We start from the raw sequence: 144,179 nt of genomic DNA, 5'->3' as shown, positions 1-144,179 counted from the left end.
CATACTACTTCCATCTTCCTGCTTTCTCATCTTTGCTTAGGACTGATTTACCATCGGGAGTCTTGACATTCATAGAGGTGGTTCTGCTTTCTCCAAAGGTCTCTTTAATTTTCCTGTAGTCAGCATGTATCTTTCCCCTAGTGATATATGGAGTAAGATGGCTATTTTTTGATGATCTTATTGAATGTGTTAATATTTGTACAGGAAAATGGTATATTTTAAGAACTGTGGTCATAGGACCATTTGTTCGGCAACAATATCTGTGTCTGCAATGGCAGCACTGTGGAGTTGTAGAATCTTTGACAGTCAGTATTGGATATCTATGGTATGCAGCACACAGGGATTCATTGAGTGTACAGTATAATGCATGGATGCACTTTTGGAACTATGTGAGTTGCAGATTTGTTATGAGGAGGAATGATGACTCAGAACTTCAGAGCATTTCTGCTCAAGCTAGAGAGAGCTCTTGATTCACTTTGTAGGAAGTACCAGAAACTAGTTATAAGTGGTGACTTCAGTATAAATTTTGTGCATGATGGTGCAAGGAAAAGGATGTTGGTAGATCTCCTAAATTCATATCATCTGATGCAGACTGTGTTTCTTCCAACTAGGGTGCAGGACAAATGTCATATGTAATTACGAACTATGTAGTAAAGTTAATTCAACAGCAATAGAGAGTTTCCTAAACCTTGTCAAGGAACAAGAGTGGAACGATGTTTATAGTGCCAATAACATAGAGGATAAATATAATACTTTCCTTAACACATTTCTCGTGCTCTTTGTGAGTTGCTTTTCATTAGAACATTCTAAATTTGGTACTAGCAGTAATAGGCAGTCCAGGTGGCTGATTAGTGGGATAAGGATATCATGTAGAACAAAGTGGGAATTATATCAAAATGTTAGAGTAGTCGCAATCAAGGTGTAGTAGTCCATTACAAACAGTATTGTAATGTGCTTAAAAATGTTATCAGGAAGGCAAAGAGTATATGGTATGCAAATAGAATAGCTAATTCAAGGATAAAATTGAAACCATATAGTCAGTTGTGAAGCAGGTGTCTGGTCAGCAGTACAAGGTTGACAATATAAAGTCAGTTCATAGTAAAAATATTTCTGTTACTGATAAATCAGATACAAGTACAGTATTTAACAATCATTTTCTGAGCATTGCTGGTGAATTAAACAAAAATTTAGCTTCTACAGGGAATCATAAAACTTTCTTGGCAAATGCATTTCCAAGATTGATGTCTGAAATACTCCTCTGTGATACAGACAAGGGGGAGATTGAGTCAATAATTAAAGCACTGAAGACTAAGGACTCTCATGGTTATGATGGAGTGCCTAGCAGAATATTAAAGTACTGTGCTGCACATGTTAGCCCTGTATTTAGCCATGTGTTGTTGTTGCGGTCTTCAGTCTGAAGACTGGTTTGATGCAGCTCTCCATGCTACTCTACCCTGTACTGCCCTCTCAATCTCCTAATAACTATTGTAACTGACATCCTTCTGAATCTGCTTACTGTTTTTCACTCTTGGTCTACCTCTACAATTTTTACCCCCCCCCCCCCCCCCGCCACCCTTCTTCTTGTCAAGTTGTGCCACAAATTTCTTGCCCATATCTTTTCTCCCCAATTCTATTCAGTACCTCCTCATTAGTTACATGGGCTACCCACCAAATCTTCAGCATCCTTCTGTAGCACCACGTTTTCAAGTTTCTATTCTCTTCCTGTGTAAACTGTTAATCGTCCATGTTTCGCATCAAAATACTTTCAGAAAAGACTTCCTAATACTTAAATATATATTCGATATTAATAAATTTATTTTCTTCAGAAACAATTTCCTGTCCATTGCCAGTCTGCATTTTATGTTCTCTCTACTTCGGCCATCGTCAGTTATTTTGCTGCGCAAGTAACAGAGCTTATCTACTACTACCGTACTTTTACTGTCCATTTCATAATCCAGTTCCCTCAGCATGTCGTCATTTAATTCGACTACATTAGATTACCTTTGTTTAGATTTTGTTGATATTCATCTTATATCCTCCTTTCAAGACACTGTTCACTCCTTTCAACTGCTTTTCCAAGTCCTTTGGTGTGTCTTACAGAATTGCATGTCATAGGCAAATATCAAAGGTTTTTATGTCTTCTCCCTGAACTTCAATTCCTGCTTCTAATTTTTGCTTTGTTCCCTTTACTGCTTCCTTAGTGTACAGATTAAATAACATTGGTGACAGGCTACAACCCTATCACACTCCGTTCTCAGCCACTGCTTCCCTTTTGACTCTTGTAGCTGCCATTTCGTAGAGTGTATTCCAGTCAACACCGTCAAAAGCTTTCTCTAAGTCTACAAATGCTATAAATGTGGGCTTGCTTTTCTTCAGCCTATGTTGTAAGGTAAGTTGTATGTTCATATTGCCTCGCATGTTCCTACATTTCTCCGGAATCCAAACTGACCTTTCCTGAAGTCTGGGGATGCTCGTCTGTCTTATATATCCTGCACAGCAGATTGAAGAGTTTTGTCATGGCTAGCTCTCCCAAGGCTGTCAGTAGTTCTGAGCGAAACTCGTCTACTTCCGGGGCCTTGTTTCTACTCAAGTGTTCCAGTAATCTGTCAAATTCTTCTCACAGTATCATATCTCCCATGTCATCTTCATCTACGTCCACTTCCATTTCTATAATATTGACTTCGAGAATACGTATGTATGAGTATACAGTACGGTGCAGAAATACTAAGATGCTGCCATTTACCCTCAAGCGCTGACGAAAGTCATAACAGCGGTGGGAGCATTCTGCTAAGTGCTGTTTAGTGTGTACGTAGACATGACAGAATGGCAGAAACGAGCTATCGTGTTTGAATGAGCCCAAGACCACATAGTTGTTGTTGTTGTTGTTGTGGTCTTCAGTCCAGAGACTGGTTTGATGCAGCTCTCCATGTTACCCTATCCTGTGCAAGCTTCTTCATATCCCAGTATTTACTGCAACACACATTCTTCTGAATCAGCTTAGTGTATTCATCTCTTGGTCTCCCTCTACGATTTTTACCCTCCACGCTGCCCTCCAATGCTAAATTTGTGATCCCTTGATGCCTCAGAACATGTCCTATCAACCGATCCCTTCTTCTGGTCAAGTTGTGCCACAAACTTCTCTTCTCCCCAATCCTATTCAATACTTCCTCATTAGTTATGTGATCTACCCATCTAATCTTCAGCATTCTTCTGTAGCACCACATTTCGAAAGCTTCTATTCTCTTCTTGTCCAAACTATTTATCGTCCATGTTTCACTTCCATACATGGCTACACTCCATACAAATACTTTCAGAAACGACTTCCTGACACATCTATACTCGATGTTAACAAATTTCTCTTGTTCAGAAACGCTTTCCTTGCCATTGCCAGTCTACATTTTATATCCTCTCTACTTCGACCATCATCAGTTATTTTGCACCCCAAATAGCAGAACTCCTTTACTACTTTAAGTGCCTCATTTCCTAATCTAATTCCCTCAGCATCACCCGACTTCCATTATCCTCGTTTTGCTTTTGTTGATGTTCATCTTATATCCTCCTTTCAAGACACTCTCCATTCCGTTCAACTGCTCTTCCAAGTCCTTTGCTGTCTCTGACAGAATTACAATGTCATCGGCGAACCTCAAAGTTTTTACTTCTTCTCCATGAATTTTAATACCTACTCCGAATTTTTCCTTTGTTTCCTTTACTGCTTGCTCAATATACAGATTGAATAACATCGGGGAGAGGCTACAACCCTGTCTCACTCCCTTCCCAACCACTACTTCCCTTTCATGCCCCTCGACTCTTATAACTGCCATCTGGTTTCTGTACAAATTGTAAATAGCCTTTCGCTCTCTGTATTTTACCCCTGCCACCTTTAGAATTTGAAAGAGAGTATTCCAGTCAACATTGTCAAAAGCTTTCTCTAAGTCTACAAATGCTAGAAACGTAGGTTTGCCTTTCCTTAATCTTTCTTCTAAGATAAGTCGTAAGGTCATTATTGCCTCACGTGTTCCAATATTTCTACAGAATCCAAACTGATCTTCTCCGAGGTCGGCTTCTACTAGTTTTTCCATTCGTCTGTAAAGAATTCGCGTTAGTATTTTGCATCTGTGACTTATTAAACTGACAGTTCGGTAATTTTCACATCTGTCAACACCTGCTTTCTTTGGGATTGGAATTATTATATTCTTCTTGAAGTCTGAGGGTATTTCGCCTGTCTCATACATCTTGCTCACCAGATGGTAGAGTTTTGTCAGGACTGGCTCTCCCAAGGCCATCAGTAGTTCTAACGGAATATTGTCTACTCCCGGGGCCTTGTTTCGACTCAGGTCTTTCAGTGCTTATTTAGCCATATCTGTAATTTTTTTCTCTATGAATGGTCAGTTTCCTGAGTGATTTAAGTACTCAGTAGTAAAGTCGCTTTATAAAAAAGGAGAAAGGGTAATGTAGACACTTTTAGACCTATTTTTATGCCATCAGTGTTTGCTAAAGTTATTGAAAAGGTTGTGCACTAAAGGATAATTAATCATTTTATCTCACACGATTTGCTATCAAATGTACAGTTAAGTTTTGGAAGTAGCTTAAACAACTGAAAATGCTATATTCTCTTTACTCTGTGAGGTACTGGATGGGTTAAACAAAAGGTTTCGAACGCTGGGTATATTTTTTTATTTAACTAAGGAGTTTGATTGTGTTGATCACAAAATATTGCTCCAGAAGTTGGACCATTACAGAATACAGGGAGTAGCTCACAATTGGTTCACCTCTTACTTTAGCAACAGTCAGCAAAAGGTCATTCTTCATTATGTTGAGAATGGCTGTGATGTGGGGTCTGACTGGGATATGGGCAAGTGGGGGGAGGGGGGGTGCCCCACGGATTAGTGTTGGGGCCACCCTGTTCCTTATTTATGTAAATGATATGCCCTCTAGAACTACAGGTAACTCTAAAATATTTCTGGTGTCTGATGACACTAGCTTGGTGGTAAATGATGTTGTGTGCAACATTGGCTTGGTTTTAAATAGTGCAGTTCATGACCTAAGTTCATGGCTTGTAGAAAATAAACTAACGCTAAGTAACAGTAAGACTCAGTTTTTGTAGTTTCTAACACACAATTCAAGAAAACCTGACTTTTAATTTCACAGAATGGGCATATGATTAGTGAAACTGAACAGTTCAAATTTCTAGGTGTTCATATAGATAATAAACTGTCGTGGAAAGCCCATGTTCAGGATTTGTTCAAAGACTTTATACTGCTATTTTTACTATTCGAATGGTATCTGAAGTGAGTGATCGTTTGACATCAAAATTAGTCTACTTTTCTTATTTTCATTTACGTATGTCGTATGGTATTATATTCTGGGGTAACTCTTCCCTTTCTAAAAGGATATTTTTGGCTCAGGAACGGGCTGTTCGGACAATAAGAGGTGTAAGTTCATGAACCTCTTGTCAACCCCTGTTTACGAGTGGGTATTTTGACATTGGCCTCTCAATGTATACATTCCTTATTGTCATCTCTTGTTAACAATATTAGCTTATTCCAAAGAATAAGCAGCTTTCACTCAGGTAATAGTCGGAAGAAACCAAACCTGCATTTGGATCGGACTTCGTTAACTCTTGTGCAGGAAGGTGTGCAGCATACTGCTGCATCCATTTTCAATAACCTACCACTCGAATTCAAAAATCTTAGCAGTAATCCATGTGCATTCAAATCGAAACTGATAAGTTTCCACATGGGTCACTCCTTCTATTCTGTCGAGGGGTTCCTTGAAAAAGTGAGCTGATTCTTGTTGTATTGTTGATTGCATTTACTTAAACTTATGGATTGACTTTTTTCGGGTTCATTAACATTTTATTTTTATCTGTTATTACTTTTGTGTTGTAATTTCCTGTACTGACACATTCCATGAACTTGGAGATTTGTTCCTCAATTTGGTCCTATGGGACTTGATGTGTAAATAAAAACAATGGTTGGGTAGCATATGGACATAAAAAAGGTTTTAAAATGAAGAACAAGGTCTTACTGTATGAGGTAGAACATTTATTTTTATTTTGTCAGTGCAGTTCACCCTCGTCGCAGTCACGTTTTAGATAATTTTTCTATTGTTTGATCTGCTGATTTAATTTACTATGTCATGGAAGTTATTAGAGGAAAATAAATTTTCGTATAAGAGTATATATATATATATATATATATATATATATATATATATATATATGTGTGTGTGTGTGTGTGTGTGTGTGTGTGTATGTGTGTATGTGTGTGTGTGTGTGTGTGTGTGTGTGTGTGTGTACAGGATGGTCCATTGATCGTGGCCGGGCCAAATATCTCACGAAATAAGCGTCAATCGAAAAAACTACAGAGAACGAAACTTGTCTAGCTTGAACGGGGAAACCAGATGGCGCTATCGTTGGCCTGCTACATGGCGCTGCCATAGGTGAAACGGAAATCAACAGCGCTTTTTTTTTAAATAGGAACCCCCATTTTTTATTACATATTCGTGTAGTACGTAAAGAAATATGAATGTTTTAGTTGGACCACTTTTTTCGCTTTGTGATAGATGGTGCTGGAATAGTCAGAAACATATGGCTCACAATTTTAGGCGAACAGTTGGCAACAGGTAGGTTTTTTAAATTAAAATACAGAACGTAGGTACATTTGAACATTTTATTTCGGTTGTTCCAATGTGATACATGTACATTTGTGAACTTATCATTTCTGAGAACGCATGCTGTAACAGCGTGATTACCTGTAAATGCCACATTATTGCAATTAATGCTCAAAATGATTTCCGTCAACCTCAATGCATTTGGCAATACATGTAACGACGTTCCTCTCAACAGCGAGTAGTTCGCCTTCCGTAATGTTTGCACATGCATTGACAATGCGCTGACGCATGTTGTCAGGCGTTGTCGGTGGATCACGATAGCAAATATCCTTCAACTTCCCCACAGAAAGAAATCCGGGGACGTCAGATCCAGTGAATGTGCAGGCCATGGTATGGTCCTTCGATGACCAATCCACCTGTCATGAAATATGGCATTCAATACCGCTTCAACTGCACGCGAGCTATGTGCCTGTCATCCATCAAGTTGGAAGTACATCGCCATTCTGTCATGCAGTGAAAGATCTTGTAGTAACATCGGTAGAACATTACGTAGGAAATCAGAATAAATTGTACCATTTAGATTGTCATCGATAAAATGGGGGCCAATTATCCTTCCTCCCATGATGCCGCACAATACATTAACCCGCCAAGGTCGCTGATGTTCCATATGTCGCAGCCATCGAGGATTTTCCGTTGCCCAATAGTGCATATTATGCCAGTTTACGTTACCGCTGTTGGTGAATGACGATTCGTCGCTAATTGAACGCGTGCAAAAAATCTGTCATTGTCCCGTAATTTCTCTTGTGCCCAGTGGCAGAACTGTACACGACGTTCAAAGTCGTCGCCATGCAATTCCTGGTGCATAGAAATATGGTACGGGTGCAATCGATGTTGATGTAGCATTCTCAACACCGACGTTTTCGAGATTCCCGATTCTCGCGCAATTTGTCTGGTACTGATGTGCGGATTAGCCGCGGCCCAGCTAAAACACCTACTTGGGCATCAGCATTTGTTGCAGGTCGTCGTTGACGTTTCACATGTGGCTGAACACTTCCTGTTTCCTTAAATAACGTAACTATCCGGCGAACGGTCCGGACACTTGGATGATGTCATCCAGGATACCGAGCAGCATACATAGCACACGCCCGTTGGGCATTTTGATCACAATAGCCATACATCAACACGATATCGACCTTTTCCGCAATTGGTAAACGGTTCATTTTAAGACGGGTAATGTATCGCGAAGCAAATACCGTGATACCACGTACTTATATGTTTGTGACTATGACAGCGCCATCTATCACAAAGCGAAAAAAGTGGTCCAACTGAAACATTCATATTTCTATTAAAAAAAACGCTGTTGATATCCGTTTGACCTCTGGCAGCGCCATCTAGCAGGCCAATCATAGCGCCATCTGGTTTCCCCCTTATATATATATATATATATATATATATATATATATATATATATATACTGATTCATTTAGGAATTCTGATAAGTGTAAAGATAATTATTTTGAAGTAAATGTTAGATGGTTTCATGGATTGAGAGGTACTAGCAAAGGACACACAGCAGCAGAAACAATGTGTGCAGGATTTATTAGAGCTGCTGTGGAACCTGTTGCATGTGAGTCAATGAAGTGTGTTGCAAACGCAGCTGTTGAAATAAATAATGGTATGGCTGAAATACCAGTAGCTTTTAATGGCACTTGGTAGAAGTGTAGCTACAGTTCTAACAATTCTGTTGCTATGGTGACCAGTGTGGATACTGGAAAGGTAATAGATTTCCAGATTTTAACCAAACATTGTATTAACGTAAATCAGGGAATCAAGAAGGGCATAACTGTCACAGAAATTATGAAGGAACAAGTGGTGGTATGGAGGCCTCTGCAGCTACTGAAATTTTTAGCCAATCTGTGAACGAAAGGGGAGTGTAACTTCGCGAAGTCGCGCTCAGGCTTAAATTTTGTAAACGTGTTTGTTTCTTGTTTCACGGTAATTTAACTAGTTTCTCGGTAACAAATAAGTGAACTACCGTAAATAGCGTATAACTTCATTGTTTTAATACAGATTTCAGAAAAACAGCGTAACTTTATATTAGAAACTTTTATATATATATTTGTTTATAGGCCTAATTCTCGTAACGTTTTTGGAGAATCAAAGTTAAAGTGTCTCGTTTAATTGTCCCTTTTTTTTCATTCCATCGAGTGAAATATATAATAAATAGCGTATTCCTTCATTGTTTTAATACAGATCTCAGAAAAACAGCGGAATTTTAAATCAGAAACTTGCTTATATACGTTTGCAAATAGGCTTAATTCTTGTAACGTCTTTTTTGATTTTCGGTAATTTAATTGATTTATTCTAGCTAAAGTATTATTTTTGCCATGAGTGAGAAGCGCCTGACTTGCCATAGAATTGTTAGTTCCGGGGTTTGGTGTGATGGATGCAGTAGTTTTTTTCACTGGGGGGACTGCAGTGGCGTGGGTGTCGGGAAAGTGGATCAGGCTCATCAGTGGTTATGTAGGATTTGCAGCAGAGATAGGAAGATAGTGGAACAGGAGGGGAAAATTGCTGCCCTTCAGGCTGAGCTAGATCAGGCTAGGGAAGATCTGGACAGGTTAAGGAGGGAGAAGGGCAAAGAGAGGTGGGAAGTGGCAACAGGTAGCAGAAGGAACAGGCCTAGAACTAAGTCTGACAGTTTTGTGGTGAATGTCAAAAATAAGTTTGACCTGTTGCTTCAGTTAGAAACTGATGAGCCTCAAGCAGAGGTAGGTGTAGACAGGACACAACAAACTTTCAGTAGGAAATTGAAAAAGAATGTAGGAAAGTCATCGAAAAGGAAGAAAGTTTTGTTGTTAGGCAGTTCTCATGCCAGAGGTGTAGGCCAACTTCTGCAGGAGGAATTAGGACCAGAATACCAGGTCTGGATCAGGTGACAGAGGATTTAGGTTCACTCTGTAAAGGATTTACCAGGGAAGACACTATGGTTATTGTGGGAGGGCCAGGGAACAGCATTGACAGAGATCCTGGGTACAGTATAGAGTGTGACCTGGTAAAGATTGCGTCGGCATCAAAACACACCAATGTTGAATTTGTATCTGTCCTGAGACGCCATGACCGGCCTCATTTGAACTCTTCTGTTGGGAGGGTTAATTTGGAGTTGGAACGGCTGCTTGGGTCGGGTGCGGGGGCTCATATTGGTGTGGTTCCTGTTGATTCTCTCAGTAGGTGGGACTATACCAGGCACAGCCTACATCTCAACAGGAAAGGGAAGGGGAAACTGGCTGGGATAATAGCAGGAAATTTAAGGGGGGAGGCACTGCCATGAATGGTAAAATACCAGTGGTTACAGGTGTTGGAACAGCACCTTTTTTAGGATAGATAAGACAGAAAGATGTCAAGTTCTACGAGAGGTCAGGATTGAAACAAATCTTCAGTTTAGGAAAGAAATTAAACAGCACAATTCTAGCACATTGGATCAACAATCACAGCTGTCAATTATAAATTTTCACCAATCACCAGAAATTTTATCTCCACCAAGTTGTATCTCAGTCCTAGGTAATTGCATTGATGAATTAAAGTCACCCAACCCAGTTGATATAATCTGCCTCTCTGAACACCATGTGACCACTGGTATAGGAACTAGGCCTAAGCACAATGAGAAACTCAGACAGGAGAGTACTGCAAATGTTAGAATAAGGAAAGGTTCTCATAAAAGTATAATTAAAAATAATGTAAGTATATTTCATCAAAATATTGGGAGTTTAAAGAATAAAGTAGATGAGCTTCTGGTTTGTTTAGAAGATTTAGAAGCTGAGAATGAAATAGATATACTATGCCTGTCTGAGCATCACATTGTTACTGATATGGATAAGGTAAATGTAAGTGGATATAAGCTCTCTGCACATGTAATGAGAGAAAATATGGAGAAAGGAGGAGTTGCCATATATGTCAAAAGTTATCATTGTGCAAAAAGTATAGAAGGAAAAAAGTTCTGTGTAGAGAAACATATAGAAGCATGTGCCTCTGAGCTTAATTTAAATAAAGGCACATTTATAATTGTAACTGTATATAGGTCCCCATCAGGAAATTTTCATCTATTTCTGAAAAATTTGGACTCCTTGTTGTGCTATCTGTCAGACAGGGGGAAGCAAATTATTATTTGTGGGGACTTCAATGTAGATTCTCTGAAAGAGGGTAATAGGAAAAATGACCTTGAAGTATTACTCGGTTCTTTCAATTTGACACCCGTTCTTGATTTTCCTACTCGGGTGGTAAAGGATAGCAGCTCACTGATAGATAACTTCTTTATAGACCAAGATAAGTTTAACCAGATAAATGCTCAGCCTGTTGAGAATGGTCTTTCTGATCATGGTGCACAGCTAGTTACAATATATGACATAGCTCCATTCAGCAATACTAAACAGTCCTCCAAAGTAGTACGTTCAGTCAACGATTTAACAATTGCAAATTTCAGGGAAAGCCTGCAGCAGTTAGACTGGGATGAGGTATACCGTGAACCTGATGCCAATTTAAAATATAATTTATTTCCTGACATTTTTGTAAATGCATTTGAAAACTGCTTCCCCAAGAAAATAGTTAAGTATACTCGTAAGAAACCTTGTAACAAACCATGGCTTACCAAGGGTATAAAAATATCTTGTAACCGGAAAAGGGAAAGGTATCTGACAGTAAGAAAGAGTAGTGAACCAGAAACTATCAAACATTATAAAAACTACTGTGTTATATTAAGAAAAGTTATTAAAAAATCCAGACGTATGTGTATCATGTCTGAAATCAGCAACTCTGATAATAAAATTAAAACAATTTGGAATATTATTAAAAGAGAAACAGGTCAACCAAGAGCACAGGAAGACAGTATTACCATCAAATTGAATGAAAACTTTACGAACAAAAAGTCAGAAGTTGAAAATATTTTTAATAATCATTTTCTAAATGTTGTGGATGTAGTAGGATCCAGGTCTTCATTAGAAGATGCTAGGCTGTTAATGGAAGAGGCCATACCTATGCTATTTGATACAATTGAAATCTCACCCACTTCTCCCTCTGAAATTAGGAAAATAATAAACTTGCTTAAAAGCAAAAACTCACATGGAATTGATGGCATTTCCAGCAAAATACTAAAAGCTTGTTCTCGACAGATAAGTAAGATTCACAGCCACCAGTGTAATAGCTCTCTGGAACAGGGCATTTTCCCTGATGGACTGAAATATCCTGTTGTTATACCTTTGCATAAAAAGGGAGATAGATCTGATGTCAACAATTACCATCCAACCTCCCTTCTAACAGCTTTATCCAAAATTTTTGAGAAAGTAATGTATTCAAGAGTAGCTTCACATATCTGTAAAAATGAAGTACTAACAAAATGTCAGTTTGGTTTCCAGAAAGGTTTTTCAACAGAAAATGCCATATATGCTTTCACCAATCAAATTTTGAATGATCTGAATAACCGAACACCACCCATTGGGATTTTTTGTGATCTCTCAAAGGCTTTTGATTGTGTAAATCATGAAATTCTGCTAGACAAGCTCAAGTATTGTGGCATGAGTGGGACAGTGCACAAATGGTTTAATTCGTACCTAACTGGAAGAGTGCAGAAAGTTGAAATAAGTAGTTCTCATAGTATGCAAAGATCAGCACATTCCTCAAACTAGGGAACTATCAAGAATGGGGTTCCACAAGGGTCAGTCTTGGGTCCTTTGTTGTTCTTAATATATATTAATGACTTTCCATTCTATATTCATGAAGAGGCAAAGTTAGTTCTCTTTGATGATGATACAAGTACAGTAATCACACCTGACAAACAAGAATTAACTGATGAAATTGTCAATACTGTCTTTCAGAAAATTACTAAGTGGTTCCTTGTAAACGGACTCTCAATGAATTTTGATAAGACACAGTACATACAGTTCCGTACAGTGAATGGTATGACGCCATTAATAAATATAGACCTTAATCAGAAGCATATAGCTAAGGTAAAATACAGTATTCCAAATTTTTAGGTGTGTCCATTGATGAGAGATTAAATTGGAAGAAACACATTGATGATCTGCTGATACGTTTGAGTTCAGCTACTTATGCAATAAGGGTCATTGCAAATTTTGGTGATAAACATCTTAGTAAATTAGCTTACTACGCCTATTTTCACTCATTGCTTTCATATGGCATCATATTTTGGGGAAATTCATCACTGAGGAATAAAGTACACTCCTGGAAATGGAAAAAAGAACACATTGACACCGGTGTGTCAGACCCACCATACTTGCTCCGGACACTGCGAGAGGGCTGTACAAACAATGATCACACGCACGGCACAGCGGACACACCAGGTACTGCGGTGTTGGCCGTCGAATGGCGCTAGCTGCGCAGCATTTGTGCACCGCCGCCGTCAGTGTCAGCCAGTTTGCCGTGGCATACGGAGCTCCATCGCAGTCTTTAACACTGGTAGCATGCCGTGACAGCGTGGACGTGAACCGTATGTGCAGCTGACGGACTTTGAGCGAGGGCATATAGTGGGCATGCGGGAGGCCGGGTGGACGTACCGCCGAATTGCTCAACACGTGGGGCGTGAGGTCTCCACAGTACATCGATGTTGTCGCCAGTGGTCGGCGGAAGGTGCACGTGCCCGTCGACCTGGGACCGGACCGCAGCGACGCACGGATGCACGCCAAGACTGTAGGATCCTACGCAGTGCCGTAGGGGACCGCACCGCCACTTCCCAGCAAATTAGGGACACTGTTGCTCCTGGGGTATCGGCGAGGACCATTCGCAACCGTCTCCATGAAGCTGGGCTACGGTCCCGCACACCGTTAGGCCGTCTTCCGCTCACGCCCCAACATCGTGCAGCCCGCCTCCAGTGGTGTCGCGACAGGCGTGAATGGAGGGACGAATGGAGACGTGTCGTCTTCAGTGATGAGAGTCGCTTCTGCCTAGGTGCCAATGATGGTCGTATGCGTGTTTGGCGCCGTGCAGGTGAGCGCCACAATCAGGACTGCATGCGACCGAGGCACACAGGGCCAACACCCGGCATCATGGTGTGGGGAGCGATCTCCTACACTGGCCGTACACCACTGGTGATCGTCGAGGGACACTGAATAGTGCACGGTACATCCAAACCGTCATCGAACCCATCGTTCTACCATTCCTAGACCGGCAAGGGAACTTGCTGTTCCAACAGGACAATGCACGTCCGCATGTATCCCGTGCCACCCAACGTGCTCTAGAAGGTGTAAGTCAACTACCCTGGCCAGCAAGATCTCCGGATCTGTCCCCCATTGAGCATGTTTGGGACTGGATGAAGCGTCGTCTCACGCGGTCTGCACGTCCGGCACGAACGCTGGTCCAACTGAGGCGCCAGGTGGAAATGGCATGGCAAGCCGTTCCACAGGACTACATCCAGCATCTCTACGATCGTCTCCATGGGAGAATAGCAGCCTGCATTGCTGCGAAAGGTGGATATACACTGTACTAGTGCCGACATTGCGCATGCTCTGTTGCCTGTGTCTATGTGCCTGTGGTTCTGTCAGTGTGATCATGTGATGTATCTGACCCCAGGAATGTGTCAATAAAGTTTCCCCTTCCTGGGACAATGAATTCACGGTGTTCTTATTTCAATTTCCAGGAGTGTATTTATTGCACAAAAGTGTGTAATCAGAATAATAGCTGGAGTCCACCCAAGATCATCCTGCAGACATTTATTTAAGGATCTAGGGATATTCTCAGTAGCTTCTCAGTATATATACTCTCTTATGAAATTTGTTATTAACAACCAAACCCAATTCAAAAGGAGAAAGGATGATCTTCACTATTCAAGATTAAATCTAACTTTGGCACGGAAAGGGGTGAATTATACTGGCACTAAAGTCTTTGGTCACTTACCAAATAGTCACTTACCAAAGTCTGACAGATAACCAACAAGTATTTAAGAAGAAATTAAAAGAATTTCTGAATGACAACTCCTTCTGCTCCATAGAGGAATTTTTAGATATAAATTAAGAAAAAAAGAAAAAAAACAAAGAATATTGAAAAAATAAAAAATAAAAATAATAAAAAAACACAAAAAATAAAAAAGTTGTTATATTAACTTAAGTATGTTGTTAAATTAACTTAATTATGTCATGTATTGGAAAATTTGACTCGTTACACATCATTACGAAATATCGTATTCATGATCCATGGAACTAGTATTAATCTAATCTAATCTAACACTAAGTTCTTAGGTGATGGAGACTCAAAAGCATATCAGTGTAGTAGCCGCTCAGCCTTATGGTGAGAAGATTACCACAAAACTGGAGTGTGTTGGTCACGTCCAGAAGAGGATGAGCACCAGGTTGAGGAAGTTGAAACAAAGTTTGAGAGACAAGAAACTTTCTGATGGTAAAACCATAAGAGGCAGGCTGACAGACTAAATGATTGATGAACTACAGCAGTATTATGGGATGGCCATTAGAAATAACACTGAGGATTTGTTGAAAATGGAGCAGGTAGTATGGGCTACCTTCTTCCACAGACTGTCAACTGATGAAGAACCAGTACACCACCTTGGCCCTCTTGGACCTGATTCATGGTTCAATTACTGAAATGCCCACTGCTCAAATAGTTTATACAGCCATAAACATTCCATCCTAGCAGCAGTCCTGGATATCATACAAACTATTTACAGAGACCTGGAAAATCCTGAATTACTGAAGACGTGTCTGCATGGCCAGACTCAAAATCCCCATCAGTCGGTCAATAATCTTATATGGACTCACTTGCCGAAATTTTTTTTTTGTTGGAATGAAGACACTGAAGTGTGGGGTCAGTGATGCTGTTATTGCTTTTAATGATGGCAACATTGGTATGGTGAAAGTGCTACAGCATATGGAAATTAATCCTGGAGCAAACTGCATCAGAGAACTTGAACGGATGGACAGGGTTCACATTGATAAAGCAGAGTATGCAGCACAGTTGGCCAGTAAGGAGTCCAGAAAGAAGAAAAGAAGAAAAAACTTGGAAAAGGATCAAGAGGATGATATAGAGTACGGTACTGGATGCTTCTGAGTGACTAAAAATAAAAAGTTAAGCATATATTAAGTCATTTACAGTCTTTTGAAAGTTCAGAAGTTGTTCTTGAAAATTTACATTTTCTGTTGCATTTTTCCCTAAATCTCAGAAATAACTTTGAATAGAGTATTCAAATTTTCCATGAGTAATAACATACATATCCTGAGTCTACTGAACTAAAATAAGAACATAACTTATGTATAAATTATGTTTCTGAAAGCAGTGACTGAAATGGAATTATTGTAGTTCAGTAGACTCAGAACATACAGTTTAATGTCCTGTAAAAGTTCCATTTCAATGTCGGGATAGGGCATTCTAATTCCCCTTAAAGCTGCCCATTCCTCTTATATGATTCCTTTCCCCTATTCTTGTCAGTCGTTCCCTAATGCTCCCCCTGAAACTCTCTACAACTTCTGTTTCTTTCAGTTTATGTGGCTCCCATCTCCTTAAATACCTAATTTTGCAGTTTCTTTAGTTTTAATCTACGGGTCATACATAACAAATTTCAAAAGTGAATATATGTATTGCAAAGGTACTGTGAATAGGGCTCCAGCTATTATTTTAAATTCATGCTTTTGTGTAATGAATACTTTTTCTCTTAATGATGAATTACCTCAAAATATGATGCCATATGAAAGCGATAAATGAAAACAGGCATAATAGGCTAATTTACTGATATGTTTATTACCAAAATTTGAAATAACTCTAGTAGTAGAAGTAACTGAACCTAAACTTTTCAGCTGATCATCAGTATGTTTCCTCCAATTCAGTTTCTGATCAATGCCTATAACTTTCGAATATTCTGCCTTAGCAACACACTTCTGTTCAAAGTCTGTATCAATGGTGTTATGCCATCTATTGTATAGAACTCTGTATACTTCGTTTCCTTAAAATTTATTGAGAGGCTATTTGCAGAGAACCACTTAATAATTGCATGAAAGACATTATTTACAATTTCCTCAGATAATTCTTGTTTTTGCATATGATTACTATACTTGTATCTACAACAAAAAGAGCTAGCTTTGCATCTTCATGAATATAGAATGGGTAATCATAATATATGTTAAGAACAGTATATGATGAAACAAGTGCTATATAATTGTGAGAGATACAGAGGGAAATGAGTTGGCTGGGACTTACCCCAGTTCACTACTACCACCGCCACCTCATCATTTTAATGTGCCTGTGCTCAGCATACAAAGGATTGCATCATAATCTAAAAGTCAAATTAAAAATGGAAATAACTTTTCCGAACTTTGTCAGTGTATGCTTCAAATATTAGTGTTAACATTTTTCAGCCTCGGAATGACTGAATGAGTATATTTCGCTAAATATATTATTTTAGGAAAAAATTCAAGGCTCTAAATAATTATTCTAGGTTGCAAAAAATTGTTTAGAAAGTGCAAAGGTATTTCACAATCAAAGGTTACAATGCTCAACTTGGTGGATGCAGTATTTTGGTCAAAATCAGTGTTTTTACGAAAAATTGAAGGCGCTAAATATTTGATTCAGGAAGATGAAAATTCATAATTAGCCTCAGTTTCATATAAAACATGAACTATGTGACTCCATTAGGCTACCTCTATTAGTTTTCAAGTTATCTACAAAAATCAAATTTGAAATGAAAATATCCTTATTCATAATAGATTAAGTAGTATTCGCATTTGTTATAGAAAGTTGTAAAGACAGCACTCGATTACAGTGATGAAATAATACAGTTGTATCACGTTTCAAGACTTTATTATAAATAACAATCATTACAGAGAATCTTAAAGAGGCAGTTCGGACATCGTTTTCTACAGTCGGTTCCAACATAAAAATTCCAGCCAGCAAAGTTTAAATGTGGGTCAGCTAAATCTTTTTCTGTAGCTAAAGCAAACTTAACTCTAATTTAATAAAAATTGAGAAAATTATAAATTATTAAACGACAGAGATATTGATTATTATGTGTGTGAGAAAGGGGCCACTTATATGCTGCTACCTGTGGCTGCAGCAGTTTATAGCAGATGTTGTGTTTGGTAGTCCGCTGTGCCCATCTGTAAGTACAGCCAGAGAGGCAGTAAAGAGACAGTCCACAACGAGATATCAATCTGTCCACATCAGTCAAAAACTGTGTATGTTGTGCCTTGGATGGGGTCACAGCCAGGCAGCTATCAAATGTGTTTTTGGTAAAAGTAGGAAATGAACTCGCAAGGACTGTACACCATCCTGGATCACTTACATTTCACCAAAATAACTGTTTCTATACCACCCATAATGTTGACGGAACCACATGGAAAGTGGTGAGATTATTTTCAACTTTTAAGTCGAGAAATTAACTTTTGGTTATTAGGAGTCAGGCGATAGACTATTTTACCTGAACTTCCCACAGAGATCGCCTCTGAACTTCTAATAGTGCTTTTTCTGACAGGGACATTACTATTATCAATAATGTTACCACATATTGTGTGTTTAACTTTTACTGAATATAGCAACCAGTTAAAACTATAAACTTTTATTTAGATTTATAGTTCCTGCTACTGCTGAGTAAATATCAAGTAGTAAAATTTTCTTTCAGTGAATACAATGAGTAATATGGACTTGCAGACTGAAAATTATGGTCACTAGGTTCTCTATCACATTCTGATTGATCATAAAATAATTTTCAGGCTCTTGGAAATGGTGAAGAATATTTACCTGCCACCTCACAAGTAATGGACCCAAGACTGAACCCTGTGGGACACCATTCTTGATACCTCCCCAGTTAGATGACTCTGCTGATTTTTGCAGACTTTCTGTACTGTTAATTTCAACCGTCTGCATTCTTCCAGTTAAATATGAATTAAACTATTTGTACACTGTACCACTCATACCACAAAACTTTCACGTATCTAGAAGAATTTCGTGATTTACACAGTCAAACAGCTTTGAGAGATAAAAAAAAATATCCCAATGGCTGACGTTCAGTTATTCACAGCAATTAATATTTGATCAGGGTGGTTGGTTTGTTTTGTGGGGTTGAAGGGACCAGACTAAAAAGGCCATCGGTCCCTTATTTGAACAGCAAAATCGTATGTAGCATTTTCTGTTGAAAAGCCTTTCTAAAAACTAAATTGATATTTTGTTGGTACTTCATTTTTATAAACGTGAAGTTACTCTTGAATAAATTACTTTTTCAAGAATTCTGGATAAAGCAGCCAGAAGTGAGACTGGACAGCAGTTGTTAGCATCAGACCTATCCTGTTTTTTATGCAATGATTTAACAATAGCATATCTCAGTCCAGCCAGAAACATGCTTTGTTTCAGATAGCTACTACATATGTGGCTGAGAATCCGACTTATCAGTTAGGAAACAGCTTTTAGTACCCTTTTGGAAATGCCATCAATTCCATGCAAGCTTTTCGTTTTGAGTGTATTTATTATTTTCGTAATTTCAGTAGGTGAATTTCAATTTTATCAAATTGCATAGCTGTTACCCTTCCATATACAGCCTTGCATTTTCTACAACACTTAAAAAATAATTATTAAAAATATTTTCTACACGTGACTTTTTGTTGACCGACTTTTTATTAAGTCTGATGGAAACGTAGACTTCTGTGCTGTCAGTTGCCCTGTTTCCCTTTTAACAACATTGAAAATTGCTTTAATTCTATTATCAGAAGTGCTAATCTCAGAAACAGTGCACATACTTCTGGACTTCTCAGTAACTTATCTTAATACAGTGCGGTAGCTTTTATAATGTTTGACTGTTTCTGGATCATTACTCCTTCTAGCTAATATACATTTCCCTTCACTGTTTACAAAATATTTCTATCCCTTTATAAGCCATGGTTTTTAGATGGCTTCTTACACTGTTTTCTTAGGGGAAACTATTTTCAGATATACTAACAAAGGTATCGTGACATAGGTTCAATTTTACATCAGCATCAGGTTTCCTGTACAACTTGTCCCAGTCTAACTGTTGGAAGCTATCCCTAAAATTTGCAATTGTTAAATCATTAATTAAATGCACTATTTTGGAGGAATGTTCGGTGTTACTGTATGGAGCTATGACATATACTGTAACTAGCTGTGCATCATGATCAGAAAGACCACTCTTCACAGGAAATGTTTTTATTGGATTAATTCTTACTTGGTCTATAAAAACATTATCTATCAGTGTGCTGCTTTCCTGTACTACCTGAGTAGTAAAATCAGTAACTGATGTCGAATTGAAAGAACAAAGTTATACTTCAAGGTCATGCTTTCTATCAAACTCTTTCAGAAAATCTACATTGAAATACCTACAAATAAAGATTTGCTTCCCTCAGTCCGGCAGACAGCACAACAAAAAAATCCAAGTTATTCAGAAATAGCTGAAAATTTCCCGATGGAGCCCTACACACAATTATAAAAGTACTGTTCTTTAGTTTGAGCTTACAGGCACATACTTCTATATGTTGCTCTACACAACATTTTTTAGTTTCTAAATTTTGCACACTATGATAAATTTTAACATGTATGGCAACTCCTCCTCTCTCCATAGTGTCTCTAATTACATGTGCTGAATGCTTACATCCACCTACATTTACTGTTTCCATATCTGTTATTATACACTGAAGAGCCAAAGAAACTGGTGCACCTGCCTAATATCGTGTAGGGCCCTGCGAGCATGCAGAAGTGCCACAACACAACACGGCATGGACCCGACTAATGTCTGAAGTATTGCTGGAGGGAACGGACACCATGAATCACGCAGGGCTGTCCATAAATCCGTAAGAGTGTGAGGGTGCGAAGTTCTCTTCTGAACAGCATGTTGCAAGGCATCCCAGATATGCCCAATAATGTTCATGTCTGTGGAGTTTGGTGGCCAGCGGAATTGTTTGAACTCAGAAAAGTGTTCCTGGAGCCACTATGTAGCAATTCTGGACGTGTGGGGTGTCGCCTGCTGGAACTGCCCAAGTACATCGGAATGCACAATGGACATGAATGGATACAGGTGATCAGACAAGATGCTTACATATGTGTCACCTGCCAGAGTCGTATCTAGACGTATCAGGAGTCCCATTCAACTCCAACGACACATGCCCCACACCAGTTTGAACAGTCCCCTTCTGACATGCAAGAGCTATGGATTCATGAGGTTGTCTCCATACCCATACACATTCATCTCCTCGATACAATTTGAAACGAGACTCGTCCGACCTAGCAACATGTTTACAGTCATCAACAGTCAATGTCAGTGCTGACAGGCCCAGGCGAGGCGTGAAGCTTTTTGTCGTGCATTCATCAAGGGTACACGAGTGGGCTTTCGCCTCCGAAATCTCATATCGATGATGTTTCGTCGAATGGTTCGCACACTGACACTTGTTGATGGCCTAGCATTGATTTCTGCAGCAATTTGCGGAAGGGTTCCACTTCTATCACGCTGAACGATTCTCTTCAGTCATCGTTGGCTCCGTTCTTGCCGGATCTTTTTCCGGTCACAATAATGTGGGAGATTTGATGTTTTACCTGATTCCTGATATTCACAGTACATTCGCGAAATGGTCGTACGGGAAAATCCCCACTTCATCGCTACCTCGGAGATTCTGTGTCCTGTCGCTCGTCGCCGACTATAACACCACGTTCAAACTCACTTAAATCTTGATAACCTCCCATTGCAGCAGCAGTAACCGATCTAACAATTGTGGCAGACACTTTTTGTGTTACACAGGTGTTGCCGACCGCATCACCATATCGTGCCTGTTTACATATCTCTGTGTTTGAAAATCGCGCCTATACCAGCTTTTTTGGCGCTTCAGTGTATGATGTTCAGACAGACATAGTGTATCTGCTCTACGTCTACATCTACATCAAACTACGAAAGCCATCTAATGGTGTGTGGGGGAGGGCACTTTTTGTACCACTAATTGAGCCCTACAACCCCAACGAGTTAAAATTTCATAGAGTGGCTATAGGTCCGCCATGTTTGAAGCAAATTGAAGTTCTGTCCGCCATGTTTTCTTTAGTCAAGTCATTCGTCTGCTGTGTCCCGCCCCCTTGTAACTGCGTTTGACTTACTTGAAATAGCCCATACTAGCTTTATTTTTTCTAGAACAAGCAATAGACAGCAGTGATTTCAGTGTACACTGACAGCAAAAAGGGATGTTTTTGTCGAAATATGGCTAAACTTTTCGATGTAGATAACACTACAAGACAACTCAAATAAGTCTGTCCATCCACTATAACGTTACTTGTTGCCCATAAATTAATGCAATTAGAGCAGGTACCACCAGAATATTACGGTGAAACTTCTAAACATGCTATGGTTAACTATTAGAAACAGTAACGGGCGCAGAAATGCGATATTTTTGTCGCTATTTCAAAGTAAACAGTCAAAGCCTCAAAAACCAGTACACTGTGAACGAGAATTTATTTGAAATATGTGTTACATTGCCCAACGGCGAAGCGTTCTTGGGTGGGGTAATTTCACAAATTTTCGTAAGTAGCTGTATGCCTTGGCAGAATAAAAGTGTAGGGTCATGGCAAATTTCCTTATTTGCTGAGAATAATGGCATACTTTAGCACTGCACTGAAGTTCCAATAGCTCCTTCAACAAACCAACTACATGTTCACTGTTTAACATATAAGAAACTGAACTACATAGCCTTCTTCTCAAACCAGCAACTAAAGTCTGTAACTGCACTATTCTTCTTTTGTGTCGTACACTAAGTTGCTTCATTTGCTTTATCTGCTTCTTTAGTCGCACATTCTCTGCTTGTACTCTGTTATATTGTGTTTCCAACTTGTTAGGGCTTGGGAGACAGTAATTGTGGTCAGCAGAAACAGATATGGGTCCGACAGGCACTGAAAGAATGCAGTTACATCATAAGTTTATAACAGAGTTACACCATAAGATTATAATAGAAAGTATGTAATTCAAAGTAATAAGAACACAGAGTAAAATTACATTATTGACTTACTTTGTGCTAATGATGTCACTGTAACAGCACTATCTTGCAAATTGTCGAAAGATCGCTTTCTGGGTTGTGGTCGTAATACTTTATCTGTTGTAAATGTGGTAGAAAGTTAAAGATAGTAGGTACTGCTTTTGACAAAAGGCGCCTCTGGACATTTGTGTGGTACATATATTTCTCTTCAAAATGAGCTGAACAGAGGTAACTGGCTGTAGTAGGAAACCAGTTTTCTCGCTTCATATTTATAACCCATCTTTTTGTAATTTCCTTATCTTTTAAAGGAAATCTGTAATCAACGATAAATAAATTACTTTCCTGCATTTGTCTTAAGCATAATTACAGTTCCAATGCAAATGACTCTTTAATAAACATTAAAAAACGTGTGTCGTATTTCGGTACTAATATACTTACTTATTATATGAAATATTTGTTGTTTTATCGCTGCGATTTGTGCAGTTGAACGCTGAACACACTGCAGGCATGTTGACTTTATATTTTGTAACAAAAATGTCAACTAGAAAAGTTAAATATTGCAGTAATATCACAACAGCTGACACACTTCCAACACAAACAACAGTAACGCTTTCCTAATGTTTTGACTAAGGAGAACATGGCGGCCGAGTTAGCGTTGGTTGCCGCTAGGAGCGCTGTAACTAGTATCTCAGCCACTCTATGAAATTTTAACTCGTTGTACAACCCTGTTCAACTCACGAATATTGGATGGAAAGAATGATTGTTGGTAAACCTCGGCATTGGCTCTAATTTATCGAATGTTCTCGTCATGATCATTACAAGAGATGTACTTGGAGCGTGGCGGGGGGGGGGGGGGGGGAGGTAGTAATATGTTGTCGGACTCTTCCTGGAAAGTGCTCTCTCGAAATTTTAATAGTAAACATCTCCTTGCTGCAAGACGCCTCTCTTGTAACGTCTGCAAGTGGAGTTTACTGAGCATCCCACTAACACTCTCAGACTGGCTAAACTACCCCGTGACGAAACACGCCGCTCTTCATTGGATCTTCTTTCTTCTATCAGTCCTACCTTGTGGGGAAGCCTGATAGACGAACAAACGCCTTATAAGCCACTTCCTTTGTTGATGAGTTACATTTTCTTAAGATTTTTCCTATGAATCTGAATCTGGCATCTGCTTTTCTCACTATTTGTTTTATGTGGTCATTCAACTTAAGGTCGCTCTGGATAGTTACTCCTGGATATTTTATGGTAGATACTGTTACCAACGGTTTGTCATCAATAGTGTAGCTGTACAGTAGTGGATTTCTTTTCTTACGGCTGTGCAATATGTTACGTTTATTTATGTTCAGGTCAACTGCCCGAGCCTCCACCATTCATCAATTCTCTGGAGGTCATTCTGCAAATCGTTACGATCTTCTGGTGTTTCTGTTTTGTTATAGACGACCCAACATCTGCGATCATCCTTAAAGAGCACCTGATGCTTTCTACTAGGTTACTCATATATATTGTAAACAGTAACGGTCCTATCACACTTCCCTCTTGTACTCCAGAAATGACCTTTACATCTGTCGATCTTTTTCCGTTAAGAAGTCTTGAATCCAGTCACAAATCTGCTCAGCTACTCGATAGTGTCGTATCTTTTCCACTAAATGGCAGTGTGGGACGGTGTCAAAGTACTTCCTAAAGTCAAGGCATCAATCTGAGCACCATTGCGTGTGTGTGTGTGTGGTTTGAGGTTTTCGGGCGCTAAAGCACCATTGTCTACAGCATTGTCGATCTCATAGAGGAACAAAGCGAGCTGAATTTCGAAGGATGTCTGCATGCGAATTCCGTGTTAATTTTTATAGAGGAGATCTTCATCCTCTAAAAACTTCATGATACTTGAGCATAAAACATGTTCCATAATTTTGCAACAGATTGACGTCAACGATATAGGTCTGTAATTGTATGCATCTGTCCTATGGCCCTTCTTAAAAGTGGAGATTAGATTAGACTAGATTAGATTAGATTAGATTAATACTAGTTCCATGGATCATGAATACGATATTTCGTAATCATGTGGAACGAGTCGAATTTTCCAGTACATGACAAAATTAGGTTAATTTAACAACATACTTAAGTTAATATAACAACTTTATTTTATTGTGTTTTTTGTTTTTCTTTATTTTTTATTTTTATTTTTTATTTTTTAATTATTTTTTAATATTTTTTTGTTTTTTTCTTAATTTATATCTAAAAATTCCTCTATGGAGTAGAAGGAGTTGTCATTCAGAAATTCTTTTAATTTCTTCTTAAATACTTGTTGGTTATCTGTCAGACTTTTGATACTATTTGGTGAGTGACCAAAGACTTTAGTGCCAGTATAATTCACCCCTTTCTGTGCCAAAGTTAGATTTAATCTTGAATAGTGAAGATCATCCTTTCTCCTAGTATTGTAGTTATGCACACTGCTATTACTTTTGAATTGGGTTTGGTTGTTAATAACAAATTTCATAATAGAGTATATATACTGAGTGCTTTCTTCCAACCGCTAGGTACTCTTCGCTGCTCAAGCGATCTGCGATAAATTACTGTTAGAAGGGGAGCAAGTTCTTTCGCCTAATCTTTGTAGAATCTCGCGTGGTCCTGACGCCTTTCCACTACTACGCGATTGTAGTTGTTTTTCTATTCCGCGATTGGTTATCTCAGTATCTACCATTCGACGTTTGTATGACAACTGAAAGGAGGGACTATGCTATGATCTTCCACAGTGAAACAATTTCAGAATATCGTATTCAGTAGTTTGGCCTTCACTCTGTTAGCTTCCGTTTCTGTGCTAGTATAGTCTGTGAGTGAATGAATAGATGATTTTGACCCACTTACTGATTTTACATACAACCAAAACCTCTTAGGGTTTTTACTCAGATCTTTTAACGAAGTTTTACTTTCAAAGTCATTGAACGCTTCTCTCATTGCTCTCCTTAATCTCATTTTCACTTCGTTCAACTTTTGTTCATCAGCTAGTTTTTACTTCTCTTGAATCTGAGATGAAGTTCTCTTTGTTTACGTAGCAGTTTTCTAACACAGCTTCAGAACATACTTGTCTAGGCACGTTGCATGATGCCTTTGAAGTTTTTTTACCATTTGTTCTCCACATCTTCGTCCTCATCACCGAATATTTGATGCTGATTGCTCAGATTTGAAATTTGTATCCTGTCACTCTTGCTAAGCAAAAATACCTTTCTATCTTTCTTAATGTCCTTTGTAAGACCCATTGCCATAGGCGCTATAGCAGCCTTATGATCACTGATGCCTTGCTCTGTGTTAACTGACTGGATAAAAACTATCTTCTCAAAGTAATTTTCGGGCTAGATATCCAGAATAGTGTCACATGAACCCCTGTCTCTGGGAACTGTTTTGATAGCATGACACTACCAATCTATACCCAGCAAGTTGAAGTCACCGCCTATTACAGCGGCATTACCAGGAAATTTATAAACGAAGTTTTGCAAATTCTGTCTGAAGCACTCTACCACTAGAGCTCCTAAACCAGGCGGTGTATAAAAGTATCCGATCACTATTTTTGACAGATCTTTTATGCTTAACTTCACCCAGATTAATTCACAATTGGAATCCTTGATAACCTCGCTAGATTTGATATAATTCTTTACTGCAGTAAACACGCTGCCACCATTTGCGACTAACCTATCCTTATGATAAATATACCAATCTGCACTTAGGATTTTGTTGTCATTAACGACCGGTTTTAACCAACTTTCTGTTTCTAAAATGGTCTATGCATTATAACCTTCAGTAAGTGATACTAATTCTGGGACCTTTCCACCACACATACTCTGCTACCCTAGTAGCTGCCTCCTGCTTGTAGTGCACGCCTGACCTGTTAAGGAGAACCCTAAAATTCTGCACCCGATAACAGAGGTCGAGAAATTCTCATCTGATACAGTTACAAAGTCGTCTGAGCCTCAGAGGACCTTGTTCAGCCCTGAGTACTATACTACAAATAGACACCTTACCCTACACCCCACGTGTGATGCTAGTTGCCTTCACCAAATCAGCCATCTGCCAAAACGAGCGGGGAATATTGTAGGAAACCAAGTGGCATGCTTCATTTGTGCCGACATGTGCCACTATATGCAGTGGGTCCTACCCAGTGCACTCCATAGCGCCTGGCAGGGTCTTCTCCACATCACGGACAAGACTTCTCTAAGGAGTTCTATCACCCCCCCCCCCCAACACTGCAAATCCCAATGACAAGTATCCCACTCTCTGCATTTGTCTCCTGGGCATAAGAATCGACTGCTGGCCCAAAAGGGGAGACATCCCGTGCTGGCTCAGAGTTACAATCAACACTGGGTAGCACCTCGTACCTGTTGATAAAGCGTAGGGGCCAGCTGCATGACCCAGTGAAACATGAACCCACCACAATCTGCCACCCACTCTCTAGTGAGGACGGGCCGGTCAGATGTTGCGTACTGGAAGATGCAGTGACACTCAGGTCACCAGGCGACTCCAACGGCACCAAATGTGTCACAGGTCTCGTCTCCCGTGCCCCGATGTCGCTGCAACTTTCAGCATTTGTCAGATGCATGTTGACGGTAGCCAATGCAGCTTGCAGCTGTATACAGACGGCAATCAATTCTCCTTGTGTCCACTCACAACAAGTATAGTCCCTAGCTATATCGTAGTGAATAAAAAATAGATATTGTTACCTCCAAGTTTTGACCAGCACAGACGGCTTTCGAAAGATGTACAAATAATCGTCGCTTTCGACATTACGAGTACAAGTTGCAGGATGGTATTTTTCGTAAAAACATGGAAAACATAAAGTTAAACGGCACCAGCTCCATTCAATAAGTGCTATGTTTCCGCATACGCAAGGTATTTTGACGTTTTTCTGTGGAAAAACAAACTTTGTTAACATTTTCAAAAACCTCTCTTTCAGACGATAGTTTGGAAGCAAACCATGCATAACGCAGTATTTCCTTAAGAATCGGCGCTGATAACTGGTTATACAGTATCGAGTGTATTTTAATAGCGTCTTCCGAGAAGCAATTTCTCGTTCTCTTTCGATTAAATACGAACAGTTTTGAAGACACATTTTCAGTATCACTTTATGCGTTTGGTCGTTTACTAGTCGATAGTTATGAATATTATATTATTTGTGATAATAAAAATTAGTAGACTGCCAAATAACATTGTAAATTTAATAAAAGTTCATCTGATTACACGTATTTTTCCCATTATATCAATTGTAATATAAATAGTAAAGAAAATGACTGCATTGAAAATAAAAAAAACTGAAGAACGGAACTCGATCCAGCAATCCAGCGGCTTGAACGCCAACCACGTTTTTTTTTTTAAATACATTTTGTCCTATATTGTTCGCTGAATTTGTTCAGGGCGGACGTCGGATGACACCCGTTCACATTGTTCGTTCATCCGTTCGCTCAGTTTTTTAATTAGATAGGGAAGCTAACACTATGGCCAAACACGCTTTTTTTATTTTTTGGTTTTTTCTTTTAATTTTTTATTTTTTTTTGTGTTATTTTTTCTTTTTTTCCTTTTTTTTTGGTGGTAGGGGACCGGTGGGTGCTCAGGGGACAGAGTGGGCAGTGGTCGATACCCGAGGCCTGGCCACAGTGTGCACCTCACCACCACCGAACCTGTGGTGCTTAGGGAAGTGGGAGACACAGGAATCAACAGCAGTGGAAGTCGTTGTTGTTATTTATTTATTTTCATTGTGTTTTTGTAATATTCACTATTACCATGAAATTATGTGAACACATCGGCGAAAGAGAAAAAAATATAAATTATGGGTAAAGAAAAAGGAAAAGCAAAAAGAAATGAAATCCGCGCAATCTGCGACGCGTTCTCCCATCCGCGGGTGTCAGAAGTAGAATCGATCGTAGGCGGCTTAAACTCAGACATCACCGGGGGAGGAGGGGTAGGTGCCCTCAGCTCCAGGCACCCCCCCCCCCAACTTAGTGGAGGTCTAAAAAGACCCCTCGAAGATAGTTAGCAAATAATGTTCGGTAACGTGGCGTGTTTTCGAGAGCTCCATAGGCTGTTCGTAAATAGGTCCAGAAGTGGAGGCGGGATTTAGGTCCCTCATGAAAGAGATAAGCGACCGCCTACTCTTTGACTCACGTAATAGCATGATATTTGGCGGCGGGAAAATGTTTGTCCTGTGGGTATAGGAACATTCAAGGTTCGATTGTCTCTGGTGGTACCTGGATATAGCAGGCAATGATTTGCTGCACGAAGCGCCATACATCTTGTGAAGAGGCGCATGTCAGACGGTGTTCATTAGTGTCCAGTTGCTGGCAAAGGAGACAAAGAGGGGATTCTGACAAGCCAATGTTGTGCAATCGCTGCTTCATGGCAAATTTCCTGTTGACTATGTGATACCACAGTGTCCGGACATTCGTGGGGAGGAAGGGCTGGTGGACGTTAGTCCACACTATGGGCCACTGGATGGAGGGATGTTTGGTCTCCATCACATTCCGGAGAACACAACGCAGCAGCAGGCTGTAAAAATCCTTAGTCCTGGGTGGGCGCGTATCTGGGAGACTGCTGTGTCTGTAACTGTAGTCGACGAAAAAGGTCGAAATTTGAGACAAGTGAGGCACGATATGGCCGACAGACACCGGTCGTGAGGTGGATGCAGGGAGGAGGACCTCAAGCAAGCTGCGTGTTAGAGATGCAACCTGGCCGGTCCACTGTTTTCTCATGGTACTCATGTACAAGGCTGCAGCTCGTATATGGACAAAACATGGAACCATCCATGAGATAATAGCCAAAAGCCGCCTGAAGTTTGCGGCCAATTGCAGTTGGCAGAGGGAGAACTTGAGCGATGTGGACCAATTTTGATGCCACATAAAGATTAAGACACGTTGAAGTGTGTCCTGGCGGCGCACGAGGTTCTGGCTGACGTCGTTGCATATGCCATGTAACAGGCGACGAAAATTCGTTGCCGCTGTGCGTGTGACCATGGGTGTAAAGGTAATGCCCAGGTACCGGAAAGTATGCACAAGCGGCAGGGGTGCCACTTCACCCTGCTGGAGGCCTCATACAATGTGCATTGCAGAAGATTTGGCGACATTCATGGCACTGCCAGCGGCAGCCCCTTAACGGGTAATCACTTCGAGGACTGCTCGAATCTCAGAGCCGGAGCGAATGAGGAGGAGGAGGTCATTAGCATATGGCCGACAGCGAAAAGTGTGTTGGCATAGGGTGAGGCCAGAGAGCTTGGTTGTCAAGCCCCCAATGAGGGGCTTAAGGGCAATGGCATACAGGAGGGTAGAGATGGGGCATCCCTGCTGTATCGAACGGCAGATAAGTACCGGCCCTGCTAATCGTCCATTGACTTGGACACGTGAACTGGCACTATTGTAAAGACGACGGATGACGTCGAGAAGCGGAGGGGGGATGCCCATTCGGGTTGCCACCGAAAACAGGAAACGATGGCGCACTTTATCGAAGGCGCTGTCGAAGTCTATAGCGACGACTGCTGCACGGAGTCTGCAGGCTGCCGCCATCGCAATTAAGTCGCGGCATTCCCCTGTGGCAGTCTGTATGTTAACCTGTCCTCCAGACGTCGTTTGCTCTGGCGAGAGGATTTGCGGGAGTATTGTTCGGAGCCGCATTGCCAGAAAGAGCGCGAAAATCTTGTAATCGACATTGAGTAGGGTGAGCGGTCTGTAACTCGTGACCATCGAACCACAGGCTGGATTGTGTACTGGTATGATGATGCCCACAGCAAAGGTGGGTGGGATTGCTTCGTCAGATGTCATCAGCTCTTGATACATAGTCGTCCACCACGGTGCCATGAGGTCCCAAAAGGTACGGTAAAACTCAATCGGTAAGCCGTCAATGCTGGGCGATCTGTTGACAGCACCCTTGGCGATTGCGTTGTTGACTTCGTCTCGCGTGACCGCCTTCTCAAAGCATCCGCCTCGACGAATGCGTGGACGACGTCATTCTGAGTGGTCACCTGCGTGCCACGAGGCGTGGTCAGAGTGCTGATGATCTGCCGACGACGCCGTTGTTCGTCGGACACTATATGATGCATGGATGGAATTTCTAAACCCGCGTGATCGTGGCGTCGCGTCCATATCACCACCCCTTGCAATTTCCGGCGTGCCAGCGCAATTATCTTCGCCTTAGTTCTTTGCCATTCCAACTGGTTGTCTGGGGTTGGCGGTTGAGCGTCCAGATCTCGGAGAATCGCATAATAGAAGTCAACAGTGTTGCGATGCCAGGCGACCATGTCCTTCCCGTATCTCATTAGTGTCCTCTGGATCGCCGGCTTGGCGCAATCCAACCACCATGTCAATGTCGAGCGGTAGCGGGGAAGGCGTCGTTCACAGGCTGTCCATGTTTCAGTGACTTGTTGGTGACATGCCAGGTCATGCAGGTGAGAAGTATTGAGTTTCCATGGCGCATGGCTGCGCCATACTGAATGCGGCGGAAGGAGGACCGTACAGATGTAAGTGCAATGGTCGGAAAAGGCTAGCAGCCAGTGTCCGACGCCCCATATCGCAGATCTAAGAGTTTGTGAGGCATATATCCTGTCTAGTCGGCTTGCGGAATGACTGGTAAGAAAGGTATGGCCAGAACAGAGTCGCCGTGTTGAACTTCCCAGGTATTGTGAAGCAGGAGGTCCTGCACCACTATACGTAGTTCCTGGGATGTAGTATAGTGGGGAATCTGATCTTTGGGATGCAGAACGCAGTTGAAATCACCTCCTAGTATGCACTGGTCATAATGCCCTAAAAACAGGGGAGCGATTTCCTCGGAATAAAACTGGGCTCTTTCATACCGTTGGTCAGTGCCTGAGGGAGTGTAGACATTAATGATGCGTGTCCCCATGGCAGTGAGTGCCATGTCTGGAGCTGATGGAAGGAAGGCTACGTCGGTCACAGAAATCCTGTGGCGGACGTAGATGGCCACTCCGCGACCCATAGGATCACTCGCGGAGGCGTGGGCGGTATAGCCATTGATATCCGGCAGACTAGCCAAGTGAACTTCCTGCAGAAGGGCGAAATCAGTATCCGAAGCCAGGAACTTCTCCTGCATAAGGCGGATTTTCATCCTGGAACGGATGTTGTTGGTGTTGATGGTTGCTATCCGGTAGGCCTGGTGGCGGACTGCTGGAGACTGGTCCACTCCGACGTCTGCGCAAGGGCTTGGGCGTCGCAGCGGAACGTTATCCCGCTGGTCCACAGGGGATCCTGGAGAGTATGATTAGTGGTTCGGCCCCGATGGCGCAGGGTCCCGTAAAGGGTCCTGCACCTCGACCTCCTCCTCGTGCCACGCCATGGAAGCGGGACCGGCGTATCGCCCATTTTGTCTGCAGAAGACGTTGTAATGGTGCATGGTGTAGTGTCACCTGTGATACGTTCATGATTTAGATCTGCGTCAGCACGGGGCGCAGGCACACCGCGCTCATAACGTCTTCGTCAGCAGTAGCGGGTTCTGGGGCCTCGTGCTGGTCGACGGTTGCGTCCTCCTCAACTTGTAGTCTCCTCTTGGCCGGAAACTGTGCGACGTCTTCGCTTGCGACGTTTCGGAGAATGTTGTTTCCTTGTGCGACCCTCCGTGTCCGACGACGGAAGGGAGTCGCGTCGCTCTGGCAGGAAGGCTGCTGTAGGCACGATGAGCGAGTCGATCTCCATCGTGTTTCCGAGGTCAGGGTCAGCGTCTGGTTGCGTCGGCACCATCGGAGCGGTGTCGATGGCCGGCCGAGGCGGCGAGCCGTCTGAGGTGCTCTCCGTCGGTGTCTGGTCGGGCTCGTTGGTGGCGTCGTTGGTGGCGCCCGGGCGACGTTGCAAAGCGGTAGGAGAAGCTAGAGCAGCGGCGTAGGTCACCGGTAGCACTGTAGGTTGCGACGTGGGTGGTTCTTCGGCAGCTGGAAGTTGCGTAATACGCCGTTGTAGGCATTCGGATCTAAGGTCGCCTTCTTTGCCGCACCCGGAACAGGTCCGAGGCTGGCCGTCGTATATAATTATTGCACGGTATGCGCCGATCTGTAAGTAGGACGGGACGTGGCTTCGGAGATCAACGGTGACCTGTTGGACCCCGTTTAGAACAGGATACGTCCGAAACTGTGTCCACTTCTCCGCAGTGTGGCCATGGACTGTGCCGTATGGGCAGAGAGCCGCGACGACTTCCTCAGCAGGAAGTCCGAATGGCAATTCGAAAATGCGTATCGTTCGCATACCTAAGCCTGCGTGGTCGACGGTTACCTCCCCCACATTGCCATCAGCATGACAGAAGCGGAGCCCCTGTTTGGTCTCACGTTGGATGCGTTCGCAAGTCACGTCGTTAATGATTTTAACATAGACCGTGCTGCTCACGATTGACAAATGTATGCCGATAATATCGGTCGCTGGGATCTTCACTTCCTCTCGCAGAAAACGTTCCACCTCGAGTGCTTTGGGTCGAGCATAATCGTTGCAGAAAGTAAATCGGAGTGTAGATTTACGGTAACGGTTCGCAATAGATCTTACACGGAAGCCGGCACTTAAGCAACGGCGGTCAGAAAGTAAACAAGGCGAGCTCGCGCTCCGCACGCGGTCAACACGGACACGTGCGCTCTGTAGCCCTGCCGAAGGCAGACTGCTGAGCTATCGTACCGTCACCATTCGGGTGCAGTCGCTTCGGGTTACAATGGCCACGCACAGATATACATTCGACGACCGAAATTATTTTGCGATTTTCGCTGTAACGCTTGAGAAGTACGCGCTACTGCTTACACATTTTGTTGTCCTCATGGAGTACTACGAGTGTACGAAGTTTACAGTAAATCCGCGTTCCAAACGTCGTGGCCTCCCCTTGTTAGAGTAATTAGTTAACCACTAGTCTACACAGTTAAACACACAGATGTAGTTCACTTCTCTGCAGAACCACTTGGGAAAAAAAAAAAAACAGAAACTAAACCAAATTACTGTATATCAGACAACTGCTATTGCTGCTACTGCTGGTGGTGCATCTGTTCGGCTTGGCATCTGCCGGTATACTTAGTTTCACACTCAGTTTCTGAATATTCTAAACAAACAAGAAGGTCAACTACTTTGTTTTTTAATCCATTGATATTCTGATGCAATATACTAAAACTATTTTAACTGTACTTTTATGAGAATCTTGTGATATACTAATACTATTTTTCACTGTAATTTTATGAGAGTCTTGTGATATTTTAACATCTTTAGTACCTGCTTTTCTGAGATTCTCATTAAGCTTTATTTCATTCACTACTGAATCATTGGACACTGATCTTAGCCTAAAAAAGGGGTACTCCCACGAGTTTCAGTGCCCTCGCCGCCCACTAAAGATTTTGCTACTGCCCTGGGCAGTTTACATCTACCTTTTCTATTGAGATGCAAAGCATGCCTTGTGAAGTCCCAACTACCTATAGCATCAACAGGTACCAAACCTATGCCTGTCAATGTTTCCACCAAAATCAGTTGATCTAACTCAATATTCACCCTCTTGACAGAACTGTTCAGCTGGGTCTGATCATTCCTCTTCCATGGCTACTACCTAGCAACAGAACTTTCCTCGTTCTTTCTACTTTTTTTTGAAACACTTGGTTTCCTGGTGAAAGTATGTTGAGTATAAACTACAGTTACATCTACCTGAGTCTCTTCGTTGTTTAACTGAGGTATCATGGCAAATTTATTGTTTGTGCCAATGATGAAACTGTCAGATACTGTTCTTTTTCTGTGGCCCCTTTTCCTTACTACCACTTCCCATCTGTAGTCAATATTCTCCCCCCCCCCCCTCAACCTCATCAGCTCCTCCCGAGTACTATCCAATTCAGCATTAAGTGCTGTAATCTTCTCTTCCTGTTCTGCTGCTCTCCTAGCCTTTGAACGTACTTTCCAATACCATGGAAAAGACCCTGTACTTCTGCAACTCCCATGCCACTACATTCCCCCCAGAGTAATTATCTGCTATAACAGCTGCATAGAACCATTGAACTAACTTTCCTATGGCAACTCAAACACTGTCTTGTCACTTACGGAGGTTTAAAATCTAGTTACAAAATTCATCTAGACAATAACAGTAATATTCTATTAACTACATATCTCAAGAGTCTCTTAAAATTAGGTGTACCACTATTATATATGCATTCTATTACTATAGTAACGTAATGCACTTAAAATAACGTTAAAACTCAAAACTTGTATACCCGAAAAATTAGGCCTAAGATAGTGCATGAGCGACAGGGACTTAACGCGTTTTGAAAAGAAATAGAAGATAGTACTAAAAACCTTTAATTCCCCGAGCAGATACGGCACTACTAAATATATGTGTAACGAAAACTACCTAAATTATTCACTTAATACTTACTCAAACGTCTTAAATTTGTATGAAAACCTACATCTAAAGTACGCGGACACGGGCCCTTCAGATTTTTGTTGTTGTTGTTGAGAATTACGTTGAAACAAGTGAAACCTTCAGTAGATAAGATGAAATTAGTTCTAATTAACTTCCTTGTGGTGTAATAGTAACTTAATTGACAGGTATTACACAATCAACTACTTATCGTCGCGAGCTCAGTATTCAAGCGCGTGGTGCCTTTTCAGGCTTAATTAAGTAGGATAAGGTAAATGTAAGCCTATTCAACGGAGACAAACTTTTGTATTGAATAAGATCATGCAATATAAACAGTAAAACAATAAAGTTAAATACAGTTTTCAGAAAAAATAACTGTTTCGTTATTCGTACAAATCTAACGTAAGTACGTACGGCATGGTTGATGTGCTTCCCGATGATGAATCTGCAGCAATATAGTACACCTAAGTAGAAGAAACTGCTGTCATGTATTACTGATGATGGAAGGAATTTAAGATTGTGTAATGTCTTTCCACTGTTATATTTTCTCAGCAAAAAGACACGTATCTATTTTTTTCGTACATTTCGTTTTTGCGTTACCAGCAACTTGTCGTACCATTGACTTGCAACTTTGGAGTGTTTTTTTTCATTTGAATTTCTACCTAAATTTTTCGAAGTGCTAGAATGCATTATAATGTTTAGTACACTAAGGAATTAATTTATTGTATCGATTGTTTGATCAAAGACTTGATGGCGCGAAATTTTTCATATTGCTACTTTCTGTGATTCATAGTTACAAAAATATAGTACCTGTTGTATTTCAAGATTGGATACTTTCTGAATCACGTATTCCGAATTGGAGCATATGTTAGTAAAATATGTCGTAAATGTAAGGGTGTAACTTCGATTTTATGGGTTTCCAAAATATTTTAGTGATTCTTCAACTGCGTTCGTCGTTGGATTCTTGCGCAGTGGTACAATTTACATGTGGGTGATTGCCGGTTGTGGTGGAAACGGGAGACAATATTCGCGTTAAATTTTCATTAGAAATTGACAATATAGATCGTAATTGAATGAAAATGAATCCCGAAGTTACAATGGAACTAATTCAAGTGTTGGAGAAGACTGTTTCGCCAGGTATGTGTTGGAATAAGCAATTCGTCTTTAAAAGTGTGTAGTGATATTCGTTCAAATTCGTTGATGATGTCTCATGGCAATTCAGCCATGGGGCGAGGAAAGAGATATTTTACAATTCTTTTTTTAAAGTTGATGCCTGGTGACGAAAGTACCACCAAACTTTCTTCTGCGATGTAATGCATTGTATTTTCCTGTATAACTCATGAAGAAATCATTTTTTTTTTAATTTTCGTCAATGTCACCTAATGGACAATATTTGATTGCTTTTGACGTACTTTCTTTTTCTGTTTCTAGATAAAACTGAATTGGAACAGGCACAAAATTATCTGGAACAAGCTGCACAAACAAATTTGGTATGCAAACCATGACGTTTCTCCAGCAATCTTAGTATTTTCTTGTAGACTGGTATACTTCAAAAGTTTTTGAAACTGTTTGTAAACTGCTTTGTACACTAACTAACATTTTGGTGACTCTCATACTATTGTATGTGACCAGATTATGATAATCAATCCACTGCACAACATCTGTCAATATGGATGAGTTTGATAAGCGTAGATGAATCTGCTACACACTAGTTTTGGTTTACAGTAAGTCTACAGACAGATAACAAAACTTAGGTTTCCTAGTACATGTTTTCGTAGTTATTTCATGTCCACCACAAGATGAGAATAATTTCTTGAGCGGAACAGTGGTCAGATTTTAGTTCTGAAGTCTTATCTTCTATGCTTGTTCTAATGAACTCCCGTTATTGGAATCCATATTACTTTGGATAGATATTGTATTCATGGGTGTTATTAATACTCTTTGTGCAGTAGTAGCAATAGTAGTAGTAGTAGTAGTAGATCTCTGTGGAGTGCTTATGCTGTACAAATGATTGACTTCTTTATAGGCCCAGGTAATTATTTGATATGTAGAGTCATCATTTTTGTGAAGATCTGTTCATAAAGCTTGACGTCTTAATATATTCCTCCACACCAGCAGTGCTGGCTATTTTGTAATTTGTCACTCACAGTTACATGCTACACTACTTTTTATACTCCAGCATTCTCCCCCAGATAAGTGTCATAACATTTCTTAAATGTTGTGCTGTATGTTTGTTACTTATTGTAAACTGTTTGAATATAATTTTTAATCATCGGATGAAATGTGTTATAAATGAGACAATGTAGATTTTGAGGATGAGGAATAAGAGATTAATTTTCAACATTGCATTGACAGTGAGCTCATTAGAGATGGAGCACAATCTCGGATTAGGGAAGGATGGAGAATAAAAGTGGCCATGCCCTTTTCAAGGCACCATTCCAGCATTTCACTTCAGCGATTTAAGGCAATCTCAGAAAGTCTTGTTAGGATGGGCAGGCATGGGTTTGAACCATTGTCCTCCCGAATGTGAGTCCAGTGTCCGTGATTTAAGGAAATCGCGGAAAGTCTTGTCAGGATGGGCAGGCATGGGTTTGAACCATTGTCCTCCCGAATGTGAGTCCAGTGTCCGTGATTTAAGGAAATCGCGGAAAGTCTTGTCAGGATGGGCAGGCATGGGTTTGAACCATTGTCCTCCTGAATGTGAGTCTAGTGAGCAAACTACTGCGCTATGCTGATTGCTTAGTTTTTGAAATCAGGGTGTTAATGAACTTCGGTTTGGTTTCATTTTGCTTTAGGGCGCTAAAAACAACTGGGGTCATACGCGCCCAAGTCAAAAGTTTAGAACACAAAGACTATACGTCAGTCCCAGTTGACATAATGGAAGACAGCTAAAAACAGGCATGTGGTAAACGGGCCAAGAAAGAAGTCATTCAGAAGAGGAGTTAAAGGAGGACTGTAGGGAGTGCTTTATAGTAAAAGCTTACCATGTGCTATCCACACACTGTCTTGTATGTTAACTGCTGCTGCTTTTCCTGAGAGTGATGGTGGGTATTGTGAATGGTAGAGCGGCAGCCAACTGGGAACATGCAAGCTTATGAGACGAAGCAGTAGTGGTTTGGGTAAAACATGATTGCATGTGGCAAATGAAACTGCCTCTTTGCAATTTAAATTAAGATTGTGAGATACACTATGTATCATTGTCACTGGCAAGATTTTGTATTTAGGCTATGTGAAATTTAATATGTGCGCAGTAATTTAGTACAAAACTGTAGTTACATATATATGGTAATTCAAATGTGAGGAACTCTCGGGAAATGAAAGGCCATTGACACAATGCAAAAACTTCATGTTTAATAATATGGGAATTATATGGTTAAGAGCTTGTATTTGACTGTCTGTTACTTTCTCATAGGTGTCTCCAATTGGACAAGACAAATTGTCAGCATCTGCACTAGATTGTGCACAAATGCTGTGTGTGGACAGCTTTTCATAAAGTTTAGCTGGCTTCGCTATCAGCTGTTATAAAAAAAGTTGGTGCATACGGAAAAGAAACATTTTTGATGTGGGAACTGTTTAGGAAAATCCGTGCTGCCATGGTCATTATAATACATAAAAACACTAATATTTTAATAACAAACCTGAAATCAGTACTGTCCATCCAAAACTAGCCTTAATATTATACTTAATAAGAATGTAATAACATGTTTACTCCTCCCATACCATATGCCTGAAGATATATTTAAAGGGAAAGTTAATGAAAACAGACTACTGCATAAGAATGATTTTAATCAACATATCTCTGTTTTTGTTTAAAGGAGAAAAGTAATGCTACACAAAGCAATTGCACTGGAACAAATTCACTCTCATTTTGTAATTTCAACCATTTATATTCATTGGCCTACATAGAAGGAACATATTTAAGAAAAATAAATTTTATTTGGTTTAAAAAATATGTTTTAGCTTCTCATAAAACCAAATGGTAGAACAGAAGAGACCTTTACAGTGGCATCAGTTTCATTGTTTTAATATCAGTAATTTTGAAGTTGTTTACATTTTCTTTCATGTTATTCTCAGAATAGTGAGCAGTTACCATTTCTTGAAGTTAAACATCAGTCGAGTATTGAGTATGTGTGTTTACTCCATAGGTACTTCCATGAAGTAAACAAACATAATAAATTTTTCCACTCATTATGCTCTAATGTATGATTTAATATGTGCTGATCCTTAAGTATAATTCTAACAGTCACAGCTTAGTGTTAATTAGATAAAACTTAGGCAAATGAATTTTGGTTTTTTTTTTTTTTTTTTTTTTTTTTTTTTTTTTTTTTTTTTTTTTTTTTTGCGAGACACTTAAGTGATCGGTAATTATTAGCTTTCTAAGGTTTCACTGCTTTTTTGAATGTATGATAAGACAAAATTGTTAATTTATGTGGGTTGTGATTAAATTAGATACAGTATTCAGGATGTGGAACACGTCAGAACAATAAAATAATATATTAAATATTTACAAAGAAGACTGTTGCACTAAATAATTAAAAAGCTTTTCACAGTTACGTGTGTACATACTAAACTGCATAAGATAACTAACAGGCCAGTTTAGCCAAGGCTTGTCAGAACAGAAACAGTTCATGTGGAGTTTTTAGACAGTTCATGCTACTGAAGCTGTGTTGAACTCTGGTATTATGTAGCTTTGTGTGACATACTTGTTAACATGTGCATCTTTTGATTCTTCTAAGAAATTCATCTGTGGAGTACTGTACTAGGAGTAGGTCACAATTAATTTTTTAGGCTCCTATTAAAGTTCACTCTATTAGTATCACAAACTTTTTGTGATTGCAAGCAAACTGTTGAAAATGTGTATTCATGAGTATTGGACAGCTTTGTTTGAATAGCATATCACAAATTTTTAGTTATTATTCATAGCAAAAATTTAATGAAACAAGTAATAAAGGTTTTTTTACATCAACTTCACTAAGAGCTGGATAAATAATGTTTAGCAACTGTTGTTGTCCACTCTTATTTCACAAAGCCGCCCCCCCCCCCCCAACTCTTCATCATAGTGAAAACCATCTCCAGAGTTAGGCACACATTTGTAACACTTTGGATGAGGAAAGGTGCTTTGAAATGTATGAAGAGGTATTAGTTAATTAGCTTTAATAACCACTAGATCAATGAAATGCTAATATCATTAGTTCCGGTCACAGTTTCAAATGGAGACACTTTATATTGAGATGTTTGGAGTTTACATACAGCAAAGCATCACCACTTTGTTTTTGTTATCAAATGCCATGGCATCATTTCACACTGTATGGAATTCCTCCTGCTAAACAGTCAATAAAATCTCTAGGACCTTGCTGCATCATAATAACTGTAATGGGTATTACTACTGTCTAAGAAGACAAAAATGTAAGATTTTCAGTTAGTAATATAATTTTATGAGCTTGACAAGTATAGTTTCTTTGTAATTTAAAATAATCTGAAATATCTTACTATCGAAACCTGTGAAGACCATGATGATGTGTGAGAGGTGTCTGTGACTATACCATTTAAAAGAATCCTTTTTCAATGATGTATTCCATAAGGTGGTAAGGAGAATTTTTATATATTTGGGTCATCATATTTCAAAACACACAAGAGTGGTTTTTCTCGTGACTTTTGGCAGTGACAACATTAAGCAAGTAGTTCAGAATTGATGAATTGTATGCTGTGATGAATGGTAAGTTAATTTTGAATCTTAAGAAATATGTGAACCATTAATTGAAAATCGGTTTGTGAAATTTCTACAAAAAGTTTATCAACGGATTGTATTGTATGTTAACTGGGGGCTTTGAAATGATGGAGAGGCTCGGTCCCTGTTGCAGCCGCAGTTGTCCGCAACCCCATGATGACTACCGCAGCCCACTTCACCCCTCCGCCGCCCCACACCGAACAACTCTTTCAGGGTTATTGTGCGATTCGGCCCCCCGGTGGACCCGTCACCCACCCCTCAGAGAATGTCTCACACCAGACGAGTGTAACCCTTATGTTTGCGTGGTAGAGTAATGGTAGTGTATTCGTACGTGGAGAAATTATTTTTGCAGCAATCGGCTACATAGTGGAGCTGTGGCGGAATAAGGGGAACCAGCCTGCATTCGCTGAGGCAGATGGAAAACCACATAACAACCATCCACAGACTGGCCAGCTCACCAGACCTTGTCACAAGTCCACCAGGCGGATTTGTGCCGGGGACCAGGCGCTCCTTCCCAATCCGGGAAGTCGTGCGTTGGACCACAGGGCTAACTGGGCGGGCTTATCAACAGATTACTATATGCAACTAATGATTGATTTTTGTTATGGTCAAGTTTGGCACTGTAAATGTTAAAGTAAGGATCACCTTCAGGCCAAGTAGTTTGTATGAAGAGGAGCTGATTTTTAAGACAAAATACACATTATTTGAAAGAACATTAATTACGTGTCTTTTTGAAAATTTTCTCAGTATTGCTCAAAAGGATAAAAAAAAGACCTATGTGCCCGTAGTTAACAGGAGCTAACCACCCTTATAAAGTGCAATAGAGAAAAAGTGCTGTGCAATCTTTTTACTTCTTCTAGGGTGAGTTCCTGAAAACCTTATCAGATATACTGCATCATGGTGGCAATAGTCCGGTGGCGAGAATGGCAGCTGGACTGCAGCTCAAGAATACTCTTACATCCAAGGACACTGCTCTTAAGACACAGTACCAACAGAGGTGGCTTGGTTTTCCAGAGGAGACCAGAAGTTATATTAAGAAGAATGTGAGTGGTGTTGCCTTCTTGATTAGAGACAGGATGTTTGTAGTAGTATTGATATATTCGTTATTATTGAATTTGCTTTTCCAGATATTAGCTGCTTTAGGAACTGAAAATAACCGTCCAAGTTCAGCTGCTCAGTGTGTGGCCTACGTGGCAGTTGCAGAATTACCTGTTGGTCAGTGGCCAGAATTGATTGGCATTATGGTTAATAATGTTATCAGTGCAACGAGTACAGAAATGATGAAGGAAGCAACACTCGAAGCCATAGGTTACATATGCCAAGATATTGTAAGTATTCAGATTTTGTATTCTGAGAGTATCTGCTGTAAAATTCGTAGCTAATAAACCAGTTTACTTTCAGGAACATGAAGTGCTGGTTTCACAGTCTAATCACATACTTACTGCAATAATTCATGGAATGAGGCAAAATGAACCAAGTAACAGAGTCAGATTGGCTGCAACGACTGCTCTTCTTAACTCTTTGGAATTCACCCGAGCAAATTTTGACAAGGAGGTTTGTAAAAAAGACAGTATTTTATCTTCATTTGGTAATGATTGGATGGTATACCTGATAGGCATAGATATAAAGCTCAAGATTTCTTGCTATTGTGATTTATAAAATGTAATATTTTCTTGTGCACTCAAACCATCAATTCTTCCTTTTTTTTTTTTTTTTTTTTAGTCGGAGAGGAACTTCATCATGGAGGTTGTGTGTGAAGCCACCCAATCACAGGATACTCAAGTGAGAGTTGCAGCTCTTCAGTGTCTGGTGAAGATAATGTCACTTTATTACCAGTATATGGAGCCATACATGGGGCAGGCATTGTTTCCAGTAAGTGCATTCATTTGTCCGAAATTTAATGAATCCATGGCATTCCCAGAAAAATTGATTTCTTTCTGTTGTATAGTTGGGTTTTTGTTACCTATGTAAATCAGTTTTCCTATATTTAATTGGAATGTAGTAAGAAGCATAGAAGTTGTACTAGTGACGTCGATCAATTTCACTAAAGCTGTTCACTGCTAAGCATGTATAATAACAGCTGTCCTCAGAAAGGTTAGTATGTAGAAATTGCTTAAATTGTCTCTTGAAAGGTAGGGAACCATACACACTACATAGCAAGAGTGCTGTCAGACCCTTAATTTCGCACATAGGCTAACACCTATTTCCCGATCAGTGTTATATGTAGTTAGTGGGTACCTGAAAATGTGGCATGCATTTTTTTTTTTTTTTTTTGGAGAAACTAATATCTGTGTTTGATGAAATATGAAATTAACATCAGGTTTGTGGAAGTGATTATGCAGATAAATTTAATGCTGTTTTATGGTGACCCAATATTCTTGCGGTTGTATGAGATTTTGATTACTGCTGACATGGCTGAAGAAATAACCTTAATGGTTCGAGGAGAGTGTTGCTTTTGCAGAAGTTTTTTCTGAAACTTTTTAAAATGCTTTCAACAAAGTGACATAGTGCTCTGATTTGTTTGTTGGTTGCTTGGTTTACACGCAGTTCAACAATTACAAAATCTGCAGAACTCTGATTTCAAATCTGTAGCTTGAAAGGTGTTTGGCATATTGCAGTGTCGTGCCATCTGCATTTGTAGCCATGCAACCCATACTTGACAACACTACAGTTAGAACTGACAAGGTACTTGGAGTGGAAGGAGAACAAAACATAATTTTGTTCACTCATTACGGGAAGACTTGCGGTGGGGTTGCTGATGTGAGCAGCTGAATTGATAGAAATTGAAAGAAGTTTACCAGTTTTGAATTCAGAAGACAAGTGGTTTGTATCTGACAAGTGGTTTGTATCTGACAGACCATTCAACCACACAAACATCGATATCACAGCTTGCCTCAGTTCTTCAAAATTAGTATTTTCAGCTACACAATCTGTGTAATAACTTGTTTCACCTTGCTCTTAATCTCAAGATGCCTCATACTCTTCTGAATAACTGTGTAACATTTTCTGCATGCATTTGACCCTCTGACAATAGTTTTATGACTGCACCTCCACTGCAACTGGTCTGCAACATATTGGGATGATCTCGCATGTGAAAAATTTACTCTTGGGCGAAATACGAGGGTAATCCCAAAAGTAAGGTCTCCTATTTTTTAATAATTACATAGACCTGTTTATTTCTACAATGGTTTACATCAGTTTACAGCTTAAACATTTAGCTATTTTTCGACAGAATCACCATTTCTGTCGATATGTTTTTGTAGACACTGTGGCGGTTTTTGTATGCCCATGTCATACCAACTCGCTGTCATGCAGTTCAGAAAGTTATGAACCTCTTCTTTCACATTGTCGTTGGAGCTGAATCGCTTTCTGGCCAAATGTTCTTTTAACCTAGGGAACAGGTGATAGTCACTGGCTGCCAAGTCAGGGCTATAGGGTGGGTGGATGGGTGGGTGATTATGTTCCACTGAAACTCTTGCAGTAGAGCAACGGTTTGCTGAGCGATGTGCGGGCGAGCGTTGTCATGGAGAATGTGTACGCCCTTGCTCAACATTCCTCTTCTCCGGTTCTGAACTGCCCGTTTGAGTTTTTTCAGTCTCACAGTACCTGTCAGCGTTAATTAATTGTGGTCCTAGTGCTCAGCCTTCAACACTGTCTCCTCAGAAAGTGACGGTCTCCCGCTCCTTTGTTTGTTGTGAATTTTGGACTGACCAGCTGCAAACTCTCTACACCAATTACGAACATTTTTGACATTCATGCACGACTCGCCATACACTTCTGTCAATTGGCGATGAATTTCAATCGGTGCAGTGCCCTTTGTGTTCAAAAACCGAATAACTGTGCGCAATTCGCACTTGGCGGTAACATCCAACAGGAGCTCCATTCTCAACGGCTGCCAAGCCAAGACTGAGCGCCTCAGCGTGGCGCGCGCATGTTGAAACACAGCGTGTAAAGCACTCTTCATAACAGTGTGACCAACTGCCACACAAACAGAGTTCTGTACTTATATAAAAAAAAGGAGACCTTGCTTTTGGTATTACCCTTGTACTTCCTCCAATTTAAAATAAACTTTTACGATCCAGCTGCAAACCATTTTTCTTCTCTCATAACATTTTGTTGCAGTATTAGGTGGGAAATTTGAAATACCCAGACACTGAAAAAGAGTGTGACCTTACCAGTTACTCCCCTGTATAATTTATCAGAATTTTTGTACTTGAGAGAAGAAATTTGGTTATCACTGATATTTATATAATACGGGGTTTTATTTTTCCAGTATATTGGCAACTGAAAGTACTCTTTGAAATATTAAAAGTTTCATGAATTCTGGGTATGGAAGTAGAATCATTCCACGTAAAGTGAACCAGGGTCTGTGCTCAATTTCAGAATCAAATGAAATTTTATGAAAAGTTTCTCCAGTGTCTTGCTTGTATATGTACAGTTTCAGCTCAATATTCCTTTGGTTCCATTTCTACAGTCTCTTATAGAGACAAAGTTTGTACCTCCTACAAGCATGCCAAAGAGCTAACTTCCGATACCTTTTATGAAAGGTACTCTTAACTTAAGAGCCCTTGCTGTTGTGCACTTCAAAAACTCTTTGTGTGGAATAAGAAAATATTACTGATCAGGTTTTTAAATACATCAGGTGACAGCTGTGCTTTTTCAGAAATGCAGAAAATTCGCTGTGCGACTTGGAGACACCTTCTGTAACAAACCATAAATTATGATTTTTAGAGAATTGGTAATAGGACATACACCTATGCTTTTGTCCTGTACTTTTTGTAAAGTAGTCTCTGTCCTTCCTTTACTCTCCAAACTAACCTTCTGTACCAACTTTGATGAAAACATTTTGGGTGGTTTTGGGACCCTTATCTCAACTGTGTTTTCTTTAATCTTTTTATCTTGTTATATCCTGAAAGAGAATTCCTTCAGCTTCAGAAGCAGAAATTTTGTCCAGTGTCTGCTTATAGCTGACAAGAATCGCTGAAAGTTATTACTTTTCGTATTCATTGCATATGTTTGGATATGATAATGAGCAAACAAAGTAAAATCGGTGAAAACTGCTTTTATGTCAATAAGAACACTAAGTATATTCATGTACAAATAAACTTCCAGACTATAAGCTGCAATGAAAAAACACCTACCTACTGATGAAATTACCCCCAAAAGTTTTTGCGATTTCATCCTTGAATAAATTTCATACGGCGTTATGTAAGACATCAAAAACATTGAATATGTTGGCAAGACATTGCTTGAACATTGTTTAAATCTTACTGTGTCTGGAAAGAGTATCTTTTAAGCTTCAGAAGCTGTATAGTTAAATTTTATACCACTGCCTGCTTATGGATGAAATGATCCAAAAAGGTTTTGTAAATTCATTATTGGCTTTATTCCCCCAACAAACATTATTTGAGACATTATTGAAAACATCGTTAAAACTTGATAAACCATTTCTTGAAGGGATATGTATATTTATGTAACTGTCAGTTCCTATCTTATGATTAGCTTGCATTTAAAAAACTTTATGGCTGAACCAATCTGTTTTTTGTGGGGTTTAGGATATAAATCAAGAACTGCCAGATGCTATCTTTTCTTGCAGTCAAGATAAGACTGATTTCACAATCCTTCGCCATTTTATTGTGGTAAGGTAGCTTAAGCCACTGAAAGAAACGCCATATTTGGACAGTGATCTTTTAAAACTTAGATCTGGACTTGACTTTACTGAAGACACCCATACTCGTTCATACCATTACGCCCTGTGGATGATGAAATTTCAGTTTCTCCAAAATACCTTCTGTAATCCGTTTGGGAAAACAAGAGGGATTTACATCCAGTTTTCATTTCTCATGTTGAAAAACTGAAACTGTTGACCAATAAAGTTCTCAAGCTTAGCCAGATGCTTTGTCCCAGATGTAGACAAGAATTTGCTCATAAGAAATTCAAGGCTCAGGATGAACAGGAGTCACTGTTTAATGATTAGATGGATGCACTTGTCACTTGTTGCACAATGAAGACTTCCTTAGCAACTTGTGGGAGTGTCACCTTCAGAGCTCTTAACAAATTAGCAGTAAGGATTCTATGGGTTACATATGGCAGAAAGTTAAACCACAAGATTCCATCATGAAGACTTTACAAGCAGGTGCTTGTGAGTTCTACTAATGTGGGAAACACATAGTGAAGCAGTGCCAGAAGTGTAAGGATATTAAAGTGTATTATTCATATCACTCCAACGAAGTTCAAATTTTGACTTTGGTTTTTAGCAGCTGGAATATAAAAAGAGCAGCAAAAGAACTTTGTGTTTCTGTGAGACTGGTGAAGCAGGCAAGGAAACTAAAGATGGAGTCTGGCATTTTGGCAGTACCTGCAAAACAGAAGGGAAAAAGACTCAATGATAAGATCACACATAAAGTAATTAGGTTCTTCAAGGTGAAGTTTCATGGCTGTAATGAGACACAAAAATGGCAGTAAGAGTGGATGGGTGAAAAAGTCCGTAAGCAGAAATGCCTCCTGCATCGTAACTTAAAAGAAATACTCATAGCTTATTATAAGGGATATGACAGTGATTTGAGGTTCCCAGAATTTTGGGAAATGGGGCCACAGTGGTGATTTACAATTGGTGCTTTTGGTACACAGTTCGTGTATGTGTAATACATCAAAATGTCAAACTAAAGTTGGCAGAGACACCTATTACGGACGAAAATTGGTGAACACAAGGAACTACAAACAAAATGGAGACATGTGTGGAATGAAGAATGCATGCTACAATGTTGAGGACAGTGTGCTGGAAACCTGAGCTGGAGGCTCATTTGGGTAATGTTTTTCAGAGAATATTTTCCAGACTAAATGATAGAATACAAACAGTGAGTACATACTGATAGGGTACACTTAGAGAAGTGATTTTACCCAAAATTGCTAGGAATGTCAGCGACCTTACTCGTGATAATTACTTATGAACAAAGTCACAGTTGCAAAATATAATTTATTTAAATGACCAGTTTTGACACATACGGTAGGCCATCTTCAGATTGATTGCGCTGTAAATATTATAAAAGTGCACGGTAATTAGGGAAGCCAGTCTTGCATAAAATTTACGAAGATTGAACTAAAAAGGCATGATGTTTTACGCATTTGCTGAGCAGCTGTGTGTTGTCAAGATAACTGGCTAGTGGCTGTACTGCCATATGATAAATAGTGCTTTATAGCGCACCAATTTGCTGCATTATGTCAGCTGCAGCCAGTGGGCTCTTACTGTAACTAAAAATATTTATGATGTGCAAATGAACTAACAATTCAGTCAAATGTACATCATTATACAAGTACTGCTGTTTCAATAGTGCAGGTCATTAATAAAAATGCAAGTTTACATACAAGTGCATCAATATGAAAGGTTGAGTGAACGTTGAACATCAGATGGTGATGCTTGTTGATACTTCAAGATGACGCCATTTCCATGGAAATGGTGATGTTGGCTGTTGCTTGTCGAAGGCCATACAGTGTTGCCTAGGCAACAATGTTGTACAGCATGGTCTTTGACATTATCTCCACAGGAACAGCTTAGCCTGCATATATATCTTTCGATGCCAGTAGGCACTATACAATGTTGCCTAGGCAACAGTGTGCTACAGCCCCCCCAGGGGATCCACAACTCTTTTGTGGATACGTGCGTAGCGAACATGGGACCCCGAGCTGATGTGGCCTTCCTTCCTTTCCGGGCTGCATACCTTCCCTTTCCGCATCCTTCCCCATCCCCCATCTTCGCCCCCCCCTCCCCCCCCCGCCTCTCACCTCTGGCTCTTTCCTTCCCTTTCTCCCCCTCTGGGGGTATGGTTTGTGCCTACGTCCGGAGACGGACGCTTGTAAATGTACCACATTCTTCGCCTTCCTTGCTTGTAAGTCTTCATCCTTCCTTTGTCCTTCTCTTTTCCTTACCTCTTCTCTCTACCCTTTTCTCCGCTGTGGCGTTTGAGACCTCTCTTCTTTCCTTTCCCTTTCTTCCTCCCTGTGCGTGTCTGAAGGCCGACCCACGCACTTCCATGCGTAGCCGGTGACGGGGTAACGCGTAATTCCCCGCCCCGGGTAGACAGGTAGGACACGTACGTACCCCCTGGTAACGGCCAGGCCCAGGGAGGGGTGATTACCCGAGCTGATACCTTCCGCAAGTGCCGATTGGTCCCTCCGTCCGTTTGTCGGGAAGTGTGACCTGAGGTGTGAACAATCACCTAAGGCGGGAGTGCCCTCAGAGAGGGCCCCCACAAGGGAGGAGCGCGCCATTGGAGACGCCGGTAATCATGGGGGATTCTTCCGCAATGGTTTCCTCACCTTCCACTATGTCTGCTCACAAATGTAAGTTCACTGAGTCTCAGCCACAGTCAGTTCTTCCATCGTTGCCACAGTTCCTTGTTTCTCGGTCTGACGAAGGTCACGACTTCTCCACGGTCAACCCTTTCATTATTCAGAAAGGTGTCGACGCAATTGCAGGTCCAGTAAAGTCTTGTTCCCGATTACGGAATGGCACCCTGTTGTTAGAAACAGTCAGTGCCCTCCAGGCCCAAAAATTGCTGCGTACCTCACTACTACACACTTTCCCTGTCCGGGTGGAACCGCACCGTACCTTAAATTCCTCGCGTGGAGTCGTTCATACACGCTCCCTCGATGGACTGCCTGACGAAGAAATTCAGCACTACCTGTCTGACCAGGGTGTAACAGCTGTTCATAGGGTTATGAAAAGGGTTGACACGAACATCATTCCAACCCGCACTGTCTTCTTGACATTTGACAAAGTTCAACTCCCATCGAAAATCAAAGCAGGCTATGAGATAATTTCCGTTCGCCCTTACGTCCCAAACCCTACGCGTTGCTATCGGTGTCAGCGGTTCAATCACACCAGCCAGTCCTGTTCCAATCCGGCCAAATGTGTTACGTGTGGCAGGGATGCCCATGAGGGTGCTTGTCCACCTCCATCCCCTCGCTGCATCAACTGTATGGGTGACCACGCTGCTTCCTCTCGAGATTGTCCCGTTTTTAAGGACGAAAAGCTCATCCAGGAAATTAGAGTAAAGGAAAAGGTGTCGACCTTTGCTGCTCGAAAATTATTCGCCAGTCGACAGCCCACCGTGCCTCAGAAAGGAAAATACAGCACTGTACTTGCTTCTCCTCGGCCAACAAAGGAGGCGGCCACGCAGACTTGCGACCTCACCTTTAGTGCCACGGTCGTCAGATCGGCCAGCGCAAAGATCGCACGTTCAACCTCACCACTTTCGCCTGCCCACTCTCTGGCTCACCCTTCGTCGAGTTCTGCTAAATCTCGAGCCCAAAAGTCAGACACCAAGACTTCGAAAAAAGAGCATACTCGTGAAGAGTTTTTACGTACGGCAACTTCCCAACCATCGGTTCCTCCTTCCTCTAAACATCATACTTCCAAGAAGGCTACAAAGAAACCCAGTTCCTCTCCTTCTCCGCCAAGGCGTGTCCCATCTACAGCACCACCTGGCGGAAATCGCCCTCGGCCGTCTTCTTTGTCGCCGAGGCGCACTGCTGGCGGCCGATCAACCGGCCGGTCGCTGGTGGCAGGAGCTGCTCCTGACCAACCTATGGATCAGGATCTTCTGCCTTCGGCTGAATGCCATTCCATGCTGTCGGTCGGCAAGCTCAGAGCAGTCATTGAGTTGACAGCGACCTTGGTCACGTTCCTCCATTTTCTGTTCACCCTATGTCCATTATCCACTGGAATATCCGCGGTATTCGAGCCAATCGGGATGAATTGTCGATCCTCTTACTATCCTACTCGCCGGTCATCTTGTGTCTTCAGGAAACAAAGCTGCGTCCCCATGACCGCTTTGTTCGCCCTCATTTTCAGTCCGTCCGATATGATCTCCCCTCTGTTGAAGGCACTCCAGCACATGGAGGACTCATGATTCTTCTCCATGAAACTCTCCATTATCACCCAATTCATTTAAACACTTCCTTCCAAGCTGTCGCCGTCCGTCTTTCCTTTTCCGGATACACGTTCTCTCTTTGTACTGTATACATTCCATCGTCCACACCAATGGCACGAGCTGATCTCCTTCATCTTCTTGGTCAGCTTCCACCCCCATATTTGCTGGTTGGGGACTTCAATGCCCACCACCCACTTTGGGGATCTCCACATCCTTGTCCACGTGGCTCACTATTGCTAGACGTCTTCCACCAAGCAGATCTAGTTTGCCTCAACACTGGGGTCCCTACATTTTTGTCTGCCTCCATGACAATTTATCTCATTTGGACCTTGCGGTCGGTACTGTTCCGCTAGCTCGGCACTTCGAATGGTTCGCCCTTGATGATACACACTCGAATGACCACTTTCCATGTGTCCGTAGACTGCAGCCTCAACTGCCCTACATGCGCCCGCGACGCTGGAAGTTTGCCCAAGCCGATTGGACACTTTTTTCGTCTCTAGCGACATTCGATGACCGTCACTTTCCCAGCGTCGACGATGAGGTCACACATATTACCGACGTTATTCTTACAGCTGCGGAACATTCAATACCACGCACCTCCGAATTGCCCCGGCGCCCCCCAGTTCCTTGGTGGAACGAGGCATGCCGTGATGCACTACGTGAGCGGCGACGTGCTCTCCTCGTTTTCTGCCACCATCCTACTTTGGCCAACTGTATCCGCTATAAGCAGCTGCGAGCGCGATGCCGTCGTGTCGTCTGCGATAGCAAGAAGGCAAGCTGGAAATTCTTTATTAGCTCATTTAACACCTTCACTCCCTCCTCGGAAGTTTGGAGTCGGCTTCGACGGTTCTCAGGCGCGCCTAGTTTCTCCCCGGTCTCTGGGCTCACTGTCGCGCATGACACATTAGTGGACCCCGTCGCAATTTCTAACTCGTTGGGTCAGCACTTTGCTGAGATTTCGAGCTCTTCAAATTACCCGCCAGCGTTTCTCCCGAAGAAACGTGCAGCGGAAGTGCGACCTCTTGCTTTCTCCTCTCAAAATCGCGAAAGCTACAATACTGTTTTCTCCTTGCGGGAACTCCAACATGCACTCTCTTCTTCTCGCTCCTCCGCCCCAGGACCGGATGGTATCCACGTCCAAATGTTGCTGCATTTATCAACCCATAGTCTGCGTTACCTCCTTCACCTTTATAATCGAATTTGGACCGACAGTACTTTTCCCAGACGATGGCGGGAAGCTATCGTCGTTCCTGTTCCGAAACCTGGAAAGGACAAACATCTCCCGCCTAGCTATCGCCCCATTTCTCTCACGAGTAGTGTCTGTAAGGTTTTGGAGCGTATGGTGAATTACCGTTTAGCGTGGTGGCTGGAATCCCGCAGTCTTTTAACACCTGCCCAATGCGGATTCCGAAAGCATCGTTCTGCAGTTGACCATCTTGTTGCTCTCTCCACTTATATCATGAACAATTTTCTCCGGAAACGCCAAACAGTAGCAATATTTTTTGATCTGGAGAGAGTATACGATACCTGTTGGAGGACAGGCATCCTCCACACACTGTTCTCTTGGGGCTTTCGAGGTCGGCTGCCCCTTTTTCTTCGCGAATTTATGGCAGAGCGCACATTTAGGGTGCGGGTGAACACTACTCTCTCACGTACTTTCTCCCAAGGAAACGGGGTACCCCAGGGCTCCGTGCTGAGTGTTGTACTGTTTGCCATTGCCATCAATCCAATTATGGATTGTCTCCTTCCTGATGTCTCGGGCTCCCTCTTTGTGGACGATTTTGCGATCTACTACAGCTCTCAACGGACCAGCCTTCTTGAACGACGTCTTCAAGGATGTCTCGATCGCCTCCACTCTTGGAGCATCGAAACCGGCTTCAGTTTTTCTCCCAGTAAGACCGTTTGTGTTAATTTTTGGCGACGTAAGGAGTTTCTTCCGCCCTCCTTACATCTAGGTCCTGTCAACCTTCCGTTTTCCAACGTCGCTAAATTCTTGGGTCTTATGTTTGACAGAAAACTGTGCTGGTCCTCCCACATTTCCTATCTTTCGGCTCGCTGTCTGCGATCCCTTAACACCCTCCGTGTCCTGAATGGTACCTCCTGGGGAGTGGACAGAGTGGTCCTTCTCCGCCTATATTGCGCCTTAGTGCGCTCGAAATTGGACTATGGAAGCATAGTCTACTCCTCTGCTCGGCCGTCTATTCTTCGGCGTCTCGACTCTATCCACCACCGTGGATTATGTTTAGTGTCTGGAGCTTTTTACACCAGCCCTGTGGAAAGCCTTTATGCTGAGACTGCTGAACCTCCGCTGTCCAATCGGCGAGCAGTCCTTCTGAGTCGTTATGCTAGCCATCTGTCTTCCATGCCTGCTAATCCAGCCCATGACCTTTTTTTTGACGCCTCCTTTGCTGTAGGGTATGCAGGCCGCCCCTCCTCCCTACTACCACCGTGAGTCCGCTTCTGTCAACTACTCCATTCTCTTTCCTTCCACTTTCCTAAACCCTTCTTGACAACTTGGGGTACAGCACCGCCTTGGCTCCGTCCCCGGATCTGCCTGCTCCGTGACCTTTGTCGATTTCCCAAGGATGGTACCCCTTCACTTGTTTATCGTCGGGCATTTGCTGCTCTATGTGCACAAATGACGGACGCCACATTTATTTACACCGACGGCTCGAAAACATCGTTAGGTGTAGGGAGTGCCTATATTGTTGGCGACACCCCAAATCACTTTCGGCTTCCCGACCAGTGTTCGGTTTATACTGCGGAGCTTTACGCTGTTCTCCAGGCTGTCCACTACATCCGCCGCCATCAGCGGATACAGTACGTTATCTGCTCAGATTCTCTCAGCTCTCTCCTCAGTCTCCACGCTCTTTATCCTGTGCACCCTCTGGTCCACCGGATTCAGGACTGTCTGCGCTTGCTCCACCTGGGGGGCGTCTCGGTGGCGTTCCTCTGGCTCCCGGGACACGTTGGTATCTGTGGAAATGAGGCGGCCGATATTGCAGCCAAGGCTGCAGTCTCACTTCCTCGGCCAGCTATTCAATCGCTTCCCTTCGCCAATGTACGGAACGTTTTATGTCGTCGTGTTGTTCATTTATGGGACACGCATTGGTCGACACTTACCCATAATAAATTGCGGGACGTGAAAGCTCTTCCTTGTGCTTGGACCTCTTCCTCCCGAATGCGTCGTCGGGAGGAGGTAATTTTAACTAGACTCCGGATAGGGCACTGTCTTTTTAGCCATCGACATCTTTTAAGCGGCGATCCTCCCCCACTATGTCCCCACTGCTCTCAGCTGTGGACGGTAAGACACCTTTTAATTGAGTGCCCCTATTTTAATCCGTTACGCTCCCGTCTACAGCTATCGCCTGATATATCGTCGATTTTAGCAGATGACGCGCGCTCCGCCGACCGCGTTCTCAAGTTTATTAGTGCCAGTGAAATGACGTCAGTCATTTGAAGCTTTTTTTGGGGACAACCAACCCCTTTCTGTAGTGGATTTTAAGCCTTCCTTCTGTTTTTAGTTTCTCCAATTTTATGACTTTCGTTCTCATTGTTGCTGGTTTTAAATTTCAGTTTTTTACGGTTTCCTAAGTCACGGACCGGGCGCTAATGACCATAGAAGTTTTGCGCCCAAAAAAAAAAAAAAAGTGTGCTACAACATGGTCTTTGACAAGTAATGGTCAGCACATCACCATTTCCATGGAAATGGTGTCACCTTGAAGTACGACATACATATATCAGATAAATTCTAGTGTCAGATTCCAGTCGTCGGCTTTGAGCAATGACCTCATACCTAAGGCAAAGATGCTACGTATAATCAATCTATGAAAGGTACGGGTCATATTCATAAACAAACAAATGTAGCATACCATAAATTACAAGCACATTCGTGCAGTTATTTACTTAGTCATGAATTACATTGAAACGAACTGAAGATAACGAAAACCATTAAGAATAAGAATTAAAAACAAATTTTCATTTCTGGTAAGAAGTATTCTCATAATTTATGCAACTAGAAAAGCAGATAGAGCCTTTAAATTGCATTACAGTTAAGCACATGGTGAAGTCATACTGTTATAAAATAGTGTTAATTTTATATTGATTATTGAATCTAATGGGAGAAGTGCAGGAAAGGTGGGGTTTTAAGTGGGGAGGAACTAGAATGTATTAGAGTAACAGGAAAATTAAAGGAATCGCAACAAATACGAAAGAGTAGCATAAAATGTGGAGAAGCACACACACAAAAAAAAATTTGAATCGATAACTAGAATTAACCTCTGTAGGTAAATTCCAGTTACAGATTCCAACTGCTTCATGATTCATTTGTAAATTATTTTTGCAGTTATATGCACTGAAATGTAATACCATTTCTACATTTGTAATTGCTCTCTAAAACTACTGCTATATAGGTCAATTGTAGTTACCGATTCCAATATTAGTAACTTTTTTTTCCCAGAGGGCAATTACAACTGCAGAACTCATATTAGTCTACATTTTAATGCACACACCTGCTGAAAAAAAAAGATCTAATTAATGACTCATACACTGGCTGGAATCAATAATTAGAATTGGCCTGTGTAGGAGGTTAGTTCTCGTTACCGATTCCAGCTTTTCAATGGTTCGTAATTTTGGACATTTTTTACAGTAAGTCTGTGGACTACGTTTTTGTAGGATTTCTAGATTTCTTATTGATCTCAGAACTACAATGAAAACTAATGAATATTGTAGGTACAGCTTCCAAATTTTTCTCATTTTCGTAGTAATGAAAATAGTAATACCGTATGCAGAATTCCTGTAACACTTTAGTGTACACACCTGAAAACGATCTAAATAACAAACCGTGGAATAGTTTTAATCGGTAACTAGAATTAACCTGTATAGGCCAGTTCCAATTACTGATTTCAGTATTTGTTAGGCCCTACTTTTTGTCAAATTTCGTTACTTCTGTAGATTTAACAATTAATATTAAAAGTTAACACTGATGATTCATAATATTATGACTTCACTATGCGCTATACTGCACTGGATTTAAAGCTTCTCTGTGCTTTTCGTGCTCGCATAAATTAAGTTTTTTTCAGACATTTATACTCCTCTTTGGTATTCTTATTTATTTTTGTTACCTTTAATTCTTGTCAGTATAATTTGTGGCTAAGTAATTAATCACGTTAACTGTGTAACTCTCGTATGCTACACTCGTTTGCTTACGGATATGATCACTCATTTTCAGAGATTACTTCGTATGTAGCTTCTCTGCCTTAGGTGTGTGATCTCACTGCTCAAAGCAGACGTGTTTAATCAGACACCAGAATTGACCCCATATATCTGTACTGTTAGTTTTATATTTGATTTGCATTTCATAAATGTTCTTACATACCGTAAGATCGCATCGGCTGCAGCCGACATAATGCAGCAATCTTCTTCTTCATGTGCCGTCTCCTCTAAGAAGGTTGGCTGTCATCATGGCAATTTCTGATCTTGATTTGGCCGATCTAAGGAGTTCTGACGTTGAACAGTTGTACCAATTTTTTAAATTGTCAATCCAGGATGTCCGTCTTCTACCCCTCGTTCTCTTCCCACAAATTTTCCCTTCTAGTATTATTCGCAATATTTTGTAATTTACTCCCCTAATAACATGGCTTAAATATTGTAGCTTCCTTACTTTAATAGTTTTAATTAATTCTTTTTCCTTTCCCATTCTTCTTAGGACATCTTGATTAGTAATCCTCGACACCCAACTAATTCTAAGTATTCTTCTATATGCCCACAGTTCAAAAGCTTCTAAACTGTTCATGTCCTTCTTTTTCAATGTCCACGCTTCCATTCCGTATAATAATTTTGAGAATACATAGCATCTTAGCAACCTCATTTTTGTGTTTAAACAAATGTCTCTCGAACAGAATGCATTTTTCATCTTATTAAAGATACTTCTGGCCTGTCCTATTCTCGATTTAATTTCTTCTGAGCTTTCAATCTCCTCATTTACAATTGTTCCGAGATATTTAAATTTACGTACTTGATCGACTCTTTCCCTATTGCTTGTAAGATTTTCTTGTTGGTGTGTTTTAGATATCACCATGAACTTAGTCTTGCTTACGTTAAGAGTCAAGCCAAATTCTTCACTTTTTTCTGCTACTTTGTCAAGAAGTAATTGTAGATCTTTGAGGTTTCCAGCTAGTAGTACAGTGTCATCAGCAAACCTAACATTGTTAATGTTTAGCCCATTCACTTTAATGCCAGCTATTTCATCTGATAGAGCTGCCTGGATTATGTCTTCTGAATACATATTAAACAATAAGGGTGAGAGAACGCAACCTTGTCTCACACCCCTCTTTATTTCTATATCATTCGATAATTCATTTTCTACCTTCACGGTTGCGGTTTGATTGTAGTAGAGGTTGTATATAATGCGGATGTCTTTCTTATCAAGTGTTTTCTTTTCTAACAATTCTATGAGATAATCATGACGAACTTTGTCAAATGCTTTATTATAATCCAGAAAGCACACATATAGTGGCTGGTTAACCTCCATACATCGTTGCGCTAATATGTTAAAAGCAAACAATGCTTCTCTTGTACCGAGGGAACTTCTAAAACCGAATTGTGTTTCACTTATACCTTCTTCTACTTTTTTGTATATTCGTTGGTGTATAACTTTTAGAAATATCTTTAAGGTGTGACTCATTAAGCTTATTGTACGGTGATCATTAAAAGTTTTGGCATTAGCCTTTTTGGGTAATGTAACAAAGGTAGATGTCAACCAATCCCTAGGAATAATTCCTGAATTATAAATATCATTAAACAATTGTACAAATATATCTATATGGTCTATTCCTAAGAGTTTCAGGATGTCATTTGGTATCTCATCCGGTCCAGGGGCTTTTCCTGTCTTCGATTTGTTGATAACATGTAATATTTCTTCGATATGCTTGGTCCTCGTTCTCCAATCATGTTATCATAAAATTTTTGATCTTTTCTTGTGTCTTCAAATAGTTCTTTGACATATTCTGTCCACCTGTCCAGTTTACCTTTAACATCAGGAATTATTTTGTCATTTTTATCTAACAATAAACTTGTACTTTTCTTTTTATTAAGTCCAGCTAAATCTTTAGCTTTTTTGTGTAAGTTGAAACTATCATGTCTTGTTTCATAACTCTCAATTTCAGAGCATTGTTCCTTGTACCATTCTTCTTTTGCTCGCCGTGTTTCTTTTCGTATTTCTGCATGTAATCTTTTATACTCACTTTCATCTCTATTTTAAGTATTCTTCTTTGTTCCATCAATTGTAATATCTTCTCTGTCATCCACTTCTTTTTCATGTTGTCGTGTTTGGTCACCATTGTGTTTTTACATGCATTATTTAATGTGTCTTTTATAAGTTCCCATTTGCCATCAATATCTTCTGTTTGATTATTCTTTATCCTAACTAATTCCTTATTAATCTCTTCAGAAGTCTTTTGTTTAGTCAAGGGGTCTCTTAGAATAATTGTATTTATATAGTCCTTCTTTTGTTTCTTTTGTATGGCTTTCAGTTTCACATGGAACTTTGCTACTAAAAGGTTATGATCAGAAAATATATCAGCTCCCGGATATGTTTTCACACCATGAATAGAATTTTTGTACCTCTTGTTTATAAGTATGAAATCAATTTGATTTCTGCAAACTTCTTCATTACAGTCTCTTGGTGATTTCCAAGTATAAAGTCTTCGTTTAGGGAGTTTAAAAAATGTGTTTGTAATAGACAGATTGTTTTCCTGGCAAAATTGTGACAGCAAATCTCCTCTTTCATTTCTTGTTCCTAAACCAAAAGGTCCAATAAGATCACCTTCACTTCCTTCACCTATTTTGGCATTAAAATCTCCCATGATGATAATAATGTCTCTGCTTTTTGAGGTTCCTATTGCTTGTGTTAATTCTTCATAAAATTTTCCTATTTCTTCTTGGTCTTTGTCGGCTGTTGGAGCATAGATTTGGATTAAATTAATATTTGTTTGTTTCGTTTGTAAATGTAGACTGATTACTCTATCTGAGATTGGTAAAATGCTTTTGACAGATTTACTAGCATACTCATCTAAAATTATTCCTACCCCATTCCTGTGCTGGCTATCAGAATTTCCCGAGTAATATACTTTCATGTTGTCAATGGTCATTTCTCCTGTGTCAGGCCATCTTGTTTCACTTACACCCAAAATATTAATTTTTAGACGTTTCATTTCTTGTATAACATTATTTACTTTGCCTGGTTGGTATAATGATCTTACATTCCAAGTTGCTATTGTTGCATTATTTTTGTATTTACTTGTGGCATTGTTCAAGGCTCTCCCCCCCGGAGATCCGAGTGGGGGAGTTGAAACTCCGGATAATTTGACATTGAACTCTGCCATGATGAGTTTTCCTGGGGATATCCATTGGATCTTTAATGCTGTGGTTTCCCGTTGCCTTCAGCATCCTATGCCGTTGACCACCCTTGGTGATTCTTCCGTCTTTAGGAGTGATTTCTCGCTCCAAGGACAAGAGGGTGCCCTTGCTCTACCAGCTCATCCGCCCTCTAGAAGGTCGTTGGCTTAGTAGAGGGTTCTCCTTATCCCGGGAGAAACTCGGTCGCCAGAGCCTCGTTAGTGTAGCAGGGGATACCACGTGCCGGAGAGGTTGACATTTGTGTGGGAGAGGCTATTGGTGACGCATCCCACACCTTACCCCCCAGCAATAGGCCTGCTATAAACCGGCAGTTCAGTCATTAGCAGCAGTTATCGTCTTGACAACACACAGTTGCTCAGCATGTTGCCAGCTCCAGCAAATGGGTAAAAAATGCCTTTTTACTTTGGTCTTTGTATATTTTATCCAAGACTGACTTCCCTAATTACCAATCATTTTTATGATTGTTAAAGTGCAGTCATCATGAAGAAGGCCTACTATCTCTGCCAAAATTGGTCATTTAGGTATATGATATTTTGCGATTGTGACTTTCTTCATAACTACTTAGAGAAGTGTTGTGTAACTGCAGAAGAAAAACTTGTACCTTCTTGGAATTAAGAAGCCACTTCAGCCGTACAAAAAGTTTAATACAGGTGAAGTGGCTTCTTAATCTCCAAAACTGTAGAACAGTTTGTAGGGGGAGTGGTTCTAAAAATTTACCATCTGACAGGCCACCATTTTGTTTAGACACCAAAGTTCATATTTGGGGCACCAGGAAGAAAATCTTGCAAATTATATTGTTGGATTTTACTGAGAATTATTCATTTCTCATTAAAGATGCCGTTAAAGGGTTTTCCTTGGTATAATAACCAAGCCACACCCTTTGTGATTTACTTCGGTGGAACAGAACATCAGTGACCGTATTGTTAGTGACTGCCTCAGTCATGATACCAGTGTAGGTCGTGCATTTGTAATGGGACTGATTAAATATTTGAGGGTAACGATAGGAGAAATGAAGCTCATTTACTACTTTCATGATTAGTCTGCTACTCAACCCAAGTAATTTACCAGTTTGTCTGCACAAAAATAACTCGGGATCTTTCCTCAGTGGAATTTATTTCGAACCAGCCATGGAAAATCTCCTTGTGGATGGAATTAGAGGAACAGCTAAAACATTGGCAGCTCGTCCTAGTTTGTAGAGGCATTTAGATAAGCAAATATCTGGATCTGTTAAAGGTCTGCAATGACAGCATTACAGGTATCTTTTTACACAGAGAGAAATTGAACAAATTCAATTTGAATAGGAAAGATGGTTTGCCGAATGCCACACAATTGCTGGGACAAAGAAAATCACTAGTATAAGCCCAGTGGTTTAAGAAAGATGAGAGTAAGCAGAGTTTCCAATGATGTCGCAGCATTTGCAATCAAAACCTTTAACACAGATGAAGAAATTTCAGCTGTTTCAACCACAAACTTATAACCCGTGCTTTATGGTGCTTATTATATATGACAAAGCTAGGTTAGTGGGAAGTGTAAAAGTACCTTGGTCAACTATGTCCCCATCATTCTGCCCATTCCTTCCACTGACCATCTACTGAAGATACTTACTGGATACCAGAACAATACATACTTGAGATCATAAAAGCACCATCAACATTATGAGGAAGGCAATTTATTTACTCAGAATGTGAACGAGACAGTATTGGCAATTTATCTGAACTGGAAAAGAATTATTCCAGTCTGTAGTGTGTTAAAAATTCTTTCTTTCTGGGTTTTCCTATTTTTTATTGCAGTCAATTGCTTGAAATTAATTTACACATAACTATACTTGTATTTTGAATATAATAGAGGGAAACATTCCACGTGGGAAAAATATATCTAAAAACACAGATGATGTGACTTACCGAACGAAAGTGCTGGCTGGTCGATAGACACAAAAACAAACACAAACGTACACATGAAATTCAAGCTTTCGCAACAAACTGTTGCCTCATCAGGAAAGAGGGAAGGAGAGGGAAAGATGAAAGGATGTGGGTTTTAAGGGAGAGGGTAAGGAGTCATTCCAATCCCGGGAGCGGAAAGACTTACCTTAGGGGGGAAAAAGGACAGGTATACACTCGCTCGCTCGCTCGCGCGCGCTCGCGCTCGCGCGCGCGCGCGTGTGTGTGTGTGTGTGTGTGTGTGTGTGTGTGTGTGTGTGTGTGTGTGTGTGTGTGTGTGTGTGTGCGCACACACGCACACACCCTCTCCTTCCCTCTTTCCTGATGAGGCAACAGTTTGTTGCGAAAGCTTGAATTTAGTGTGTATGTTTGTGTTTGTTTGTGTGTCTATCGACCTGCCAGCACTTTCGTTCGGTAAGTCACATCATCTGTGTTTTTAGATATATACTTGTATTTTTGTTGACATAAAAGTGGTTTTCAAGGTTTCTACTTTCTGCTTACCCCTTAGCCCTTTGCTGCGGACGAGTTAACTCATTATGACCTGCCGCTTTCCAGGTGCTGAGGGTGTGTTTTGAATGCTTTCTCTGGGTTTCCCTTAAGTGTTAATGACTTGTTTATGTATCCTGTTTTGACATGTACCATACAACAACATACCTCTGTGTGCTGACATTTGCAAAAACCCTCTCTTTGATGTGTTGTTTTACGATGATTGCTATGATGTACAGGGGCAGAATTCTGCATGCTGTGTGCGTTTGTTGGCCGGATATAAAAACTAGTAATCCGAGAATGAAATACCCTTCTGCTCTCAAGTATAAATAAAAACTTCTAAATTTCATACACAGCAAAGTATGAGCCAAAATAAGCCATATACAAAGATTATCCAATGCCTTTTTACCACTTAAGACTCTTGAAAATTTCATGCAGCACTTTATTTAGTTTGCGGAATAGTAACTGTGACAAATAACGAAAAGAAATTCAGTTCTTTCTCGAGCAAAGATATCAAAGGTGCGCAAAAATCAAATTCTTTTCGCTGAATAGTTTTCTTAAAATTGAATAAGTTCTTCATAGTGGCCAGAATGCTCTCTCTCAGCAAAGGTAGCAGCATTTGACGAGCAGTATTGTAACAACAAAGCCTCTCTCAGTACGGAATGTGAAGAGCACTCTTCACTGGTCAAAGGGTTAATGTCTCATTTGAGCATGCACACCATGTATGAAAAGTAAAAATTTTGAACAGTGTTTTTCCAGTCAGTAGCAGCATGCATAAAAAATTAAACTATATAGCTTCTGAAGAACAGTTGAGATACAGGTCCCTGAAATTAAACACAGACAACAGTTGTTCTTGCAGCATATTTCGTATCCTTCCAAACTTCATTTTATTCTTGTCTTGCTGGGGATAACTTGAAATTCTTCCCCGCTCTAAAATAGTAGTTTGGTAACTAAGTAGCAACCACTGTTAGTATCTGTGTTATTTGTTTTGTACAGAGTGGTCACACCTGGGTAGTTCTGTGGTTTTATATTTTATTGTTTAATATTGATGAATTAAGAAAACACTAACTTGCCATCTAAAAATTATTTTTCAGATTACATTGGAGGCTATGCGCTCAGACATTGATGAAGTTGCTCTGCAGGGAATTGAATTCTGGTCAAATGTAAGTGATGAGGAAGTAGATTTAGCAATTGAAGATAGTGAGGCTGCTGAAATTGGTAGACCACCTCAGAGAACATCAAGGTTTTATGCCAAGGGTGCTCTTCAATTTCTTGTACCTGTGTTGATGCAGAAGTTGACGAAACAAGTAAGTTGTGCATGTGCATTCCTGGTTGTCAGTTCCCGTAAATTTTTGTTAACATTTGAATTACAAATTGCAGGAAGAATTTGATGATGATGATGATTGGAACCCGAGTAAGGCAGCTGGGGTGTGCCTTATGCTTCTTGCTACATGTTGTGAAGATGACATAGTTCCATTTGTCCTTCCATTTGTCAAAGACAATATAAAAAGTACTGATTGGAGGTACAGGGATGCAGCGTTAATGGCTTTTGGTGGGTGTTTGTGCCTATTGATTGTAATTGTGACGAACTATAAACACTTTTAAACCAGGAATGTCAATTCTGATTTCCATTGCAGGTTCTATTTTAGGTGGCTTGGAACCAAAAACCCTGAAGCCACTTGTAGAGCAGGCAATGCCAACATTAATAGAACTTATGTACGATAGCAGTGTTGTTGTGAGAGACACTGCAGCATGGACTTTTGGGAGGGTGTGTGAAATAATACCAGAGGCTGCAATCAATGAAACATATTTGAAACCTTTGTTGGAGGCACTTGTGAATGGACTTAAAGCAGAACCACGTGTTGCTGCAAATGTCTGTTGGGCATTTACAGGATTAGCAGAAGCAAGTTATGAACAAGCAGTAGGGAAAGAGGAACAGACACAACCAGAAACCTATTGTTTGTCACATTATTTTGAGTTTATTGTTCAGAGGCTGTTGGAAACTACTGACAGAGCTGATGGTGCACAGGTTAGTTTTTACAAAATGGTTTGACAATGTGATAATTCAAACATTGATGACAGTTTGTTTTGTTACATTTTTATCTTCTTACAGGCAAATCTTCGCTCAGCAGCTTATGAAGCATTAATGGAAATGGTTAAAAATTCTCCAAGGGATTGTTACATTACAGTGCAAAAGACAACAATGGTTATTCTTGAGAGACTGCAACAGGTTTTGCAGATGGAAACGCACATACAGAACCATAGTGACAGAGCACAATATAATGATGTGCAAAGTCTGCTTTGTGCAACACTACAGGTTAGTGTGTGTGTGTGTGTGTGTGTGTGTGTGTGTGTGTGTGTGTGTGTGTGTGTACAATAAGACGGTCTTTTAAGAATGGGGCAGGTGGTTGGCTGTGGTATTGGATAAGCAATCATCTCGGCATTTGCCTTAGTAGTTTAGGGAAACCCAAATCAGGATGTGTAACCAGGGCATCTCCGTCCTACTGAATATTAGGTCAGTGTTTCACCAGCTGCATTGCTTCATTTGGTCGGTGCATAATGTATGGTGTTCCTTGATCTGTACACAAATGGTTTCTAGTAAATCGTAATATGAAACTCGGTTCTGGCCTCCATTGTTGAACACAGGTATTGTGTGATGTGTAATGGCTTTGTAGTTTTTTTTTTTTCTGCTTAAGAGTATTTGACAAAGTACTTTAGCAGACCATTGTGTATTGTTACAGATTAGTTTTAAATATTGTTTTCTCAGTTTTTCTTTTGTTGTCTTTGTTTATTCCTGTGTAGTCAAATTTCCAAAAAGTGATTTGCTGCTTGTGTGTTATCTCCTCTGTTCAAATTTTCTCGCTGTAGGCATTGACTGCATATTATGAACATTCGTTTCCTTCCTCCTCCAACCAGTGAGATAATTTGAGATTTTCAGAGGACAACTCATTATGGAATTTAAATGTTGAACAGATTAGAATACATAGCAGGGTTAGTCATAAAGTGATGAGGTGTTTAAAGACTTACAGAGAGAGGAATGTCAAAGTTTGGAAATAACATTTCTGCGTCTACTTAATGAATAGTTTGATGGAGCTAGCTTCCTTTCAAACTAAATGCAAGTGTGCAAAACTTTCAGCATTCCTGCTATTTTAGCGAATGCATTTCTTTTTAAAATATCAGATAAACAATTCTTCTTATGGTTAATGCTCTTGTAAACATATTGACAAGTATTTCTTTGATACATTAGTGTATTGATTATTTATCCGAATGTCAGTCAGCTGAGTGACCGCTCAACAGAACTGTCACTCACTTTTGCGTGCTGCCATCGCCCAGCTACAGGCTGCCCACACCCTGTCACCATTGCTGAGGTGCCGACAATAGTAACAGTTTTGCTGCCTGCTATGATCATGTGTTTCAACGTTTCTGCATGATGTAAACTTGAGATATAAAATTTCTAAATGTAAATGTATTGTCCTTTCTAGGAGAGATAAATGAGAGATTTATAAAAGGTTAGAGAAAGGTGAATTAGCAACATAGTTACCTAATGAGTAAAAGTTTGGTAAGTTGACAATTAAGGGTGTAAAAAAAGATGAGCATCACAAATGTCATATGATTCTACTGATGGATCAAAATGTCTTAAAACTACAGGAGTCACTGCAAACATGGAAATAGATGAAGCTGTCTACAAATGCTTGCACAAAGATCACAAGGAGAACTTCCCTCTGGTCACATTCTGTGTGAAAAGGCAATTCAATTTTGATGAAAACCTTGGAGGACCTATGCATTATATAGCAAACATGCGTTGGATAAAATGCTTAATGAAGACACAGCATCCATGAGCTTCGAATACAAGGAGAAAAATTCTTTGCTGATTCTTTCCATATCAAGCTAATGGGAGTTTCGGGGCAGAAGAGTGTGCTCTTGAAAATGTTACAATAGTGGTAAAACTGAGCTCATTTGGAAAGCTTCGCCAAGAAAAAGTATCTTTGCATAATGAATTAGCAGCACATTGTCCTGAAATAAGCAAGGATTGTAGTAATGCTTTAGCTTTTGCTAATGCTACTGGTGGCCACTGACTGCCTATGGTGGTCATTGTTAAAAGTGGAAAAACTGTGTTATTTCAAACACGTTAGTATGTCTGTGATGCCTGTTGTTTACATCTCTCAAAAAAGCGCATGGGTGAATAGTAAAATTTTCATAGTATGGTTTATGGATGTTTTCTATACACTCTGTAAAAGCTTATCAGTTTGGCAAAAGGGAGAAAATATTGCTGTTCCTTCACAATGCTCCAACTCATCCATGGTGATATTTTAAATGAAAAGGATGATCTCATTAAAGTCATGTTTCTTCCATCTTAAGTAACATCTTTATTACAGCCTGTGGATCAAGACGTTACTGAGAGTTTCAAATGGTACTGCAGAATATAACTGTTATTTAAGTTAGTGTTATGAATTGAAGAGGAGGGAGAAGAAAACCTGTTCATAAATCATGAAAATATTGATTTGAAAGATGTCCTACATAATTGCAGCAGCATGGAATAGTGTGCAGGAACAAATGTTGAAAGAGCCTGGTATATAATTTTGGGTGTGGCAGAAAGTTCTCGATATGTAATTGAAAATTACAAACAAAATGGTATGACTGAAACACCCATTATCCTAAAAGAACTCGATAAATGTAATGAAGTCGACGTTCAATAATGGATGAGTGTTAAGACAGATCCAGAGCACCAAATCCTGCAGGGTAGCGAAATTGTAAACCTTGTCACTGATAAGGCAATCCTTTGGAGTACTCATATCACAACCTTTAGTTCATTCAAATATGAGAACATTCTATTTACCACTTCCCAAGGTGCAATATAAAGATGGTTCAGAAACCTATTCACACCATTCATAAGTGATCTGACCACTTCACAGTACTGTAAAAAAATGAAACACCTACAGCCATCCTTATGCTCTTTATGTAGCTACTAGCTACAGCACTTCAGTCCGTCATTTTCAGGCCTTAGTTGATGTTGAAGGGTTTATCATGAACCATACATAAGCTGCATCAGTGGCCAACATAAACTGTTTATGTGAACGGTCATGGTCCCTAAGACCTCCAGCCAGGAAGATGGCCATACAAAAACTTCACAGTACAGTATTTCCTCAGTTTAAACCCCCCCCCCCCCCAACTTTTTTTTGTGTGTAATAAATTCACAGGAGACTTTGATGGAAGACACGAAACATTTGCATTGTCCATTGTAAAATTTTCTGTTACTTTTCTCATGTACGCGCATGTGTTACCATTTTTTTCTTTTTGCCAGCACGATCTCATCAGATTTCCATTTCCACAATACAATTATTACCTCCAGTTGTTGAAAGAGAAGAGTCTTCTAGTGATGTGACCACTTTACGAATCACTTTCCTTGACTTAGATGTGGTAAGCCATCTACATATAATATTAATTGTACTTCAGTACTGATGGTGCCACAGAATAAGTATGTATCAGTATTGTTAAACTATAAAAGAAAATTTAGAAACTTCATGCTCCGGTATCAAGGAGCTTGCCTGAGCCTATACAGAGATTTCTCAAGTTTGGAGACCACAAGATTCTTTGTGTCAGTCAACAGCCTCTCATGTACTTTCATATAATTTCCTGGATGCGCATGCATGCTGTGTGTGTGTGTGTGTGTGTGTGTGTGTGAGGAAGGCAGCCTTTTGGCCAAAAGCTCACATTGAGCTGTCTGCAACTGTCTCCTCTGTGTGACCCTTTTGGAGAAATGTCATTACTGCAGATAAGCACACATAAAAAATACATTATCTTTGCTTTTGGAACTAATTCTTTCATTGACTAAGAGAGGTGGTGGATTGGTAAGAAGGAAGGACAGGTCACTCAGATGCCAGGATGATGGGGACCCACCTGTTGTCATTCATCCTGAGTTCAGAGTGATCTGTCCTTCCTTTTCATCAATCCCTAAACCATCACCCTCTCCTACCGAAGGAAGGAATCATGTAGTTGTTAGATGCAGGTTACAATTAACCGTACAAGCACATTCAATAAATTGCCACAGATGTGGGTGTCTTATCGTCTTTGGAAACAATTCTTGTGTTAATTTCGACATGTTTCTGGAATTCCTGGTCGTTGTCATTTAAGTAAATGTATAGTAATGGTTTAGAAGCCACGTTTTACCATTAAATCATTTTTGTTTCTAGCTCTTACAAAAAAATTTGTATTTGGTTTTGCTTTGAAAGTATGAGGTTTTCAGATGGTGAACATAATCTGCTAAGTTGAAGGTGGTTCAGCATCTTGAGCACAGGAAGTAAATAATATCACAGTGTGATGTCCATTTCGTGTTCACTCATTAAATGATTCCCGGCCGGGTTGGGGATTTTCTCTGCCTGGGGACTGGGTGTTTGTGTTGTCCTCATCATTTCATCATCATCCTCATCATTTGTGACAGTAGTTAGTGGACTGTGAACAAATTGGGACTTTGTATGGGCGCTGATGACCGCGCAGTTGAGTGCCCCACAAACCAAACATTATCATCATCACTTGTTAAATGATGGTGAATAAACCACTATAGAAAGTACAAAGCTTTTGGTGTGATCTGATAGTAACACAAAGTGTCTAGTATAATCATCCCATCTGACTAAAAGGTTCATGTGCTAGTTCTTAGCATTACGTGGATGGTTTGCATCTGTGCTGTTCAGTCAATTAGGAGATTTCAGATGTTTGCACTAGTACTCGGAATGAAAAGTTATTGGTATCTTTGTGTTAACATAAGATGAAAAAGTCAAGAAGGTATTGATTGCACATGGTTTGTGAAAATATTGGATTATGATCAGTTGGAAATCAAAGAATATGTATTGTAAATTACTGTTTCCTATTGAGTCCTTATGATATTGCCAAGCAAGTCTTGTATTGGCCATTTTAGAGGAATCAACTAAATTTTCCTGGAAATAAGTTTTTTAATTTTTTTTAGTGGTAAAATTTGCTTAAATCCAAGATAGTTATACTGTATTCTGAATTGGCCAAATTAATTTGTCAATAAGTGATCAAGTTTCTTGATGATGGTGTTATTCTTTTTTAGAGCGTGCTGAGGAAAGTAACTTCAGAGGATGCACCCCAAATTTCTGATGCTATAATGACGGCACTGCTTCAGATGTTCAATTCAAACTCTTGTAAATCTGGTGGTGTACAGGAAGATGCACTGATGGCTGTGTCTACTCTAGTTGAGGTTTTGGGTGAAGGCTTTATGAAATACATGGATGCATTTAAGCCTTTCCTTTGCCTTGGCCTAAAAAATCATGCTGAGTACCAGGTATCATGTGTTTGGTTTATACTATTTTTACCTACTTTCCTTAAGAAACTTTTTAATGCCTGTCAACAATGTAGAAAAAGACAGGTTGCTACTTACCGTAAAGAAGACAAGTCAAGTTGGATGAAAAGTTATTGGTACCTTTGTGTTCAAAAGTCAAGAATGTATAAATTTCATATGGTTTGTGGAATTATTGGATTTTGATCAATGGGAAATTCCAGAATATGTGTCATAAATTACTGTTTGCTGCTGAGCCCTTCTGAAGTTGCCAAGCAATTTTTATGTTGGCAACTGTCTAAAACTTGACATGTCTTCTTTACAGTAAGTAGCAATCTGTCTTTTCTTACATTGTAGTTATTCCTAACTGAAATTTCTGTTTTTACTTCATGTGTTATTGTGCAGGCAAATTAATCTGTTTTGATTATTTTGACATAAGATAGGTAAAAAAATCTAAATTGTCCTTCTATATGCAGATGGATGCTATTGATGAACTTAATATCATCATTTTACCATTTTCATTACCACATGCAGGAATATACTACGGGACTAAAGCCAAAAATGCAAATCACGTATTTGAGTTCTGATTTCAGGGTTAGAATGATTTGGCCAAAATTTATGCACAGTTGAAAGTTGCTCTGTTCAGCAGCTGGCAGCTGTTGCAAACGAGTGTTGGAAGCACTGTCTTTCCCATCCCCCCCTCTCTGTTAAAGAAATATACCTGAAATAATCAGAGATTGTCTTAGTATTATTTACTCTCACAAATTCTGTTTCATCTACAACATATCAGTTCACTTGACTGTGTTATGTACTAAGTACTCTGTACAATCAAAGAAATTGTACATGGAGCATCTGGTGTGAAACACCCACCCATCTGACCAAAAAGTATGTAGTGCTGTCTGAAACGGGCAGTAAAACCTGAGTGAATGTGTGAAATTTCTGTTTGGAAAGCATTCTACACTCCATGTCAGGTCACAGCAAACACATGAAGAAAGGAGTTAGTTAACTGTCATTAGTTCAGATGGACGGTGAATAATGGTACCTCATAGGGAAGTGATGGAAAGGGGAACCATGTCACTATTCAGCATTAAGAGAATCATACTAGTAGCAGTTTTGGGCAGAGGATGATAACTGCCTCTGGCTTCTGAGATCAGAAAAAAATCAGTTTGACCTGCAGAAAAGGTGGAGACAAACAGCTGTGCTCAAAGTGTTTAGTTGGAGCTTACAGTTTGTAACATTTGTCCCAGAAATTACTCCTCTTCCAGTTTTGATTTAAATGGGGGGCTGGAACCAGATAAATCAGGGTCAATCCAAAGTTAAGTGGTCCAATAAAAATTAAGTTGGTTGCTTGACCATTTTTAAGTATCTTAATTTTTTTTGTATGTCATCACCCTATAATTGAGAAGTTCAAAACAGTTTTTAAAAAAATTTTACCTTTCACGTTTACTGAATGGCGACCATTTTTGTTTGTAAGTGCGTGACAATGTTTCAGTTTAGAGACATTAACAAAAATATGAATATATCTGCACTGGGTTCAGTTAAAACATTGCAATTGACATGATTGTTTTCAGAAAAGTGTCTTCTACAACATTGTCTGTTACGCAAAATACCCTAAATTCAAAAATAACCAGTCAAAATAACCTCCAAAGTTTGGTATCCCAATTTTGAAACATCCACTCTTTAGGCCAAAAAAAAATGGAGTGATTTATGAGAGTATTTTTTCCTATAGTTAGATATCATACACTGCTAGCCTCATATAGATCAAGAACACTTACAAATGTTTCCTTAATTTCTTATGAATTTTCGAAATTTGATAATTTTCATTTTTTGTAGAGTTTGGGGTTAGATATTTAAGGTGGTACTGAATATAAAAATATGATTTTTGCACAGTTTTTACACCTGTATGATAGCAACATACTGTAAAAATTTTAACATTGATATCTGACTGTGAACAAAGATATGAATTTTTGAAAATGAGGAGATTCATATTAATCTAAAAATGATCTTATGGCTACTGCCTATTCATGTGTGATATTGGCGGTATATATTCAATTATTATTGAAGTAAGGTACTGAATTTTGTACAAAAAGTGAAAACATCACTGAAATTGACATATTATTTTGACGTACTTAAAATAAATATTTTCAATTAACATCCTTCGAGATGTGTTTGTTCCTAAACCTGGAGGTGAATGTTGAGAATATTTATTTCTTCAGACAGCTTCTGTGATATAGAATAAGACATGCCAGTTCGCTGTGGTAAGTTCAAGCACTGAAAGTTTCCTTAAAAATAATTTTCATTGGTATCCAAACTTTGCCCGCGAAAGGCAAAGGTCCCGAGTTTGAGTCTTGATCCGGCACACAGTTTTAATCTACCGGGAAGTTTCATTATTCTAGCTGTCTGACATATGAAAATATCCCCCTTATCTCATAGAAAACACTTTTCTTGATCTACATACATCTTTGTGCCCGCTGGTACTAAATTGTCTAGTGATCACTGATACCATTGTCTACGTGAACATCTTCAAAGGGGTTGGGTTGCCAGCAATACTAGTATATTTTCATAATGAATAGTGTGCTAAACTATTTGTTTTATACGATTTTCAGAAAAAGCTTTTGTAGCTGTTTCACAGAATGTTTTCTCTCATCCAGCACTTGTGAAGTTTTTCTTACCAGTTAATTGTGGGATGATTAAAATCAACTCTAAATATTACAGAACATGATGAATACATCATAGCAATTTAAAATTTGTGTTGGATTCGAATCCTGGTGTAAATTAAGTTAGAGTTCCAATCTTCTGTAAATTTTCAATTTCCACAACACATTCATTCACTAGATCTCAAGTTCATCACTGATATTTCGCATAGGATGATTTCATCATCATCAATCCATTCATTTTTCTTCAGTGCTTTAATTCAATTTATATTCAGAAAGTGTATTTTTAACTGGGAAATCTGGGAAGAACCCAGGAATTTTTTTCCTTGTGTGCGTGTACACCCTGCTTATTTATTCCAATTAGTTACTCTATTTTTCTTATGTTCATGGATATGAAGATGGTTTGATGGAACTAGAAGAGTTGTAAAATTAGAGTTTCAGGGTCCAGAAGAAGACCTCATATATTTCAATAGGTGGTTACAAACAAACAAGGATACATAGGAAAAATGTTCTATTGGGGAAAGACAAATACTATTTCATTGTATGTTGGTTGGTTTTAAAAATTACGTCCAGTAAGTGGTGTTCGGCATTGACATATTGATGAGGCCTTTCCCATATTTCTTAGCATCATTTATGGTGGAATGGCAGCCACTTTTTGAGCGATTGCCTCCAAAAGTGCTTGTAGGGTTGTGGCGTGGTGTTTGTTCACTTGAGCCTTTAAGTTTCCCCAGAGAAAAAAAAAAAATTAAAAGATGATAAATCAGGTGATTTTTTTTTGGGGGGGGGGGCTGCTAATGTTTCCTGGTGAAGAGACATGATCTCAATGAAACAAATCTCTCAAAATTTCTAGAGAGCACGGAAAATTGTGAACTGTGGTTCTGTCGTGTTGGAACCAGACTTCTCTCTCTTTGTGGTCTCCAACAAACTTGTTCTACATACGTCGAAGGGAGGTCTCTCATCATGTGACAGCAGCAATTTGAAGTACCTGTTACAGTTCTGCCATCTTCCCCAGAAAAAAAAAAAAAATATGCACCCCACGTGCCAAATTTAGCAACAGTACAGCAAACTCTAACACCATGGACGTGAAATGGTCATTGAACCTCTGAAGGGTTTTCTGCAGCCTGGTAGTGGAAGTTCCATTTACAGTACTAAACAAGTGGAAGTGGACCTCATCAGAAGGAAACAAAATAGTGCTTGGGTGGGGGGGGGGGGGGTCTCCTGAAAAATTTCTTCACACAGCTCTGAGAGTTTCCAAATTGCTCTTGCTCAAGTCGTAGGTAACCATCCTTCTGTATGGGTGCATGTGAGGCTCTCTGTGCAGGATTCTTGTACACTCCTATCAGCCAATCACATGTCAGCTTCATGTTTAAGTGTTGAATCCTGTGGAGATTGGTGGATGGACACACTCACGTGTGCCATATTATCTGGCGTTGTTACCGTCCGAAGTTGGCCAGTAGATTTTTTTCAGCGCGGAGCCTGATGCCCTAAAGTTTGATACCCAAATTCACATAGTTTTTTTTCCATCATAAACAGAATTGTTAGACAAGTTTTTAGCAAATGTGAATTACTCGCTGAGCAGCAATCGCAGAACCACCATTAGTAATATACTCCACAATAAACACACAATGTTCACCTAGTCAAGCCATTGCTCCTATTGAAAGTGGTATGTACACTGGTATTGATAGGTACTCCTCCATGTCAGTATCCCAACAAATCACCCAGTGGCCTCTCCAAATGTGGGAGGTGTTTTTGCTGGGTCCTGTTCATGCAGCCGAGACAGACAGTAAAATCTGTGGTATATTGCTTTCAAACTTAACGACTTACCTGAAACAAAATAACCTTCTCCTTGGAAATCAGTATGAGTATTGTAAATACTGATCATGTGAAACTAAACTTGTGCTCTTCACAATATCCTCAGTGCCATGGCTAGAGGCAACCGGAATGATTCTGTGTTTCTAGACTTGGGAATAACTATTGATTAGTGCCACAATACCAACTTAGAGAAGATTTGTTCCTACAGGATGTCTAGTCAGGTATGCAACTAGATCAAATATTTCCTGATGTCAAGATGCAACACGCTATCATTGATAGTCGTGTACAGTAAGTGAAGTAATTTTTGATGGGACTTAAGGGGTGTAATAGGGCCAGTGCTCTTCATATTATTAACAAGTAGCTCAGTGGATAGTGTTTGTTGCAATCTCAGGCTTTTCACATTTAATGCTGTTATCTGTGAGAGAATTCTACCCAGTAAAAATTGCTGTAATGTTCACTTAGACTTTGATGAAATGTCAACTCTTAAGGTAGATAAATGCGAAGTTGTTCATGCAACATACATGTGATGTCCTTCAACTACAGGTTTAATTAGTCATAATTGATAAGTCATCACATAAAAAATTCAGCAACAATAATTTGTAAGTATTTAAAGTGGATTGACCACAGAGGTTGTTGTAGGTGAAGCAAATGGTTGGTAATGGTACATTGGTAGGACACTGAGTAACTACAGAAAGTGTGTGAAAGAGATAGTGTGCAAAACAGTTGCACAGACTATCCTTGAATACTGCTTAAATGTACAGGGGCCATGGGATACAGGGTATATACATAGAATGGCGGTGCAAATGATAACAGGGTTGACTGGCAAGAGTGTATGAGAAAAAGTTGACAAATCTGAATTGGCAAATTATTGAACATGTCATACATCTTGTGAGAATCAGCTTCAGGCTTAATCTGCAATTATGCTTCAGGCCCCTTTGTCATATTTGCAGTGTCTCTACTGGATATATACAAATAATGAAAAAATTATTCACTGCTTAAATGGGTTGGAGGAATTAGTTGAAATACTTAGTATGTTTGCACTTGAATGTGGGTCAAGTTTAATGTTTTGTTATTTGTCAGTTTGATCTAAGAAAATAAGTTTCACATGTCCTTTTAGTGTAATGAGACATGTATAGTTCTACTTCAGTAAGTGGTGTATGTTTGAAGGGATTGTGTATGACACTTAATGTAACTCTTCTACTCTGGTTCAAAATTTCAGAAAGATAGAAGTGGAAACTTCCATATGCAGCTCTTCATCACTTTATCATTGCTGCTAAATTTAGGATGTTGATGAGAAGAAATAATGTGGAAGGAGTTTTCGTGTTACGTCCTGAGGTCAGATAGGACATAGACTCATTCCCTGACCAATATATGAAGATTTCTCTCTATCCTTTGGGACTTAGTTCCCTTCATGTTGCAAAATAAATAGAAGAGTTGGACGAAATAATACTTTTATTGATTATGCAATTCCTCAATACAAGATAAGGACTTAAGAATATCCTGCAGTGCCAGATATAACCTGAGGTCACTAAGGGAAACTGTAGAAAAGTTTAATTAAGAACATAGTCCGTATCATTACACATTAATGAAAATTGCAAAGATTAAATGTTTCTGTTTATATTGTGCTTAGAATTGATTTAGGAATTTCAGTACCTTATTCTGTCACAGGTTTGTGGTGCTGCAGTTGGATTAACTGGAGACATCTGCAGAGCTTTAAAAATTAAAGTTCTTCCTTACTGTGATGAAATTATGATGTTGCTTCTTGAAAACTTAAGGGTAGGTATAACAGTCTCTCTAAATTTCTTATTTGTTGTCAGAAAATTTGTTGTTTAATAAATTTTGTGTTAAATATTTTTAAAGGACACAACTGTTCATCGGTCAGTAAAGCCACAGATATTGTCAGTATTTGGAGACATAGCTTTGAGCATTGGTGCAGAATTCAAGAAGTATCTTGAAGTAATTTTTCCTACATTGGCTCAGGCGTCACAAGCCCAAGTTGATAGAGTGAGTATGGAATAAGTATTAAAAATAGTTTTTATTTGCTTGTGTTCTACTCATCTGATAAGCTTTAGAAATTACATTGTAAAACACTATAAGGTACCGTTAAATTTATTTTTTAATTTGCGACTAGTTTTGGCGAAACGCATGGAACACCTGTTGTACAAATGTCTTGAATACAGAATAATTTCGGGTGAAGAGGAGTTTCAGAATTGTAGGGAAAATATAATTTATATTTAAAAGGCAGGGTCAACAGCCAGAGTTAATTTCTGCGAATGGACAATGAAACTTTCAATAACTTGTTTAGAGTTGGAGAATGGGAATGTATAGCATACATCATCTGTGGAGGAAGCGAGGGGAAATAGTTCTTTTTATTTTATCGCATTCCTGCTTTTATGGTTAGTGTAGAATATTTGTTTTTCTTAACCTAGTCCTGTGTAATTTATTGTTGTGATAGATGCAACACTGCTACCATTGTGACAATTGCTGGGGCTGCTTTGTTTTCATCCTTGATTGTAGTTTTCATTGTTGTGGAAACTCAGTGATATAAATTGTAGTAAAACTATTTTTCAACGAACACATGCTTTGAAACAACATGAACAGTGTGTGCCCTCCCATCAAATTTTCCCCTAATCAAACTTTGTCAAACACAGCAGATGTGGTCTATGTTTGACAGACATGTCAAAACAACTCCATATACAGTCAGATATTTGGCTAACATGATAAAATATGACATTCCTTAACACTAACGCATTAAGTAAATGTGTTATTCTGATGTAGTCTCTCTGTATGAACAGAGATTATCAGTGCCTTTGTAGGTTTTTCTAGTAATGAGAGGAGGGAGATCAAGAAGAGATGGTAGTAAATCTTATAAGATTGTTTTGTTACATTATTCCCACCAGTCATGCATGTTAAGGAAAAAGTTTTTGGAGGGGTCACTGGTTGAATTGACAAAAACAAATTGTGTGTGATGCTCTAGAGCAGACATGGCCAAACAGCGCGCTCCCACGTTGCACTAGAAGTGCAAGAGCAGATGGGGATAAGGAGGAAAAGGGAAAGGAAAAGCAAGACTGCAGCCAGATGCTGCTAGAGCAAGACAGTTTGTAACCTCCCCCTCCCTTATCGACCTTAATGACAGTGAAAAATTAAACCGCGTGTACCTAATGGAAATTTGGGAAAAGCAATCGTCACCGAAGTTAACCTGTCGGTAAAGAGGGAGGAAAGGGTTACATCTAAATGAAAGAAAAAAATGCAAATGAAACTGGTGGAAATTAATTTTGAAAAGGGGTAAAGTTAATAAAGAAAGTAAATGTGTGGCCGTTACGTCAACAATTCCGAACTATGCGCACAGATTGGCACATAGCTCTGTTTTTCGTCAGGTTTCTTTTCTAATTCCGAAACTCTCGTAATTACTTGGCAAGTGGGTGTTGCAAGCGTTTCTACTTCCCTTTTTTTCTCTTCGCAGGTATTAGCCTGCTTCGTCACTTTAGCATCAACCTCGGACACTAAAGCCTTTAAAGTTTCCACCTTCTGTTGATCCTCTTTTTTCACTAATTGAATTTGTTCCGTCACCTTATTCTTGATAATCGGAGCAACTGCTTCTCCTACACTTTTCTCGATTCTGCTAATTTCGGAATTAAAACGAGTATTTATGCTCGCAATTTCCGCCTGAACGCTTACCATTTCCTGTTTAAGATTACCGATTTCGGTATTAATTACAACAATATCTTCTTTCATTTTATCAACTTTTGTGTTAACAACTCCAACATTGTTGCTAACAACATTAATAGCTTTGTTTTGATTGTCTAGCTTCTGTTCAATTTTTTCAGCCTGAGCTTCTTGCTTGGCAGCCTGAGATTTAATTTCTGCCGATTGACTCTTGATTTCATTAATCAAAACATTCAATAAATCGGTTAAATTCCCAGAAACTACCGGTTTTACTTCCGTAGCGGCTTCTTCTTTAATTGTCCCCCCCCCCCCCCCCCCCCCGTATTCTTCATCAAGGGGTACAGATTTGATTGTCACTTCAGATTCCAAAACATTTTCTAAAGTTTGGAATTCCATTTCTGCTCTTTGTTGCGTTTCGGCGGTCGCGTCTTTCATGCTAGCCGCCTGCCCCTGAACAACGGGTACCGCGGTGCGCGTTTCCCACTGTTCGACCGATTGTTCCGTATCCAAGTCTACCAAAATTTGGTAATTGTTGCCTTCACTCATTTTAATAATTTTCAGTATAAATAACAAATCTCAAATCTAATTAGGATTCCTCACACTAATATTCTCGTTGACGTATCAACCATTTCGTAACCAGTACTTTGTTACGAGATTTGCACAATGCCAAATTCGTGTCCAGAACAACCTCAAATCCGAAGATTGTCCTGCCACCAGGTTGCCACGTGTAACCTCCCCATCACTTATCGACCTTAATGACAGTGAAAAATTAAACCGCGTGTACCTAATGGAAATTTGGGAAAAGCAATCGTCACCGAAGTTAATCTGTCGGTAAAGAGGGAGGAAAGGGTTACATCTAAATGAAAGAAAAAATGCAAATGAAACTGGTGGAAATTAATTTTGAAAAGGGGTAAAGTTAATAAAGAAAGTAAATGTGCGGCCGTTACGTCAACAATTAACTAGCAGTAATTAGATATTTGAGATTTGGGGGAAATCACGGTCGCCAGTCCTAAGGACAATTACTATAGTAACTGAAAAAGAAAGATTATTACACATATAATTAGCACTAGAAGCGTGGCAACTGAAGGTTGACACGTGTAGTGTGAAAACTGAAAGTTTGTCAGAAGTAATAAATTTCGCTACACTCTGACTTCATTTAGCAAAAGAATTAATAAAACCAGAAAATTGAAAGTTAATTTAGTGACTGAAATTAATAGTGAACTTTGTTTCTGAAGCATATCGAAATTCAGTAAAATACAGTTAGTCTTGGGCTGCCTCAACAATCATTTCAAAAGCTACTTGAATCTACGTGGTTTAGAAATAAGAGATTTAACTTCGAACTTGAATTAAATGATTCTGAACAATTAACAATAGTAAAATTTAGTACGTACCAAGCTGAGCTGCAGTCACAGGTAAGCTAAAATATGCTAACAAAACTTGCACTCTTAATTTGTGCTTGTGTAATCTAAATATTGTAGTCAGCTATGAATACCTTAACTGAACTTTGAAATTAAAGCAGTGAAATCGAATTATATTACTTTAATGCTGGCGTTTGAATTTCAACGACACTCGGGTTCATTTCGGAAAAGGAAGGGACCCTGCTTGGCAATGCAATTGGGACAATGAGCAACAGAGGTTCATGCTAAGTTGCTGTAATTTTGTGATGCAGCAATTTTAAAAGCTGAGGTCTGCCATACAGTTCTGAAACTTTACGTGCTTTTAGTCTTCCTTGTTGGTTGATTGAAGGTTTGAAGTAGTCGATCGAGGAGGTGGCGACAGTCACTCATTGTCGGCCGTCGCTGTTGCAGAAGCTGGATGTTGGCGCGCCTTCTTCTCGACACTGTCACCAGGCGAAACGGGCTCTTGATGTGCGCCAGCTAATGCTTCCCGTCCGCAACACTGTATCAGAAACTAAAATAGCAAGTCGAGCGCAATTACTTGCTGCCAAACCCCGGGAGCGTCACACAACACACCTGCTCCACTGCATTACTCCAGCCAGACTCCTTCTGCTCAGCCCACACTCCACGCGGCAGAGTTAACCCTACCAAAGATCCTAAACACTTGCGTTCTCCACACGACCTATCAATGTATTCATTCGATAGTATAGTTTTCCCTAGGCCGGACCCAGCGTATAAATACAAATAATATTCACAAAACAAACCAATTATACATCGACATAAATGCATATATATACAAATAGTAAAACAATTACAATATTCAAAGACACAGAAATGTTATATTTTCAGGTAACAAAATAAGGAAAAAAATTTGCAGTGCAATAGATGGAAATAGGAGGATATGCATTTCCGGCGTTACAAGTTGCCTTGTCACAAGAAGTTTGCTAGCTGTACTATTTGTATTAAGTTAGATTCACATTCCTTAGGAATACTATGGCATCTGTGCACTTATGCATCCCCCCCCCCCCTGCCGCTGCCCCTCCCCCCACTATCACACTTCATTGTCTGCCACTCCCACCATACTATCCCTCCCCCTCCCTGCCCCAGCCTCCTCATTACCCCTACCCAGTCGCCACTCTTGTCATGCACTGGTGCTGCTGCTTGGAGTGTAGTTTCAGCTCTCTGAGACTGCAGATGTGTGTGCAAGTTGCGTTTGCGTGAGTGTGCATGTGTGTTGTATGTGTGTGTCTACTGCTGACAAAGGCCGAAAGCTATGATTGTGTGAATCTTTTTATTCTGTCTATAGCGACTCAGCTTCTCCGCTATATGATGAATACTCATTGTGAGCACATCTCTGAACAGCTTTGTCCCCCACCTTCCTTTATTTGCAAATCATTCTTTTGCACAAATCTGATATTTTGGCTACACTGTCTGTCATCTCCTCCATCGGTAAGATCAATCCCTTCTCCTTATCAAGGCTCCCCCTCCCATTCCCCATGTACGCCCCCCCCCCCTCTCCGTTCCTGGTGGTTCGCGTGACTTTTGCGAATATGTGCTTTCCCCTCACAGGGCCCCAGCCCTTGCAGTGCTACTTCCCTCTCTGTGCTGCAAGCCTAGCCTTCTACTGTTGAGTGTCTGGGAAAAATGCGAAATGGTTTGTTATTGATTAAAGCTTCCTCTGCTGTCCTTTCTACAGCTCTCCAGTTACGTGATCATCTAGGTGATGTGTGACCATTGTCCCAACCTAAACTTAGAAAATGGTCCAAGAAATCATCTTCCATAGAGGTCTTACAATTGAACCAAATTAGGAGCTCCAGGCTGCTTTCCAGTGGCAAGCACACATTTTATCAGTTGCATACAAAAAGGGCCCAAGGATAATTGTACGAATATGGGTGCCTTTGTCTTAGGCTTTGGGGGGGGGGGGGGAGCGTGTCCTCATGGGGAAAGTTAAGGTCATGGTGTGATGATGTGAAACCGTATGTCTTGCAGCCTTTGAAGTGCTTTAGATGTTTCTTTGAACATATGTCATCCCCCTGCATGGCGGATCCAAAATGTGGCAACTGTGGGCAATCACTCTCCGAAGTTGGTCGTAGTGAACATCCACCTTTGTGTGTCAACTGTGCAGAACATCACCCTCCATGTTCGTCAGTAGTCTAGTTTTCAAGAAAGAATAGAAGATCCATGAATACAAATCTATGGAATGTCTGTTCTTTTATACTGAATGTGTGTAACTTGTGTATATGACTATCAGTTATGCTAATATCATAACCATGCCACCCCCCTCCAATCCACTTTTCCCAAACCAGATTTCACAATCTTCCTCTACAATGGTTCTCATGGTACCTTCTTCAGGATCCACTTCCCGCACCTGGCTGAAGAAACATTCTCCTTCTTTTCGTGTTTACAGGAGACAAGCCCTCCTCGGGATACCTCTCCCAGGAGGCCTGATGCCAAATGATGGCTGAAGGAGCCACAGCCTGTGGGTCCCTGGGCAGTCTGCTCTTCATCTGTCCCTACACTTAATGCAGATATCCCCATGAACAAAATCGAATCAGGACAAGGTTCCTCCAGAGCCCCTGGAGGCACCACACTGTAAGATTGTGAGCCAACATTTTGTGGCTGTGGTTCTGTCCCCATTTGTGAAGGGCATTGATCCTGTGGCATGACTTGTCCTTCTGGCCCCTTCACGCCTAACCTGGCCACCAGTCATATTAATCATTCAGTGGAAATTGGTGATCCTGTCATGTCGTTGCCACCGCCAAACTGACTGACTGTCTACTACGTTAGGTACTTCACAGAGTCAACTGTCCTTTGCTTGACTTTGCTTTTACATTTCCCACCTCTTTGTCAGGTTTTATTGGTGAGGTTGTACAAGATGTTTGCGACGTGATCATCCACACCACTGGAACTGCTATTCCCCTTTCTACAAACAACACCACACCACCACTACCACCAACAGCTTATACTGTGGTGGGCCCAAGACCTTGCAGTAGCTATTCAGGATTGCCGATGAGACCTGCAGTGATTCAGACATCATTTGCAGACCAACTTTATCACGTTTAAGCAACTTTGTGCTAAGGCTTGCTGCTTAATCAAGCAAATTAAGAAGGAATGCTGGGAGTCTTGTCTCCTCCCTGGGGACGTATGCCTCTTCATCTGAGGTGTGGGCCTCACAGGCCACCAATGATCAGCAACTGTTTCTGGTCTTCGTGTCTTTCTACTGATTCATCGGTTCTTTTGGAATACCTTGTGATCCCACTTTGTGACAGCATCGGCATCCTCTTCCTTACCAGGTACATTTCTACGGCAGATGCAACAAGTATAAGATATTCCCTTATCTTTCACTTCCCGCCAAGCTGAATCCTTCAGTGACTGGGAACTACTTCAGGCTCTTGCCTCGTATCACGACATGGCCCTAGACCCTTATTCAGTTGACTATCAGATGATCCAACATCTGAATGTTCCCCAAGGACATCATCTCCTCAGGGACTTCAACCGTATTTGGCTCCAAGGTGTCTTTCTGTTGCAGTGGCAAGATAGCATAGTTGTCCAATTCCTTAAGACAGGCAAGAGACCAATGTCTCTTGACAGTTACCAGTTGATTATTGTGACCATCACACTAAGGATTACTCTGAAAAACATGATCCGTAAGCTGCCTAAAAGGATGGTTGCCTGCAGATTATGCTGGGTTCTCAAATCTCTGGGCCTTTTGGCTCCCTGTCTTCGTGGTTTCCAGGAGGGACAATCCACAATTGTTGATATGCGTAGATTGGAAGCAGCAACCCGACAGTCTTTTTCTAAGAGTCCTCTTTGACCTGCATTAGATGTATGACACTGTATGGTGTCATCACATTTTACTTACTTTCATGACTGGGGCTTTCAAGGTCCCCTTCAGATTTAGATTTTTATTTGTCAGTTTTTATCCTATCAGTTGTTTCCAGTTAGTTAGCACTTCATGCAGCTGCCTACGGGTCCAAGAGATTGGTGCCCCAGAGGGATGTGTGTTCAGTGTCACTCTCTTCCACATCACCATCAATGGGGCTACTGACCCCTGTTGGGCCACTGGTTGTCCCTGTGTTGTACATTGATGATTTTCGCATTTGGTGCAGCTCCCACTACCACTTCTGCTGAATGCCAGCTCCAAGGTGCCATCCAGTGGGCCCATGCATGGGCTCTTTCCCAAGGTTTCCATTTCTCTCATACAAAAATTCAGGTCATGCATTTCTGTTGTTGTACCGCAATCCATCCTAAACTGTAACTCTGCTTGGGTACATTTGATTTGATTTTAACAGGAGAGCTAAAACAGCTTAGGTCCAACCCGCCACTGCCCGCACAGAAACTAGGTTTATTGTGCGGTATCGCTCCCTGTATATCTAGTAAAGCCAACCAGTGCTCTTAAATAGTGCAAGGAGTCCCTCTACCAGTTATTTGTTAGACACAATTTCTTCAGGTCTAGTTGTCCCGAAGATTCTGTATCTTTTACTCTCCAATGCCATGCATTCAAAGATTAGGTGTAATGCAGTTTCTTCACCCTCATCACAGATCCTATATTTAGGGTCCTCTTCCATTATACCCATTGTGTGTAGGTGTTTTTTGAAGTTCCCATGACTGGTCATCAGTCCAGTCATGAGTTTGATCTCTTTCCTGTTCAAACCCAGGATTACAGAGCTTCTTTTAAAACATGGATTGGGCATCATTACCTTACCATGTTTTTGTTTATGGACCTTGGTCCAATATCCTACGTGCTGTTTCCTAAGCCAGTTCCGTAGTTCTAATTTGGTGATTGTCAAGACAGGTCCCGATCCAATAGATGGAGTTGTTGCCCCTATCCTAGCCAATCTATCGGCTTGTTCATTGCCACAGATCCCTGAGTGGCCAGGGACCCATACTAGGTACACCCTATTGCTTCCTCCTAGCTCCACCAGAGCCCTGTGGCAATCTGCAACAATCTTACATCTTGTTGCAGGAGCTGCCAATGATTTCAGGGCTGTCTGGCTGTCTGAATAGATGTAGATGCTACGATCATTGTAGCACCTACTTATATTATTATACAGTCAGCGGGCATTTCCCCAGCTATACCTATATTTACCTCACTCACTATGTTAGTGTGTGATTCTGGATATCCAAATGAGACCCAGTTTATGCCAGTTTTAAGTCTGTATGGCCCAGCTGCTGCCTCCATCTTAACCCAAAGGTGAAGTGGAGGCACGTCCAGCATGGCTTCCATTCCAGCGGTTGGTGTGCTGCTAATTCCGCCCGTTATGGCTAAGCAGGCCAATCTCTGCACCTTAGCAAGCTCTTTAGCAGCAACCCGCTGTTCTACCTTCTTCCACAACACTAGGGCCCCATAGGAAATCCTAGGTCTAACCACTGTGGTGTATATCCAGTGCATTCCCCTGGGGCTTAGACCCCCAGTTTTTGCCACAAGCCCTCCTAGTACTCACTAAAGTGCTTTTTGCCATGGAGCAGATACTCTTAATATGAGGGGTCCAAGTTACCTTCTCATCCAAGGTTACCCCTAGATATTTCACTGTCCGCTTCACAGGTAGAGTTTCATTGAAGAGCTTTAGATTCCAACTTGCATGCTGAATATGTCTCTTCGTAAATGGCACCAGAACAGTCTTCTTACGATTAACTCTCTGATCCTGTTTAATGCACCATTTTTGCACAATGTCCAACCCTCCTTGTGCCATATTCCTAACTGTATCAGTGAATTTGCCAAGTATTACTATGACAAGGTCATCTGCGTGTCCTCGGCAGAAGCATTGTCTGGAATTTAGTTCCTCAATGAGTTCGTTCACCACTAGATTCCACAATAGAGGGGACAAAACTCCTCCTTGTGGGCAGCCTCTAGTGGTCTTAATTACCATCTTTTCATTCATCGTGGTAGCCTCTACCTTCTTCCACTAATCATGGCTCTGGTCCACCTACATATAGTGGTCCCCAGATCATGCACCTCTGCTGCCCTTACCATGGAATCGAAGGTCGTGTTGCTAAAGGCCCCCTCGATATCCAGGAAGATGCAGAGGGCTATTTCTTGGAAGTGAAATGCTTTTTCCACCTTCCCGATGAGTTGGTGGAGAGCTGTTTCACATGATTTACCTGGTTGGTATGTGTGTTGGTTCAGGTGTAGAGGGACCCTACATAGCCTCCTCTCCCCAACGTATACATTAACCAGTTTTTCCAGTGTTTAGAGACTGGAGGAGGACAGACTGATTGGTCTCATATCCTTGGCCTTGGTATGATCAATTCTCCCTGGCTTTGGAATGAAGACAACCTTCACTGCCCTCCAAACATTGGGAATGATTCCTACTGCTAAGCTAACCCTAAATAGCCTGCATAGGATTCTTATAAGCTTTCGTCCTGCCTGTTGCAGGAGAGCTGGAAAAATTCCATCTGGGCTAGGTGACAACGGCTGGAATGTTCCCACCACCCACTGGATTTTGTTGAAGTTCACACACTCCTTGGCCGATTCCCAGTCCTCTCTTAGAGTGTCTGAGAACCGTTCTCTCTCTGGGGTCACATACTGGTCTGTGTTAGCCGGCAGAGCGTATTGAGGAAAGTGAGTTTTGAGGAGCAATTCCAGCGTCTCATGTGCTATCTTTGTATATTCCCCATCCTCCTTCCTCAACGCACCACCTGAGTTAGTTGGTACTCTAGTGAGAATCTTGTGAAGTCTGGCTTGTGCAGCCGCACCTTCCAGTTCCTCACAGAATGCCTTCCAGAATGCCTCCTTTGCTTATCTTATTGCAAGGTTGTAATTGACAAGGGCCTCACGATATTTAGCCCATTGTCCTTTGTGTCTCGCACTATTAAACAGTCTCTGTACCTGTTTTCTTTGCATTTCCAATTTGTTATTCCACCAAGGAACACTCCTATTTGTGCACTTCATGCTGATTGTGCAGTTATCCTGATATGAGGTCACTATGGCAGAGGTAACAGCCTCTGCTTCTTCCTCAAATTCTACTGGCTTCCTTATCGTGGTTTTAGTTTTCTCTCCTGTATGTCTCCCAGTCTGTTTTCCTGGGATTTCTATAAGTCATGGTCTGTCTGATTCCCATTTCAACCTTGAATTTAATGTACATGTGGTCCGATGAGGATGGCTCCAACATCACATGCCATTGTTTGACATAGCTACCCATCGTCATGGAACCAAATGTTATGTCAATTACTTATTCCCTTCTGCTATTCCTGAATGTAGGTTCATTGCCCCTACTCAGGACCTCCAAGTTGTTAGCTAAGAGGAATTCAAGTAGGTACTCACCTCTACTGTTAGTGTCCTTGCTGCCCCACATTAGGTCATGGGAATTGGCATCGCACCCCACCAGCAGTTGGTCACCTTGCCGACGGCAAGTCTCTACCAGTCTCCTCACCTCCAAGGGAGAGGGAGAACTGTCTTCGTAAGGAAGGTATGCTGAGGCCAAGACAATTTCCCTCATGATACCTTCCTCACATTGCTGCGTTTTGATGGTCACTAAGTCGCTAGAGCAGAAATCTATCATTGGCATGAAAGAAATGCCGTTTCTAACATAGATGCGTGTTCTGGATTTTCTTAGATTTCTAGCATAGATCAGCTTACCTCCAGTGCCTCATACACCCCCTTTGTATAAATAGGGTTCTTGTAACACAGGGATCACATTGCTGATGCCTGAGCTGCTACCTCCCCACGTATGCCGAGGAGTAGATGCCTATCCCTCTGGGGCATCGGGACTCCTGGCAAAGGCCATCCTGCCAGGTGGTCTTTGCTGTGGCTGGGTGGCGCCCGTGGGGAGAGCCCCTGGTTGGAGTGGGTGGCATCAGGGCGGATGACCCGCAATGAAGCGTGGTACATCATCTCTCGCTGGTCGGCCTCCACCAGCAGTCTCTAAGCGATCGAGGTCTAACCTCAATGGAAAGAAATTTGATCAGAGATAGTTTCCCTCCCTGGCCACTCCATGGGAGGAACGTATGGCTAAAGAAGGCAGTGGAGATTATTCACCCCGGTACCTCGTGTGGACGCGAGTTGATGGGGAATCGTTTATGTCAACCAAGCCCCAGTTTTTTGTGGAGCATTTAGAGGACAAGTTCGGGGAGGTGGAGGGCTTGTCCAAAATGCGCTCTGGGTCGGTTCTCATCAAAACAGCGTCCTCTGCCCAGTCACGGAGGTTGCTCACTTGTGACAAGTTGGGGCATGTTTCCGTCACCATCACTCCCCATAAAAGTTTAAACATGGTCCAGGGTATTATATTCCACAGGGATCTTCTACTGCAGTCCGACGATGAACTACGCGCCAATCTAGAACGACGGGGTGTTCACTTCATCCGGCGCGTCCATCGGGGTCCGAGGGATAATCAGGTAGCCATCGGTGCCTTCATCTTGGCCTTCGAAGGTGATGTTTTACCCGAAAAGGTCAAGGAGATGGTTTACCGCTGTGATGTGAAACCATATATCCCTCCTCCGATGCGGTGTTCTAAATGCTGAAAGTTTGGGCACATGTCATCCCGCTGTACTTCCGGCATCACATGTCGAGATTGTGTACGTCCTTCGCATCCCTACTGCATGTGCTCCGCCTCCCATCTGTGTTAACTGCGGAGAACACCATTCCCCCTGCTCGCCGGACTGTGGGATCTTCCAGAAAGAAAGGAAGATAATGGAGTATAAGACCCTGGACCGCCTGACCTACCCCGAGGCTAGGCGGAAATATGAGCGTTTACATCCTGTGCCAATGCCAACAAGTCATGCCGCTGCTGCAACACCGGTATGATCCACTTCCGTGTAATCACGTACAGTGGCCTCTCAGCTATGTCAGACTTCACTGCCCCCCTTGGTTGTGGGGGGCACTTCACTCTCTGTTGCTCCTGCTCCATCTACTTCAGGAGCAACACCCCCCCAAACCATCGGGGACATCAGTTCCTCCTTCCCAGCCAGAGAAGCGTAAGACTTCTTTGGATTCTCTCACCAGGAAGGGGTCCCTTGGGGACCTCCCTTCGCAAGTTCCGACCAGTGGAAAAGCGGACACCCGCAAGTGGCTGAAACAACCACCAGTCCCTGGTCGTAGGGCCTCACGGTCGTCGTCCGTCCCTGAGACTGACCCAGTGAAGCCCATGAAGCCTGAACCACCGAAGGCACAGCGCGACAAGCAGAAAAAGAAGAAAGTCCCCAAGACCAATGACATTGCTGTGGCACCTGTCCCATCGCTTCCTAAAAGCTCTGCTTCTGAGGATGAGGTGGAGATTCTGGTGTCCGCTGAGGACCTCGATCTCGCCGGTCCCTCAGACGCCATGGATAGCGCTAGCACCGGTGCTCAATTGGAGTCAGCAGGTGACCCAGCGGCGTAATCTGCCTCCCAAGCCCCGTCACGCCTTTCTCAGACATGGACAATACCATCCTGCAGTGGAACTGCAGCGGTTTCTTCCACCATCTAGCTGAGCTCTGACAACTTATCAGCCTTCACCCTTTCTTCTGCATTGCTATTCAGGAAACTTGGTTTCCAGCAATGCGAACCCCTGCCCTCCGTGGCTATCGGGGTTACTATAAGAACCGGGCAGCTTATGGAAGGGTGTCTGGTGGCGTCTGCATCTATGTCATTAACTCTCTTCACAGCGAGTCTGTCCCTCTACAAACATATTTAGAGGCTGTTGCTGTTCGAGTGTGGACGCCACAGGCTGTTACCGTCTGCAGTCTTTACCTTCCACCGGATGGTGATGTCGCGCAGCATGTCCTGACTGCGCTGATAGCCCAATTGCCGCCACCTTTCTTGTTACTGGGCGACTTCAACGCCCATAACCCTCTGTGGGGTAGGTCAGTGGCGACAGGTCGAGGCGCCACCATTGAGCATTTATTGGCACAGCTCAATCTTTAGCTTTTAAATGATGGTTCCTTCACTCACTTCAGCGTGGCGCATGGCACGTACTCCGCCATTGACCTTTCGATCCGCAGCCCTAGCCTCTTCCCGTCTGTTCAGTGGCGAGTGCATGACGACCTGTGTGGCAGTGACCACTTTCCGATCTTTCTGTCTGCCACAGCGTCAGTCTTCTGGACGGCCTTGCAGGTGGGCTATGAATAAGGCTGACTGGGACTTGTTTTCCTCCACTGCCGCTATTGAGCCTCTCTCTAGTGATGACATTGATGCGGTGGTTCAATCGGTCACCACTGGCATCGTTACTGCTGACGAATCTGCCATTCCGCGTTCTTCTGGGTCCCCTCGGCGGCAGACTGTGCCTTGGTGGTCGCCTGAGATTGCTGAAGTGATTAAAGATCGCAGGCGATCGCGCCAGCGTCACAAGCGACATCCCTCAATCGAACACCTTATCGCCTTCAAATGGCTGTGTGCGCGAGCCCGCCGCCTTATCCGCCAATGCAAGCAGGAGTGCTGGGAGCGGTATGTGTCCACCATTGGCCTCCATGTCACTCCATCGCAGGTCTGGGCCAAGATTCAACGCCTCTATGGCTATCGGACCCCCGTCAGCGTCCCTGCGCTCTCACTGAATGGAGCAGTTTGTACTGATTCCGACGTCATTGCAAACCGCTTGGCAGAGCATTTTGCTCTGAATTCCGCTTCTGCCAATCACCCCTTGGCCTTCCGCTCCATTAAAGAGCGGATGGAATGTCGGAGCCTTTCTTTTCGCACCCACCATCCTGAATCGTACAATGTTCCATTCAGTGAGTGGGAATTTCGCAGTGCCCTCACCGCTTGTCCTGATACTGTTCCTGGGCCAGATGGCATCCACTGTCAGATGCTGAAACACCTTTCAGTGGACTGCCAGCGACGCCTCCTCGACCTTTACAACCGTATTTTGGTCGAGGGGGAGTTTCCGTCGCAATGGCGGGAAAGTATTGTTATCCCCGTTTTGAAACCTGGAAAGAACCCTCTGGAGTTGGACAGCTACTGTCCCATTAGCCTCACCAATGTTCTTTGCAAGTTGCTTGAACGGATGGTGAGCTGGCGGTTGAATTGGGTACTGGAGTCTCGGGGCCTTCTGGCTCCGTGTCAGGGTGGGTTCCGTAAAGGCTGCTCCGCCACCGACAATCTGGTGAGTCTGGAGTTGGCCATCCGTACTGCCTTTGCCCGCCGTCAGCACCTGGTCGCTGTCTTTTTCGACATGCGGAAGGCGTATGATACGACATGTCGTCATCACGTACTTTCTACGCTTCATGGATGGGGTCTTCGGGGCCCTCTGCCGATCTTTATCCGAAATTTTCTGTCGTATCGTACCTTCCGTGTGCAAGTCGCGGCCTCTCATAGTTCCTCCCGAGTCCAGGAGAAAGGGGTACCATAGGGATCTGTCCTCAGTGTCTGCCTGTTTTTAATCACAATAAACGGGCTTTGTTCTTAATCTGGTCTAGCTTCTCGGTTGCAGTTCCCATTTCTGGCTCAGGTCTAGACCCTGATTCAGTAGTGTAAGTGCCTTCCATCGGTTCAGTCCCCGATGTTTGGGTATCTGAGGTCTCAATTTGTTTCTTTTTCTGTAATCATGTCCATGTCGGTCACACGAGATTTGGGGATCTAGAAGGTCCACACCACAAATACCCCGCGCGGTGTAAGGCTAATTACTCAGGGAGGTCGCCGGGTATCCCTGAGACTCCGTTTGCGACACATTTTCCCATGTGCCACGGCACCCCTCGGTACGGATCGCATCACACCTTGGGTTGGGTCAGGGAATAGGGTAGTACTAGGAGTGGATAGGGAAGAAGGGATGTTGTGGGACACTCTTAGTGTGATCCATCGGCTGAGGCCTTTCCGGCAGTAGGTCCTCGACCTTTGGCATAGCCGCAGATACGCAAGCCTCTCCACCCGCACTGACAGTGCTTTGTCAAGGTGGTGTCCCCTGGAGAGGTGCTTGGGTACATAATACATGGAACTGCAATGCATTAAGATTAAATGGCAATGTAAAACATTGCTAACCTGTACTTTTTTCAGTTAGATTTGTTCATTCAAAAAAGAATTTGGTATTTTAGTGTAATGTGATAGTTCCCAGCTCTTCCATTAGGTCTGTATATCTGCCTTTCTCTGGAACACTTCTACAGTAAAGAATAATTTAAAAAGCAACCTTTGGGTTATTAATATGTATCTATGTAATGTTACCTACTTACTGTGAAAGAACATAAGATGGATAGTCAGATTTTCCTATGTTCTGCAACAATGTTCGTTGTTTTTTCAGAATGATTTTGACATGATTGATTACCTGAACGATTTACGTGAAGGTGTGTTGGAAGCCTATACTGGTATTGTACAAGGCTTGAAAGGTGACGGCCAGACTCCAAGCCCAGATGTTCAGCTTATGGAACCACATGTGCCATATATTGTACAGTTTATAACAGTTATTGCTCAAGATGCTGATAGAAATGACAGCAATGTTGCATGCTGTGCAGGACTCATTGGGTTTGTATCATTTGCCATGGTTTTTGTGAGGGTAGTCGTTACCTTGCTCTAAAACTTTATCTTTCGATGCATGGAGTATTACGTAACATTTTTTAGTTACTATAGTTGTTGTTGAATTGAAATATTAGTTTGTCTGTTAATGTGATTTACTACAACAACTACTACTCAGAGGAACTATTTTAGAGAGAAAAATGGGCATAACGTTATTATACTGCTTCTGTGAAATAGCTTTTATCTCAAATTTTAGGAAACTCAATAGTCTTGACGTGTCACAGTAGAGCACTTTTAACTGTAGGTTATAGTTTAGTCAATCAGAATTCCTGCAGTCACAGTTTATTACATCTCACTTTTTAATGTATTAATATATTGTTACTGTTTGCTTTTATCATTTGCATGTCGAATGATAAAATAAGAAGAGTAGAACTTAAAAATGTCATGTAAAAGATAAATTAAAACGGTGAACTGTACCAGTCGCTTATTTTCTCCCACTGTGTATTTTGAGGCATACATCCTCATCTTCAGGTGGATCAGTAGACTACATTTCAGTTTAGTTTCCTGAATGTGACTTGACCTATTGTTTTAAAATTCATTTAACTAGAAACAAGGTATAATTCATCATTTGTTTTTATAAAAAGGAAATGGGATTACAAATTGTAAAAAAAATATTATAGCTTCTTAAAAGGTGTTCTAACAGAAAGAAACCTGAGTGTCAGTATAAATATACATTTTTATCATTAAATGGTGCACAAACATGAAGCAGGAACATACACATTCCAGAGATTGTACAGAATGAGAAATAAGTTGCCTTAAGCTGGAAATCAGAGATACAAACAACATGTGTATAAATGTTGAAAATCTTTTTGCTTAAACTTATTGTTACAAACATCTTATGAACCTGTGTTTCAGTGTATTTGTGTGTTAAAGAATCAATGTAGTGGTTTGGGAGTTGTTCACATGATTTAGGTCATTAAGGAATAGATACTAAGAAAAATTACCATGTGTTGTCAAGTATGATTGAGAAGCTTTTAGAAATGTGAATGCCCACTGTTCTATCTTCGTTGTTGTGTTCAATTTCTGGCACTTCGTTTAGTGCTTGTTGGTATTTTGCAACATAGAGCAAAAGCATTAGTCAGATCATTATTTTACAGAAAGTAGACCAATGGATTACTATTTTCAGCATTAAACAACAACCTGCCCCGCCCCCTTTTTTTAATACTGACAGAGAATTTGTGTGACGATTTTCATAACACTACTGTATATGAGGTACTATTTATAGTTAGTTTACATTTGTATGCTTTGTTTTGATGTAGACCAGCATGAATTTATTGAAAATGAGATTCATATTAGTAGCATAATGAGTTTCTGATGGCTGGAGTATTATTTAAATTTAGTGTTGTTTAAAGTAATTTTACCATGTTATTACTACAGTAAAACATGATCAATTTTGGAAAATTTAAAACTATATTAAATTTTAGCCATCAGTTGGATAAGCAAAGAAACTTTATCTAGGTTTTGGCTATAATAATGTAGCCTTCTTGAGAAATGTCATAATATAAGATTAACATTAAAACATGTCATAACTCTGTTAAGACTCTGCACCCGCGGCCCACCTGTCTGGCCCGTTTGTGTGGCCTATCAGCAAAACATTAGTAGAAGTGACGCAGTCTTTTGACTATGTACTGTAGTACTAACATTTCAAGTTTGACAAGGCCAATATCCGGCATGTTTTAATTTTAATCTTATATTATGACATTTCTGAAGAAGGCTACATTATTATAGCTGAAACCTAGGTAAAGTTCTTTGCTTATGCAACTGGAGGCTGAAATTTAATATAATTACATTTTACAGATGTTGGCTTTGCTGCTCCATGCTAAAAATATTCAAATTTAAAACTAATTTTTTGTCTTTGTTTATAAGTTGCAGTGTAATTGGAATGATCTCATGTAAAACAAGTCAAACCAATGAGGTGTTTGTTGGTAGCCATTCTTTTTAACTCTGTATTATTTTATTGTGCTAACTGAATAACTGTGGTACTCAGGTATCTGAATGTCCTATTGTCCACTGAATTATCCCTGGTGGTGTTCGGCTTACCTTTTCTCTTTGTAATTGATTGCAGTGACCTGTGTACAGCATTTGGTGCTAAGATGCTACAGCTATTGGATGTGGAGCCCATTACAGAATTATTGACGCAGGGTCGTCGATCCCGTGTCACAAAGACTAAAACTCTTGCTGCTTGGGCCACGAGAGAAGTGCGTAAGCTGAAATCTGCTGCAGCCACACCAGCCTCCAGTTGGTGAGTAACACACTTATTCATGTTAGTTCTAACCTGTGAAACACTAATGCAAACAACATTACATGAAAATGTTGACTTAACGTAACACTTTATGAATTGCAGCATTTAAAGGGCAGTTGGTGTAAAGTTTTTAATATTTTGATCATTTTGAAGATAATGAACAAATTTTCTTCAAGCTAAAATTTATGAGGTAATGGAAATGAGATGATTTCCTTTTAAAATAAAGACTTTATTTATAAGCGTCACAGAAATGGGTAGGATGTTACACTTACAGTAATTTCTGCGGTGGTAATATGTTGCTTAGACTCTACACATAGTAGCTGCTGGTTGATATTTAAAATCCAGAGTAACTTTAACTGGAAAAGTTTGCGAAGTGTTGTTTCATGGCACTGGTGTGCAGAGGAGTTTGTGTTGTATGGATGTTAAAATGAATGGTAGTGAGACTGGAAAGATAATATCAATCTCCACAACAAAAATGTACGATTGTTAAGTCTTTGTAGAAATATTCATGTTTTTCCAGTTTTGGTTCTGAAGCTAAGAATTTTCCCTTTACAGATCCGCCTCTGTATGTATAATCCCACATGAAGAAATTTGGATGAAATACTTTCTCAATATTATTCCTACTTTTGGTTGTCTGCAAATCCCCACTCCACTCTGAAGGCTCGTCCAGGGTGAAAGGCAGTGCAACAGAGTGAGCGATTGATTTATAATGAATAAAAGAAAACAAAATAGTACAGTGATAAATATTCGTGTGCACAGTTACTGGAAACGAAGTATGTGCGAACGAACGAGCGTGTGTCTGGTTGTTTGTTGTGAGAGGGACGCACCTACCAGGGCGAAAGAGTGTGCTTGAAGACTATGGACCGACCGATCGACGCAACTCGACAAGATGTGATGCAGTGTGAGGAAGGATGGAAGAAGATGCGTGTGGATCATTCGAGGCTAATTCTGATTACACAAAATATATAATTTTTTAATGAGAAATGTCTTACTGTACGCCTTATCTTCTGATCGACGCATGTCGCATTTCCTCCTCTGCACATTGTGTGTTTTTTCTTGCTCAGGAAATTGTAAACATGAAAAAATTACAGTATTTTCCAGCAGAGGAAGTATGTTTAAATGTTGCAGTGCAACTGACATATCTTACTGGTCAGATTTGTTACCAAGATGTGAAGTGCTTTGGTTAGATACTTGAGACTTTTTTACTATAAAAGGCACATCACTCACTTAACTGCTGATATTTATTTCAGTGATGAAAATTTGTTGATTGAAGTGCCTTTATAAAAGCATAATAAGCTGAGAATAATTGATCTCAGTGGCTTTGATATGAATGAAAAATTATGTTGCGTTTATCGTCTGCCCTATTTTAAAGGACAGGTCAGTATTACTCCTAGTTTATAATCAGGGGTAAGTAAATGTTACAAATTCTGCGCTGTACAATTTAATTGTTCATAACGAGTCTCTGCTAGACCTTCCTGTAAGTGAGATCCGAAATATTTTTATATATTGCTGAGTTTAATTTGTATAGTGGAGTCAGGTTTCGTTATATTGTTTGATGGCTGTTTTGCTCATTATTGGAGCATGTAAGTAATCATATTATCGGATTACTTCACAAACCCATAAGGATGGTTGTGTAAATTTGTAACTATTTGTAAGTCTTGTTTTTAGGTGACATAGATAATAAAAAGTCCAAGGTAACTCACTGACCTGAACCAAAAAAATTCTGTGATTTGAGGAGGTCCTCATGAGCATTTCCGCACATTGGGTGTTGAATGAATAGAAATGAATTGAGCTTGGTTATGTGGTCACATTTCTCATGTTGTGGGTCATTATTTTTCTAAGCTGATTCTGGAGTGTGACCATTGCAACAGATTATGCATTTATCATTTGCTAGTCTGGTTTCCGTTGTGAAAATACTCAGGAATAAGTATGGTATTTCTTATTGAGCTTGGACCTCCTCGTGTATTTCTGACTGATGTGTGATACTTGCGTCCCTGTGTGCCTGTGAATAAATTACATGCCAGCCGAAGTGTGTTCAGTACCCTTCCAAAGGCATGGAAGTACGTAAACTGCATTGTATCAATGAGCCTATGTGTAGTGTATGATAGTGTGTGCTAGTTTATGGATGTGTATATGCTTGTTGCTGAGAGTGCTATTTAATATTTGAGAAGTATGAATGCTTGATTTGCCAACGACAAATGGACTGACAAATGTGTTTTATATGTAAACCTTGTTGTGAATGTTTTGGATGCTTCTTGTGTGTTTGTGGAAGTGTGACAGAATTGTGGAAATGTGTGCCATGAAAGTTCAACACCGTGAACAAATTCCTGTACGAGTGTAACTTCATTAACCTTCTATTCCAATGATTGATTTGGAAATCTTCCAAGACATTATTCCTCTGTGATCCCTTCAGTTTTCCACTCCCTGTTGCTGCTGCTACTGCTTGCTTCCATGTGAAACCCAGGAGCTATACGAGGGTTAGGTATTAATGTTACGGCATTAATTTTCGTATGTATTGCTTGAAAATGTTACTTTGGATTGAAGTCGCATAAAGTGATTATACAATGCAGGCAGTTTGTGGCCTCAGTTAAACGTTCTGTAATCATTAGCACTTCAGCATAGGGAATTAAAAGTTATAGCTATTGTAAATTCAAATTAATAAAACAAAAGTGTTCAACGTTCCTAAAACTGTTCTGCATTCCCTAAATCCAATACTACCACCATCATGTTTTCAGTGACCAGATATTATCTGGTTGAGCTCTCGTTTTCTGAGATTTGTAGTTGAATTCTACAGATTTATTATGATTAGTAGTTTAGTGACATTTTGTTTGTTAATTTTCTGTACTTCTGATGGAATTTAATAATCTTTATGACTGTTTAATCAGTTACTGTTGATGTAGAGCTGCCATGTAGCTACACAATTCGACAGTATGTTTCCAGATCAGAAATATCATTGTTAATTTCTTTTAATCTACCAGTTATAAAGGCATTTTAAATATGGATTAGTAGAATAAAAGTAAGAAAAAATAATCACAAATTGGGTTAAATAATTTTTATTTTTGTTCTAAACCATGTTAATAAAATTGTGCAAAGTGTGCCCAGAAGTAGGCTGGCATGATTATGTAAATGTTCCTTTTTTTTATTATTTTTTTTTGCTAGCCAAGCTTCTGCAGTGAAAGTAAAATCTCAAAAGTTTGTGTCTTATGTGTCTTATACCTATTCTGGACATTCAATTATAGAAAATAACAGGCAGATGACAGGAGATGTAAGTCCCTGTCCAGCAGAGGCTGTAAGTGGTGGATCATGTCAGTCTTGTGGCAAATGTAATCATATATGTGTAACACCAGGTTTGTAAGTTCCTTATGTAGGTTTGTTTATGTAATAGATTGTCTGGCAATCTTTTGATAAAGCTTTTCAAGTATACCAAAAACAAATAAAAATTTGTAGTGAGCAAATTGGTAATTGGATCTGCAGCCACACTTGATTATTCTTTGCTGCTTGCTTCCAGTTAATCATTTCAGATGAATAAACTGAAGAAATTGAAATATAATGTTTTTCCTACCATAATGGTTTAACAATTTGTTAGTACGCTAAAGGTTTCTGAAGGTTTGTCAATTTGGCATTTACAACTGTTTAATAAGGATAAAGGTGTGGGCTTTACAACCTTACAGTGTTTGGAAAAGAAACGAATTCCTAACATTGTAAGCAATCAGTGTACTTCGCTAAGCAACCCAAGTAAGGCTTGCCCCCCCCCCCCCTTTTTTTTTTTTTTTTTTTTTTTTTTTTTTTTTTTTTTTAAAAGAGCATAATACAGAACTTTTGATTCGCAGTACTAAAACATAAAATTAAATTTCATTATAAATCAAGACAGAAAGGTTACGAATTGTGAAATAAGTTCCACAAATTATTGAATAAAATGAGATTATAGTGCTGTGCATGAGATGTATATAGAAGAGTGTTGATAATTTGTTAGATAAAGTGATATTTTCCTTGTTGACGTGACAATGAAAACAATTGGTCATCTTTTGCACGGCATTGTATACACACTGGCAAAGGAAATCTGTTGAGTAACATTTATACTTCTACATTTAGCTACATGTAATAAGATAGTTTAAAATGCTCTTTTGATATATATAGGCAATCCTGTAGATGAAACGAAGTAATTGTTATCTCTTGAATCCAGCTAGCTGTATTGGCACTGAGCCAGGGGAAGGCACGTAAGCTTGACTGAGAGTTCTGTTAGCTTTCATACAAATCTGTTTTATGAGTTAATGTTTCCCTCAAAAACAAAGATGATGTGACTTACCAAAGGAAAGCGCTGGCAGGTCGATAGACACACAAAACAAACAAACACAAACATACACACAAAATTCTAGCTTTCACAACCAACGGTTGCTTCTTCAGGAAAGAGGGAAGGAGAGGGAAAGGCGAAAGGATGTGGGTTTTAAGGGAGAGGGTAAGGAGTCACTCCAATCCCGGGAGCGGGAAGTCTTACCTTAAGGGGGAAAAAGGACAGGTATACACTCGCTCGCGCGCGACACACACACACACACACACACACACACACACACACACACACACACACACATACCATATATTTAGTTGAATACTTTGCACATTAGAGAGGACTTTGATGGGTACCGCGGATTTCCTAGTGAACTCTTCAACACCATGCAGAAAGACTTTAAAGATTCAGTTAACAATGAAAAAAGAAAAAAATTACAGTAATCGAAAGAAGGATTTATTTGGGTCTCATCGTTCTATACATATAGAAGCATTTCGTGTTAGTAGGCATGGAGCAAATGATGAAATCAGTGATAAGAATAGTAATTTTGCGGAAGTCACATGTATTACACTGTCAGTTGTAACAGTTTTTTATGGTGCTGAACAAAAAGTATGGAGACATTATATATTACTGCAAAGGACAGTGATTGTCAACAGGCATGTCTGGAACAATTCTTTGATTTAAGGCAAACTGCTGCTGACTTTCTGAAGGAAAAAGGAAAACTGGAACAAAAATTGACTGCAGACTACTCTCACCAAGACATTGCAAGGTGAGAAGCAAATTATTTGTGATTTGACAGGGAAAGTGGTTGTATTTAAAAAGAAAAGCACATTGTGGAAGGGAAACGTCTGACAAGGAACACTGTCTTGATCCTTAAAGCTCACTTGTATTAAAGAAAATGCAAGTTTTGGAGAAGGCTTTGGGCGTTGAAATTGTTGTTGAAAGAATTAAAAGAATAGCCTGTTTTGACAGTTTCCCACTCCAGGCACCCCCCCCCCCCACCCCGTACATGGGCTTATGGAACCATTTGATCTGCAGTGTAATTCCTTTTTAAGAGACAAATTCTGTTATATTAAGACTGTCCAGAAGTATATTAAGACTGTCCAGAAGTACTACATTGTTTTTCTTTGGAAGAGTTTCCACGTCTCCTTAATGAGGTTGCAGATGTGATATCAGTCTTCTGATAAACATGTACAAAAGTCTCTTTTTGAGTAATTGTGAAACTAAAGTTATGTGGTAACCTGAGTGATGAAACTCTTTGAAACTGTCTATGTCTGCCAGTGTGCTGATAGATTATATGGGATATGAATTGTATTATGTCTTCAGTGTGCCAAAAATAATTTAGTACGGAAAATTTGTTGTATTTTTAATATATGTTGTTGAGAAGCATAAAAGTCATTTAATGTTCCTTGTAGGACTGCATTGCTGTCAAATGTGGTGCATCTGCAGTTTCCTTATCTTCCAGTTCAGGGTGGTTTGGTAGTGGGGATGAGGAAGAGGGGGGAGAGTGCAGTCAGACAGGAATGTTGGCGTGTGAGTGAGAGCTCTGCGTGCATGTGTAGTAGCTGGGCAGACATAGACTTTCACATGATAAACTAGCATTGAGAGCTGTATCAAACCAAGTTTTGTACTGAGGGCAACAATAAAGACTATCTTCTTTTGCAGTGTTCTAGGACCATCACATCCTTTACAATCAAACCTCATATTTGGATGAATATTTGCTTCTTTATTCTCCCTACAGTGATAAATAACTACGAAATTTTAGTGCTTTCTTTCTCTTCATTTTCATTTTATGTTTGTTCAAACATAAAATGTGCAAGTGTCTTCATGTCTGCATAACTACTACACGATATATCCGGTTTAACTTGCTTATTGCTTTCAGATCAGGTTTCTTCGATAGTTTTGACATAACAATGTCATAAAATCACACATGCCAACCTTTAGAAAATAGCAATTTTCATTTATCATCCAACGTATGTGAAATTTTGAAGTCATATAATCATAAAATATAAGGATTGTAAATAAGTTTATCGAATACCATTAAGTAAACTGACCAGAACAGGAATAAATTTATATGTTTGTGAGGAATAATAGCCAGCTGCGGTGGTCTAGCGGTTCTAGGCGCTCAGTCCGGAACCGCGCGACTGCTACGGTCGCAGGTTCGAATCCTGCCTCGGGCATGGATGTGTGTGATGTCCTTAGGTTAGTTAGGTTTAAGTAATTCTAAGTTCTAGGGGACTGATGACCACAGATGTTAAGTCCCATAGTGCTCAGAGCCATTTGAACCATTTTTTTGAGGAATAATAACTGTCTGCCTCAGATTTCAATTTTTTGATACGTAGTGTTACCTCCCCAAAAAAAAGAAAAAATAAAAGAAAATCAAGGACTTGGCTATCACATGGGAAATAAAATTAATGGTATTATTCCTATATTGAAAATTTTAGGTCAGTTTTCATTTGGTCGTATTTCAAAATCTGTTATTGTTTAAATAATTGTAGAAACGAATATAATATGCATGGTTCATGGCTGTGCAGAAGGTGGTAGGCAGTGTCACATGTCCTGAATGACAAAAACGAAATTTAAAAAAATTAAACTGGCTTAACTGCCAGCTATTTAAAAAAAAGAAATGACAATTTCTGAAGTATTTATTTTCAACTGTGTTGTGCACGGTTGCAGTAATTTAAAGCAACAACTTTTTCTTCTCTGCGCAGAATAGAGCACAAAAACATGGGAAAACTGGTAGGTTTTTCCAGTTGATGTTTTAGGTGGTTCAGTGATAACTTGAACATGAAGATATGGCATTGGGCAAATGCCCTATTATTTGGCTCATTAGAATGACAGTGAAGATCTTGTTCTGTTGTATATACATCAGTGATGATTGAAAAGTACCATAGACCAATATTTACAGGCTATGCATAGATATTTGCTCATATGAGGGATATGAATCTGTCCCTTAAATTATATTTTCCAAAGGGTTCTAAGTTGCTACTGATCCTATTTGCTCCCAACTGTAATTGGTGTAAAGGCTTAAATTATTGGAAACTTCTGGTACTATGAAGTGTTTGAAGTTCTCAGAACATTTCAAATGGTCTGATATACAGATTATCAGAAATGAAATAAATTTTAAGTATGGATACAAAACAGTGCTGACGCTGATAATATTTGACTGTTTAGAAGTTGTCAAATTTTCTTCTCATCCTAAGCTTTATTGTTCTGTTCCTTACTATGATAACTATGCCATGGATAGTTACAAAGAATGACTCCTCAGTCAGCAGTAATTTTAAAATCATTGCAGAAGGTTATAAAATGAGTTCTGTTTCTGTATTGGTCTGAAGAACTCTTGCTAAAATAGTGGGATTATTGTAATGTTAATGTCTCTTTGATACAGTACATGAATTTCACAGAGAATAATGGAAAATCCAGGATAGAATATTGAGAATATTATAAAAAGGGTAGATTGCTACTCATATAGCAGAGATGCTGAGTCGCAGATAGGCACAACAAAAAGATGGTCAGTCAGTAAGCTTTAGGCCAGAAAGGCCTTCATCCAAGTTCTCTCTCTCTCTCTCTCTCTCTCTCTCTCTCTCTCTCTCTCTCACACACACACACACACACACACACACACACACACACACACACTGGCTGCTGAGATCAGAATGGGAGCATACAGGGACAAGGTGGAGAGAGGGTAGGGCAGCTAGGTGTAATGAGGAGGTTAGTGGGAGGTCAGAATGGGGGAGGGGGGGGGCAGTGGAAAAGAAGTACACACACACACACACACACACACACACACACACTGGCTGCTGAGATCAGAATGGGAGCATACAGGGACAAGGTGGAGAGAGGGTAGGGCAGCTAGGTGTAATGAGGAGGTTAGTGGGAGGTCAGAATGGGGGAGGGGGGGGCAGTGGAAAAGAAGTAAAGGCTGTGGGTGCATTGGTGGAATGGAGAGCTTTGTAGTACTGGAGTGGGAACAGGGAAAGGGATAGGTGGGTGTGGGCAGTGACTAACAAAGGTTGAAGCCAGGACTGTTGAGAAAATTAGGATATATTGCAGGGCAGAGTTCCCACCTGCACAGTTCAGATAAGCTGGTATTCATAGGAAGTATCCAGATGTCACAGGCTGTGGAGCAGTCATTAAAACAAATGTCGTGTTGGGCATTGTACTCGGCAACTGGGTGCTCCACCTGTTTCTTGTCTAGTTTGCTGGTGTCTATTCATGCGATCAGACAGCTTGGTTGTCATGCCCACATAGAAAGCAGCACAGTGGTTGTATTTAAGTCTGTAGATCACATGACTGGTTTCACAGGTAGCCCTGCCTTTGATGGGATAGGTGATGCCTGTAACCTGACTGGAGTAGGTGGTGGTGGTGGTGGTGGTGGTGGTGGTGGTGGTGCATGTATAGGGCATGTCTAGGTATATTACAGGGATAGTAGCCATGAGGCAAGGGGTTGAGAGCAGAGGTTGTGTAGGGATGGACAAGGATATTGTTTAGGATCGGTGGGTGGCAGAGGGAGGAGGGGTGGGAAAGATAGTGTATAGGACATACCTCATTTCAGGGCACAATGAGAGGTAGTCGAAACCCTGGCAGAGAAAATGATTCTGTTGCTCCGGTACTGAGTCTGAGGGGGAATGCTCTTCTGTGGTTGGATGGTGGGATTATGGGAGGCAGGTGTTGGCTGGAGAGATAAGGCATAGGAAATTGTTTTTGTGCAAGGTTGGGACGGTAATTATGGTCTGTGAAGGCCTCAGTATCTTGGTATATTCTGAGAGAGACTGCACGTCACTACAGATGTGACGGCCATGGGCTGTATGGAAGGAACTTCTTGGTACGGAATGGGTGGCACTGTTGAAGTGGTTTTGCTGTTGGCTAGTAGTTTGATAAGAACAGAGATAATGATGTTGCCATCTCTGAGGTGGAGGTCAACACCAAGGAAGGTGGCTTGTTGGGTTGAGGAGGAAGCAGGGGAAGTGAATGGGCAGAAGGTGTTGAGATTCTGGAGGAATGTGGATGGGTTGGCCTCACCCTTGATCCAAAAACTGTGAAAATGTCATCAGTGCATCTGAACCAGGTGAGGGATTTGGGATTCTGGGTGGTTAGGAAGAATTCCTCTAGATGGCCCATGAATAGGTTGGGACAGGGTGGTGCCATGCAGGTGCCCATTCTGTTTGTAGGTGATCCTTTCAAAGGAGAAATGATTGTGGGTGAGAATATATGGTCATAGTGACCAGGAAGGAGGTTGTAGGTTTCGAATGCATTGGGCATTGGGAAAGTTAGTGTTCAATACTGGCAAGGCCCTAATGGGATGTTAGTGTAAAGGGAGGTGGCATCAATGACGAGCAGGGCACCATGTGGTAAAGGTACAGGAACAGTGGAGAGTTGGTGGAGGAAATGGTTAGTATCTTTTATATAGTAGGGTAGGTTGGGTGCAATAGGCTGAAGGTACTGGTTTAAGAGAGCAGAGATTCTCTGTGGAGGTACAATAACTGGCCACAGTGGGGTGTCCTGAGTGGTTTGGTTTTATACCTAAAGAAGCATATAGAAATTGGAGAGTGCAGGGAGCGGTAGGAATGAGGGGAGAGAAATACTCAAAGAATACAATAGAATATTTTTATTCACCTTTCAGTATTTTTCATACAATTGGCTTCGTCAAAGTTTACAATGGAGTACAGTTCAGCACAATAAACACTTAGATGCACAGAATTATTTAGCTTATTTAAGAATTGAAAACATTTCTTTATCACTTATTAAAAGCTTATATTATAATGAGTATTTCCTTGGAATTCTTCAGTTGCATAGAATTCACTGCATTTTAAGCAGTTTTGCAATACACTCTTGAATTTATTAAATGGGGCTGTACGAGCTGAGTGTGGTAACTTATTGAAAAATTTTTTGCCCAAATGTTTATAGTTATTATGGACAACAGCTAGCCTCGAGAAAGGAAAATCAAACACGCGACTATTTCTGGTATTGTGTGTGTGTACATCACATCTCGTGTAGAATTTGTTCAGGTTTTCTTTAGCATACATTAAACAGTTATATATGTACATGCTGGGTACTGTCATTACACTGAGATATTTAAAGTGGTTTCTGCAGGAATCTCTGGGTGTTAATCCTAGTATACATCTGACGGGCTTCTTTTGCCATCTGAAAATAAATTTAGCCCCTGAGGAATTACCCCACAGCAAAATTCCATACTCCAGATGGGAATGGAAGAAAGCAAAATATGAGTGTAATAACAGCTGTTTGCTCACACTGTTCCTCAATTTGTACAGTAAAAAAAGTACACAGGCTAGTTTGCTGCACAGGTGACTGGTGTGTTCTTCCCAGGAGAGTTTATGGGCTATGTGCAGTCAAAGTAGTGTCACTGCTTTATTTTTACTTTTTGTAGCTTTTAGATTAAAAATTATTCCTTCTGTTTTTGTATTGTTTATGCACAGTTGATTTGCCTGACACCAGTGACTAGTAATTTGCATTATTTCTCTGTTGTTATCCAGCACAGTTTGTAAATTGTCACCTGAGAGTATTAGTGTTATATCATCAGCGTACAGTATATTCTTACATGGAATGTAATTCGAGAAATCGTTAATATAGACAATGAACAGGAAAGGCCCAGGAACCGAACCTTGAGATATTCCTCTTTTTATAGGGAGTATTGCTGATCTCTGTTTATTTGCATATACAAGCTGTAATCTATTGCTTAAATAAGATTTGAATAAGGTGAGTGGTATATCTTCAATGCCATAGTATTCTAACTTTTTTTAATGATAATGTCATGAGACACTGAATCAAATGCTTTGCTTAAATTAATAAGTGTTCCAGATATATGCAGCCTCTTTTCATATGCTTCATATACATTGTTCACCAAAGCTTCAAGTGCTTTTACAGTTGATAGGTGAGGCATGAATCCGAATTGCTGTTCATTTAATAGTTTGTTGCTTTCAAAATAGCGGCATATGCATGCAATTTTCTATTATTTTGGATATGATTGGTACTATTGATATGGGTCTGTAGTTGTTTGGGAGGTTTTTGTAACCTTTTTTTATACATAGGCAGTGTAACTGTGAGCTTCAGACATTCTGGAAACATTCCTTCATCTAGTACTCTGGGGATGTTCTGGGATGGGCATAAGAATTTAAGGAGAGACTGGAGATCCTGCGGGATTTCTGGAATGCATCACTGTGGCAGGGTTTGTAGGAGGATGAATCTGACAGCTGGCAGAGTCCTTCTGCCAGTTAATCCTTGCAGTTTGAAACAGCAGTGGTGGAGCCTTTGTCAACAGGGAGCATTATAAGATTGAGGTCAGTTCGCAGTGGTGTATTGCAGTTCTTTTTGTGGTGTAAGGTTAGCTTGCATGTTTTGAGCAATTCGAGGAATGATGATGAGGCAAAGCTCGAAGCTAAGAAATTCTGGAAAGTTAAAAGGGGGTGGGGTGATTTGGTTGGCAGTGGCTTTGGATCACAGTTGGAAGGAGGAGTGTACTGAGTCAGTGTTCGGCATTGGTCTTTGGTTGAGTGTGATTGCTAGAGTCCGTGGTGAAAAAGTGTTTCCACTGTAGGGACCAGGAGTTGGAGAGAGAACGTCTTTAACAAGTCTTGCATAATTAAATTTGAGAGTGGGGCAGATGATGAGTCCTTTGGGAGAGAGAAAGCCCAGATATTTCCTTGGGGCTAAAGCTTTTGAAGGAAAGTTCACAACTGTTTCGGGTCTTTTTTAGGTTCTGGATGCTATATGGTGGTGGTGATAGTAGGGAGTTTTTGTGAGAGGGCTCGGAGCAAGATAGTGCTATGCCACACTTTTGTCTTTCTGAGAAAAATGCGTCTTAAATTTTCAGAAAATCCCATAAATCAGATTTTCGTATTTTATTTCAAGTATCTTTATTTATGTTGGTTTGTCACTTATTGTGTTTTCAGTTTGTATAATGGCATGTATATCTTAAAAACCATTCGTAAATTGCAATTAAATGGATGCATGCACATATATGGTGGCTTAGCACTCAGAACTTGGCACAATATGTCAGTAAAGAATGATATTTATTAATTATAATCTATTACACACTAAATCAGGGTGTATTTGAATTCCGGGAATTTTTTGAATTCCGGGAATTTTTTGAATTCCGGGAATTTTTTGAATTCCGGGAATTTTTTGAATTCCGGGAATTTTTTGAATTCCGGGAATTTTTTGAATTCCGGGAATTTTTTGAATTCCGGGAATTTTTTGAATTCCGGGAATTTTTTGAATTCCGGGAATTTTTTGAATTCCGGGAATTTTTTGAATTCCGGGAATTTTTTGAATTCCGGGAATTTTTTGAATTCCGGGAATTTTTTGAATTCCGGGAATTTTTTGAATTCCGGGAATTTTTTGAATTCCGGGAATTTTTTGAATTCCGGGAATTTTTCATTGTTTTAGTTTTCAGTTAAATTTTTGTGACATTGACTTGTAAGAGCCAATACTCTAATAAAGAATAATACTGCAGCAATAAAGCATGAAAGAGAGAAAGAAAATAAAATAAAACTAAGTTGCCAAGGAAATGCGCCATATTCAGCAACAAAAGACAGTGGTCACACAAGCGTCTGCCAACAGCAAAATGTGTCAGCGGCTTCAGGAAGAGTGTATAAAGCTTCATAACAGCAAATTGCCTCTGATGAGTGTGATGTCACAACTGCGTGCATTAGATTTGTTTGAGCAGTTGCAAGCGAGCTCATGCGCATGCTCAGTGGAGTCGTACCTTCCCCTGCTTCTGGCTACAGAAGTGTATCAGTTAGCTGTACAAGCAAGCAGCCAGATGCTACCTGGAAAAAATTTTACCTGCGCACCTAAATTGTCAGATTCATGCATGTGCGCAACAGGCCTGGATGTAGGGGCCGGGGGAGGGGGGGGGGGGCAAACCAGGGTATTTGCTCCAGGTGGCAATTTGGGGGGGGGGGTTAAAGACTGTTTCACAAAGTGCCTAGCACCCGGCACCATGTCGTTCTATCGATTATTCACAAGGTTTTGAAATGCATCCCTGTTGAATAACAGATAAGAACAATTACATATTATCTTCTCGGTGAAACCAAGAAAATAATATTTTGGCAGAAAATTTTTTGCCAGAACGCTACACTGATAAGGGCCAGTTGTACAGTCCCCAGCCAGCGGCCGCTAAAGTTCTATTCTGGGAGTAGCGCAGAAAACGCGTTGTATGAACACGTAGTAACGCCTAACTGGAGAATAAATGTGAGATAACTAAAATGGTGATTGTGGCAGGGTTAGTCAAGCTAACCGTAGAACAAGTTTTAACCCTGGCAGGAATAGTTACAGAATTAGTGATGACAAGATAGTTTGTTAGAATGAGGAAGGAGAAGAAACGGGGACATGACACAAATTATGAAAGAATGACAATTCCAAATTTATATAAACATTTCGTACTACTACTTTTTGATCTCGTGCTTCAGAGGTTAGAGTGTATGAATCAAATGTGAAACTATTGCCTAACATGAATATTTTTGCTTGTAGCAGGCCTAATAAGCATTTGACATTGCTACTTCATGATTATATTCAGTCGTGTTATAAAAATGACTATTTGTGCCAAAACAATGTCATTTATTCGGTGTGTGTTACAATTACTGCAATATCAGGCAGACATATTTCGTGTTATCTAGCAGTGACAAAATACACGTAATCAGATTGAGAAACTGTAGTGGACTGACAAGGCAGCCAGTCCACAGTGACGGGTAACCGAAAGGCACGCGTACACACACGCCGACTGGCGTTAAGTCTGAAACAGGATACGTGATGAAAGCTATAAAGAAAAGAACGGAGCTTCTTGTATACTTAACTTTAATTCATTGTGGTACATTTCTCTTGATAATACAAGTGAGACTCTCTCCAGATATGGTTAATGCGCCTCGCTAGGTCGTAGCCATGGACTTAGCTGAAGGCTATTCTAACTGTCTCTCGGCAAATGAGAGAAAGGCTTCGTACGTGTAGTCGCTAGCAATGTCGTCCGTACAACTGGGGCGAGTGCTAGTCCGTCTCTCTAGACCTGCCGTGTGGTGGCGCTCGGTCTACGATCACACAGTGGCGACACGTGGGTCCGACGTGTACTAATGGACCGCGGCCGATTTAAAGCTACCACCTAGCAAGTGTGGTGTCTAGCGGTGACACCACAGAAACCACATCAGTCTTCAGGTACTACTCGTATTGATAGCTTCTTCAGTATTAGACGACGATATTTGGTTTTTTCAGGTGGAAAATGTTTGACGAACTTTGATGAGCTAATAGATTCTTTCCCAAAAGGAAAGCACGCCATGTAAAGCTCTACTAAGGTTAGTGAGAAAAGCAATGCAAGGACTTAAGGATTGAAGAAACGTGTACTGGTTTTATGTATCCTATATTTAATTTTATATCTCACACACCAAGTTATTAGCTAAAAGGCAATAAAGAGTGCAAATTTTCTGAAGAGTTCCTGTTCTGGTTACAAATAATCCCATCCAGTATATATTATGAGTTTTTCAAACGGGCAGGTTGTCAAACCGGCCAATTGGGAGCAAGAGAGGCACCACAGGACATTTTAATTTTCACTGTCCTGAATATAGTTTGATGGCACCCATTACAAAATGTTAAACACTTGAGTTCCACAGACTGAAATACAGTGACGTGCGATAGAAGAATGTAGTGTGAAGAGGTGTGGCACTGCACTTAGGCACATTTGAGACCAAATATGTCTTACATTTCCTCACATGTTTTATGTATGAGATTGTTCAGAAAGATGTGCGCTACAAAATGGACATATTTTTGAAAAGTCGATTTTTAAATTTTTGGCGTCCTACCTCAAACGCTCGAGGGAGGAGGGGCACCACTCTTAGTATTGCCCCAGTTCGGAAATTTCGTAGATCCAGGGCAGATCTACAGAGCAGCCTTAAGTTGTAATGCGGAGGTGGGTAGGCTCACATGACCCGTGTTTACGTTTAGTGATTTTGCTGTTTCCTTTTCGTTTATTGCTTTCATGTCAAATGAAAACACAACTGATTTCTGTGACCAGGAGCTATCAAGTGAATTAAAATATCTTCACATAATTACAGAAGCCTAAAATATGTTACTAATTTCAGATTTTATTTTATTTCCCCTTTCTGACAGTCGAGCATTAATCACATTGCTGAGCAATGGAGTTATTTTTGTCGATTTTCTAAAGAAATTTGGCTTTTATTAATCTTTTCCGCTTAACCAGCCAATTTATTTGAAACTGAGTGTGTAATTCCACACTATTAGTTGGTTTCAACTGTTCGCTGCATTTCAGGTGCATGTTTTCATATTCTAGCACATATGGCATTATGTCATAATAAAGAACATGAGATAATACAGTACTGGGACTCTTAAGAAAATTTACATACGAATGTTCACTTTAAACCCAATTATTCATTTTGGTGTGGTTCACGAAATCCCCGTGCTCTTGGAGTGTTCTCTAATGTCTTGTTTCTTGTATGACATTACGAATGTTCACTTTAAACCGAATTATGCATTTTAGTGTGGTTCATGAAATCCCAGTGCTCTTGGAGTATTCTCTAATGTCTTGTTTCTTGTATGACATTATGTAAGATCTTTTAATGTTTTACATGTACGAACATACGGTCTTCCTGCGTCGTCGTAGCTGCGCAAGAGCTGTGACGCTCGTTATCTGGCGCGCTCTGGCAACTGGTGAAACGAACCTATTTCTAACAGGTCGCGGGAAAATATTGCGAATGGTTGACTGAAAAGCGTTACTTTCAAAGTAAATTTCCTTTTACACAAGATGAGCTATGTGCGAGAATGCACGATGAATTTCTTAAATCATAGCTTTTGACTCTCATTTAAAAATCAACCCTTTGAGAGTATGATGATGATTTAGAATAATTTCAAGCCTATATCTGACATTTATGTCGTTATTACAAATTTTACTGGCACTTTCGTGTGATGTATCTCAAAGTGTATAACACACAGAAAGGGGCAATATTATATGTGAAAGCTTTTCTTTTCTTGTAGCAATACTACGTATATTAATTTAAACCATTAACTTTTCCTATTTGTGAATTCGCGTTACTTAACTGTGATGTTGCTATTGGCTGGCTACATCACGTGTCCTATGTTCTGAATATCCACTGTTGTCGGCTGGCAAGATCACGTGATGTGAGCTATGACTGGTTTACAAAATCGCATCGCAATCTCGATTTCAATCCTTCGGAAAGTAACGTGGTGTTTGGTGGAAACTGAATTTATACTTTCGTAATACGAAAATATGCAGTGTACATGTTGCTGCACATCAGACATCTTCCCAAAATGTGTTTTGTTCCCAGAGTTTCATTTTCTAAAGTGCTGGGAAAGTCTACACCGGTGTATAAAACCATAACCATTCGAAAGACAGGTAAGTTTTACAGTTCCAAGGAAAAGTATACTCTCACTTAACACAGAAAAAGTGTATTTTCACCCGGGAGGAAGTGTACTTTTTTCCTTGTCCACATATACACCCGGTAAATATTTGGCAATAATTCATAAAAGTATGTTTTAATGTGATATATGAAACAAATGTCTAGCACATGAAAAGAGCACAGATTGTTCAGTCAACATTAAGAGGGCAGTCTTAATCGTCGCCACTTCCTATACCTCCTATCTCTTTGCACTTAATACTATTATAATATGGATGGTGCACTGGCTGGTTGAACTGGAGTAGATCTTGCAAATCCTTGAACTACTTTGAGTCAGCTGGGATTGGTTCCCTGTACTTCTGAATGAGCTGAACATCTGCTGGCTGTCCTCACTTCACAGGTGTGACTGGAGGTGCTTCACCATGCACAGAAAATTTCACTTATATTGTTCCTGTTGTTTCACTCAGGAATTTGAAACTGTGAATGTTGGCGAACTTAAGAGGTATTTGTAGTCAGCAGTTGTCCTCTTCTGTATTTTTTTTTCCTTCAAAAAGCAATCAGTTGATTAAAATTCTCTTCTCTTTCCATAGAGGTGACTGAAACCTTTCTTCTTGCAGCTTTTTGAAATAATCTTTACACTCATTAAGGGTATACACATTTCCGCAATGAGCTCTCTTGAATTTGTCGATTCTAGAAAAATCCTTGTCTGAAGGCAAAAAAAGTATGGCCTGGGAAAAGAAAGCAGTGCTCCACAGAATCGCATTGACCACTGATTACTAGATGGAGCCAAAAGCTGTAATGTTTCAATTCGTGTTCTGCCCTACGCAGTTGTCTGAGAACACAAGATTCTTTGCATTATTAGCATCGCTGATTTGCAAGTACTTCATAATACAGCTAAAAATTTTGTCACTACTTCACTTGCCACTGTCTCATTCTACAGGAACATGTAAACCCCCCACCCACCCACCCACCCCACCTTTAGCACAGTCGTGGACAATGAAGTCCACCCACGCTCTGAGTAAATGTGCTCTGCATTCGGCTTCAAGCTTTCAAAGTTCAAGGTCATTTAATGTAGTGCTTGGATTTGCTTTTGCTATGGTTAACACATGTATTGCGTGTATCTGATTTGGGGGGGGGACCTTAAATCCAGTGTTAAACACTCTACAAAATACATGTCTGTAGTGTCGGCACTGACAGTTTCAAAACCACTTTCATTGCACCATGGTACATAAGTCTGTGTAAAGAGACTACATGGTTAAGTCATAGTTCAGATAAACTCTAGTTGGGTTTTGGCTTTTTTTTTAATAATGTGACTAGTATTTCGGAATAAGGCAAATATGGGTCCTAACATCTCCACACGCTGGTCAGAGTACTTGTTTGGCCTATTTGAATGCATTCCTCTACCATCAGTTTGCACAGAACTTGTTATTACCGTTTTCTGAATATTTTGATGACGTCTTCTGTTTGTAACCCACGCAAAGACAAAAACTGATTATGACAAATATCTACATGTTTTCCTGAAACATACTGAGTAGGAGCATGTAAAGCTCCTAGATTCAGCAGCATTTTTATGCTTTTCTATGTACTTCTGCGTAATTGTTTGTTCCGTAATGCAAGACAAGTATGCATTTTGTGTGTTGAAATCAGTCATATTCCAAAAAGAATTTTAAAAATTTGGGTGCTTTATCTTCTGTTAATACCCAGCACTTATTTTCCCTACCTCCCCCCCCCCCCCTCCCCCCACCTCGTTAGGTCCCAGCTCCTTTGCTGAGTAACTCTTCTTCGCACTGTCATTGGATATTGGGAGAACCTTTGTTTCTTCTTATTTACCTTCTCCTCTTCATCTTCATCCTCCTGTTTTGGATAATATTTGAATTTCTGTTCCCCAATGAGCTGTCTTAATCTTCGTAGGTGTCGTGATGGTGGTCTAACAGTCGTTTCATCCTCTTCCTGAAAATGGACATCAACACTTTCATTATTTCTACAAAAAGGCCACAAAAATATATGGTAGTATTTCTGCATAGCAATTAAACCTTGACTTTGAGAGATTATAAATACATTGGACAAAATTTCGGTAGTGTAGTGTAGTGTAGTGTATGCCCACTGCAGAACACTACGCTACTCATTCAAGAGGTACAAGGTCTATCTTTAATCTAGCATGCTGTATAAAGCTCAATATACAAATATGCACCCCCTAATATACTAAATACGTTACCTACACATTCCATAAAGGTCAGACCAATTATTTTGGTTATAGCACACTTTGCATCATTAACTGGGCAAATATTTGAGCAATACAGTGCTTTGCCACAATATCAAAGAAAATGTAATGTGTGCTCCAAATGACCCTTTCTCAAGAGACCAGTCTTAAGATGTGCGAGGAATATATAAGATCTGAGAGACAGCTGGCAAATCACTAGATGTTCCTGAAATATAAAGCTTTCTCTCTACTGACGTCTTTCCTCTGTTACAATCAGGCAACGCCGTCTTGTGAAAGTGTTTGGCTTTGGTTACTCTTGCTGAAATAATCAGTGTGATCTCATTGAGGCAATAAAAAGCTTAAGAGTACCTACGCTGCTGTGTGTAGGCCGATCTGAGAACCTAACAGAGTTATGGAATAGTGCCGCACCTAGTGACGACGAAGAAACTACCAACTCATTTAAGAAGAGAAAATGAAGCACAGCACTATCTTGCGCCAAGCCCTTTATATATATCTTTGTCCATATTGTCAACTTTGCTCAGCTGGAAACAGTGTTAGGCATATTGTACAATATTCTGGAACCTCTGTAGGATTTACATCAGACGAATTTGGTCGCTGAGACATCAATGTGGGCTCACTATAATGCTCCTCAAACCACTGTAGCATGGTTCTGGCTCAGAGACATGGACAATTATACTGCTGAAAGATGATATAACTGTCAGGGAAGATATCAAGCCTGAAGGCATGCAGGTGGTCTACAGATGTCGGCTTGTATTTGATTACTACCACAGGTTTTGTTTGCCTGTGTAGATGAGTGGTAATGTGCTTGCCTACCATGCAGCAGGCACTTCCATCCCCGGTTGGTTTGGAGGTTTTTTCCGGCCGTGGACTCGGTGTAGTGTTACCATCATCTCATCACCGATGCACGAGTCACCCAATGTGGCGTCACCTGACATGAGATTTACGCCCGACGGCGAACTTTTCCAGATGGGGTCCCCGAGCCAAAAATGCCGTACGATCATTTCAATTTTTACCACAGGTTCCATGAGAGTGCGGAAGAATGTCTCCCATAGCATAATACTTCTGCCACCAGTCTACATCCGTCCGGAGCTGCACGTTTCACACCACCGTTCACCTCAGTGACAGCATTTGTGGAAATGACGAGCAACCTAGTATAGCAAAAATGCGATTCACCTGAAGAGTCGACACGTTTCCAGTGATCGCCAGTCAAATCCCGATAGTCCCATGCCTTCTGCAATCGTAATTGATATGTCGTTGGGTCAACATGTGAACACTTAGGAGTGCTCTGCTGCAGACGTCCAAGAATAGCAATTTGCAATGAACAGTGTCCCTGAAACCCTTGTGCATTCGCCACCATTGTGCTTTTTCGGCAGAGGTAACACAGATCACTATCTCTCCTACTTTACAGCTCACACAAGCGTCTGAACCCCACATTCTGTGAAGTCACCATTTAGTGCTTGGTGGTCCTTGACCTCTTTCCTAAAGAGTTGATGCTCATGACAGTACCACATGAACATTCGAGCAGCCACTTCGCTTTCGAGGTACTTGTTCACAGGCTCTACATGATAATAATCTGCCCTTTATTAAAGTCGGTTATTTCAGTGTATTTTCCCATGTGCCGCCCATATCTTCGCTAGGGTAATCCCCTGTCTGTGTTGCTCTGCTTACATATTTTGTTACCGTGTCACATGCCTGCAACACTTCCAGCTAGCAGCGAACATTGCGGGGATGGTGATCAAATGTTTTGGCGTACCAGTGTATACTGTCTGTCTTTCATCAACTTCATTGATTCACACACATGCATTTTATCTGATGTGATACCCTGAATATCTGCTGTCATTGGCTGGTGATTGCATCACACGAGCTGTGATTGGCTGACAGCACATTGTGCTATCTCGATTTCAGTGCTTTGGAAGCTATAGTGGTGTATTTAGTGGAATTTGTATACATACTTTTGTAATACGAAAATATGCAGTGTACATGTTATTGCACATCAAAGATCTTTCCAACACGCATTGCTCTTGCTGGATTTTGTTTCCTAAAGTGCTGGAAAGTTCTATGCTGGTGTATAAAACTTTTAGCGTACAGAGGTTTGATAAGTTTGACAGCCATATGGGAAAGCATACTGTCACACCAGGAAATTTGTGGAAAAATCCAGGATTTTATTTTCTACTGAAGGGATGAATGAAATAGGTATTTGTGTTGGTGGTATTGAGAAACAGCTGAAATCGTTAAAACTGAACAAAGCTCCAGGCCGTGATGGAATCCCTGTCAGAGTTATACTGAATTTGTGGCTGTGTTAGCCCCTCTTCTCTCACTAATTTATTGTTGATCCCTTGAACAAAAAACTATGCCCAGTTCTTGGAAAAAAGGCACAGGAAAGGTAGTAGGAGTGATCCACAGAACTGCTTCCTGTATCCTTGATATCTATTTGTTGTAGAATCTTGGAACTTATTCTGATCTCAAACATAATGACATATCTTGAACAGAATGACCTCCTCAATGCTAACAAGCAAGGATTTCGAAAACGATCATGTGATACCCAACTTGCACTTTTCTTACATGATATACTGAAAGTTTTGGATTAAGGCGGCCAGGCAGATGGGTGTTTTCTTGATCTCCAAAAAGTGCTTGATTCAGTACGGCATCTACACTTATTGCCAAAAAGTGCCATCATATGAGGTATCAAGTGAAATTTGTGACTGGATGGAGGACTTCTTGGTAGGAAGGACATAGCGTGTTATCTTGGATAAAGAGTCATCGTTAGATGTAGAAGTAACTGTGGGTGTGCCCCGTGGAAGTGTGTTGGGATCCTTGCTGTCCATGTTGCATGTTGATGACCTTGCAGACAATATTAATAGTAAAATCAGGCTTTCTGCAGATGATGCAGTTATCTATAATGAACTACTGTCCGAGAGAAGCTGCATAAATATTTAGATCTTGATAACATTTCAATGTGGTGCAGAGATTGGCTCTCTAATTGCTCAGAAATGTAAAATCGTGCACTTTACAAAATGAAGAACGTAGTATCTTATGGCTATAATATCAGTGAGTCACTGTTGGGATTGGCCAACTCGCACAAATACCTGGATGTAATATTCGGTTAACCAGGAATATGAAACCGAATGATCACATTGGTTCAGTCATGGATAAAGCAGATGGTAGACTTCAGTTTATTAGTAGAATACCAGGGAAGTGCAATCAGTCTACAAAGGAGATTGTTTACAAGTCACTCACATGACTGGTTCTAGAATATTATAGTGTGTGGGACCCTTATATTGAATGTATTCAGAGAAGGGAAGCACGAACGGTCACAGGTTTGTTTAATCCATGGGAGAGTGGCACAGATACTGAAGGAGCTGAAATGGCAGACTCTTGAAGATGTACATAAACTATCCCAGGAAAGTCTGTTAACATTTCAGGAACTGGCTTTGAATGATTACTCTAGGGATATGCTACAATCCCATACGTATTGCTCACACAGGGATCATGAGGATAAAATTACAATAACTAATGCATGCACAGAGGCATTCAAAGAACCATTCTTCCCCTGTTTCATACATGAATGGAGCAGGAAGAAACCCTAATAACTGGTAGAATGTGTTGTACCCTCTGCCTTGTATTTCGTGGTTGGTTGCAGAGTATAGATGTAGATGATACCAAAAGTAGATCCTTCACTGTTACAGGAGTATGAGGATTCTTAAAAAGGAAAAAAAAAAGTATGGATATTTGTAGCATGTAAGTAAATAATGGGCCAAGTGCCAAAAACTGATTTAGAGATAATCAACAAAATGTGTATAGCACTTCAACAAAAGCAGTATAAAAGTTGTGGATCACTATACAAACACAAAAGCTATACAGGTTTCTTTTCACACGTGTGTTTTTATTCTGTGTTAATGGATTTCAGAACAAAATTATACAAAGTTTGAAGAAAATGAACCTTCTGTTTGCAGTGGGTTTAACATAGATAATGATGCAAGTGCCATCATGTCCATTTTCACTTGTTTCACAAGTTCCTTGTAAAACCACGTATTCTCCTCTTTTACAAATTGTATCAATATAGATAAATCCCTTCTCTTTTCTTCAGACAGCCTACATTCACGGTGTAGTGTTTCCAGCTGCACATGAAGATCAGAAGGCTTCACGTTTCTCTTCATGATGTAATATTCCTTGAACTCTTCAGTTTCACTAAGAGTTGACCGAACTTCCAGTACCCCAGGCTGTTTATCAGTCAGTCTGATCCATGGTGCTTTTGAAATATGCACATTGGTGAAATAGTTCAAATGGCTCTGAGCACTATAGGACTCGACATCTTAGGTCATAAGTCCCCTGGAACTTAGAACTACTTAAACCTAACTAACCTAAGGACGTCACACACACCCATGCCCGAGGCAGGATTCGAACCTGCAACCGTAGCAGTCCCGCGGTTCCGGACTGCAGCGCCAGAACCGCACGGCCACCGCGGCTGACACATTGGTGAAATTCATATATTTTTCAGCAGCTGACTTAGTTGTAAAAATCTGTTTCTTGCATAATAGTCTCTATGAATAGTGTTGTGTGGGTAGCTTCAGTGATGAGGTGAACTAAATCTTTTGGAATTTCACACACAGTTAGCCTCTTTCGTTTCTCAATGCAAAATCATGATCACTAGACATAAGTGTCCTTTCACCAAACACTTGTGTTCTGTTTCCGTAAAGAAACCCTTTGCTGTATGGTAAACCCACAGAAACATCATAATCTTGTTTTTGTTCTGCCCACAGCAGTTGTTACTCCACATTATTAGTTCTTTTTACAAGTAAGTGTCGGAAGTAAAAGCTTTGTGCACACAGGAAGCAATTTCATTCCCACCTCTGCCACACACGGCCTAATGCTAGAGAAACATGCGACTGGTTTGATTATCACTAACATGACTGCAAAAGTTGTAATTTTAGAGCTGTCATAAATAGTACATATCACTGTGCCTTAATAAAGGAAGAGAAATCACTCTTTGCAAATCCATTGCAGCTGTACATACTTCAGAGTTAGGCCGTTGACACTTGATTGTGTTAGCTTTCATGGAATCCATAGCTTTCTTTGCTTTTCGGTGATATCATTCTAGCTGCAGTTTGTCTTTTTTTTATTGGAATCACACCTCAATTTGGCTTTGAGAAGGTCACATGTAGAACAAGTGTCACTTGACAAACAATTAAATTTTAGCTTGGGGAATTTGTCTTTAAAGACTTTTGCATAGAAGTAGTATGTGATGCTAGTGTCTTCATGTTGCTTTTGAAATTCCTTAAATAAATGATAGTCAGATGATCTTCACTTAAGTATTGTTTGTCACCCAATTTTTTCCTTGAATAGTGGCTTTCTTGTCTTGGTATGGCATTAATATGAACAACAACCAGCCTTTCATCTTGTTCTGTATATTTCTGGTGTTTTGTCTTATTTCCTCGCTTTTCTTCATATACAATCTCGCCACTCTGCTTCAATTGTGTTAATGTCTGAACACTTCTTTTGGTCAAATCGAGAACCTCAATAAATGTTCCTTTACATACTCTATTGCATCTCTCTCACCATCAGGCAATGTGTAACACACAGTTACATTTTTCTTCTTGGGTACGACCAGTTGTCTTGCACCTTGCTCAGTAGACAGCTGAGCAGTTTCGTTACTTTTGACCTTTGCCTCTTCACTTTGCAAACATGTATGTGAGACATTGCATAGTTATTTTGATTTGTGGTTTCGTTTAGTGAGTAGAATTTCTTAAACAACTTAAGTTCTTGGTCATATGAAAGGTGCCTGCATTTAAACTGACATTTACAGGAGTCCTGAAAGAGTGAAGCAGCATGTATATAACATGTTTAAATCAACATGCCTAGGTATTTGCAGGTAAGTAAATGATTTCATTCAAGTAGTTAACGACAACCTTATAATCAGAACGAAGATTTTTGTTCATACGAATTTAGTTCCCCCCCCCCTCCCCCCATTAACCATGGACCTTGCCGTTGGTGGGGAGGCTTGTGTGCCTCAGCGATACAGATGGCCGTACTGTAGGTGCAACCACAACGGAGGGCCTTGTGACGCTAACCAAAACTGCCTCGCTGTGCCGGTACTGCGAACGGCTGAAAGCAAGGGGAAACTACAGCCGTAATTTTTCCTGAGGGCATGCAGCTTTACTGTATGGTTTAATGATAACGGCGTCCTCTTGGGTAAAATATTCCGGAGGTAACATAGTCCCCATTCTGATCTCCGGGCAGGGACTACTCGGGAGGACTTTATCAGGAGAAAGAAAACTGGCGTTCTACGGATCGGAGCGTGGAATGTCAGATCCCTTAATCGGGCAGGTAGGTTAGAAAATTTAAAAAGGGAAATGGATAGGTTGAAGTTCGATATAGTGGGAATTAGTGAAGTTCGGTGACTGGAGGAACAAGACTTCTGGTCAGGTGAATACAGGGTTATAAATGCAAAATCAAATAGCGGTAATGCAGGAGTAGGTTTAATAATGAATAGGAAAATAGGAATGCGGGTAAGCTACTATAAACAGCATAGTGAATGCATTATTGTGGCCAAGATAGATACGAAACCCACACCTACCACAGTAGTACAAGTTTATATGTCAACTAGCTCCGCAGATGACGAAGAGATTGATGAAATGTATGATGAGATAAAAGAAATTATTCAGATAGTGAAGGGAGCCGAAAATTTAATAGTCATTGGTGACTGGAACTTGACAGTAGGGAAAGGAAGAGAAGGAAACGTAGTAGGTGAATATGGACTGGGGGTAAGAAATGAAAGAGGAAGTCGCCTGGTAGAATTTTGCACAGAGCATAACTTAATCATAGCTAACACTTGGTTCAAGAATCATAAACGAAGGTTGTATACATGGAAGAAGCCTGGAGATACTGGAAGGTCTCAGATAGATTATATAATGGTAAGGCAGAGATTCAGGAACTATGTTTTAAATTGTAAGACATTTCCAGGGGCAGATGTGGACTTTGACCACATCCTGTTGGTTATGAACTGTAGATTAAAACTGAAGAAACTGCAAAAAGGTGGGAATGTAAGGAGATGGGATCTGGATAAACTGAAAGAACCAGAGGTTGTACACAGCTTTAGGGAGAGCATTAGGGAACGATTGACATGAATGGGGGAAAGAAATACAGTAGAAGAAGAATGGGTAGCTTTGAGGGATGAAGTAGTGAAGGTAGCAGAGGATCAAGTAGGTAAAAAGACGAGGGCTAGTACAAATCCTTGGGTAACAGAAGAGATATTGAATTTAATTGATTAAAGGAGAAAATATAAAAATGCAGTAAATGAAGCAGGCAAAAAGGAATAGGGCTACAAACGTTTCAAAAATGAGATCAACATGAAGTGCAAAATGGCTTAGTAGGGATGGCTAGAGGACAAATGTAAGGATGTAGAGGCACATATCACTAGGGATAAGATAGATACTGCCTACAGGAAAATTAAAGAGACCTTTGGAGAAAAGAGAACCACTTGCGTGAATATCAAGAGCTCAGATGGAAACCCAGTTCCAAGCAAAGAAGGGAAAGCAGAAAGGTGGAAGGAGTATACAGAGGGTCTATACAAGGGCGATGTTCTGTAGGACAATGTTATAGAAATGGAAGAGAATGTAGATGAAGATGAAATAGGAGATATGATACTGCGTGAAGAATTTGACAGAGCACTGAAAGACCTAAGTTGAAACAACACCCCAGGAGTAGACAACATTCCATTAGAACTACTGACAGCTTTGGGAGAGCCAGACCTAACAAAACTCTACCATCTAGTGAGCAAGAAGTATCAGACAGGTGAAATACCGCCACACTTCAAGAAGAATATAATAATTCCACTCCCAAAGAAAGCAGGTGTTGACAGATGTGAAAATTACCAAACTATCAGTTTAATAAGCCATGTCTGCAAAATACTAACACGAATTCTTTACAGACAAATGGAAAAATTGGTAGAAGCCAACCTCGGGGAAGATCAGTTTGGATTCCATAGAAATGTTGGAACACGTGAGGCAGTACTGACCCTACGACTTATCTTAGAAAATAGATTAAGGAAAGGCAAACCTACATTTCTATCATTTGTAGACTTAGAGAAAGCTTTTGACAACATCGACGGGAATACCCTCTTTCAAATTCTGAAGGTGGCAGGGGTAAAATACAGGGAATGAAAGGCTATTTACAATTTGTACAGAAACCAGATGGCAGTTATAAAGAGTCGAGGGGCATGAAAGGGAAGCAGTGGTTGGGAAGGGAGTGAGACAGGGTTGTAGCTTCTCCCTGATGTTATTCAATCTGTATATTGAGCAAGCAGTAAAGGAAGCAAAAGATAAATTCGGAGTAGATATTAAAATCCATGGAGAAGAAATAAAAACTTTGAGGTACGCTGATGACATTGTAATTCTGTCAGAGACAGCAAAGGACCTGGAAGAGCAGTTAAACAGAACGGACAGTGTCTTGAAAGGAGTATGTAAGACGAACATCAACAAGAGCAAAATGAGGATAATGGAATGTAGTTGCATTAAATCAGGTGATGCTGAGGGAATTAGATTAGGAAATGAGACACTTAAGGTAGTAGAAGAGTTTTGCTATTTTGGGAGCAAAATAATTGATGGTGGTCAAAGTAGAGAGGATATAAAATGTAGACTAGCAATGGCAAGGAAAACATTTCTGTAGAAGAGAAATTTGTTAACATCTGTCAGGAAGTCGTTTCTGAAAGTATTTGTATGGAGTGTAGCCATGTATGGAAGTGAAATGTGGATGATAAATAGTTGAGACAAGAAGAGAATAGAAGCTTTTGAAATGTGGTGCTACAGAAGAATGCTGAAGATTAGATGTGTTGATCACATAACTAACGAGGAGGTATTGAATAGAAATTTGTGGCACAACTTGACTAGAAGAAGGGATCGGTTGGTAGGGCATATTCTGAGGCGTCAAGGGCTCACCAATTTAGTATTGGAGGGCAGCGTGGAGGGTAAAAATCGTAGAGTGAGACCAAGAGATGAATACACTAAGCAGATTCAGAAGGATGTAGGTTGCAGTGGGTGCTGGGAGATGAAGAAGCTTGCACAGGATAGAGTAGCATGGAGAGCTGCATCAATCTAGTCTCTGTACTTGAGAGTGCTCAAAGTTCACCTCTGTTCCTCCGTTTTGGTGCAGTTTTCCATTCCATTTTTCAATATTGTGTATTATGTACCTGTAATAATCACTTCACTGTGTTTTGAAAGCAATATAGAAGATGAATCGGGGAAATCCCCAGGGCCTGATGAAGTATCAGTGGACATAAGAGCAACAGGTCCAGTGGGAATGCAGTGGTTGTAAAGAGTACTGTGAAGTGTGTGGAGAGATAGTACAATACCTGATGACTGGAGAAGAGGAGACATTGTTCCCATCTTCAAAAAAGGCAATAAAAGACTGTAAAAACTTCAGAGGAATAACCCTTATACCTGATGACTGGAGAAGAGGAGACATTGTTCCCATCTTCAAAAAAGGCAATAAAAGACTGTAAAAACTACAGAGGAATAACCCTTATGAGTCATACAGCCAAGGTTTTTGAAAGAATTTTACGAAATCAAATAAGTAAAAAGATAGAAAAGGAGCGAGTGAAGAACAGCATGGGTTCAGGAAAGGAAGAAGCACAATTGACCTAATATTATCTATCTGTCAACTGATGGGAAAAAGTTTGAAGTATAACAAAAGGGTGATAATGGTTTTCATAGGCATAGGAAAGGCTTATGACTTAGTTAACAGGGAAAGACTCTGGGAAGAAAAGAAGATAGGTTTAGAAGATGGTTACATTAATGTAATAAAGAGGGCATAATTCTAGAATTAGAACACCATTTGGGAACTCTGAATACTTCAAAAGAATACTTCCTTGTTCAAGTCCTTGTCTTATATGTCCTGCACTTTTTAATGTTGTGATGGATATAATGAATAGGGCAGTTAAAGATATAGTAAAAGAAAAAGACAAGAATATGATTTTTACAGATCATATGGTAAAAGGGGCAATAAAGAGGTAGATGTACAGTTACAAGTGGATGTGTGGAAGGAAATATTGAAAAGGTATGGATTAAAAATAAATAAAGATAAGAATGAAGTAATGTTATTTGGAAGAGACAAAGGGATCAACGGGAATAGTACTTTGATTGGAGAACCCCTCAAAGTGGTAGGCAGTTTCACTTATTTAGGGAGTGAAATATCTAGTTGTGGAAAAATAACCAACGAAATTAATAGGTTACAGAAGAGAGGCAATTTCAAGAGTTATTACTTCCCTATTGTCACCTATGTAGGAGAAACATGGACAGTGACAGAAAGGGACTGGAGAAGACTGCAAGCAGGGGAAATGAAATTTATCAGAGCAGTTAAGGGAAAAACAAGAATGGACAGAGTAAGGAATGTAGATATTAGAAAGGACCTTAAACAAGAAAGTTAGAGAGAAGAAATCGAAAAAAAGAGATTAAGATCGTATGGTCATTTTAAGAGGATGCATGGGTAGAAACTACCGAAAATTATGGAAGAACTAAAGAGGGATGGAAAATGACCAAGAGGGCGCCCAAGAACACGGTGGAAAACGGGAGTGAGAATATCTGTGGAAAGGAGAGGTGTGACCTGACAGCAAGTGGAGGAAGAAAAATGGGAGGACCGAGCCAAATGGAGAAGACTCGTCAGCACTCAGACCCGGTAGAAGCTGGAGCGGGATCCGGATACATAATAAACAAACCACAGAGCTAGTTCACATGACAACAATTCAGGCAAGTACACGCCAAGACAATAACAGAAAACGGAGGGCGCATGATTCTTTTGAACAACGATGTTGGTGTTAGACGCGAGTGCCATCTTGTGACAGCTGTGAATACTGTTTCGCGCTGTTCAACCTCTTGTTAACAGAATGTATGTTCTTCTCGTTGGCGGTTACAGCGGAATTTCACCTATAACTCAATTTTTCATTTTTTGGCGCTTGGCCCGTTATTTACTTTCATGCCACATTTGCTTCTTGAAAAGAATTGAATTTATTTGTCTAATTCTGAGGTGGGTAAATACGCTTACATGGGCGCCCGCATTGCTTGCCCGCGGGCGCTGTGAGCCAGCAGTTCCCCTCCACTCTCTGCTAACATAGGGCGGTTGCCAACGATGCGTCACGTGGCAAGATGTGTTTTTCTACTTCGTGTCGTTAGTGTTATTGATATCGAAGTCTCATTGATGTTGTTGGTAGAAAGTGAGAATAAAGTGGCTGAGGAGGAATTTACATCCTCAAAACGAAAATGATGAACCTCAGTGGATATTAGATCTTCCTTTTCTGACCGACCTTAACAGAGCACCTGAATGTGATGAGTAAAACTGCAGCTTAGTCGTCAACCAATTACCGATGTTTTAAAAGGAAATTGCGGTTGCTTATAAAGCAACATTCAGAAAGGTCATTTGCGCACTTTTCTAATGTTGCACTAATTATAACAAACAAATCTCCATAAGAGACATTGAGCGAAAAGTATGATGAATTTGTTACGGTGGGAAACTTTCATAGTAAATTTAGTGACTTGAGTCGACTGTAAATTGATTTTACGACTTTTATAACTCCTTTTGCAGTGGGCGTTCGAACACCTGAAATTCGTTTGGAGTTCATTGACTGCCAGTGTTGTGTACTAAGGGTGAGGTTTTGGACTGCATAACACATTGTATGACCTGTCTACGCGCAACCCCACCACACTTCCCCCCACCCCTTTCTCCATTGCACTGGAAGACAGAAATAGAAGTGTTTCGTACTGCTTTTAACTGCGATCAACGTGTACAGTGTATTACTTTGCGGCGCTGCAGTACTTATTACGGTATTAGGCAGTGAAAAGATGTTCCTTTATTTGTTAATTTGCCGTCGTGTTGTGACAACGGTTTCAGACGGTAAACATTATTTCTGTCATCTTCTGAAGTCATCTGAACATGTGAACCTGTCGTTAGCTTTTTTTTCCCTCAAAGTTGGAACGTTACATTCGCGCTCAAAAGAAAAAATTCATTTGACTTTCTTCACGACAGAATTGTTATGCATTTTCATTCGACGACACTTTTGTACAACACAAATTTGGTCCTTTAAGTCTACAGTTCCTCGAATACTATGCTCATATTATATTGCGTCGGAAGCATTTATTTAATTGTACTGTAATGACGACATGCGAGCTGTGTGAGCATCGTGCCCACTTGGTGACACACATGGCAACAGTGCCCGCAGGCAGCTCACTTGGCCTGGTATACAGCAAACAGTTCCAACAGAGCTAAGCCAGTGCTTTTCCCAATCTCCGAAACATTTCTGGAACAATGCGTTTCTAATCTGCTCTATGCTTGTAAAACGACAGCTCCTTCAGAATTCTGTTACTTTTTGAGGACGGTAGTGTTACTATTATTATTAACAACCTGCATCTACGCACTAAAAACCACCGCGAGCTGCGTGGCAAAGGGTAGTTCCATTTACCAGTTTTTAGGGTTACTTCCTGTTCCATTCATGTATGGAGTGATTTGAGGTTGCGAGATAGTTTGTGTTTACTGTATGTATAAGGATGAGAACTGAATTGAAAAAGACCAAGTTTAGGTAATAATAGTTATAGGTAAAATTTAATTGGGTTCTGCCTGGATTGGTGTGGTAATTTACGTTCGAGATATTCCGGGGCGCCGGGTGGCTGCTCGTGACGTCAGAGCAGGCAGGGCTCAGATTTTGCATAGCAGTGCTGCGTGTCATGGAGCCGCATCCATAGCGAAGTTCTGTGATCGTGGGACTTGGGGGACTAAGGAGATCTGCAGAAAACAAAGAACTGCATTTGACTCGGAAGCATCATGCGAGTTTGTTCTTGTTATGGGTTTTATCAAGTTGTTGCCGATCAGAAGTTAAACCAAACTGGAATAATAAAGCCTTGTTTGTGAGCCTACCAACGCCTGTTACTATGTAATTATAGTTATTTCACAGGAGAAGTCTGGTGAAAGGCAGTGTCCCTCCAAAACGAGTAAGAAGATCGTATCAAGAAGGAGAGAACCTCGAAGCGTGCAGTAATTATTCTCATCTTATCATCACGATTCCTATGTGAGTGATATGTAGGGTGGTGGTGTATATTCCTAGAGTAATCGTTTAAAGCTGGTTCCAGAAACTTTAACATGCTTTCTCAGGTTAGTTTACACCTGTCTTCCTGAGTCTTCCAGTTCAGACTCTTCAGTATCTCTGTGACTCTCTCCCATGGATAAAACAAACCCATGACTGTTCGTGCTGCTGTTCTCTGTATACGTTCAATATCCGGTGCTAGTCCTATCTGGTATGGGACCCACTCACTTCAGAAATTTCTAGAGATCATTCCACTTCATGCGCCGACAATGTGTTACATCCAGGTATTTGTATGAGTTGGCCAATTCCAAAAGTGACTCATTGATATTACAGTCATAGGTTACTAAATTCTTCATTTTGTGAAGTGCACAGTTTTACATTTAGAGGAAGTTGTCAATCTCTGCATTATGTTAAAATCACTGAATATTTATGCAGCTTCTTCCAGATAGTACTTTGCTATAGATAACTGCACCATCTGCAAAAAGTGTGATTTTACTATTAATTACCTGCAAGGTCACTATTGTGCAACAAGAGCAGCAAGGGTCCCAACACATTTCTCAGGGGCACACCTGAAGTTACTTCTACATCTGATGATGACTGTTTATCCAAGATAACAAGCTGTGTCCTCCCTACCACAGGTCCTGAATCCGGTCACAAATTTCACTTGATACCTCATATGATCGCACTTTTAAAAATAAGTGTAGATGTTGTTCTGAATCAAATGCTTTTCGGAGATCAAGAAACACTGCATCTACCTGGTTGCATTAATCCAAAGCTTTCAGTTTGTCATGTGAGAAAAGTACGCGTCGGGTTTCACATGATCAATGTTTTTGAAATCCATGCTGGTTGGCATTGAGAAGGTCATTCTGTTCAAGATACATCATTATGTCTGAGGTCAGAATATGTTCTAAGATTCTATAACAAATAAATGTCGAGGATACTGGACATAGTTTTGTGGATCAATTCTGCTACCCTTCTTGTAGAAAGTTGTGACCTGTGTCATTCTCCTAGAACTGGGCACGGTTTTTTGTTAAAGGGATCTACGATGGATTGTAGTTAGAAGATGGTTATCTTGGCTGCAAATGCAGTATAGATCTTTTTCACAGGGACTTCAGCTGTTTCTCAATGCCATTGACACTAATACTCACTTCATTCATCTTTTCAGTGGTACATCGGTTGAATTGGGACAGATCTGGTTTCCTTTGTAAAGGAACATTTGAAAACAAGATTTAATCATTTCAGCTTTTGCTTTGCTGCCCTCAATTTCAGCTCCTGTCTCATTCTCTAGGGACTGGGCACTAACTTTGGTGCCACTAATAGCCTTTACATATGACCAGAATTTATTTGGGTTCTCTGAAAGATCATTTGACAATATTTTGCTATGGTAGTTATTGAAGGCATCACACATTGCTCTCTTGACATCCATATGTGTTTCACTCAGCATCTCTCTTATCTATAGCCCTACACTTAGTTTTACAATTATTATGCAGTAATCCATGTTTCTTTAGAAGTTTCTTTATCAAGTGTTCTACTGGATACATATCTTTCCAGTGTATGGCTAACTATTCTTTTAAACTTGAGTCATAGTTCCTCTACATGCCGCTGCCCTGTGCTGAAAGTTTTGACACTACTGATTTGCTAACTATTCTTTTAAACTTGAGTCATAGTTCCTCTACATGCCGCTGCCCTGTGCTGAAAGTTTTGACACTACTGATTTTTTATCTAGTTTACTGAACATGTATATCTTTCTGCTTATTTTAGTTGTCCGTATTTTGTATTATTGCTTTTCGTGAATTACTTTGAACCTGAAAGTACTTTCCTTTTTAATTGTTCGACATGGTGGCAGGTAGTCATGTACTATGTTGATTTAACACGATTCATGTTGCAATCCTACTAAAAATATACAGGTGGCATTACATTTTCAGTTTAGAAGTGAGAATCAAATATTTACGTGGAAATCATAGATAAAAATTCTGTTTATCCGATGGATGTACTGTCACATATCAAGTTAGTCTTTCTTTGTGGCACTTTTGATTGGCAGAAATTTATCAAACAATATATGGAAAACTGAAATGTTGGATGGTGATAGATTTCTTTTCACCACACCTCTCAGCTTCTTTCACAAACCCATGGTTGTAAGATGTTGACTTTTTCTTCCTTAGTGTTGTAGGGTCATCAGATGAAAATCGTAGCTAGACATACTCAGTTATTTTAAATGAGGGTGTATACCAACCTTGGTTTAGTGTAGTAATCCCTTTGGTGCCATCTTGCAGGAATCTGATGTCTTTGATATTGACAAGGATGGAATAAAATTGTCTTAATGATATACTTTAAATGATATGTAGGCACAATCCTGGTAGGAAACTATGCCCTGTAACAGTGTACAAAGTGTGATCGAAAAGTAACAGGAATTTTTGTTGTTCTTAAAGAATCTTTATTTATTCATCATTAACATTAACGTTTCCATCTCAAATATAATACACTTATGGCAGCATATTTTCCAACCTTGGAAGCACTTCTTGAACTCACCTTTCATTATGGTTCAGCTCATTCAACGATTCTGTTTTTGTCCCAGCAGTGTTGGCAAAATGACGTCCTCTTGTGGTTCTCTTCGGTCCTGGGAATAGAAAGAAGTCGCAAGGGGCCATGTCCGGTGAATGTGGCTGGGACAACATAACAGTATTTGTTTTTTTTGCAAACATATCATGAAGCATGGAGTCGTGAGTGGGAAAATTATCATGATGCAATACCCATGAGTAGTTTTGTCACAATTCTAGTTGTTCTCTTTGGATTGCTTCATGCAAGCAGCGCATAACTTCCAGGTAGTATTCCTTATTGACAGTACAACCATAAGGCTGGAACTCATGATGCACCATCCAATTTTAATTGAAGAAAACAGAAGAATCTTCAAATGTGATCGAACTTGTGGAATTTTTTCAGTCTTGGCTCTGGGCCTTGGTTTCACAATCATACCCATATACCTTTATTTCATCATCTGGTATAACCTTCTGTAGAAGTTCTGAATTGTTGTCGACTTCATTCAGCAATTCCTGAATGTTGTCTACATGAAGTCATTTTTGGTAGAAATTCAACAATTTCAGAATAAACTTAGCTCCTACGCGTTTCGTGCCCAAAACGTCCGAAAAATTGCTTAGCATGAGCCGATAGGTATGTCAAAATCATCTGCAACCTCTCTGATGGTGATTTGGCGATTTTCCAGAATGATTTTCTTTACTTCTTCCATATTGTCCTCCATAACTGATGTGCTAGGGCGTCCAGGGCAGTCGTTACCTTCACCTTTGCAACCCTCTGTGAAATGTTTATACCACTTGTAAACTCATATCTTACTCATAGTAGATTCTCCAAAAACCACAGTCAACATTTCGAATGTGGTGCTGCCCTTTACTCCATTACTCAAGCAAAATTTAATGCAGATTCTTTGATCCATCTTATTCAAAAGTAAAAATTCACCGAGCACTCATAAACACTTGTAATCTTTTCGACTGTCAACAACAAACTAAGTATTTGAAACAGCTGAAAAGCCAACGTACGTCAGAAGCATGTGTACCAACAAGAAAAAAAAATTAAATAAATTGGAAATCGTATGTATAAAGCCTGCAAAATTAAAAAATTACCTTTACTTTTTGATCGCACCTCGTATTTCTGGTATACAGTAGTGAAATATTTGTTGTTGATCAGATTTTGGAAAAGCAATGTTATCTGTCAATTGTGCTGCCCAATGCTGTGGTCAGATCAGATCATCAGATTCCAAACCTCACCATCATCGAGCAGATTGAAATTTGCGAGATCGTAATTCAGAGTACTTGAAGATATCTTTGCTGAACCTCTCTTGGGAATGTTTTGTGCCAGAAACACATGAAAGTGGTTATTACCAGTATTATGTATTGTCTGGATGTAAGAGGAGTACTGTTGATAGAATAGAAGAGAATGATTAAACTATGGACAAAGGATTACCCATTGAAGGTCTATGCACAATATCACCTGTTGTTTTGCATTATCTGGTTCCATATGCTGTTTCAGCTCTTGCTTGGGGAATTGCACTTTCTGCTCCAGTTTATTCCTTCAGCACACTGCAAATATTTAACACAGTATTTTATCTACAAAAATTATGAGAAACTTCTTTGCGTTACATGCAGCAGGTATACTGTTGTTCCACTCACCCCATCAGGTGGCAATTTTCTGAGAACAGGATTGTTTCTCCTGATATATAAAGGCATCTATTATCCCTCAATGTATTGTGTTTTTTATATTACCACTCAAAAATATTATCTTAACATTCCCTACCCTTATTTAAACACGTTTGAGCTCTGCTTGTTACCACAACATTTGGTGCATCACCCATGAGTTGTTCACGAAAACCATTGGCTGTGACAAAGAATTTTGCGGTTCAGCAGTGATATCAAAAATGTAAAATGGAAACAATTTAACCTGCAGGTGCAGGATGTCACATACAATGCTGTTCCAACTCTTGAGTTGCAAAAAAAATCACAACACCAAAAAATAATTAATGTGGAGTAGTGAAATTTTGGAAATATGTTTGTTTGGAAATATGTTTGTCGAGGTAACGTATTTAAGTGATTAATGTTGCAAGATCACAGCTTAATGTAAGTGTGAGATAAGCAATTGCAAATGTGAAATGTTGATGTATTAATACAACAGGTGTAACCATCAGAATGTGAATGCAAACATGTATGCATTTTGTTGTATGGGTGCCAGATGGCAGTTTGTGAAATGGAGTTCCCGTGCCTGTTGCACTTATTGTTAGTTGGTCACTCACTATAGAGGGGATTAATGCTGGTTGTGGATGGCGCTGGAGTATTCGTCTGATGATGTCCTATATGTACACAATTGGAAACAGATCTGGCGATTTAGAAGACCAAGGCAACTTGTCAACAATGTAACTAGTATGTTGGGTTACAACAGTGGCATGTGGGCAAGCACTTTCCAGTTGGGGAAAAAAAAACCCTACCTTGCATGCTGTTCATGAATAGTAGCTCAACAGGTCAAATCGCCAGATTGACATACAAATTTGCAGTCAGGATGCATGGGATAACCATGGAGTACTCCTGCTCTTGTACGAAGTCACAACCGAGACCATAACTCCAGGTGTAGGTCTAGTGTGTCCAACATGCTGATAGGTTGGTCGCAGGTCCTCAACTGGCTTCCTCCTAACAGACACACAGCTGTCACTGGCACCAAAGCAGAAACAGCTTTCATTAGGAAATGCAACAAATTTCCACCCTGCCCTCCAATGAGCTCTCACTTGACATCACTGAAGTCGTAAATGGCAGTGGTTTGGCATCAGTGGAATGCATTCTACAGTGTATCTGGCTCAGAAATAGCCTTGAAGTAAATGATTTGTAATAGCTTGTTGCGTCGCTGTCATGCCAACTGCTGCTCTAATTGCTGCTGCAGATACAGTACGAGGCACCAGAGCCACACACCGAATGCGGCGGTCTGTCCTCTCGGTAGTGCCACATGGATGTCTTTCTTCTGGTGACCGTACATTCCCATGATCACTGCTGACAGCAATCGTGTACAGTGGGTACATTTCCTGCCAGGTCTTTCTGGAATATCGCAGAAGGAGCATACAGCTTCCCATAGTCCTACTAAAGGACCTCATTAAAAATCGATGAAGTATTGATGATGGCATCTTTGTCGCGTTAAAGGCATTCTTGACTTACATCAACTCACCGTTTCCAATTTCAAAGGTAACTAACGCTTGCAACCATTGCAGCGTGTATTTAAAGCAAACCTGATTTGCATCCTCATAGTGGCACTACTAGTGCAAGTCTTACGTGACTCGTGTGAAATTTGAATAGACATCACCTTTCAGATGTAGAAATGTGCATACCAACTTTCATTTATATCACACAGCTCCTTCTACTTGCTGGAACCTTTTTCTGTCATTGTGATCACAGTTTTGTGTGGGCGAATGATTCAGTTTTTGAGCAAATTATTGTTTCGCACATTTCATACACGAAACATATGAATTACCATATTTTATAGACTGTATGACACACTTTTTTGTTTAAAACATTGCCTCCAAAATTCAAGTCCATCCTATACTCGAAATTAGTATAAAAAATCCAGTGTTTGATTTAAAATTACAGCCAGTCTTAAAAATGGCCATATATTCGATGCTGGCAACATTGGATTCAGATGGCAGCACCAGTACGCCAATGCGACACCGCCGTTACAAACTCAGAACAATGTCTAGCCTCTGATGCGTGACTGCAGTCTGCAATGCCAGTGAACATGAACTGAAAGTGCTTTGTGTTATTGATAACAGTACAGTGTTTTTGTTAATAGCTAGTTTTGTAATAGAAGAAAAAATAAAAGCTATTCATATGATACATGCTATAAACTGAAAGTAATGGCATATACAGAACAACATGGAAACAAAGCAGCTGAGCGGCATTTCGGCCCTCCACCAACAGAAAAAAAAGATGATAATAATTCGTGATTGGTGGGCTAGTAAAGAAGAACTGAAAAAAAAAGAGGAATACTAAATGTACCAATACAGGACTTAATGCATAATGGTCAAATCTAGAAGATGACGTACTTAAATGGATTCAAGGACACTGTAAAAATGGCATTGGAATTAATAATAAAAAAAGTAAAAAAAAATTCAAATATCCACTGCAGTGGAACTTAACAGATTTTGAGGGTGGAGTTGGTTGGTGCTGCATGTTTGTAGAAGTGTTTTTTGAATTCTCATGGACTTAGTATGTGAAACAAAACCAAAATATGTCAGAAAATGCCACAAGAGTATGAAGACAGAATATAATCTTACCATCAATTTACTATTCAACATAGAAAGAAAACCAGTGTGGAACTAAGCCAAATAGCGAATATGGATGAAACTCCTCTGCCATTTGATGTGCTGAGTAACAAAACTGTTGCCATGAAAGTTGCTAAAACTGTAACTATAAAAATAAATGGACATAAAAAAATGCATTACATTGTCACCATTTCATGTTGTGCTGACAGGACTAAATTTAATCCAGTGATCTTTTTCAAGCACAAAGCAATGCCAGAGCCTTCTGAAATACTGCCAAGGGTTATTGTTCACTTACATGACAAGGGTTGGATGGACGAGGTTGGTATGAAATTGTGGATTAACAGTGTGCTGGAGAGAAGGAAAGGTGCTTTTTTGAAGAAGCATTCTTTTCTTGTGCTAGATCTGGTTAGTAACCATTTGAAAAACTCTGTGAAAGGGAAACTGAGACAGAGAAATACAGATCTTGCTGTTATTCTGGGAGGATGTACTTCACAATTGCATACTCGAGATGTCTCGATAAATAAACCACTTAAAGTGTATATGAGAAAGGAATAGAACAAATAGATGATGGACAAAACCCAACATGAATTCATGCCTAAGGGAGCTTTAAAACGACCTACAATCAAACAAGTGTGTCAGTGGATAAAACAGAGAGAAGACTAAATTGTTAAATGTTTCAAGAAGTGCAGTATAAGTAACACTCGTGATGCCTGTGAAGACCATCCTGTATATGAAGAGCACAGCAATGACGAAGAATAAGAAAGTTCAGATGACGATTTTCAGAGATTTTAAAGGTCAGTTCGCTTTTATAAATGAAGAATTTGTTTTTCTTTTTTTTTTTAGTCTTGCTTTTGTAATCTAATAATAAAAATGATACTTTTTAAAAATTGCTCAAAAATTAAGGTCTGTATTATAATCCATAGTATCTTATAGTGTGTAAAATATGGTAATTTCATAGCATCAGCCAGTTGACATACCAGTTTCATCAGCGATTTGGTTCACTGTGATTCGACAGTTATTTGTAATTTTTATTTCACTTTTTGGTGACTTCATTCATCAGTTGATGGTGTGCTGGCACATCCAGGTGCTTTGCCATCTTCAGCACCTTCACGATGATCTTCAAAGCCCTCCTACCACACATAAATGCCAAAAGCGATATTTTAACACGTCTAAAACCTTGCCGTACTTTGTCCTATTCTTATAGCAAACTTTCATGCACATTCTCTGATCCATTTTTAAATGAGTGTGAGTCAAATGAAAACCTTAAATTTGTAACAACAAATCGAAATTTTGTGCGATTATCCTGTAAGTTAGTAAGCGTGCTACAAACAGCGTGCAGAATGGCCGGTAGGTGGTAGCATAGTGCACAGATAATGTCGCAGTATCAGTATAAAGATGGCCACCCCACTTGCGACTTGCGCCAGGGTAGAACAGTGTTCTGTTATTCGGTTTTTGCATATTGAGGGTGTGAAACCTATTGAAATTCATCAACGAATGAAGGTTCAGTACGGTGAAGCATGTTTGTCACAGCAGCAAGTCTACGAATGGAGTAGGAAGTTCGCAAATGGTGTGACTTCAGTGGAAGATGCTCCTCGTCCAGGTCAGGCACAACGAGTTGTGATTCCACAGAACATTGCAGCAGTTGAAGCCATAGTCAAGGAAAAGTGCCGAGTGACACTGAATGACATTGCAGATTGTTTACAGATTAGTCATGGGTCAACCCACCACATTGTGCATGATGTGCTCCAGTTTCACAAAGTGTCTGCAAGATGGGTGCTACGGCAGCTGACTCCTGAAACGAGAGAACAACGTGTTGATGCTTGTGAAGAACTTTTTCGGCGCATTGAATGAGAAGGTGATGGCTTCCTTGCAAGAATCGTTACTGGGGGCGAAACCTGGGTTCACTTCCACCAACCGGTAACGAAGAGAGCGAGCAGGGAATGGTGCCATTCCTCATCACCAAAACCAAAGAAGTTTTGAACAGAACCATCAGCAGGAAAGGTTATGCTGACTCTCTTTTGGGACAGAAAAAGGTGTCATTTTGGAGCATTACATGCCTAGAGGGACCACTGTCACCAGTGCATCATACACTGATCTCCTAAAAAATCAGCTGCAGCTAGCAATCAAATCAAAGCAACGTGGATTGCTGTCAGCAGGTGTCCTTTTGCAATGTGACAATGCAAGGTCCCACACTGCCCTTACAACAGTTGCAACAATCACAGACCTGCATTTTGAGTGTCTTCCTCATCCTCTATAGTCACCAGACCTTGCCTCAAGTGGTTTCCATATGTTTGGACCACTCATAGACGCAGTGGGAGGAAAGACGTTCTGTTCTGATGAAGAGGTACGCCACGCGGTGCATGAGTAGTTGCGCGGACTACCAAAAGAAATTTTTTCTAAAGGAATTTATGCACTTCGTAAGTGCTGGAGGACTTGCATTGAGCGTGAGGGAGATTATGTTGAAAAGTGATACAGCTTTGTACCATTTCTGCACAATAAATAAAGTTTAAAAAAATATTTAAGACTTTCATTTGACTCACCCTCGTAGATAATCACCAAGACTACCAAACCACATGTAACTTATTTGATAGCTGACAATAGACTAACTATTTAATACTGTAGAGAGAATTTTCAGATGCATGTGCAGACAGTGACGAAAGAATTGCAAAAGTTAGACTAATGCAACATGTGAAATTACAAAACTTATAATAGTATGATCCTTCTTACAATGATATGTCTATAGCCTATGGATGAGTAAGATCAGATTAACAAAAGAATGAAACCATTTTGTAACCCATCTACATGATTATTCTTCAATTCACATTTAAGTGCTTGGCAGAGGGTTCATCGAACCACAATCATACTATCTCCCTACCATTCCACTCCCGAGCAGCGCGCGGGAAAAACGAACACCTAAACTTTTCTGTTCGAGCTCTGATTTCTCTTATTTTATTTTGATGATCATTCCTACCTATGTAGGTTGGGCTCAACAAAATATTTTCGCATTCGGAAGAGAAAGTTGGTGACTGAAATTTCGAAAATAGATCTTGCCGCGACGAAAAACGTCTTTGCTTTAGTGTTTTCCATCCCAACTCGCTTATCATATCTGCCACACTCTCTCCCTATTACGTGATAATACAAAACGAGCTGCCCTTTTTTGCACACTTTCGATGTCCTCCGTCAATCCCACCTGGTAAGGATCCCACACCACGCAGCAATATTCTAAAAGAGGATGAACAAGTGTAGTGTAAGCTGTCTCTTTAGTGGACTTGTTGCATCTTCTACGTGTCCTGCCAATGAAACGCAACCTTTGGCTCGCCTTCCCCACAATATTATCTATGTGGTCTTTCCAACTGAAGTTGTTCGTAATTTTTACACCCAGGTACTTAGTTGAATTGACCACATTCGTTCCTTTTAATGTGTGTCAGGGCGCTGATGACCTCGATGTTGAGTGCCCATAAGCCCCAACACACCACAGTTGAATTGACAGCCTTGAGAATTGTACTGTTTATCGAGTAATTGAATTCCAACGGATTTCTTTTGGAACTCATGTGGATCACCTCACACTTTTCGTTATTTAGCGTCAAGTGCCACCTGCCACACCATGCAGCAGTCTTTTCTAAATCGCTTTGCAACTGATACTGGTCTTCGGATGACCTTACTAGACGGTTAATTACAGCATCATCTGCGAACAACCTAAGAGAACTGCTCAGATTGTCACCCAGGTCATTTATATAGGTCAGGAACAGCAGAGGTCCCAGGACGCTTCCCTGGGGAACACCTGATATCACTTCAGTTTTACTTGATGATTTGCCGTCTATTATTACGAACTTTGACCTTCCTGACAGGAAATCACGAATCCAGTCGCACAACTGAGACGATACCCCATAGGCCCGCAGCTTGATTAGGAAGTCCCTTGTGAGGAACGGTGTCAAAAGCTTTCCGGAAATCTAGAAATACGGAATCAACTTGAGATCCCCTGTCGATAGCGGCCATTACTTCGTGCGAATAAAGAGCTAGCTGCATTGCACAAGAACGAACGTTTTCTGAAACCATGCTGATTACGTATCAATAGATCGTTCCCTTCGAGGTGATTCATAATGTTTGAATACAGTATATGCTCCAAAACCCTACTGCAAACCGACGTCAATGATATAGGTCTGTAGTTCGATGGATTACTCCTACTACCCTTCTTAAACACTGGTGCGACCTGCGCAATTTTCCAATCTGTAAGTACAGATCTATCGGTGAGCGAGCGGTTGTATATGATTGCTAAGTAGGGAGCTATTGTATCAGCGTAATCTGAAAGGAACGTAATCGGTATACAATCTGGACCTGAAGACTTGCCCGTATCAAGCGATTTGAGTTGCTTCGCAACCCCTAAGGTATCTACTTCTAAGAAACTCATGCTAGCAGCTGTTCGTGTTTCAAATTCTGGAATATTCCATTTGTCTTCCCTGGTGAAGGTATTTCGGAAAACTGCGTTCAATAACTCCGCTTTAGCGGCACAGTCGTCGGTAACAGTACCATCGGCACTGCGCAGCGAAGGTATTGACTGCGTCTTGCTGCATGTGTACGTTACATATGACCAGAATTTCTTCGGATTTTCTACCAAATTTCGAGACAATGTTTCGTTGTGGAACCTATTAAAGGCATCTCGCATTGAAGTCCGTGCCAAATTTTGTGCGTCTGTAAATTTTAGCCAGTCTTCAGGATTTTGCGTTCTTCTGAACTTCGCATGATTTTTCTGTTGCCCATGTTGAATGGCACTTGTGTAAGGCTGTAAATTTCTGTTATGCAGTGATAAAAATTATTTTTGTGGTTATCATTTCCACATAGTGATTTCTGATTTCCGTGGAATCTTTAAAAAGAACCTCATGTGTGTACATGTGTAATGACTTAAAGAATGATACTAAGTACTTCGTTGTTTGATCTTACATCACCAGTATTCATATTTTCAGTAAAATTCCTTAGTGGGTAAAGAGAATTCTCTCCAGGCAGTGATGAGTCTTTTCTTTTGACAGCTTTAATTTTTTAGTAGTCTGAGTATCGAGTTACTGCTGTTCATACAATCTACAAGGAGATAAAAAATAATTAAACTATTACTCTACAATGCTAGTACTAAATACACTGATCAGCCAAACCATTGTGATTACCTGCTCAGTAGATTGTTTGTTCATCTTTGGAATAGGTATCGGGAATCTGACAGTTTGTTGGTCGGTATGTGGAGGTATGTGGCATTAGATGTCTGTGTACAGGTCATGTAATTTGCGTAAATAATGGGCCGCTGATTTGCATACATGGTGATGGCACCCAACAGCAACCCAGATGGATTCCGTAGGATTTACATCAGGCGAATTTGGTTGTTGAGACATCAACATAAGTTCAATATAATGTTTCTCAGACCACTGTAGCATGGTTCTGGCTCTGAGACACGGTCAGTTATACTGCTGGAAGATGACATTCCCCTTCGGGAAGACATCAAGTATGAAGGGAGGCAGGTGGTTTGCAGCTGTCTTCAATTACTACCACAGGCCCCATGCAAGTGCAGGAAAACGTCTCCCATTGCTTAATATTGCTACCACCAGCCTATGCCCATGGCGCACTATGTGTTTCGAGCTATCATTCACCTCAGTGATGGTGTTTGCGGAGCAGTGTAGCAAAAATGTGATTCACCTGAAGAGCTGACGCATTTCCGTTGATCTATGCTCGAATCCCAATGTCCTGTGCTCACTGAAATCATATTTGGTAATGTTGTTGGGTCACGTGAACGTACAGGGGTGGTTTGCTGCATAGCTCATATGTTCACCTGTGTACAATGAACTGTGTGCTCCGAAACACTTGTGCATGCACCAGCATTGAGCTCTTTAAATAGAGATGCCCCAGATCACCATCTATCCTACTTTACAGAGCAGACAAGCCTCCGAATCCCATGTTCTATGAAGAGTTATGGACGTCCAACCATTTAGCGCTTAGTTGTAGTTCACTGTCCTTTTACCTCTTTCAGTAGATGCACACAACAATAGCACATGAACATTTTACCAGCTTCACCGTTTTCAAGATACTTGTTCATAGGCTCTGCATTATAATAATCTGCCCTTTGTCAAAGTCTGTTATGTCGATGGAGTTCCCCAAATGGAGGCCATATCTTTGCTAGGGTGATCCCGTGTCCGTGTCTGCTCCACTTACATACCTTTGTTACTGCGTCATCCGCCCACAACACCAACAGGCAGCATCCAACGTCGCAGTCGGCAGTGGTCATAATGTTTTGCCTTTTCAGTGTATAGCATGTCATGATGTTGAATGTGTGGATAGTCTGAGCTTATGTCTTCATGTAATTCATATGACATATTGTCACTGAATACACAATCAAGCCTAAAGCCAAATGCAGTGTTATTTGTGAAGTACATCTATTATTGCTGACTGTATGTTTTATTATTGACACCACTGTAGAGTTAGAACAGAACTGCACTCCTGTATGGGGAGTACTGCTATTTATACAGACATTGAATATTCCAGATACACAAATGTAAGAGATTTTGAGAACCTTCTAGAAATGACAAATATTAAATAACAATTTCTAGTGGTTGAGTTTGAATTGGCTATCAACAGCACGCTAGTCAGTGGCATACAGCACAGCTTGTGGAATTGCCCCTTCTCCTTTAGGAACAGCAACCCGCTGTTTCAGTAGTTCTCATTAGAGCTGACGATGGCTTACAGACTTTAGATTTTATCAGTGGACCTCCGTAAGGTAGTGCTGGCAGATCCTTGCATTAATGGTCTTGTCACATTCTCTTCACTATGATTAGCATCAAAGGTAGCCTCTCCTGTTGAAGCTTTGCAATCAAGTGGTCTTCAGTGTCCTTTAATGAGAAACACCTATTGTTGATTTGCGCATCAATACTGTCGTAAGGCTTCATATGGGGGACATTTGACAAATGATGAAGGGTACAATACATCTCATAGTAGCAATTTAATAACTTTTTCAAATAATCCCACTTTCCGCATAGGCATAAAAATCCATACCAAGTCTCACTGACCAGTGTTTGTTAAAGCAATCTCGGTCCTTCTTCTGGGTGTACAGGGTCTGTATGTGAGCTAGATATCTTACTTTTTCATTCTTTGTAATGAGATGTTTCATGTAGTTGTCCACAGTATCATCCAGTTGAAATGTGACCAATGTATCCATTGGTGTTTCAGCCTTTTGAGCTTGGAGAAGGAAAAATGGTGTGGAACCTGTAGTGTCTTGCTACACTGTTTTCTGCAAATATCGTGGTAGTCAGTATTGTGTACCAAGCTCTCAGTTTGAGATGAACATACATCAAAAGCATGTCTGCCTATGTCTTATCAAAGCATTCTGTGAGGCTGTTTGTCTGTGGTTGGTAGGTAGTTGTAAACGTGTAGATGATGTTGCAATGTGAAATTATCTCCGATTCTGGTCTCCACGTGAAAAATTTTTCATCACATGAGATACTTATATGGGATGCTCTGTGCTTCAAAAATGAAGTGTTCCACAAGGAAGCTTGCAGTTTCCAGAGATTTGGCAGTCAGGACAGCTTCGGTGAGAGCATAGCAGGTGGAGGAGTCAGTTCAGACTATTATCCATTAATTCCCACTTGTCAATTTCAGGATCCACCCTAAGAGATCGATTCTAATTCGGTGGAATGGTGCTGTTGCAGGTGGAGTTGGTACCAGATGCCTCAAAGGCAACTGCAGCATGCGCTTCCAACATTGGCATTCCTCACCGCATCTTTAACAGATCGGTAGAGACCTAGCCAAAGATATCTGTGTCTGATTCTGCCTAGAGTCTTCACAAATATCTGGTGATTAGATCATGGAAATAATTTAGGATAGTCATAGATTAATGGGGATGATGAGCAACCAGTTCCACCCCATTGGATCATAGTTCCTTGTACAATACAGTGGTTTTCGGCATTGCTGGATCTACCATCTATTCAGCAGCAGTGTCATTTAGTGCCTTGGAATGCAGTCAGCATTCTTTTGTTTGCATCCACCTTTGTACACATCATCTCACCAATTTTCCTTAAGCATCATCAGCCAACACGGAGAACGATGGTCCATCATAATAATCAATGGTTTGCCAAATAAATATGGCCAGAATTCATTCATGGGCTAAACAATTGCAGGGCAGTGTTCCTCAGTTTTAGAGTAGTTCATCTTGGACTTGGACAGTACTCTGGAAGGATAAGCTGTCAACTTTTCATCACCTTCTTGAATTTGCACTAGAACTGTGCTTATAACATAACCTCTAGTGTTGGTATGAAGTTCTGTCTTATCATTCTTGTCATCTGACTGGAGGAGATGGTAATGTCTCCTTAAGGATATGTTTCAATATTATGTAAAAACCAACACCTCTTCTTTCAGGTACTGTTTATAATGTGTATGTTTTACAGATTTTTTGTTGATATCAGGGCAATGTAGCACACTTTCTAAACAAATTAGAAGTATTTTGAATATTTTTGAACCTGCTTAGGGTTATTAAAAAAATTACGAAGAAATTGATGCAATTTTTTTCCCAAAATGCCTCCTCAAATTGGGGTACCATTTAACCCAATGTTATACATTTGAAGGAGACCAAATTTTTACCAGATATGCAGGACATGATGGCTGAGGTACTAGACCTATTTAATTCCACCTATTGTGTATATTACAAGGATAAGAAAATATCACATCTTACGTTTTAATTTTTATAATTTTTTCCCCAATAAAGATGTTATTTTTTCCATAATTTAGTTGATTCTGCAGTAAAGCTTAGGTCTACTACATAAGTATGGACCACTGCAAGGTACAGAAAAAAAATAGAGCAAAGCTTTATAAACTTTAGGAAGTATTTGTACCTGAATTCCAAAAAAATATAAGTTGTGTTAAATTGCAATGAGTCCAATTAAACTGTACCTCAGAACATTCCTGAAGCATAGTCTTCATCCTGCAGCATTTCTTCATCTTCAAGCTTCCTCTTGGCTTTCCTTTTAGCACTTCTTGCTTTTTTGGTAACTTGAAGAGTGAATATTTCAGCTTCAAGCACACACTCAAGCAGTTGATCTTCCATATTAGAGCCACATTTTATACCTAAATTTCTCAGTACTTCCAACCTTCCTATCGCTCCATCATTGAAACATATCACTGCATCTAGTACACCAACTTTTAATGTGTTGAATCCTACAAAAACATTCTTGGGTAATCTAGCCATATGCAATGGTTGAAACTTTCATTTGTATTCTGAGTGCCCCCATGAAGTCATTTACTACGCAAAACAAAGTCACTCAAGTTATAACACTACTGCGGTATTAAATTTACCAAATATGATCTAAACTTGCAGTAAATGTTACCCATTGACTGAGTTTACCTAACGGAAATTTGGTATCGAATCTTAATTTTGTAAGAATAGCCGTAGGTAGTCAACAGAAAGAAAATACTTTTGCAAGAAGTAACAGCAACTGATTATTGTTAAATGAAATAGTTATACGGCCGTCAGCCCAATTAGGCCTAATAATGTAAAACTATTATATATAAAGAACCTATTTTTACTAATTCAAAATGAACTTTCATTAAATTTTGTTCTATGAAGTGTAATGAACACACCCTTCTCAGTAATCACTTCAAGATTTATTAACCAGAAACCTACTAATCTGATTTATCCTTTTTATTATGATGGAAAAGAAATGTGGTCCCACAAACTATCCCTTTCATTGTTACAACAAAGCTATACACACTTTCAAAATTATGTAGCATTAAGGTAGAATTGGATTACTCTTTCATTTGAGACCATTAATTTTGTACTATTTTAACACCCTATATACCCTGACAAAACCTCTACAAAATTAGAGATAATCTCCAATAAAATTTTACTTCAAACAACCTCAAGACAAAGTGTTTTATGGTACCTCTTGTGAAGCAAGTAGTTTTTTGAAAACAACTTTCAAGCAACAAACATTAGAACACTTTTGTTTTCAAAGTAACACTCTTTCCGAAACTGATATTCAAGTTCATTTTCTAGTTAAGTTTCAAAATACTCAAACATGAGTAGTCTCTTTTATATGTATGAAAAAACAAGTAAATTTTACCATGCACATTAAGAGTACTGGCATAACTTTGCCACACATCAATAAAATGCACTGTAAAACTGTTAATGATTTTTATGCAAAGGACACTCTCGGACTTCATCACTTAAAGAAGAGGATCCTACTTGGATAAGTGCATAGGATGGACACATTGTTCAAACACATTTCGAACATTAGGATTATATTTTCACAGAATCAAACACAACATTAAACAATGGAAAATCCAGGATGGAATGTAACAGTACCAGAGAAGGAAAGTTGCTACCCACCATATAGCTAAGATGCTGAGTCGCGATAGGCACATTAAAAAGATTCACACAATCAAAGCTTTTGGCCATTGAGGCCTTTGTCAGCAGTATATATATATATATATATATATATATATATATATATATATATATATATATATATATATATATATATACACACACACACACACACACACACACACTTCTGCAGATAGCTGAAACTACACTGCGAGCAGTGTTTGTGTGTGTGTGTTTGTGTGTGTGTGTGTGTGTGTGTGTGTGTGTGTGTGTGTGTGTGTGTGTGAGAGTGTACTGCTGACAAAGGCCTTAATGGCCAAAAGCTTTGATTGTGTGAATCTTTTATTGTGCCTATCGCGACTCAGCACCTCCGCTATATGGTGAGTAGCAACTTTCCTTCTCTGGTATTGTTACAAACACAACATTACTGGTTCATACAGTAATACAGTTCTGACCTTTCATATGTGTGACGAAGTGGTTGCGCAATCATGGTGGCGAGCATGTGGCAGCTAGGTGGTCTTTCCATAGGCAATTATTAGCTCTATTTACCTCTTCTTGGCTTTGTTAATATCATTTTTAGAGCTTTTCCCAAATTGAGAGCACCATTTTACAGCCACATATTAAATCCAAGGCCATTTCATTCCAACTGCAATACTGTAAGCCTCACTCGCCACCTGCACTGTTTACTCATCGGTTACTTGCTACCGACTGATTACTGTGTTCTCTCACTTGTCACCCAGGCTGAGCGCCACATCCACCTTTTCCTAGCGCGCCAACTCACTTCTGTTGCAGAGAGGAACTACTTTGGGTTTCTCTTTTTTTACGATACAAAGTCCCTATGTATGAACCAGTTATTACATAGTTGCTAGCAAACATATTTTTAAAAAATCTCATCATTTAAACATATTAAGAAGCCAACTCAAATACACATAATTAAATATCACTTCCCTCCAAATAATACAAAGAACTTAACTTGCAAAGAGTAAACATGTCACCATACCTTTCCACTTCTTTACAGTAGATCAAAGACATCACATAGTAAAGAATATACACGTGACATTATGCAGAATTAATCAGAACAAATTATTAACAATATTGATTGTAGTGTTACAAAGTCTCTAAAAATTTGTTTTATTTCATTCATAACAGGCTCAGGAAGAGAATGCTTATGATGGTATATTTGACCATTTTCTTTTGCTTTTTGGTATCCAAACCAGGAATCTGCTCCTTTAGGGCAAAGTCCGTGAACAGAGTGGTCATTTGTGGACAACTTATGAAAGTAGGTGACCCATACAGGTTTTCTCATTGCTGTAACATCATTCAGAGGTGCAGTTCGTCTATTGGCCAGTCCATAATAATTCTGGAGAAGGACTATTTCAGTTTCTGTCAGTCTGCCTTGGCCAGACAGAGATTTTCCATCAGATAGCAACTTTCCTTTCATGTCTCTTTGTCACTCCCTCAATCCAGCACCCATCTTCTTTTTCACATGTCCACAACACTCCAGTTTTGTTACCAAGGTCTCACCTTAAACGTTGAACTCAATAATTTTATTGAAAGCTTTAGAGTCCCCATTGCCTAGGTACTTCATATATCTAACTTTATAAATGGGCACTGACCTCTGAAATATTTGTAGAGCTCCATCACACTCCATACCTCCATCGTAACCATTATAATTCTTAGAACACTGATGTTCAATATGTCCTTCAGTGTTACCATGGCACAGGTGTGGCAGTACTTAGATAAGCACTCAACATCAACAACTTTTCCATTCTCCAGAGAAGTAACACATTCAAGGAACGATGTCCTCGACATCCATAAAGTGCAACAGCAGTGTCCCTGTTTCCACTAATATTTACAGTTTCTTCTACTGGATGTTTCATAGATGCTTTAGACACAACCGTTCAGGCACCTAACAGTTTGTTGCGAAAGCTTTAATTTTGTGTGTGTGTTTGTGTTTGTTTGTGTGTCTGTCGACCTGCCAGCACTTTCATTTGGTAAGTCACATCATATGAGTCATTCCAATCCCGGGAGCGGAAAGACTTACCTTGGGGGAAAAAAGGACAGGTATACACTTGCGCAACAAACTGTTGCTTCATCAGGAAAGAGGGAAGGAGAGGGAAAGACGAAAGGATGTGGGTTTTAAGGGAGAGGGTAAGGAGTCATTCCAATCCCGGGAGCGGAAAGACTTA

General features: G+C 40.3%; 1 protein-coding gene across 2 annotated transcripts; it reads left to right on the top strand.

The window, feature by feature from the left end:
* Positions 1 to 35,867: 35,867 nt before the first annotated feature.
* On the top strand, positions 35,868 to 96,343 carry LOC126263711 (importin subunit beta-1). 2 transcript variants are annotated; one of them, XM_049960853.1, is made up of 16 exons: positions 35,869 to 36,047; positions 36,342 to 36,400; positions 41,499 to 41,681; positions 41,766 to 41,966; positions 42,040 to 42,192; positions 42,361 to 42,510; positions 62,506 to 62,718; positions 62,792 to 62,963; positions 63,049 to 63,440; positions 63,525 to 63,728; positions 68,481 to 68,711; positions 74,840 to 74,947; positions 75,032 to 75,175; positions 90,375 to 90,595; positions 92,712 to 92,888; positions 93,444 to 96,343. In XM_049960853.1, coding segments are annotated over exons 1-16 (2,673 nt in total). In that variant the 5' UTR covers positions 35,869 to 35,983; the 3' UTR covers positions 93,445 to 96,343. The 2 variants fall into 2 exon arrangements, with proteins under 2 accessions (XP_049816809.1, XP_049816810.1); XM_049960852.1 differs by lacking the exon at positions 93,444 to 96,343 and having other exon boundaries at positions 35,868 to 36,047; positions 92,712 to 92,892.
* The last annotated feature ends 47,836 nt before the right edge of the window (positions 96,344 to 144,179 follow it).

Source organism: Schistocerca nitens, chromosome 6 (assembly GCF_023898315.1).
Source record: "Schistocerca nitens isolate TAMUIC-IGC-003100 chromosome 6, iqSchNite1.1, whole genome shotgun sequence".
Lineage (NCBI taxonomy): Eukaryota > Metazoa > Arthropoda > Insecta > Orthoptera > Acrididae > Schistocerca > Schistocerca nitens.
Note: the sequence above shows the minus strand (reverse complement) of the source record. Positions and strands in the feature narration are given on the sequence as shown.

What these genes read in the sequence shown, in the direction of transcription:
- LOC126263711 (XM_049960852.1), top strand. Translation starts at nt 35,984, where the DNA reads ATGAAAATGAATCCCGAAGTTACAATGGAACTAATTCAAGTGTTGGAG. An exon ending in GAAGTTATATTAAGAAGAAT is followed by an intron (nt 41,682 to 41,765) that starts GTGAGTGGTGTT and finishes TTGCTTTTCCAG; the next exon opens with ATATTAGCTGCTTTAGGAAC. An exon ending in ACAGAGCTGATGGTGCACAG is followed by an intron (nt 63,441 to 63,524) that starts GTTAGTTTTTAC and finishes ATCTTCTTACAG; the next exon opens with GCAAATCTTCGCTCAGCAGC.